General features: G+C 44.0%; 4 protein-coding genes and 1 pseudogene across 7 annotated transcripts; all 5 read right to left on the bottom strand.

Annotated features, from left to right (window-relative positions):
- Window positions 1–1,974: 1,974 nt before the first annotated feature.
- LOC115409383 (H-2 class I histocompatibility antigen, Q9 alpha chain-like) lies at window positions 1,975–22,045 on the bottom strand. 3 transcript variants are annotated; one of them, XM_030120547.1, is made up of 10 exons: window positions 21,890–22,045; window positions 20,513–20,779; window positions 11,716–11,997; window positions 11,450–11,512; window positions 11,198–11,317; window positions 10,599–10,700; window positions 10,452–10,469; window positions 10,242–10,310; window positions 6,121–6,145; window positions 1,975–2,409 (listed from the first exon to the last, which is right to left on the bottom strand). In XM_030120547.1, coding segments are annotated over exons 1-9 (978 nt in total). In that variant the 5' UTR covers window positions 21,945–22,045; the 3' UTR covers window positions 1,975–2,409; window positions 6,121–6,143. The 3 variants fall into 3 exon arrangements, with proteins under 3 accessions (XP_029976407.1, XP_029976406.1, XP_029976405.1); XM_030120546.1 differs by lacking the exon at window positions 6,121–6,145; XM_030120545.1 differs by lacking the exon at window positions 6,121–6,145 and having other exon boundaries at window positions 10,264–10,310.
- Window positions 2,361–114,983, bottom strand: LOC115409384 (major histocompatibility complex class I-related gene protein-like). Its single transcript, XM_030120548.1, has 6 exons — window positions 113,009–114,983; window positions 77,233–77,514; window positions 76,720–77,034; window positions 76,116–76,222; window positions 75,959–76,003; window positions 2,361–2,411 (listed from the first exon to the last, which is right to left on the bottom strand). The coding sequence occupies exons 2-5, from the start codon at window positions 77,492–77,494 to the stop codon at window positions 75,962–75,964; spliced, it is 726 nt and encodes a 241-aa protein (XP_029976408.1). The 5' UTR covers window positions 77,495–77,514; window positions 113,009–114,983; the 3' UTR covers window positions 2,361–2,411; window positions 75,959–75,961.
- LOC115409380 (major histocompatibility complex class I-related gene protein-like) lies at window positions 45,319–93,377 on the bottom strand (annotated as a pseudogene).
- On the bottom strand, window positions 54,450–60,318 carry LOC115409373 (putative nuclease HARBI1). The gene is made up of 2 exons (XM_030120530.1): window positions 59,055–60,318; window positions 54,450–58,535 (listed from the first exon to the last, which is right to left on the bottom strand). Exons 1-2 carry the CDS (start codon window positions 59,354–59,356, stop codon window positions 57,638–57,640), a joined length of 1,200 nt encoding a protein of 399 aa, XP_029976390.1. The 5' UTR covers window positions 59,357–60,318; the 3' UTR covers window positions 54,450–57,637.
- On the bottom strand, window positions 98,272–119,689 carry LOC115409381 (class I histocompatibility antigen, F10 alpha chain-like). Of its 2 annotated transcripts, none has more exons than XM_030120543.1 (6): window positions 119,589–119,689; window positions 117,740–118,006; window positions 117,301–117,579; window positions 101,135–101,449; window positions 99,530–99,631; window positions 98,272–99,413 (listed from the first exon to the last, which is right to left on the bottom strand). In XM_030120543.1, the coding sequence occupies exons 2-6, from the start codon at window positions 117,993–117,995 to the stop codon at window positions 99,346–99,348; spliced, it is 1,020 nt and encodes a 339-aa protein (XP_029976403.1). In that variant the 5' UTR covers window positions 117,996–118,006; window positions 119,589–119,689; the 3' UTR covers window positions 98,272–99,345. The 2 variants fall into 2 exon arrangements, with proteins under 2 accessions (XP_029976403.1, XP_029976401.1); XM_030120541.1 differs by lacking the exons at window positions 117,301–117,579; window positions 117,740–118,006; window positions 119,589–119,689 and adding exons at window positions 101,648–101,926; window positions 110,623–110,883; window positions 112,228–112,360.
- Between the last annotated feature and the right edge of the window lie 2,310 nt (window positions 119,690–121,999).

Genomic DNA, 121,999 nt, shown 5'->3' with positions numbered 1-121,999 from the left:
CAGTGTTGGGAAAGTAATATATTACTTTCACAGGTCGGTGTTGTTCAACCGTTGACTTGCAAGTCATGAATGACTGATCCACCACTGATCAAGAGTCGGGTGTCGACCTGCTCCATGAGAAAAACTCCCTGGAAGTCCTTGATGGTTCAGCTCCACATTCATGAAATGGAGCCAGACTGATCAGAAGGCTTTGTGAAAAGAGGGATTTGTGCTGAGAATTTAGATCATTTTTAAAATGTGATTTCGAGTCAGAAGCAGAGCAGGAGCCAGTGGTGATGAGGGGATTGATCCCGAATGAAAGTAATCTCCTCTCTCAGTAGAATCTGCTCCCTGATGTCCACCATGTGACTGGACTGGCCTCCAGCTTCCTGTTACCACTGTCCATCACACCAGCAGCCTGGGAGGAGAGCTTCTCCACTGGACACTCATTAACACGCACCCAGGAGCCCTTTGACCCGGAAGAAGAGGTGGAGAGCACTTCCTGTGAGCTCCTGCAGAGGTCGCTGTCCAGAGGAGAGGTGCTGAAACGCTCTGCTGCAGTTTTATCCAGAGATGTACAGAGAGGCCCACTGTCTCACGTCCCTACTTTTAGGGAGTTCAAACAAGCTCACAAGTTGATGAATTCAGAGTGTTTCATCGTTTGGGAAGCGACTCCAAAAAAAACCCCTGGTCCTTCCCCATCAGCCCCCTGACCATCCATCCATCCCTGTTAAACGTGGCTGCATCTGCAGGTGTGAGTCGTCCCGATCTGGAGCTGGAGCTGCTGACATCGCTAACAAAGACATGAGGGAGTCCAGATTCAGAGCTTGACAGAGGATGTAGAAGATGTTGTCATCAGAAGGCCACTCTGGTTCAGAACCACAGATGGAGTGATACTGAGAACCTTCCCAGACCGGACAAACCAGAGTCTGAAACATGGACTGCCGTCCTCGACACCACAGAAAGATGAAGAAATCTGCATCTGGAGTCCGTCCACCTTCAGATCCACATCCGTGTGTGAGCAGCTGTTCTCCACTGTGAACTCTGTTCAAAACAAACAGCGTTCAGGCCTCACAGACGGCAGATTCCTGTCCGGCCTGAAGATGAAGGTCACTTCCTACAGCCCCGAATCCCCGATCTGTAGAGTTTCAGGAGCAGAAGTCTCATAAACCAGCTCAGATTAATATTGATACAGATATTTGGAAAATATTTATTCTTCATTGTTCAGTGACATGTGGCTTTTTTGCCAGTTTGTCTTTTAAATTCAGGATAAGGCTCTGAAAGCCCAAAGGCTCACAGCATTTTTTGTTTGCTTGTTGTTTCTAAACATCAGTTATTTTGTCCTTCTTTTCTTGTGAAGGATGGATTTGATACTTAGTTTGTTTTTTTAACCTATAAAGCAAACAGATAAATCCAACTTAAAAAGAAGTAATTGGTGCAGACAGAGGATTGTTTTATTGCCGAAAAACACTCAAACACTTTTTTCATGACATTTGTTTTTAACTACATTCAACAATTTATTGAGGCGATTCGATAAAAAGCTGAAGAGAAACACATGGAGCGTTCACCAACAGTCCCTTTCTCAGCTCCTTTTCCTGCTGCTGTTCCCCGTCTGTCGTTTAACAAAGTTTGACAGAATAATTCCAGCTGAACTGAAGAACTGAAGGTTTCCTGCTTCAGCAACGAGCTCAGTGAAATACCTTCCTCCAGTGCTGCTCACACTGCGACCTGCCAGGCTGATGTGCTGGAGCTCACACTCTGCTGCTGGCTGAGCAGGGACAGGAGAATCTGACATTTAAAATCTATCAATCCGTTCAGTCAAAGCAAACACCTGCAGCTGCTCCACATGGAAGAAATGTCAAAACTACAGTATGACTGACAGACACAGCAGCTGGAAACAGAACACAGCCAGGAATACCAGCTGTTCAAAGGCCCAGTCCACACTGCTCACTCCCTTGTAGTGAGGAAAACAACATGTTGCTGTTGTTTCTAGAGAAGTTCACCAAACAGAAACAGCTCTCTGATGACGATCGGGGCCAAAAGTCCAGCGGTGTTGGCGATCCTCCCTCACTGAGGGCTTCACTTCATATGACTGAGCGTGGGCTTTTCCTGGAGGAGCATCAGCTGGTCCACATGTTCAGGAAGAAGCAGACTGCTGTGCTGCTCCTGCTGTCTGTCACCAGCTGAGCTCAGCTCTCCTCTGATGGACACTTGTTGCAGGGATGGACAGCAGCTGGAGGCCAGTTTGGAAAGCAGTGGAAGATCCAGCTGTTCTTTCCTCCACTGCAACACATCAGCATCCAGAGGAGAGAATCCCCCCTGGACTTTACTGCTGGCTGCTCAGCTCTGTCCCTCATGCTCTTCTCTGGAGCTCCTGGAGTGAGGAACCCTCCAGACATCTGGTCCAGGGGGGGCGTCTTTTAGGGGCTTCTGGGAGGAGAGAAGAGAAAGAAGATGAAACACTGGAGAAGATTTCTACAGTCATGTTGTGGCTCCAGCTGCCTTTTCATCCCTTCCATGACTGGGTGCAGCACAGGGGACACACACACTCCACAGCGCTCCGTTTACAAGCTTTATTCCTTTGTTACAACAACGTCTCAGAACCAAGTCTGGCACAAAGCGGCCAGCAGCTGTGAGCTGACCCCGTCACTCCCACAGCCACACTGACAACACACTCATGACGGAGCCACTCATTCACACACCTGACTCACACACACCAACAGCACACACACTTGTGTATGTGTGTGTGTGTATGTCCCTATATGAAGCTCCTGCATTGTGGTCTTGATAGAATCTTCCAGAACACGAAGCCTCTTTGTTCTTCTTCAGCAGTGAGGCTTGGAAGAAGACGAGAGCCAGACAGTCCTTTAGAGGAGCTCCAAAAGGTCATGACCCCTCTGAGGCCCAGCTGAGACATGAAGCCTGCTGTGACCTTTGACCTCTGTGGCTCTCATTTGACCTCTACAGCAGATACAGACCGGAAACTTGAACTGTGAGGCTTCTGGAAGCTATAAAATCAGAATCAGGAGGAATTATTCCATAAGCTCCTCCCACACAGGAAGTAGCTTCAGGAAGGAGGCGGGGCTTCCAGATTCTCTGTATGAGTTTGAGCCAGAGGAGGGAAGAGGCGGCAACGTCCAGTTAAGACGATCAGTTAAGCAGCATCAGAACTTCACCAAGGCATCATGGGAGGGGAATTCTGCCGCAATGGTGGAAATTGTCCTGCAGGCCCCGAGGTCCACATATTGCACATATAAAACAAGGAGGGTTGAGAATGTCCCATAGTCCTGCTGCTGGCTGAAGGGCAAGAAAATCTAGAAAACTCTGTCCTAAAATATAGATCCAGTCTTTCCTCGTCACGAGTCAAATGTCCCAAAATGAAACTAAACTAATCAGCCTGATGGCAGACATTGTCTTATTACAGGAAACTCATCTAACAAACTCATCAGTAGATCTTCTCCGATCAACACAGTTTCCACACTTGTACTCAGCCTGTTACAATTCCAGGCAAAGAGGAGTAGCAACTCTTATCAGTAGAAGGTTAAACTTCTCTACTGACAGTTCAATCATAGATCCAGAAGGCAGATTTGTTATTATCATATTATCTATCCAGAATGTTCAATTCTGCATTGCTAACGTGTATGGACCTAATGTTGACGACCCCTCCTTCTTTCACTCCCTCTTCTCCTCACTGGATGATCACTCAGGTCACACATTGATTATAGGAGGGGATTTCAACATGGTTTCTGACCCACAATTGGACAGACTGAGTACCACAGGAAGTCAACGACTCTGGCAATCCTCAGAAACTGTGAAACAGTACATGAAGGATTTTGGTCTTTGCGATGCCTGGCGCTCTCACCACCCCACTGCAAGAGAATACACATTCTTCTCTTCAGTTCACCATTCCTACTCTAGATTAGATTATTTCTTAACTAGCAGCACACTGATGAATGACATCTCAGAAATCAAAATTCATCCCATCGTCATAAGTGATCATGCACCAGTTTCATTTACTCTCAGAAATAAGACGAATAAACCACCAACTAGAAACTGGAGATTTAATACATCATTACTTAAAGATCCAGAGTTTATTAGCTATCTAACAAGAGAATGGTCTATATATTTAGAAAATAATGACTTGCCAGATACTTCAGCATGTGTTCTTTGGGAGGCAGGGAAAGCAGTGATGAGGGGAAAAATAATTTCCTTCTCCTCACACAAGAAAAAGAAAGAAGCTTCAAGAACTTTAGAATTGGAATTAAGAATTAAATTGCTGGAGGAGGCTTATCATGTCTCCCCACAAGAGAACATACTGAAGGATATAAGGAAAGCTAAACTTGAACTGAATGAAATTCTAGATAAAAAAACTCAATTCCTGATCCAACGACTCCGTTTAGAGAACTTTGAGCATAGTACTAAATCTGGAAGATTCCTGGCAAATCAGTTAAAAACAAACAAGGAGAAAAACACGATTTCAGCTGTTAAAGACTCAGAAGGAAACATCAGCCATGACCCAGACAAGATCAATAATATCTTTAGAGATTTCTATCAAGGATTATACCGATCACAAATAGACACAACAGATGAGGAAATTAATACTTTTTTTAATGATATTAACCTTCCAAAATTGAAAGATGAAAATAGAATAGTGTTGGATTCTCCTCTTTCAGTGGATGAACTCCATAAATCTCTGCAGGATATGCCCAACAATAAAGCTCCAGGTCCAGATGGCTATCCAGCAGAATTCTATAAAGAATTCTGGACCATGTTGGCTCCCACTTTTCATAAAATGGTAATGGAAATAAAAAATAAACGAACAGTACCCTCAAATATGAACTTAGCCAAAATAACTTTAATACTTAAACCAGGGAAAGACCCCACACTTCCGTCCAGTTATCGTCCTATTTCATTAATAAATGTAGATCTCAAAATAATCAGCAAAGCCCTATCCAGAAGAATAGAAAAGATAACCCCACTCATAATACATCCTGACCAAACAGGGTTCATTAAAGGTAGACATTCATCCACTAACATGCGCAGATTAATCTACAATACACAATCTGGAATCCATAATTATCTCTTTAGATGCTGAAAAAGCTTTTGATCGAGTAAATTGGAAATTTCTATTTGGAATATTAACCAAATTTGGGTTTGGAACGTCTTTCATAGATTGGATTAAAATCTTATATAACAACCCAGCTGGATGTGTGAAGACTAACGAGCAGACTTCTCCAAGCTTCTGTTTGCAGCGAGGAACCAGACAGGGCTGTCCACTCTCTCCCTCACTGTTTGCCATCTTTATCGAACCTCTGGCAGCTGCTATAAGACAAAATAAAGACATCAGAGGGATCTTGGCTAACAATAAGATAGAACATAAAATAAGTCTTTATGCAGATGATGTATTGCTTTTCCTGCAGAACTCTCCATCTTCTATCTCCCGGACAATCACACTTATTGACAAATTTTCACTAATATCTGACTATTCTATCAACTGGTCTAAGACTACAGCCATGCCTATAAACTGTGATTTACAAAGTATACCCAATGCTACAATCCAGTCTGGAAACATTAGATATTTAGGCATAAACAATCCAAGGATATCAGAACTTTTAAAACTAAATTACGTTCCGTTACTGAAATCAACAGAGGATGACCTCTTACGGTGGAGACGCTTACCTATATCTCCTATGGGGAGGGTTGCCACCATTAAAATGATGACTTTACCTAAGGTTAACTATTTATTTTCAATGATACCAACCAAACCATCGTCTGGCTGGTTCAAATCACTGGACTCATACATATCTAAATTTCTCTGGAAAAATAAACCATCACGTGTTTAAAGACGCTACAACAGACTAAAGACAGAGGTGGACTAGACTTGCCTAACTTCAGTAATTACTTCATAGCCAGCAAGCTGCAATATATCTCCAAATGGCTTAAACCGAACAATTTAGATGAGCCATGGCTGGATGTAGAGCAAGCATTATGTGAGGATCTAGTCATCTCTGACCTGCCATTCATCAGTCCCACCATCAAATCCCATCGGTGTTTTAAAAGTGTCAACATCAGTTCTTCTTTAATGGCTTGGTGGGACTTTCTAAAGCTAACCAAATCTTCTCTGATCCCGTGTAAACTCACACCCATCTGGAACAACCCGGACATCCTGCAAAACAAAAAGATGATCAACTTCACTCAGTGGAGAAATAAAGGAATCAGCCAGCTTGAACATATCATTGAAAATGGCAACTTTCTATCATTCAATACTCTCATCTCACAATATGGAATCAGCAGCACAGCATTTTTAGAATATCATCAACTTAAATCTATCATAGGTAAAAAGTATACCTTTTATCAATTGCAGGGACAGCTACCTCTCGGGGTCGAAGAATTCTTAAACCTCAGTTCCCCAAAGTTGCTATCAAAGATATATAAAATATTATCAAAGGTAGAAGATGAAATCTTCCTTCCGACCTTAAAATGGGAGGCTGACTTATCTAACAACTTTGACCAAAATGCGTGGTCACAAATATGTTTAAATACTTTCAAAATGACAAAGAATTCAAATATACAACTAATACAATTCAAAATTCTGCATAGAATTCATTACACAGGACGAAGGATGTTCCAGATGGGTCTATCACAATCTGATATCTGTTCACATTGCAATGATAACATGACTGACAGCTACCTCCATGCCTTGTGGTCCTGCACACCAGTGCAGAGGTTCTGGCTTCAGGTGTGTGAAGACCTGTCAACATGGTTCACATGCAATATCCCTGCAACTCCCACACTGTGCCTTTTAGGTGATCTGGGTGAAATTAACATGTCGATAAACTCTGTCTACATGGTTCTCACCATCTTGTGCATCGCAAAGAAAACTATCCTTGTAAATTGGAAATCCAGAAATAATCTGAGTAACGGGCAGTTCAAGAATCTTCTATTAGATCATATCAGCTTGGAGACGATGTCTGTCTGTTCAGAGGACCAATCAGCTGAATCTGGTTCCCTCTGGTCCCCTGTGATCAGCTCCATCACTTAATGTAAGGGGAAGATGAGGGCCTCTCCTCTTTGAGGGTCGGTGGTTGGTGGGGGGGGCCTGATGGCTGCAGGTGGTTGGCACTGTCTTGGGGTCGGGATCTGGGCTGCTTCGCTGGGGGCTGTCTTCGTGTTTGGTTTGGATTGGGGGTGGGGGGGCCGCCGGTTGTTGGGGCTGTCTGGCGGCGGTGGGGCGGGGGCCCCGGGGGGCCGGGGTCGGCGGGTGCCGGTTCATATCCGGGCGGCCGGGGTGTCCTGGGGCAGGTGTGGCTGGGGGCCCTGGGCTCTGGTGCCTGGGGGCTCTCTCCTTCCGTGAGGGTGAGGGGCTCGACCTGGCTGGGGGGGCCGGTCGGCTCGGGCGTGCTGCCGCGGCCTGGGTCGGTGCACGCCCTGGTGTCTGGTTGCTGCCCCGGAATTCAGGGCATCGGGGTGGGTGGTTGTGGTGGTGGGGGACAGGGGGTGGGGTGGATGGGTGGGGGGTGGCAGGGGAGGTGGGTGGGGGGTGGGGGACGGGGCGGGGTGGATGAGGGGGTAGATAGGGGGGTGGTGGGCTGTGGGGGTTAGGGGGTTCAGGAAGGTGCGTGTACGTGTATGTGTATATGTGTGTGGGTGTGTATGTGTGAGTATGTATATATGTTTTTGTATGTGTGGGTATTTATGTAGGTGTATGTGAGTGTGTGGGTGTGTATCTGGATATGTATGTGTATGTGTGTGACTATGTATGTGTAAGTGTGTATGTGTGTGAGGGTGTGTATCTGTAAGTATGTATGTATGTCTGTACGTGTGGGTGTATATGTGTGGGCGATTGGAGCTATGTATGAGAGAGTGCGGTGTCCTGTGGGGGGGGGGGGGGGGCGGTGGGCCTGGGGGCGGTGGGCCCTGGGTCTGGGTCCTTCTGCTGCCCCCTGTCTGTCCTCACCTTCACTCCTCCTGATGCATGATGGGTGTGTGCTTCTTGGGTCGGTGGCTCTCTGGCCACGGTCGCTGTCCGCCCTGGTCCTGGGGGGGGGGGGTGGCGCTCCTGGCCCTGTCCTTCATCGGGGGGCTCCTGGGTGGCGGGGGTGCTGCTGCATCCCCGGACCCCCCTCTCCCCCCGCTCTCATGCACACACACGTAGGGCTTTGGGAGGCAGGCTTATCAAGTTGGGTGTGGTGGAGGGGGCCATCTAAGTGGCCCCAATCACTGCACGCTTCGGTGGCTCGCCTCTCAGTCTTAATTGCACTTAGTCATCTAACACAACCAAATACATACAAACACACACGTCGGGGGGTCTTGGCGCGCTGTGTCGGGGGTGGGGCTGTTCAGGTAGATGAGACTGCTCGTTTGGCGTCACTCGCGGCACGGTGTGGTTACTGACCCTCAAATTTTAATCGCAAACAACATATACTCCATCAACACTCACGAGACAGAGGGGGGGGGACGGAGGGCAATGGGATCTTCTGCGCCCCCATTTCCGGATTCCTTCTGGTGGGGGGTAGGGCGGGGGGGGCTGTTGTTTTCCCCACAGGCCGGGGATTTGGAGCGGCTGTGGTTTGGGGGGCTGCTGGCTCTGGGGGGTGCATACCTGTCTGCGGCGGTGGGTTGGGGGGGTGGGGGTGGCAGTTGTGGGTGGCGGGGGGTCCTGAATGTGGGGTTCGGTGTTCCATTGCCTTCCGGGGGTGTCTCCCACAGGATGTGACAGTTGGATGACGCGGGAATGTGAGTGTGTTTGGGGTAGGATGGACTGTGTGTGTGTGTGTGTGTGTGTGTGTGTGTGTGTGTGTGTGTGTGTGTGTGTGTGTGTGTGTGTGTGTGTGTGTGTGTGCTTGTTAGCGTGTGCGTGAGAGTGTGTGAGTGTGTTGGAATGTGAGTGTGTGTGTGTGCGTTTGGTTTAGGGATGAGTGGTTGTGTGTGTGCGTGTGTGCATGTGTGTGTGTCAGTATGAGTGTTGGGTTGGGGCGGGGGGGAGTGAGGCGGGAGAGGACAGGGGGTGGGAGGGGTGGGCCGGGCGGTGGACGGGGGGGATGGGTTCCGGGTGGGGGTCGTGGGGTGGGGGTGGGGGGGGTGATGCCCTGGATCTCGGGGTGCGTGGCCGGAGCACTGGGGGGTGTACTGGCCTGGGGTGGGTAGCCGCCCGTGTGGGCCGGTTCTCCCGGGGGGGTCATGGCCCTCCGCCTGGGTGGGGGGTTGGCTCCTGGGCTCTTGGGCCTTGGGCTCTCGGCCCTGCCCGCCCCGGGCGTCCGGCGCCCGGGGTGGACCGGCTCCTGCCGGTCGTGGCTCCGCGGGGCCCGGGCCCCGGGACTGCCGGGGTCCCCGGCCGGGGCTTTCCTCTGCCCCGTTTCTGGAACGGAGCGTTGGCGTCTGCCTGGGGGAGCAGCTTGGATCCGGGCTCTGTGATGTCCGCCGGCTGTCTGGGCTCTGAGGGCCTCTCTGGCCTGCTTCTGGCCTTCTCAGAGGTCAGAGGTCATATATGCATGATCACTATCACCATCACTGTCACCATCATATTCACATGATCACGTTGATCTTTAATTACTCTTCACATACTCGGTTGCCTTGTCTTCTTGTGGTGGTTAGAATAATGGTGATCTGTAGCAGACCTCTGTTGATGCACGCCCCGAGTTTACTACTAGTTACGACTAGCTATATTCAAAAAAAAAAAAAAAAAAAAAGGGTTTGTGGTGTCCTTGCATTTCCTTCCTCCCCTACACCTCCTTTAATTTTGTGTGGCCTGGTCTGTTCATTAATATGGTTCGGAAAAAAAAAAAATGTATGTATGGTTCTGTAATTTTCTGTGTTGGTTGTCGGCTCTGTTTTGGTGTTGTCTAGATTGGGGGTTTGGGATTGTTCTAGGTTGCGTGTGGTGCGTCGACAACACTGTTTTGTATTGTGACTTTGTACATAGGTTGTGCCCCCCCCCACCCCCCCCCCCCCCCCCTTTCCGTTCTCCCTCAAAAAACTAATCAGCCTGATGAAGGAAACAGAGCTCATTCTGAGAACACTTGTGATGATCAACCAGGACTCTACTTGGAAGAAGAACAGTTTTCTTGAATTTTGGACATTTCTGTCCGTTTTCAGCTCAAAGCAGTTCGATTCATTTGATAGTTTGAAGAATTCTAGAGAAGCAAATGTTGCTGAAACTACTGGGAGAATTTCTGCTGAAAAGAAGAAAATTTGATGAAATTGAAGAATATTTGGCTCATTTGAAGAAGGAGTGTTTCTGCAGTGAACGGCTGATTTCTGACATGCTTCACTTGATGGACTAACTTCCTCCAGCGCTGGATCTTCTCCTGCTGAAGAGGAAGTTTCATTGGCTGGAAAACAAAGAGCAAAACTTGTTGGAAACACATGAAACATGTTCCAAAGCAAGAAGTCAGCTTGAAGGCAGAAACAACAGAAAGGAACATCAAACAACACTGAAACATCCTGATGAAAGGAAATAGGAAAGTACTCACTGTTAGTGGCTCTGAACCCTGAAAAACAGCAGGAGAAAGAGGGAGGAGGTTACCATGACGACCACTCTTTTCCACTCCAAACCCTCCTTCAGGTTCAACACACACACATCAATGATCCTGATGAGGAAAGGAGAGTTTCTACTTTACCTTGAGGTCGTTTCTTCAAGCAGACGATGAGTCCCATGATGCAGCCTGTCAGGAGGAACTGAGCAGCAACAACTCCTCCAGCAACAGCTCCAGTGGGAAACCCTGCAGAGAAACAGCTGCTCAGCTCTCTGAGGAGTTTGGACGTTTGATGTCAGAGTGTGAGAAGTGTGGGACGTCTCCAAAGAGCCTCAGCAGCTCCTCCAGCTGCAGCATGGAGAGCATCCTGATCAGCTGCATCAGCACTGCTGCCTGCAGAGAGCGGCAAAGACTGCTGACAAGATGACTGTGGCTGCATTGAGGCTGCATCGACACTGTCAGTGGAACGTCTCCACATTCTGATCTGCTGCTCTCATGAGGCTCACATCCCATCTGCTTCTGGACAGTGGAAGCAGGAAGAAGACGCTGCATTCACAGACTGACAGATGGGATCCAGGCCTCAGTCACATGTGGAGATCAATCCAGATGAACTCTGGAGGTTTGGATCTCTGGGAAATGAGGGGAAAGTTCTGGACTGAAGTGAACTTCACTTTCTATGATGCTGGACTTGATTTCCTGAAGTGACACAGGAGAGAATGAGAGTGAAATGAAGAGTCTCTGACCTCCATCATTTGTCTTCCAGTTGGTCCTGATGTCCCGTTTGTCCAGTCTCTTGGAGACTTCCTGTCCTCCAGCCAGATGAAACACACAGCTGTACCTCCCCCAGTCTTCATCTTTGAGCCCTGAAACATCCAGATCAGCGCTCATCTGGAAGCTCCCGTCATGGTTGGGGAGGATCTCTCCTCTGACCACGTCCTCATGGAGCTCCTCCTCGTCTTTCTTCCAGAACAAGTGGGCTCTGTCGGGGTAGAAACCTGTAGCGTGGCAGGTGAGCGGAGAGGAGGGAGTCTTCTGGAGGAGAGACACTGAGGGAAGATCTGGAGAACAAGCAGGAAGACACCTCACTCTTTACTGGATTCTTCTCTACACTCTTTCTCTCTCATGTCAGCCACTGCAGCCAGGAAGAGACGGGCCCTGGAAAGAGGGATGAAGGAAGGCCAGATGGAGAGAGGAGAGGAGAGGAGATGCTGAGAGCAGCATGAAAGAAGAGAAGCTGAGAGACAAACTCCAAACATTTTACCTTTTCTCATCAGTGAGCTCCGACCAAACTCCACATACTTCTTCAGCCAATCAACACACTCTGTGGTGTGGTACTGCTTCCGCTGAGCCATAAAAGCTTTGTTATGTTCATACTTGTGTTTGGTGGGAACAGCCTGTTGAACTGGAGCGATCCATGTTTCTGTCTTCAGGTCATAAACGAGGAAATCTTCTCCATCGAAATGATACTGTTCATATCCGTTCACCACTTCATCAGTTTCATCGTCCCATTCACAACCGTACATGACCTGGAGAATATGAACACCTGAGAGAAAGGAACACACACACACATGGATTCAGCTCCCTGTTGACTCATCACAGCTTTTTCATCATCAATCAGTGGTTTGGATTCATTCAGCAACTTTGTTCAGTGTGGAACTGAAGACAAAGACAATGAAGTGAGGTTCTGAATGGCTGCAGTCAAATATTTGGACACTATGTTGAGTCCAACAAACAGTGAAAAGTCTTGAAGTGAGATTCACATTGATGTGAGGACCCAACAGAAACTGTGGATTCCCTCCAGTCTGAGCCCGACTTCACAATTTGACTGGAATGTGTCGTCCTGACATTGAAGCTAGCTTCTTTAACATGCTGGCAGATGTTTAAGCTAGCTTCTTGAACATGCCAGCAGATGTTTAAGATAGCTTCTTTAACAAGCTAGCAGATGTTTAAGCTAGTTTGTAACAAGCTAGCAGATGTTTTAGCTAGTTTTAACAAGCTAGTAGATGTTTAAGCTAGTTTTAACAAGCTAGCAGATGTTTAAGCTAGTTTTAACAAGCTCGCAGATGTTTAACCTAGTTTTCTTACAAGCTAGCAGATGTTTAAGCTAGTTTTTGACAAGCTAGCAGATGTTTTAGCTAGTTTTAACAAGCTAGCAGATGTTTAAGCTAGTTTTAACAAGCTCGCAGATGTTTAACCTAGTTTTTAACAAGCTAGCAGATGTTTTAGCTAGTTTTAACAAGCTAGCAGATGTTTAAGCTAGTTTTAACAAGCTCGCAGATGTTTAACCTAGTTTTCTTACAAGCTAGCAGATGTTTAAGCTAGTTTTTAAACAGCTAGCAGATGTTTAAGCTGGTCTTTAACAAGCTAGCAGATGTTTAAGCTAGTTTTTAACAAGCTAGCAGATGTTTAAAGGTGCATTAAGGAGTTTTACAACCTTAAAAATACTTATTTTCCACCATAAATATGTTACACATTTTTATTGATGTGTACAATGTGCCCTGACATATTCATTACAAGTACCTGTAACAGCGCTAAATTGTCACTTGAAAGTTGCAGTGCCGGTCCGGCACCAGCATTTTTTGGGGGAGAATTTGAAAGGAATAACGTAATGCACGCTCCGGCTGGTTAGGTTTCATTATGTCCGCCATTACTCCGCCAGATGCTTAGTGAGCAACAACTGAGCAGGATCTTCCAGAAAGTAAGAAAAGACTGGCTTCTAGCACTGCCACAGCTCCACACAGACTCCACCAGGTAGAAGAAACTTAAATCTTACTTGAGCACTACTAAACGAGCGAAGACGGAGTCCTCCTCTTCCGTGCACGCGAGCCATAGGGACGAGTTTTTCAATAAGCTGCGTTACGCCCAAGGTCTGCAGGGGGCGCTGTTTCGCATAAAACGTGCAAACTCCTTAAGGCACCTTCAAGCTAGATTTTAACAAGCTGGCAGATGTTTAAGATAGCTTATTTAACAAACTAGCAGATGTTTAAGCTAGTTTTTAACAAGCTAGCAGATGTTTTAGCTAGTTTTAACAAGCTAGCAGATGTTTTAGCTAGTTTTACAAGCTAGCAGATGTTTAAGCTAGTTTTTAACAATCTAGCAGATGTTTAAGCTAGTTTTTTCACAAGCTAGCAGATGTTTAAGCTGGTTTTTCACAAGCTAGCAGATGTTTAAGCTCGTTTTAACAAGCTAGCAGACATTTAAGCTAGCTTATTTAACAAGCTAGCAGATGTTTAAGCTAGTTTTTAACAAGCTAGCAGATGTTTAAGCTAGTTTTTCACAAGCTAGCAGATGTTTTAGCTCGTTTTAACAAGCTTGCAGATGTTTTAGCTAGCTTATGTCACAAGCTAGCAGATGTTTAAGGTAGTTTTTAACAAGCTAGCAGAGGTTTAAGCTAGTTTTTTCACAAGCTAGCAGATGTTTAAGATAGTTGTTAACAAGCTCGCAGATGTATAAGCTAGCTTATTTCACAAGCTAGCAGATGTTTAAGCTAGTTTTAACAAGCTAGCAGATGTTTAAGCTAGTTTTTAAACAAGCTAGCAGACATTTAAGGTAGTTTTTTAACAAGCTACCAGATGTTTAAGCTATTTTTTAACAAGCTAGCAGATGTTTAAGCTAGTTTTAACAAGCTAGCAGATGTTTAAGCTAGTTTTAACAAGCTAGCAGATGTTTAACCTAGTTTTCTTACAAGCTAGCAGATGTTTAAGCTAGTTTTTAACAAGCTAGCAGATCTTTAAGCTCGTTTTTAAACAAGCTAGCAGACATTTAAGGTAGTTTTTTAACAAGCTACCAGATGTTTAAGCTTTTTTTTAATCAAGCTAGCAGATGTTTAAGCTCGTTTTTAACATGCCAGCAGATGTTTAGGCTAATTTTGACTGATTGATTGATTGATTGATTGATTTTATTTGTTTCATTCTTTTTAAAAGAAAGAAATGAAAAGGAACAAAAAGAAGTGAGACTTATGATGTCTGCCCCTATCAACATAAAATAAATGACAATTTGTCAAGATTTGTTCACATATCATAAAAAAATACAAAATTAAATATAACCATTTCACTAAATCAAAATACAAATACGGCCATTTCATAAATAATTACAGATCAAATACAACCATTTCCCAAAATGTAAATACAAAAAAAAACCTTAATGCAATATTTTCAAAAGAAACAATAATTCTAAGTTTGACCATTCTTTAAAGGGGCTGTATCATGCTTTTTTAGCTCGTCCAAACCCTAGAAATGGCATTAACATGGTAATAGTTTATTTTTGGCGCAAAGGAAAAGTCATTTTGTGTGAAATAAGATTTTCTGGGGCTAATTCTGAAACCCGGAAGAGAAAACGCTCTGTTTCACTGAAAATCCCGCCTCTCTCCCTGTGGACTTTGACTGACAGCGAACTTCAACCAATCAGCGCTTCGTTAGCGTCTCTAAGGGTTAGCTTTAGCTCTTTAGCTCGAGCTTCTCTACACAGAAATACACGCGAAAACGTCTTTTCCTGTGAGAAACTCACCAAGCGCAGACCCTTCAGACCCTTCAGACTCTTGCTTGACTGTTGCTTTCAGACGATGGTCAAAGTTTATCTCCGTAATCAGAGTTAGAAAAAAGCGGCAACACTGATTGCCGAGGGCCTGCGGGAGGGAGGGGGGCTCAGGGGAGCCATCTTCACTGTGTGACGTGGACGTGGGAAAACAGAGCGTTTTTACGGGTGCAGGAGGGGCTGCCTCTCTGAGCAGCACAACAAGGAGGAAAGCTCAAACGCACAGACATGAAGGAAAAAAACCGCTTTGGGGGTGTTTTTGGTGAGTACATAGCCATATAACAAGGTTAAAACATACAAAAAGTGAATTTTGCATGATACAGCCCCTTTAAAACAGAGTCGTACCCTCCCAATAACTGTGCTTTTAAACATTTCTTGAAGATGTGAATGGACTGAGACCTCTTAATTTCACTGTCAAGTTTATTCCATAAATTGATTCCTTTTGTTGTGATGCATCTTTCTTTCAATTTGGTTCTTGACTCCGGTCGTTTGAAAACTTCAGTGCCTCTTAATCTATATTGACTGTCTCGCTTTGCAAATCTATTCTGTAAATTAAATGGTATTTTTTTTCCGGTGAGCTTTATACATTGTTTTAATAAGGTTGAGTTCTACCAATTCTTTAATTTTTAAGGATTTCAATTTTATAAATATTGGGATAGTGTGGTCTCTGTAACCACTTCCATTCACCAAACGAATTGCTCGTTTCTGTAAAAGGAAGAGTGGTTCAATATAGGTCTTACAAGCATTTCCCCAGACTTCAACGCAGTAGGTCAGATATGGCATAATCAATGAATTGTACAACAGAAACAAAGAGTTATTGCGAAGTGACTCAATTTGTACAGAACAGCAATGGTTTGAGAAATCTTAGTTTTAATGTACTCTATATGGGATTTCCATGTTAGTTGTTCATCAGAGTTGGGGTCCGTTACTCAAAAAAGTAAAGAGTTACCCGTTACTAGTTACTTTTGAAAAAAGTAGTGCCTTAAACTACTTGATTACTCCATGGAAATAGTAACGAAGTTACACTACTCGTTACTGCATAGTGCTCAGCGGAGCTGTGCTCCCTTATATCCTTCCGTGGAGCACTACGCATGCACAGATCTGTGTGTATCAAAACGTTTTTTTTTTTAATGGATTGAAAAGAAAACACGTCTTTTAAAATGTTTTATAACCATTCGGATTTACTTCACGTGCTAATAAGCCATCCCCTGGACCACTGGAAGGAGGATTTTGTCCATTTGCATAGTCCGGCTCTGATTGACTTCCAGCTAAGCTTCGAGCTAAGCTACTACGATGCTCACAGCTGGGAACCAGAGACACAGGTATTTATGAGCTTGTCTAACTTTGTCAATGACAGGGAAAGGGCGTGGGTCCATAATCTTCACTCACATGATCACTCACATCGGTCATAATAATGCCACTAATTATGTCTCCATGTAAAGTTGTGTATATGTTATCAATGATGGTTGCACTATGGGTAGTAATTCTAGTTGGCTTTGTAATCATAGGACATAGTCCTGCCGTTTGCATATAATTTTTAAAGTCATTTGACGCTGCATTATTACCCAGATCAATGTTGAAGTCACCACAGACTATAATTGATTTATTTTTAACATCTGCAAACAATTCAAGAATTTTGTCTGTGAACAGCTCTATACCAGGCCCAGGTGGTCTATAAACACAACTAACAAGTATATTTTTGCCAATATCGCTGATGATCTCAATTGTGAGCACTTCCATTAAGTTTGGAATAATTACAGTTTTCATTTCAATGACTTTACTATGCAGATTTTCATCTACATAAAGGGCTACTCCTCCACCTCCTTTTTCCACCCTATTTGCATAAAACAGATTATAACCTTTGATTTGAACTTTATCAATATGAATCTCTTTTAACCAGGTTTCCGTCACAGCAATCACTTTAAATGATTGTTTGATATCAGCAGAAAGCTCATTAATTTTTGGTAATTTCCGTTTTAGACTCTGACTGTTAAAGTGAATGATGGAAAATGCCTCATCCGACACCATATCTGTTCTGCTATTAAACTGCTGAATAGTAAAATAATCACATCTCCCTGGCGTTAGTATGGTATCAGTGATGTCCGTTTCCATGTTGTAAATTTTGTCACTGTTTGTGTCTATATGAGTGTCCATGATTCAGTCTAAAGTGTCCATGATGTAGTGCATTCAACCTCTTATCTTTGGTCCATATATCAAGGTGAACATTTATGCTCTGTATTTCTGTAGATCATCTATACTTTTAATTATCGTTACTCTTGCCTCTTCTGGACTACCATTTGACCTGACAAAAATCTTACAATTTGAGGTCCATGTAGCTGATATTTTCTTTTGTTTCCTCAAGAAACGGGCCTCTCGTGCAAGTTCTGCATCCTTTTTTGTTATATGCTCATTTAAGAAAACATCTCTTCCTTTTAATCTTTTACCTTGTTTAAGCAGGCCATTCTTTTGTTTTCTGTTTGTGAAGCGTAATATTATGGCCGGTTTTGTTTGTTTGTTTCTTTGTGGAAGAGGATGACAGGCCTCAATATGGTTTTTGTCCACATTGAGTCCTTTTGCATGTAGAAAGGTTATCACCTGCTGCTCTACAGATTCTTCATCTTGGTCACTCTGAACATCTCCACTGGAACCAGTAACAGCCCTGGCGTAAGAGCTTGGTTTGATGTTAAGCCCTGAGACATGACATCATTAATTCTGCTGTATTGTTCCAAATCCTCAACCCTGTTCTCTAACATTTTAATTTTTTTGTCCTTCTCATTATTGAGCAGCTGCAGAGCTTTTACATCCTCTGCTAACTTCAATATTTGTTTTTGCTGTTGCCTGATTACAGTTACTTCTTCTGTCAGCATTTCCAGTGATGTCTTGATCTCTTCAATGTCCTCAGCAGATGCAGCATTCTTTTTTGGTGGCATGTTCTTGTGCAGTGTAACTGTAGCTCACCGCTGGCATAAGCTTGATGGTAGCTGTTAGCTGGAGCCCGGTGGTCTGCTGCTGGCTGGAGCCAGATGTTAAGCTGGAGCCCGGGTTATTCCGGGCTCCAGCTAACACCGGGCTCCAGCTAACATCGGGCGCCAGCTAACTCCGGGCTCCAGCTAACACCGGGCTCCAGCTAACTCCGGGCTCCAGCTAACACCGGGCGCCAGCTAACTCCGGGCCCAGCTAGCACCGGGCTCCAGCTAGCACCGGGCTCCAGCTAGCACCGGGCTCCAGCTAACTCCGGGCTCCAGCTAGCACCGGGCTCCAGCTAGCACCGGGCTCCAGCCAACATCGGGCTCGAGCTAACTCCGGGCTCCAGCTAACTCCGGGCTCCAGCTAACATCGGGCGCCAGCTAGCACCGGGCTCCAGCTAGCACCGGGCTCCAGCTAACACCGGGCTCCAGCTAACTCCGGGCTCCAGCTAACTCCGGGCTCCAGCTAGCACCGGGCTCCAGCTAGCACCGGGCTCCAGCTAACACCGGGCTCCAGCTAACACCGGGCTCCAGCTAACACCGGGCTCCAGCTAACTCCGGGCTCCAGCTAACTCCGGGCTCCAGCTAACACCGGGCTCCAGCTAACTCCGGGCTCCAGCTAACACCGGGCTCCAGCTAACACCAGGCTCCAGCTAACACCGGGCTCCAGCTAACTCCGGGCTCCTTATGGCCCGTCCATGCTTCACATGTCCGCATGGGTGCGCGTTGCGCGTTGGTCCGCGTGACGTAAAAATCGTCATGAATTCCTGTCCGCTAGGGTCCGCGCGGACCGATCCCCGGACGTCCGCGCAGCAGCCAGAATTTGAGACCGCGTTGCGCATTGCGCGCAGGTCGCGGAAGTGTGCACCTGCGCCAGAGCGCAATAGCAAACAAAACATGACGGTAAAAGTGAAAGTAGAAGGAGCTACAGCCTGATGGCTCCACTTAAAGACACCGAAAGAGTGAAAAACTCGTGGAAAGAGAGAGCAGACTGTCTGGAGGGAGGAGAAGGTCTGCAGACAGAAGTGAAAAAGTAACTAATCGCTCCGGCGCTGCCCTGCGATTCAGAAACAGAAATAAAAGGCTAAATAAACTTTAATACTTAAAGATAATGTACTGACAATGTATGCGCTTAATTTTCTCTAAATAATCCGTAATAAAGGAGCAGATAAACACTCTGTAGAGCCGGAAAAGCTTCTCGAGGCTGCGTGGATCACCGCGCCTGCATGAGACTCGCACAGCTGAGCTCAAAATGTAGCATGGGAGAAAGCGCGTCCGCATCGGTGGTGCGTGGACCTTCCAAAGTGGACGCGGAAACGCGTACATGTAAAGCATGGACCAGCCTGGAGCCCGGGGTTAGCTGGCGCCCGATGTTAGCTGGAACCCGGTGTTAGCTGCTAGGTGGAGCCCCACGGTAGCTGCTAGCTGGAGTACGGTGGTACCTGCCACATACACAGACTGGGTGAGTACAAAGCACCAAGCGAGAACCAAGCGACTCCAAGCTCTTAGGCCTTGTAGTGAGCACCACCCCAGACAACGATGATACTCACAGGCGTGGCAGGGTTTCCTCCCTGCCGCTGCGTGTCAGTAGCGTGTGGTGCTTGTCCAGCAGGAGCGCTGTGATCTTCCAACAAGATAACAGATGTCTTAGCTAGTTTTTACAACAAGCTAACTGATGTTTAAGCTAGCATTGTTCACAAACTAAATGAAGTTTAAGCTATCCTATTTGACATGTTTGCTGATGTGTTAAACAGCTAATTTAACATGCTATATGAAATTTAAGCTAGCTTGCTCAACATGCTAGCTAATGTTTTAGCTAGCTTTTTGACCAAGCAAACTGGTGTTTAAGCTAGGTTATGTAACATGCTGCAGATGTTAAAGCTCAGTTATTTAACAAGTTTCTGACCTTTGAGTTTCTTTAACAAGCTAGCTGACACTGAAGCTAGTTTAGTGAACAAGCTAGCTGAAGCTAGCTCCTTTAAGCAGCTAGCTGAAGGTTAGCCTGGTTGCTCAGCAGCCCGTTAGCTCCTTGTTGAGCAGCTGCTGGAGCTAATGGGCTGCTGACGCTGACTCAGGATCAGTGGGACATATTGATCTGCTTCCTGTCAACAATCAGCAGCCTGAATCGAGTGTGTGAGCATCACACTGAGCTGGGAGAAAGTCTGAGGAGAGAGAAGAATCCAACCCAGGTCCTCCTGCTGTGAGGGGACAGTGCTAACCACTTCACCCCTGCTGCTGCTGCTGCTGCTGCTGCTGCTGCTGACTCAAAGCTCAAAGAGCAAGTGACCAACTGGAAGTTTTCATTCAAACTCTGTTTGGAAAAAATTTGAAGCTGAAAAAAGTTTTCTTTGAACTTCACAAAGCAGCTCTCACATTTCTCTGTGGATCTGCTTTGATTCTACTGGAGGAGGACTGGATCTGACCTGACCAGCTGACTGTGTGTGTGTGTGTGTGTGTGTGTGTGTGTGTGTGTGTGTGTGTGTGCGTGCGTGCACGTGCGTGCGTGTGTGTGGACTCAGTGAAGACAGGATCAGGAAAAAAGACAAAGTTCAATCAAACCTCCAGTTTGGTTCAAACGCTGCTTCAAGATCTCAATGTTTGCTTTGAAGGTTTGCTGAGATCCCTTCAGGCGTTGAGTGGTTTCCTCCCAGTACGTTGGATCTTCTTCTGTGATTTTATTCATCCAGTCCTGTTTGGGAACTTTTCTCCTGGTGTTGCTGTCGTAGCGAGAAACCTCCATGTCATCCACCAAACCAACTTGCACAAACTCTGGAAAGTTTGGAACATTGGAGGCTCCAGTGTAGAAATACTTGAGAGAGTGAATTTCTGGAAGAAAGAGAAGAGAGTAAATCAATCAATAACATTGACAGTCCAGCTGATTGGACATTTGCTGTTTCCCTCTGATCTGGCTGCTTCTTCCTTTTCTTGTGTAAAGTGTTGAGCTGCTTTAAAGCCTGAATCCATGAGATTCAAAGAGCATCTCTTCACTCTTTTCTTCACTTCATCTGGTTGAAACACTTGATGAGACCAATCAAAGCTCACTTTCTTCTCACTGATCAACTCTTCAGCTCACTGACTGATTCCAGCTCACTAGAAACTCACTTCTACCAGCAGCAGAAACACAAGTCACTGTTCTCCATGTGGAGAAGAAGAAGCAGGAACTGAAAGGAGCCAAAAGAGGCTGAAGCTGTTTGAAGCAGTGAGAGTTCAGAGTGAGAGTTGCTGGTGGAAGACACTCAGTCTGGTTCCTACATGAAACTAAACTCCAGCAGCTTCAGCCTCAGTCTGGAGGACAGTTCAGGTCAGACCGTCAGAGATCCAGAATGATCGACGGTGAGAAGAGAGAGAAACTCTTTCTGCCGCTGGAAACTCAGACAGCATTTAGTGTTTCAGTCAGAAGAGGCTCAGAACTGCTCTGCAGTGGAGATTCTGCCTCCAGCTGAGAAAATTCTCTCCACATCCAGGAAGTCATCAAACCTCAAGACACTTTTTTTTTAATTAACAAAGATTTAAAATTTACAACAGAACTGGCAGTTCTTTTCAAACAAAGCAGTAGAATTGGTGCAGTTTGAATGAGCAGGACAGGAGTAAAACATTACAGAGAAAAAGGATGTGGAATCAAAACACAAGACACAAAAATAAATAGGGATGAGGACGCGAGGAGGGAAAAAACCGAAAAAAGAAGAAGAAACAGTCCATACATTCCAGGGGTTTTTCTGAAGAAATATCTACAGCAGTGACTGTCAAACGGCGGCCCGCGGGCCGGAAATGGTTTCTAACGCACACACACGCACGGACACACCCCCACGGGCCCGCGACCGGACACACGCTCCTCCTGAACAGACAGGAGTCGTTCACGGAGACACGGTCATGATCCAGAGGAGACAGATTGTTGATTCTGAGCTCTGAAGAGACTCTAGAAAGCTGGAATCCTACCTGGAGCCCCGCTGGGGATTCCCAGCAGGAAGAAGAGAGCCAGGAAGAGCTGCATGTTCACATCTCCTCTTTCTTCTCACTGAAACACTCTGAGCGTCTGAGCGGAAGAAGGAAACAAAGAGGGAGGAGGAAGCTGCTGGAGCCTGCTGGGAGGAAGTGACTCAGTCAGGTTACTAAATGAAACTAAACTGCAGCAGCTCCACTGCTGCTCTTTATTTCCGTTCAAGCACATTTCTACAGCCTAGAATAATAATAAACATTAGCTGCTTGTGACAGGAGTGTTTAATCATCTAATACTGATCTCTGATAATCCTCCTGATCATTTCATGAAGAGACAAATAGACAAATGAAGCTGAGCTCGGAAGTGAGCATTTCCGCTGAGGACAGGGAGGAGCTTATTAAACTACACTGGTTTATAAAACAACAACTCAGCCTGTTTTCAAGACTCTCTGGGTTCAGTTCAATGACAGAGAAGAAGTCAAGCAGCTACAGTCCAGACTCCACAATCCTTTCTCTAACAGACACATGAAACAGAAAGACAAACAAGATGAATGAGTAGATGTAATAATAATAAATGAACTAAAAGAAACAAGTAGACTGTTCCAGAGCTCTCTCTCTCTCTCTCTCTCTCTCTCTCTCTCTCTCTCTCTCTCTCTCTCTCTCTCTCTCTCTCTCTCTCTCTCTGTTACTGGATCAGGATTTTATCACACAGAACAACTTCTGCTGAGTTGATCTCTGAAGATGTGAACTGAAAATAAATCGAGCTGATCTTGTCTGAGCTAAACTACAGTCCCACCACACACACACACACACACACACACACACACACACACACACACACACACACACACACACAGCACAGCTAGTGGGACTTTCATAAAAAAAAAAAATGAAGCGAGTTACATAATCCACTGATAATTCAAACTATTGATTTAGTGATGAAATCTTTTTTTATAATTTAAATCACTAATAATTTTTAAAAATCAGATTCAGTTGTTTTGCTGTAGTGTGTAAAGATGTTTGTAGTGTTGACATTTTCAAAGCTTGGAGCTGCTCTCTAGGTGTGAAGGTTTGAGTTTTGAAGGTGTGGTTGTGTGTATGGAGCATGAGAAAAGGGTGTTGTGTTCAGACATTGGGGAACATCGAGGAAACGCTGGTGAAATGTGTTTGAGCATTTGAGAAAAACTGGATGAAGAGTGGTGAAGTCAACAGAAGGTAAACCACCAGAATCACACGTTTTTAAACTTCACTGTCTAATTCTTCCACAAAAAATAAAAAGTATTTTATTTTAATGGCAGCTCAGAGCTGCGTCTGCAAGAGGAGAGAAGCTTCAGCTGGAGTTGATGACCTTTGACCTGTAGAGATAAATCCCTCTGAAGCCAGTGGTGAAGCTTGGTTTTGGTCTGATCAGTAACAGCATGAAAGCTTTCAGAACATCTTTCTTCTTCATTCCTCATAACAGTTTTCCCAATATGTTTTATGTGATGTTCTGTCTGTTATTTCATGTTTAACAGCAGAGTTACAGACCAGAGGAGAAACTATGAAACTAAACTGCAGCAGCTCCTCTGCTGCTCTGCTGCTCCTTCAGCTCTTTGTTCACAAAGTGAAGGAAGCAGTAGAAGTGGAGTCCCTTCAACACCAACATGTGATCAGGTTTCTCCTCCAGCAGCACAGTGAAGCTCCACACTGCTGACACACACACATGCTGCTACACACACCTTCCTTCCAGGAGGACCGTCTGACCAGCAGCAGCTCAGCTCAGCAGCAGTGTCAGAGCGCCCCCAGTGGACAAGGAGGGAAAAGCTGCTGCTGGTTTCTGGGAAGTCACGTGACGAGCCTTTTAGCTTTCACTTTGCAGCTGATGACACACAGCTGGTAGGTTTCTCCAGCAGATGGCGCTTTGACTCTGTGTTCTGAAAGCTTTCATGCTGTTACTGATCAGACCAAAAACAAACTTCACCACTGGCTTCAGAGGGATTTATCTCTACAGGTCAAAGGTCATCAACTACAGCTGAAGCTTCTCTCCTCTTGCAGACGCAGCGACTCCGTCATGTGTTTGTGATGATAAAAAAGAAGAGCTTCTATATAATATCTCTAAATTCCATCAGCAGACGCTCCTGATGCTCACTGATCTACAGCATCATGTTTCTCCACATATATCTGGAATAACGGTCTCTTTACTTTAAAAACTAATCCTTCTTCTGCAGAACTTGGTGAGAAAACGGCCTCGTCCTCGTTAACCAGCGACTTCACAGTGAAGGAAACGTGTTGAGTTGCTGAGAATTCCTTCAGACCTCCATGTTCCTGTGGCTCCTGCAGGATTCATCTGACGCCGTTCCTCTGCTGTTTTAAAGCTTCTTAAAGGCTCCACTGTAGAGTCTGCAGTGTGGAGCGTCACAGTGAAACATTTCAGTCCAGCCTGTCAGGATCTGCTCAGGAAGACAGAGAGAAGATTCCTTCAGATCATTTAAAGGGGCTGTATCATGCAAAATTCACTTTTTGTATGTTTTAACCTTGTTATATAGTTATGTACTCACCAAAAACACCCCCAAAGCGTTTTTTTCCTTCGTGCCTGTGTGTTTAAGCTTTCCTCCTTGTGCTGCTCAGAGAGGCAGCCCCTCCCGCACCCGTGAAAACGCTCTGTTTCCCACGTTCACGTCACACTGTGAAGATGGCTCCCCTGAGCCCCCCTCACTCCCGCAGGCCCTCGGCAATCAGCGTTGCTGCTTTTTGTAACTCCGATTTCGAGGATAAACTTTAACCATCGTCTGAAAGCAACAGTCAAGCAAGAGTCTGAAGGGTCTGAAGAGTCTGAAGGGTCTGAAGGGTCTGCGCTTGGTGAGTTTCTCACAGGAAAAAACGTTTTCGCGTGTCTTTGCGTGTAGAGAAGCTAGAGCTAAAGAGCTAAAGCTAGCCAGCGTATTTGTTTTGAAGCACTGATTGGTTGAAGTTCGCTGTCAGTCAAAGTCCACAGGGGGAGAGGCGGGATTTCAGTGAAACAGAGCGTTTTCTCTTCCGGGTTTCAGAATTAGCCCCAGAAAATCTTTTATTTCACACAAAATGACTTTTCCTTAGCGCCTAAAATAAACTATTACCATGTTAGAGCCATTTCTAGGGTTTGGACTAGCTAAAAAAGCATGATACAGCCCCTTTAATGTGTCCAAACAGGAGCAGGAAGAAGCAAAAGCTTCTCACGTCCCCCCCCCCACTCATCCTCCCATCCATTCATACTGTGGTAAATTCCAGGTGTGGAGTTGATGCTGACTGGTTATTAGAAGTTCTGCTTCCAGAACACATCTCATTCATACGGTCATACACCGTCTGATTCACACATTATCCCCACACACACACACACACACACACACACACACACACACACACACACACACACACACACACAGTCTACAGACACACAAACCTGCCTGGATTCTGCATGGTTTGACAGTCATGACAGGAATCAGCCGTTCACTTCAGGATTAATCGACAGCCTCTAAAACTCACTTGACTCTGTTTCCATCATTCTGCACCTTTCAATAGAAGCTTTTTTGTAAACTGTCTTCAGCTGATGGACATTTTTACTGTTTTTAGTTTGTTCATCCAGAACATTCCACAGTTTCACCCCACAGACAGAAATGCTCAGACTTCTTAGGGCAGTACAGACAATCGGTTGTTTAGAATTCCCCCCCCCCCCCCCCCCCCCCCCCCCCCCCCCGAATTCATACCCTCCCTCCCTTTCCATGAACCATTTATTGAAGTTACCAGGTAGTAATTTATGTTTAACTTTATAAACAATCTGTATGGTTTTCAGTTTGACTGGATCCATAAATGTGAACATATCTGACTTTAAAGAGCTGACTGGTGTGATCACTGTAGCTCACACTGTGCACGATTCTTACAGCTTTTTTTGTAGTGTGCACATCTTCTGTAGTGCTTCTGTAGGTGTTTCCCCCCAAACCTCCACACAATCCATTAGATAGTGTAGCAGCAGTGAACAGTCCAGGAGCAGTAATGCTCTCATTCAGCATGAGCTTGACCCGACACGTCGTTCCAACAGTTGTTGCCAGTTTGGAGCGAATATGCGTGATGTGACTTTTCCAACACCAGGAATTAGTTATCATACACCCTCTCAACCAGCACATGATCAATCATCAGTTTAACTTTTATATTCTTTTTCTGGTTACCAAATAACATACATTTGTTTTTTTTCCAAATTCAATGCTAGTTTGTTTCTGTTGAACCATGATTTCAATTTACTGAGTTCTTGTCCGACTATATCCATCATTTGCTGCAAATCATCACCAGCACAGAAAATAACAGGTCTCAAAATGTCTGATACTTTACCGATGCCATTTATGTACATGTTGAACAGTTTGGGGCCTAATACTGACCCCTGTGGTACTCCGTAAGTAATGTTTAATTCAGGTGACTTGAAGTCACAAACTGCTGTCTGTTTCTGATGTAACTCCTTAACCAGTCTAAAACCACTCCTCTTACACCGTATTGTTCCATCTTCCTGAGCAGCGCGTCGTGATCTATTGTGTGGAATTCTTTCTTTAAGTCTATGAACACCCGGTAGCAGATTTCTGACTGTCAGCTGCTCTTGCGATCTCCTCTGTTCAGTCCATTAAGGCCACTGCTGTTGATCTGGTTGATCTAAAGCCATACTGACTGTCCATTAACAACTTATTTGTTTCAATGAAATTGTTCAGCCTTGCAACAAAAAGCTTTTGGTAACGCTTCCTTTTACAGTACGGTAATTACCATGTATTAACGTGGTAATTGCAAGGTAAGTACCATGTAATAAGGAGAAGTTACTGTAAAATTACCATGTAATTACAGGGTAACTATGTTGCTAATTACCTAGTACTTTTAGAGTAATTACCAAGCCAATTCCAGGCAAATACCAAGTAACTACCTGGTATTAAGTATTAATTACTGGGCAATTATAATGTATATAGCAACTATGTCGGTAATTGCCAAGTACTTACTAAGTAATTGCTAAGTAATTACCATGTAATCACTGGGAAATGTAGACTTTTTACTAGGTATTACTAGGTATTACTAGGTACTGCTAGGTGTGTACGCTATGTATTTCCCTATTAGTCAAGTGTTTTTTACTACTTACCTGGTAACTTCTTAGTATTTCCCAGTAACTGCAACATTTACCTGGTAATTACAGTTGAACTGTAGACTACTGCTAAAGGAAGTGAGGCCTGTTTCCACACTATTACCTGGTAACTACTTATTCGTTACCCAGGAACTGCAAAAATACCTACCTCGAAATTACATAGTTATTAAAGTGGATTTGTACTGTAAAAGGAAGTGAGGTCTGTTTCCATGTTATTACATGGTAATTGCTTATTTGTTACCCAGTAAATAGAAAAATATTTACCTGGAAATTACATAGTTATTAAAGTGGATTTGTACTGTAAAAGGAAGTGAGGTCTGTTTCCATGTTATTACCTGGTAATTACTCAGTATTTAGCCTGTTACTCGGAAACTTTCACATTACCCCACAAACTTGCACAAAAAATGCAGCAAACCTCATTAGTGTCTGTGATACAGTCTCTGAACAGCACACTGTATCTGTCAGGAGATCAGAGTTTCCATCAAAACCACCATCACCAGCCATCACATTACATTAAGATGAACGCATTATTATTACACTTCCTCACTCCAAACACCTCACTGTGACAGACATGCAAAAACAAGAGAGCTGCCAAAGATAAACATTTTAATCAAATGGAGTTCAACTTCTTATAAAACAATTTAAAAAACAGTGCACATTTTTAGCAGTCAGGCACCTTTTTTTTAAGAAACAGAACAGATTTCTTTTGCAAAAAACAAAATACAAAAAACATTGATAAACAATCACTATAAATCAACATTAATAAGTACACTGCTCCAGTGTTGTGAATTCACATCATCATGTGTTTTCTGCAGACCCGTCTGGTCTACAGGAACCCTTGATCTCCATCATCTCGAATACCCAGGACCGCCGTCGCCAGGTGTTGTCACGTCGTCCACGTCCAGACTTGTACCTCCCTCTGCGTGTGGAAACGAGGACAGCACAACTGTTCCTTCTTAATGCTCAGGGTTTATTCACTGTAACACCCAAACCCCAAACGTGAGAGCTGAAAAAACTACAAATATACATTTTAATAAACAGAAACTTACACAATAAACAAATATACACATTGCACAAAACACAAATATCTTTAAACCTTCAAATATACACATGAAACCGACATTACAACCGAAATATCCACCCAAGCCTGGACATAAGACCACAGCCACCCAGCACCAGCTGCAGAGCTCCACACTACCACCACGATAATGATCAATGAAACACCAAGCAAAAGGAAATATACACACCTCACTGACTGCATCACATTGTAAGCCGTTTGTTTTTGCTCTTTCTACATACTTTTTGGAGCGTTTTTTCTCTCTCCACGTTTGTGTGCACCACTTAATGTGGTCCTACCCGGAACGTCTGCAGAGGGTTAGTTCCGCCACTCGGTGATATTTATATTTAATTAAATTTCGGTTCTACCTCGACTGAGAGAAAGCTTATTTATGGCAGAACGTCTGCAGACACTTGGTGATATGGTGATATTTATATTTAATTAAATTCCGGTTCCTACTCTATTGAGAGAAAGCGTGTTTACGGCGGAACGTTCCGGGTAGGACCACGTTAAGTGATGCACACATAAACGCGGAGAGAGAAAATAAGAACAAAAAACTCCGTGAAAAGAGCAAAAACAAACGGCTTACCTCCTTTACAATGTGAAGCAGCCAGTGAGGTGTGTATATTTTCGTTTTTCTTTGTGTTTTATTGATCATTCTAGCGGTGGTAGTGTGGAGCTCTGCAGCTGGTGCTGGGTGGCTGTGGTCTTATGTCCAGGCTTGGGTGGATATTTCGGTTGTAATGTCGGTTTCATGTGTATACTTGAAGGTTTAAAGATATTTGTGTTTTGTGCAATGTGTATATTTGTTTATTGTGTAAGTTTCTGTTTATTAAAATGTATATTTGTAGTTTTTTCAGCTCTCACGTTTGGGGTTTGGGTGTTACAGTGAATAAACCCTGAGCATTAAGAAGGAACAGTTGTGCTGTCCTCGTTTCCACACGCAGAGGGAGGTACAAGTCTGGACGTGGACGACGTGACAACACCTGGCGACGGCGGTCCTGGGTATTCGAGATGATGGAGATCAAGGGTTCCTGTAGACCAGACGGGTCTGCAGAAAACACATGATGATGTGAATTCACAAGACTGGAGCAGTGTACTTATTAATGTTGATTTATAGTGATTGTTTATCAATGTTTTTTGTATTTTGTTTTTTGCAAAAGAAATCTGTTCTGTTTCTTAAAAAAAAAAAGGTGGCTGACTGCTAAAAATGTGCACTGTTTTGTAAATTGTTTTATAAGAAGTTGAACTCCATTTGATTAAAATGTTTATTAGGGATGTGCGAGTACCGATACCAGGTATCGGTATCGGGCCGATACTGGCCGTATTTCAAGGTATCGGGTACTCGTGAAGGCTACCGATGCCAGCCGCCGATACTCACGGCAAGAAAACCCCACGCGTAGTAAGCCCTCCTCACCAGCAGTTGGCGGTAGTGCAACCAAATGGGATGCAAGCTGCCGACAAACATGAAGGAGGAAAAAGCTCCTCTCTGGAGCGCTGACAGGCGCAGGGCTTCACTGCAGCGGCCTGACTTCTCCATGAGTCTCATCCAGAGCAGAGACAACAGGATGAATCCAGAACGGCTGCTCGTCTCACCAAAACTCCGCCGGTGAGGAAATTCTTTTATACAAGTGAAAACGAGCCGAGCTTTGCAGAATGCTAACTCTGCAATGCTAAAATTGCTAAAGGAGGTGCGCGATGTTGTTCATTTACCACTAGTAATTTGTTTAAACATCTCAGGGCGAAGCTTGTGGACGAGAGTCTGACGCTGTTGTGCTGGAAAAAAGAAAACACCGGCAGCAACTCTACGGCAAACTCTGCAGAAGACCGAGAAACTGAAGAGCAGAGATCCGAGAGCAGCACAAATAACACGAGCAACTCTTTAAACTCAGGGGTTTTTCTATCTTTGACTTTAGTTCATAAAAAAAAATCATTAAAATTAGTACATTTAAAAACCTTAGTTTATGTAAAGTGTAAAACTCAGAGAAATTGTTTTATCTTGCACTTAATTTCATTTAAATAAGTGCAAACTCAGAGTTGCTTGTTTTATTTTTCAGACTATTATTTTGGACTTAAACGTAGTGGCTGGGCTGCCTTTTTATTGGAAATAAAATTCATTTTCAAAAATTATCTCATTGCATTATTTTACATTTTATGTATATAAAGTATCGGTATGCAAGTATCGGTATCGGTGAGTACTGAAGATGAAGTACTCGTACTTGGTATCGGTCTGAAAAAAAGTGGTATCGCACATCCCTAATGTTTATCTTTGGCAGCTCTCTTGTTTTTGCATGTCTGTCACAGTGAGGTGTTTGGAGTGAGGAAGTGTAATAATAATGCGTTCATCTTCATGTAATGTTATGGCTGGTGATGGTGGTTTTGATGGAAACTCTGATCTCCTGACAGATACAGTGTGCTGTTCAGAGACTGTATCACAGACACTGATGGGGTTTGCTGCATTTTTGGTGCAAGTTTGTGGGGTAATGTGAAAGTTTCCGAGTAACAGGCTAAATACTGAGTAATTACCAGGTAATAACATGGAAACAGACCTCACTTCCTTTTACAGTACAAATCCACTTTAATAACTATGTAATTTCCAGGTAAATATTTTTCTATTTACTGCGTAATAAATGAGTAATTACCATGTAATAACATGGAAACAGATCTCACTTCCTTTTACAGTACAAATCCACTTTAATAACTATGTAATTTCCAGGTAGATACTTTTCTATTTACTGGGTAACAACTGAGTAATTACCATGTAATAACATGGAAACAGACCTCACTTCCTTTTACAGTACAAATCCACTTTAATAACTATGTAATTTCCAGGTAGGTATTTTTGCAGTTCCTGGGTAACGAATAAGTAGTTACCAGGTAATAGTGTGGAAACAGGCCTCACTTCCTTTTGCAGTAGTCTACAGTTCAACCGTAATTACCAGGTAAATGTTGTAGTTACTGGGAAGTTACCAGGTAAGTAGTAAAAAACACTTGACTACTAGGGAAATGCATAGCGAACGCACCTAGCAGTACCAAGTAATACCTAGTAATACCTAGTAAAAAGTCTACATTTCCCAATGATTACATGGTAATTACTTAGCAATTACTTAGTAAGTACTTGGCAATTACCGACATAGTTGCTATATACATTATAATTACCCAGTAATTAATAATTAATACCAGGTAGTTACTTGGTATTTGCCTGGAATTGGCTTGGTAATTACTCTAAAAGTACTAGGTAATTAGCAACATAGTTACCCTGTAATTACATGGTAATTTTACAGTAACTTCTCCTTATTACATGGTACTTACCTTGCAATTACCACGTTAATACATGGTAATTACCGTACTGTAAAAGGAAGCGTTACCAAGCTTTTCTAGGATTTTGGAAAAGTGGGAGGTAAAGACACTGGCCTGTGATTGGTGAGCTGATGCTCGGCTCCTGTCTTGTTCAAGGGGAAAACTTTAGAAACCTTCATTTTACTTGGACATGAGCCAGTGGTGAAAGACAAATGAAAGAGATCAGTCAGGGGATCGACGACGCCGTCCATGACATATTTCACAAGAGTCATGTCGATATTATTCCAGTCTTTAGAGTTTTGATTCTTGTATTTTGAAATGATTTCTATGATCTCTTCTCTTTCTGAAGCTCTTAAAAACATTGAGCTCCCAGTCTGCTGTTCCTGAACTTGACTCTCCCCTCCATCTCCTGTCTGTGGGATCTCAGTCTGTCCTGCAAGTTTTGCTCCAATATTTACAAAAAACTCATTGAATGTATCCTCCACCTTCTGCATATTCTCTTTTCTTCTCCTCATCAGTGAAAAAGTCCGGATCACTGTGGTTAGCAGATCCATTCCTCCTGATACTGTTTAATATTGTCCAGGTTTCCTTCATATTGCCTCTATTGTTCTCCAGTATTTTGTCCTAATAGTCTCTTTTACTTGCTCTCATGATATTAGTTCACTTGTTTTTATCTGCTTTATCAGCATTTTCTGAATCAACTGTTCTCAATTTTATAAAACTCTTCTCCAGGTTGTTTTCCTTCCTGAAGGCCTTTAACAGTCCCTCAGTGAGCCGGGTCTCTCCTTATGGGTTCATTTAGTTTGTATTGTTGCATCGGACAGTGTTTATCATGAAGGGCTGTAAATACGTTTAGGAAGTTTCCATCAGCTTGATCAGTGCTTTGACATTTGTAGACTTCCCTCCAGTTCTGTGATCATAGTTCACATCTGAATCATTGAAGGTTTTTTCGTTTCTCGCCCTCCTGAATCTTGTAACCTCTTCATCCCGTTTCTGTCTGCAGTCACGTTCAGAAACTGTGAACTCTGGGAAATGATCAGTGATGTCCTTCAGAAGTAAACCACTCGCTGATCTGTCTTCATTGTCAGTAAATATACAGTCTGTCAGCGTCTCGCTGTGAGACATTGTTCCCCAGGCTGTTATCAGTGGGTTCAGACTCACACTGAACATGGAAGCAGTGAACTCATCTGTCATCTCACGCTTTTTAGGCTGAAGCAAATCAGTACTGACGTCGCCACAGAGGAAGGTAACCTTCTGATGAGACTTTGCAAACATTTCCTCCCTGACGCTCCTGAAAGTATCAACACTTGAGCTCGGTGCTCTACATACACAACTGACCAGAACATTCTTTCTGCTTCCCAGACAGATTTCTAATGTGATGCATTACTTCTCTGCTTCTTCTCTTCTCAGCTGTTTGGAGACTGACTTCCTGAAGGGAGGGGAAAGCTGTGGCCCCGGTCCATGGAGAGCCACAGAGGAGCAGGACCACATTCCCACATGGACGCAGTGGACATCATCACCTGATTCATGACTGAGTCTCTGATGAGGATCAGGTTTACTTTAGAAAGACTGAACTGATAATTCTCCTTATATTTATGAAGTTGTAGAGTTTGGACGAATATTTTCTTTTTTCATGATGAGCAGGACTGACAGGTGATGGAGGATGTGTGGAAACGTCCTGGACTTGTTCCAGACTGTTCCTCAGTGTGGAGCTGGACGCTGCAGTGAAGTGGAGCTGTGGGCTCTCCTCTGGATCTCTGTCCCACAGCTTCAGCAGCGTCTGCAGCGTTCAGGGAAGCTGGAGTCAGAGAGAGGCCGATCCCCGATGCAGCTGAGGCTCAGTCAGCCCCATGAGGGAAGAGCTGCTGGTCCAGCTCCGGTCCAGGACCCTCTGGTACCTGGACCTCCCTGGCTAACTTTATTTTATTTTATTTTAGGTGAACTTCTTTCTTCTTTGGCGCTTTATGCTTCACTTGCTCTGGAAATGAGTGTCCAGTGTGTTCGCTCCCTTTCTGATTCAGAGTCCAGATTATTCAGGTTTCTTCAGCTGATGAACAGACTCTGAGCAGACCTGAGAGTCAGATGTTTCCGTTCTGTAACTACAGAAGATTCCATTCACTGGAGAAGAAACATTTCACACCTGAAGTGCTTCATAATCTCCTCCTGTTGTCATTTTACTGGATTATTTGAGGAAAGCTTCAGGACATTTTTCAAGAAGCCTCAGCGTATTAAAATTCACCCCAACAGAATTATGAAGAAACATTTGGTTGAACAAGACTCAAAACAAATTTTAAATTCTGCAAATTTTTGGTGCATAATTTTATGACCAATAATGAATTTTAAATAAATGCCTTTGAAAAATACTATTAAAGCCAGGTTTAAGCCAGGTTTACACTTGCACGATTCTGTGGCACGCATTGCCACGAATCGAGTCGCAAACGGTCGCAAACCACTCGTAAAGTGGTGTGAAGTGCATGTAAACCCATCGGGACTGCGTGCCATGTCGGGACGAGAATTTTGAAATGTTCAAAATTTTGGTCACGACAAAATATCGCGAACCGGGCGTGAACTATGCGCCAACTGTCCGTGAATTCCTTGTGAACGCGTCGGGACAATGCGGGAGAATGCGTGCCAGTCGTGGCCACCAGCGAGTACCCGGAAAAGGGCCCCATGCGGGGATTTTCGACCCACTGTCGCTGCAGCATCAAGTGTAGCGCCTTTAATTTGTCATTGAAACTGACTGATGTCAGCTGTCCGTCGGGGCCCCCTTCAGCTCGGGGCCCCAGGCAGCGCCTGTTCTGCTGCTCTTCAACACAGAGCAGCTGCAGGGTCAGGGTCTTCTCTTCTCCGCAGTGATGGAGTCTCTGGCAGTCAGCATGTTGTCTGTTCCACAGCAAATCCAAAAATGACCCGGGGTTGGGGAAGCCCCCTTTTTACTCGTATATGACGCGCGTAATTGCACGCGCAACCACGTCGTGCCGGTGCGGGAAGCTCGTAAACTATGCGCAAACTATGCGTGAATTTGCCGTGAATGCATCGTGTCACTTCGCGACACTGACGGGCGCGTTCGTGAACTGTCCGTGAACTGTGCGCCAACTGTCTGTGAACTGGTCATGAACTGTGCGTGAACTAGTCGTGAACAGTGCGGGAGTCTGCCGGTTCGTGACTCCAGATTGGCACGCCTTGCCACGACAACATCGTGGCAAAAAGTCGTGCAAGTGTAAACCTGGCTTAAGAAACAGTGAAGGGAGATAAAATTGTTTTTAAAGTCACTAAACAGTGAGAGAGTTTTTAATGCATTAAAACTGCAGTAATAAAATCTTTGAGTCACAGCTACAGCTCTTCTCTGGAACTTCAACACCTGGATGTGAGGCTGACAGGAGTCGCTCTGCTCTGGATCTCAGCAGGACGTCCAGCTCTGGAGGATCTTTGCTTCTCCTTCACTCTGTCAGCAGGTCCTGCTGGAGCTCTTCCTGGATGGAGAACAGGTGTGGCAGGAATCAGGCCTGGGGGCTGAGAGCCTGAACCCAGGTGTGATCAACCACAGTGAAGCTGAGTTTTAACGGGGAAACACTCTGGAGACACCATGAAGGGACGACTCCATGATGACTGAGACTCTGAGCAGAGGAGGAGGAACAGAGGAGCTCCAGGAGAGTTCACAGCTTTTACAAGAGTTCTCAACACAAACATCTGGAAGCAGCTGGAATAGAACCCACAACCTCAGCTGCTTGCTGGTGGGATCCAGGACAGTTCCACTGAGGAGAGGATTCCTCAGATGTGACTGAAGACTTCGGCCCAATCCCAGTTCTCTGCTTAATCCTCACTCCTCAACCTTGATCCTCAATCTCAAATTAAGTGCCTCCTAAAAACAAGTGTTAAGGAATGTAATGTCACTTGGAAATGGGACAACCCTTAAAGACAGGGGGGAGTTCCAAGATGGCGGAGTGAGCAGCCGAACTTTTTGCAGGCTCTGCAGTTTAACTGTTTAAACCTTCTTTTTCTTTATTAACGCTCAGCTTAACATTATTTTGAACAGTCGCCTTTGTTTATGAACCTGTTTTGGTTTTTTTAAAGCCCTTTCTTTACGTACGAAGTTCCAAACATGGCCGGAGTTAACAAGGATCATGAATACTCGTTAGCCGCTCTTCAACAAGCCTGCGACGAGGAAGACATCGACTGGATGGAACAACAAGACGTGGAAAAGTCAGTTCAGGAGCCGACGCCTACTGCACGTAAGAACCTGGTTCACACCCCGCTGAAAAACCCAAAGCCGAGTAAGGTTAAAAAAACAGCGGGTTCAGAAAACGAGGTCTCCACTGGTGTCCTTTATGCTGCCATTCAATCTCTGACTCAGAAGTTTGATACGCAAAATGAACATTTCCAAGCTGTTGAATGGCAGCTGAAAGAAAATACCGATGCAGTTATTAAAATTAAAGAGTCGGTCGATGCAAACACATCTGCTCTGAAAGGGATTAAGGACGATGTTGAGAAGATGAAAACGCAGATGCACTCACTCCAAAAAGAAAACGCAGCTATGAAAGATGCATGCCTGGAGCTTGAGAGATACAAGCGAAGATGGTCGCTGCGGCTGAACGGCCTCCCCGAACGAGAAGGCGAGAACACCCGGGAAGAAGTAATCAAGATCCTGTCCGAGGTTGTCCCAATTCCAGCTGAAAAATTACGTGATTTTGTCGACTCAGTGCACAGGCTGGGCCGGCAAACCGGAAGGCCCAGACAGATCATTCTTCAGTTCTCCATGAGAACCGTCCGAGACCAGGTCTGGAAAATGTCCAAGAATGCCCAAGTTTGCAACGAGATGAAGATCCGCTTCAGAGAGGACTTCTGTAAGGAGGACCGCGAAGCTCATACACGCCTGTGACCAAAAGTGGAAGAGGCGAGGAAAAGAGGTCTTAAAGCATATCTGCGGGATGGACATGCTGTGATTGACGGGTGCCGAATAACTGGCTGAAAAACTCTTGCCCCTATTTTCCTTTGCATCCCAGCAGTGAGATATCTGATTCCTGACAGATCAGTGTGTTAAAATGTCTGTGTCCTCTGGCTGTGAAGCTTAAGGTCATTAATGTAAGGCACTTACTGCCAAGTAATTTTCTGTTCACATTAGACTAAATGCTGGTTGTTAATGCGTTAAATATAACTATAGATTTGTTGAAGGTTACAACTCTTTTATTCCTGCTTTAAGTTTGTAAATGCTTTCCATTACTATATGGCACTTTCTTTATTATCGTTAAATGTTAGAGGTTTAAGAAACGGCACCAAGCGCAAGGCTATTTTTCTTTTTTGTAAGGAGCAAGCAAGGGCAAACTGTTTTTTTCTACAGGAGACTCATTCTTCAGATAATGATGTAAGTTTTTGGAAATCTCAGTGGGGCTGGGGTGACATATTCTTCTCCCACGGTTCTTCTCATTCAGCAGGTGTAGCCATTTTATTTAAACAACTGGATGGTAAGGTTTTAGATTATATAAGTGATGTTAAAGGACACTGGCTTATGGTTACTCTTGAATTTAATGATTCTAACTATATACTTTTAAATGTGTATGGTTTTAATAATCGGACCAAAAATAGAAAAATGTTTTCCAACTTAGGTACCATGATCGATAACTGGATGACCCAATACTCAACTGATAGAGTAATAGTTGCAGGTGACTTCAAAGTGGTTGCAGATGAGTGGCTAGACCGTTATTCTTCCCAATTCAGAACTCATTCTTTTTATCCTCTAATATCTGACTTCTCCGAATCACTAAATCTTGTGGATATTTGGCGTAAAATGAATCCTGATATAAAACAATATACGTGGTGGAACAATACCAGTCGATCTCAATGTTCTAGATTAGACTTCTGGTTAATATCAAAAAACTTAACTGAATTATCTTCAGAGTGCAATATTAGTCCTTCTCCTCTTACTGACCACTGTGCTATTTCCCTGACTATTTCACCTAAAACTAATTCTCCTAAACGCAGATTTTTGCATTGGAAATTTAATAGCAACCTATTAAAAAATGAGTCTTTTTGCAAGAAAATAGTTTCTTTAATCTCTGAAATTAGGCAACTAAAGGACTTATCTCACACAGGTAAATGGGAATGGCTTAAATTTAATGTTAAAAGAATTAGTATTTATGAAGGCAAAAAACTGGCTAATCTAAGACGAAAACAACAAACTGATATTGTCTGTAAAATAAACACCCTGTGTCTCAATACTCATCTTGATGATGCTGATAACCTTGAACTCCTTCGGCTACAGTCAGAATTAGATGACTTCTACACAGACAAGGCAAAAGGAGCCTTTATTCGATCTAAAGCAAGATGGATTGAAGACGGCGAAAAAAATTCATCATATTTCTTCAATCTAGAGAAACGTAGAGAGAACAATAAAGCAATAAATAAACTATTTATAAAAGACAGTTTGAGTGAAGACCAGAATATAATTGAAGAGCATATGTTTTCTTTTTATAAATCCCTTTACAGTTCTAAATTCTTAAAGCATGAGGCTGACCACTTTCTTAATTTGGTGAAACAATGGACCCCGCAAATTGATGAACACTTCAAAGCTCTAACAGAAGCTGAAATTTCATTAGCAGAGCTGGATATAGCTGTTTCTCAAATGCCCAATGGGAAATCACCAGGACCAGATGGTCTAACCAATGAGTTTTTTAAACATTTCTGGTCTGAAATTCGGGATATTGTTTTTAATGCATTTAAAGAATGCATCGCAAACTCTACCTTATCCCCCACAATGAAACAAGGATTTATCACTCTTATTCCAAAACCAAACAAAAATAAACTTTATTTGGACAATTGGAGACCTATTACTCTACTATGTGGTGACTACAAACTTTTGGCTCATGTTTATGCTAACAGACTAAAGAAAGGGATTCACAAAATAATTGATGAAACACAGTCAGCTTTTATCAAAGGAAGACACATTCATAACCACACTCGTCTAATTTTAGACCTACTTGACTACAATCATCTGATTTCACATGACAGTTTCATCCTTTTCTTAGATTTTTTTAAAGCTTTTGATACTCTTGAACATCAGTTTTTGCTCGAAACTTTAAAAAAATTTAATTTCGGCCCGAACTTTTGTAACATCATTCATATGCTTTATAAAGATATAAATAGTAGTGTATCTTTAAGCTGTGGTGTGTCTAGAAGGTTCCCTATTAAACGAGGCATTCGTCAAGGATGCCCAATAAGTCCTCTACTGTTCATTTTAGCTACAGAGCTGTTAGCAATATATTTAAAAAATTCACCAGATCTTCATGGTATTAAAATGTTCGGGAAAGAAATTTTAATCAGCCAGTTTGCGGATGATACAGCACTACTTTTAAAAAACCAAAATATGGTTCCATTGTCTATTAATAAGATTAATGTATTTTCAAAAGCATCAGGTTTAACATTAAACCTTAACAAATGTGAAATATTGGCTATTCATGATTGCAAACTTACCAATATAGCCAATATTCCAATAAAAGATGAGGTGAAGTACCTAGGACTAATTATTACAAAAAATCTGAGTAATAGAGAAAGTCTAAACATTATCCCCAGATTAAATTCCATACAGAAAACTTTTAACCACTGGCTCTCCAGAGATTTGTCTGTGTTTGGTCGAGTTCTTTTGTCTAAGGCCGATGGTTTTTCCAGACTTATTTATCCTTGCCACTCCCTTTATATTTCACCTAAAATGACTAAATCTTCCAATTCTATTATTTTCAAATTCATATGGAAAAATAAAACTCACTATTTACGGAAGTCGCAGCTGGTTCGAGAATATGTAAACGGAGGTTTTAGAGCTATGGATTTTGAATCTGTGATTGCAACTTTCAGAGTCAAATGGCTAAAAGAATGTATCTCTAATCCTCAATCTATCTGGTACCATATTCCTAACAAATTATTTGATCGAGTTGGAGGTCTTATTTTCCTCCTTAAATGTGATTTTGAAATCCCTAAAATTCCCATTAAGCTATCTAATTTTCACAAGCAAGCCTTACTGTTCTGGAAAATGGTATTTTCCCATAATTTTTCACCCCACAATTCTTTATTATGGAACAACAGGGTTATAACGTTAAACAGAAAATCCCTTTTTAAGGTAGACTTGTTTGAAAAGAATGTGAACTATGTGTGTGATTTACTGAATCCTGCTGGTCAGCTATTATCCTTTGAAGACTGTGTCCAAAAGTATAACATTTCTATTTCAAGGAAAGACTTTGCCAACTTATGTAAAGCAATTCCTATTCCCTTACTCCGTATGATACAAAGTAACTTTCAGTCCTCTGTTACCTCCCCTTCTCTACCTTCTCTTAGAGTTGGTGAGGTTAACTTATTGGACAAAAAATGTGACAACAAAAACATCAGTTTGACCTTTAAAAAGAAAAATTGGAATGGTTTTGATTCATGCTCGTTACGTAATATAGATATTTCTCTGAAGAAAAAGTCTTTCTCCTTCTACCTTTCATTCCCTGTCACCCCTAAAGTAAAAGAAACCCATTTTAAGATTATATCAGCAATATACCCTGTTAATGACTTCTTTAAAAAAAGATTTGGATTTGATGTGGACCCCTGTACTTTCTGTTCAACTGAAAGTGAAACATTAGACCATCTGTTTTTTAATTGTTCCCCAGTCAACATATTTTGGTGTGAAATTCATAATTGGCTGTCCCTGAAAATTGAAAACATTCCTCCATTTACTTATAACGATATTATCTACTTTATGGACAATCTGGACACACAATTTTCGGATGTCATCAATCTTGTGGTTATTTTGGGTAAATACTATTTACAATGCTGTAAGTGGAACAACACTATTCCCTCCTTCATTGCTTTCACCCACTCCTTGACCACATACTTTAAATCACTGAAAAAGATGGAAAAACTTAATAAGAAAGCAAAAAAATTGATCACAACTATTTCTAAATCCTTGCTTTTTTGAAATGTTGTGCCTGCATCTTGTGCCTTTGTTTACTGTTCTTTTATTCTTTCATTTTTGTATATATATAGTGTCCATTTGCTGTAAATTTCTGTTTTCTGTGTCATATACACTAGTTTGAATTGTGTCTATATATTTTGCACCCTGACTTGTTTTGTAAATACTTTGTTCTAAATAAAGATTTGATTTAAAAAAAAAAAAAAAAAAAAACCCTTAAAGACAGTTGCGTCCTTGGACCACAGGGGGCAGCACTGCGCAAGAGGGTAGAAGAAAGCCGAAAGAAGTGCAGCGTTTCCTGCAGGAAAAAAGTTTAGCCAGGGGGGAGCAGTGATAATTTTGGTCAATGATCTATAACAACGCCCTTTATAATTGTAAGTAATGCGCCCTGCATTAGAAATGTTTAACATTTTGCCTGTATGACCTTGTTAATAAATGCATTCAAATGAATTTTCTTGATTTCTTTCTAATAGCCTTTGTAAATATTATCTGTGATAGAAAGTTAATACAACTACTCCCAAAGTAATATACACCATTTTTTATTAATAAAATAACAGCAAAACGAACTATTTAACAAGCAGTCTGGATTCTCCTTAACTCCAAGGTAGGTCTGGTCAGGGCCGGCCCGCGCTTCAGAGGCGCCCTATGCGAGCCCGAGACGAGCGCCCCTTGGGAGCGTGTTTTTCGAGCGGTCCCGACATTTGTTGAGCGGGGGGGGGGGGGGGGGGGGGGGGGGGGGGGTGCGAGGACGAGGAGCGCGGTGCGTCGGACCGCTGCACAGCGGGGCACACGGAACACAGACCGTCGTGGCGCCCCTTGTACGACCGCGGCGCCCCCCTCGGGACGTGGCGCCCTAGGCGGCCGCCTAGTTCGCCTATGCCTAGAGCCGGCCCTGGGTCTGGTAGAATGTCAAAATTAAGGGAGATAACGCTCCTTAGTCTCGCTCCTTTCCTCAACTTGTTTAGGAATGGGACAGCACTTAACTTCACAGGAGCGCGCATTTTGAGGAATGAGGAGTAAGATTGAGGATTAAGCAGAGAATTGGGATTCGCCCTTCATCTTCACAGCTTCTGCTGCTCAAACACACTTCAGCAGAACATCTGGAGCAGACTGGATTTCAGAAGAAACAGCATCGTTCAGGTCTGGAGTCAAACGAAACACTTTATCAAGGCTGGAGCCTCAAAGACCGAGACCAGAAACAAAACAGCCTCTGACAGCAGGATTTATTTGAATAATTTAATAAAAACAACATTGAAGACATTTCCTCAGGGACAGTTTTCAGCCTCTAAAGTCTTTCCAGCTTCCAGTCTTGCTAAAGGCTCAACAGCTCCACACAAAACGGCCTCAGACAGAACAGTCCAACCCTCCAACACTGAGGAGGAGTCAGATATCGTCTCCTGAGCAGAACAGACAGCAGAAGTGTGGCTGTCACAGCAGGAAACAAGGCTCTGATGCTGAATCTGCTGGGAGCTCCAAACACATCTGGTGCTGACAGAATGAATGGAAGTGTGTTCTGTTCTGTTGAAGCAGGACTTCAGCCTTCAGGGCTCCTGTCGGGTTCTTGGAGCAGAGGTGGAAAGAGTACAAAAATATTATACTCAAGTACAAGTACTGTTACTCTGATGTGATTTTACTTAAGTATAAGTAAAGTTACCTGTCAAAAAATCTACTCAAGTAAAAGTAAATAATTTAAAATGTACTTGAGTAAAAGTAAAAAGTTACTTTTTAACAACAGGTGTTTTCTGCCTCTATTGTGTTGTGCAAAAAGGAAACGAGGACATGCATATGTACATATCAATTAAACTGTTTTATTTACAGGTAGTGAAGCAAATTCAATTATATACATGAACTGTCTGAATATATACTCGCTCTACCACAGAAGCTGGATGAGCCCAACACAAATGAAGCTCATGACAAGTTTGTCCACTGTTGCCTGTGGCACACGTCTGTCGTCGTGCCATCATGTCGTCCCATTTAGGTTGTTTGGGCAGCATTCCTGGAGGCCCCAGTGTTTGTTTCCGTGTTGCCACCCCGTCACCAAAGGCCTTCAGCTTTGATGGATGTCTCCTCTGAAAACATATAAATAAACAAATATTTTCATTACTATGTAAATCACTACCTTTATTAAATACTCAGCATTTTATTTATTATACTCATAGATATGTTTCTACAGCTAATGCATTTGTGCATCAGAATGCAAAATTTGGTCACAAAAACGTGAAGTATGAGGTACATAATAATAAACAGGAGAAACTGTGATCTTAAATTATGAATGTATTCACACAGTGTGTCTTAGTTTGGTTCAAATAATGATCTCATAAAAGAACAGATACAACTTAAACAATTGTGATTTGTTAATTTGTTTTGAGGATGCTAATGGAAAAGATTTAGGGCTCCCTCTCTGGCGTTAAAAGTGGAGGCTTGAAAAAAAAAAAAACTGCGGTTTGTCGTTTGCATGTCAGCAGAGAAAAATGGAGACTGGCTTCAGAATCAGTGCCTCCATCCTGTCTGCTGGAGTGTGAGCAAAGTTATTTTGGAAAACGGAGGGAAGAAAGTGTCCGTTTATGAATGGCATCATGAATTACTCTGCTTTCTCAGCTGTAGGATTACTAGGTTAAGACAGACGCTAAATGGCGAGCTTGCAAATTTGCATTTATCAGGAGGCGATAAAAGAGTTAAAAAGCTGCCAAATCATGCCTGAACTGTACAGACCACGGGGGGGAGCAGCTGTAGGATGTATGCTGTGGTACCTGTAATACTGATCACGTCAGGTTGCAAGCTAACTTGCGCACATGATTAGCCAGCCGAATAACAGCGTTAGTTAGCTTGTTGGAAAGAAAACGAGAAACACGACTTACCTCAACATGCTTGCGCACAGGAGCCAGGGGTGCACTGTAGTTTTTGTATCTGTGTCCTCGACCTCTCCACGGTCGTCCACCACAACGCCTTCGCCTGTCTCCATGCTCGCCATGTCTGTCTCTGCTGCACCAATTAACTCTCCTTCCCGTGATTCAGTACCAGAACGCGTTTTCTCTTCTGTTAAAGCCTTTTTTCCTTTTCTTTTTTTTTACTCAGTAACGTTTGTGATGTAAAATGTACCAGAGTACATTACTTAAAAGAAACTGTACTTAAGTAAAAGTAAAATTACACTTCTTAAAAAGTACTTGAAAAAGTATAAGTACACAAATAAGCTACTCAATTACAGGAACGCGAGTAAAGTAATTCGTTACTTTCCACCCCTGTCTTGGAGTCAGACTGACGACTCGCCGCCAGAGCTCAGCAGCACTGCAGTCGTCCTCCGAGGAAACATTGTCATGAAGAGATTCCTACAAGCTCTCCAGCTCTGTGTCTTCTGCTGGGCTTCATATCTGCTCTGCATCTGGATGAGCCCAAAGGTGTGAAGAACACATCTGGCTTCATCCAGAAGATGCTGCTGAGCCTCGGACAACAGAAGCTCCGCCCACAACTTCAACATGAAAACATGAGAAAAGCCAAAGTCCAGCAGAGCAGGTCTTTAGTGGTTTCCAGAGAGTCAGACTGTTGAAGCTGAGCCTCAGTTTGTGGTGTTTAGTGTCAGGATGGAGTCTGCTTCTGGGACAGCCGCTGAATTTACTGAGATCAAACTGTCAAACTGCTCAGAGTAGGGTTGCCAACTCCCAGAGATTGAAATAAGGAACGCCTCTCGCGAGCAGCTGAAAAAAACTGGGTTTTTGGGGGGTCAAAAACGCATATATAACAGCATTTTGCCACAGTTATACCTATTACAGACTGTAAAAACACATTAGGCTACTGCATTACACCTACAATAAGTCATGATCAGCTTGATCAGTTTGTGTTTGAGGCCTACAGTGAGACAGTTATCATTCCAGTATCACCATCATGATGGACAGCAGCTCTCAGCCACTGCACCGGACGGTAGAGCAGCTCAGCAGCTCCTTCAGAGGAGACTGAGACCCTCAGAGCAGGAAGGAGCTACCACAGGCCTCTCATCCCCACCGCTGTCAGACTGTACAGTTCTACTGTGTAGAATATAACCTAATCCTGGACATTATAATATCCTGCACCCCCCCTTTCAGAAATTCAGCGACACTTTATCATCCATTCACTCCACTAAAACATATTGTACATATTATATCATACTGTATAGTTATATATTGCATCGTATATTACATACTGTATTGTATATATTGTATATATTATATATTTCCTGTTATATTTTTAAGACTCAGGTTGTAGATACAGTCAGATCGTCATTGTCTTGAGCTTCTATTATCAACCCTAGTATGATTTGCACTGTTACTTGTGAATTATTGCACCATTCATTACTTTTGCACCCTGCTGTGGGTTCTATGAGCCGATACACCTGTAAATTTCTCCACTGTGAGATTAATAAAGTCTTCTATTCTATTCTATTCTATATTTTTTGCTAAATGTGCAAAATAACATCAAACAGCTGCTGTCTCTTCTGAATTTGAACATGTTCTTTTTTTATTTTCAACTAAAAAAGTGCAAAATCAAAACTGAAAAACCTTCTGAACAGAAAAACCAACAAGGTTCCGTTTCTAAACTGAAAACACACCACAGTCTGCAGCAGCAGACACACATCAATGAACTAAACATGATATATCCGATATGGAAACGGCACAAACTTACCTGTCTATGGAAGCCATGCTGCTGCTTTAATGTTTTGATTTACTTCTTCCCATGCGCTCTGTGACCAAACTGACTATTGCCCAATGAGCTGCCGTAGCCTAAGAACGGTCTTTTTTTTTTACCAATGAGATAAGAGTGATTCTGTGTTGTCGAGCCATCTCTGTCAGCTCATTGGTCACAGAACGTCAGAGAGCCGGTGAACAATTTACCGTAAGTTTTCATAAGAAAGCGCAGGTTTTGACTCTCAAAAAAATACGGAACAAAGTGCGTTCCTTTTCAGCTCAATACGGAACGCAAACTTTTACGTCCAAATACGGAACGATTCCGTTTTTCAAGGAACGGTTGGCAACTCTAGCTCAGAGTGACTTTATTCAGCTTTTTGACTTTCAGGGTCTGAAGTTCTGTGACTTTTCTTTCTGGAGTTCCTGTAAACTTTATTGAAGTGGATTCAGCTCAGAAACATGAAGTGTAATCTATTACTAATGTCAGGTAATCCCGTTTGTTTGGTGGAATATATGAAGTTAACTTGACTCAAAGAGTTTTAATTGAATGAAATTGATGTGAACATTACTGAGACTCTTTCAGAACTCACAGCTTTAAAAGAAGCTCAGCTCACTCAGAAAGAATCATTTCACTCTACTGGACACAATGAAGTTCTTTTACTGACATTTCCCAAAGTAATCGGTTTCCTAAATTCTTTCCAGTAAACTGAACTTGTTAGAATTTCCAGTGTAGACTGTCTTCATGTCCATTGAAGCCCAAAGAGGATTTTCACTGAGTTGTCAGAGTGAGAACTGCTGCAGGAGCCTCCTCCTCCTAAACATCTGATCCAAACACACTCAAAGAGCCACAAGCTGCAGCAAGATTCCACCAAAGCAAAGTCAATCCACAGGGAGGAAGGAGCCCCGTCCTGGAGAGCAGCTCACAGTGGAGCAATCAGCAACTTCTCCATCATTTCTTTTGGCTCCTGCTCCATCAGACACAATGACTGGAGCCTCTCTGGACTCTTCCTTTCATGAAGAGGTTTCTGACATGCTCTGCTCCTCACTGCTCCCCTGAAAGACAAAGAAAGACAAAGAATCCTCTTTTAGTGGGATTCAATCCACTTTTCACCTGGAATCCATGTTTGTGTCCACACAGCAGATCAAACAGAGAGAAATGTGTCCAAAGTCTTCAATCCAAACACCACATGTTCATGACATGTCACATCTGGAGCTGGACTGGAGTGTTGGAGACGACGGCCTGATTTCTGACAGGATTCACTTGATGGACTCACTTTCTTCACGACTGGATCTTCTCCTGATGAAGAGGAAGTTTCAGAGGCTGGAAAACAAAGAGCAAAGCTTGTTCTCAGTCATTTGTGTCTGAAAGGAAGAGGAGAAATCACTGAAGAGGAACATCCAAAGGAAGAAACTTGGACAAGGAGAGTTTCTACTTTACCTTGAGGTCGTTTCTTCAAGTAGACGATGAGTCCCATGATGCAGCCTGTCAGGAGGAACAGAGCAGCAACAACTCCTCCAGCAGCAGCTCCAGTGGGAAACCCTGCAGAGAAACAGCTGCTCAGCTCTCTGAGGAGTTTGGACATTTGATGTCAGAGTGTGAGAAGTGTGGGACGTCTCCAAAGAGCCTCAGCAGCTCCTCCAGCTGCAGCATGGAGAGCATCCTGATCAGCTGCATCAGCATTGCTGCCTGCAGAGAGCGGCAAAGACTGCTGACAAGATGACTGTGGCTGCATTGAGGCTGCATCGACACTGTCAGTGGAACGTCTCCACATTCTGATCTGCTGCTCTCATGAGGCTCACATCCCATCTGCTTCTGGACAGTGGAAGCAGGAAGAAGACGCTGCATTCACAGACTGACAGATGGGATCCAGGCCTCAGTCACATGTGGAGATCAATCCAGATGAACTCTGGAGGTTTGGACCTCTGGGAAATGAGGGAAAGTTCTGGACTGAAGTGAACTTCACTTTCTATGACGCTGGACTTGATTCCCTAAAGTGAGAAATGAGAGAATGAGAGTGAAATGAAGAGTCTCTGACCTCCATCATTTGTCTTCCAGTTGGTCCTGATGTCCCGTTTGTCCAGTCTCTTGGAGACTTCCTGTCCTCCAGCCAGATGAAACACACAGCTGTACCTCCCCCAGTCTTCATCTTTGAGCCCTGAAAGATCCAGATCAGCGCTCATCTGGAAGCTCCCGTCATGGTTGGGGAGGATCTCTCCTCTGACCACGTCCTCATGGAGCTCCTCCTCGTCTTTCTTCCAGAACATCTGGGCTCTGTCGGGGTAGAAACCTGTAGCGTGGCAGGTGAGCGGAGAGGAGGGAGTCTCTGGAGGAGAGACACTGAGGGAAGATCTGGAGAACAAGCAGGAAGACACCTCACTCTTTACTGGATTCTTCTCTACACTCTTTCTCTCTCATGTCAGCCACTGCAGCCAGGAAGAGACGGGCCATGGAAAGAGGGATGAAAGAAGGCCAGATGGAGAGAGGAGAGGAGATGCTGAGAGCAACATGAAAGAAGAGAAGCTGAGAGACAAACTCCAAACATTTTACCTTTTCTCATCAGTGAGCTCCAACCAAACTTCACAAACTTCTTCAGCCATTGTGGACAGTCTTTAGTGTGGTAGTACTTCTGCTGAGCTATGAGGGCTTTGTTAGTGTCCAACTTGTGTTTGGTGGGAACAGCCTGAGGAACTGGAGCGATGAATGTTTCTGTCTTCATATCCAGAATGATGAAATCTTCTCCATCATAACCGTACTGCCAATATCCCTTCACTTCATCAGTTTCATCGTCCCATTCACAACCAGACATCCGCTGATTAATGTGAACACCTGACAGACAGAAAGACACAAACAGACTTTCTCTGAGAAAAAACCAACAAACTCGCTGTTTCATTTCACAAGCTCAAGTTAGTGTGTTTAATGTTATGTGTCATGTTCATGTAGCTCAAGTTTAAGATACATTATTAAATGTACTGGTTGGGTTAGGCCAATGGACAATTAGTTTCATGGACAATTAGTAGTTTCATGGACAATGAAACAGAAGAGCTTCTGGGGTAGGTGGAGGCAGGTAAATTGTATTATTTCTGCATAGACTTAATAAAAGGCTCAGTGCACTGATGTGTTGTGTCCTCAGAAGTGGTTGGAGATGAGGAGTTGACAGGTGTCCTGTCAAAGTTTCCTCTGTAGAGAGTTGTAATGGTGGCATGGTTAGGCTCAACTATTTGTGAAGGTGGCTCAGGGAAAGCGCCATAGAGAGATAATGGGCATCTATGACTAGTCATCTAGTCATTATTGATTATCTTAACTAAGGATGTGCGAGTACCGATACCAGGTATCGGTATCGGGCCGATACTGGCCTTATTTCAAGATATCGGGTACTCGTGAAGGCTACCGATGCCAGCCGCCGATACTCACGGCAAGAAAACCCCACGCGTAGTAAGCCCTCCTCACCAGCAGTTGGCGGTAGTGCAACCAAATGGGATGCAAGCTGCCGACAATATGAAAGAGGAAGAAGCTCCTCTCTGGAGCGCTGACAGGCGCAGGGCTACACTGCAGCGGGCTGACTTCTCCATGAGTCTCATCCAGAGCAGAGACAACAGGATGAATCCAGAACGGCTGCTCGTCTCACCAGAACTCCGCCGGTGTGGAAATTCTGTTATATAAGTGAAAACGAGCCGAGCTTTGCAGAATGCTAACTCTGCAATGCTAAAATTGCTAAAGGAGGTGCGCGATGTTGTTCATTTACCACTAGTAATTTGTTTAAACACCTCAGGGCGAAGCTTGTGGACGAGAGTCTGACTCTGTTGTGCTGGAAAAAAAGAAAACTCCGGCAGCAACTCGACAGCAAACTCTGCAGAAGACTGAGAAACTGAAGAGCAGAGATCCGAGAGCAGCACAAATAACACGAGAAACTCTTTAAACTCAGGGGTTTTTCTATCTTTGACTTTAGTTCATAAAAAAATCATTCAAATTAGTACATTTAAAAACCTTAGTTTATGTAAAGTGTAAAACTCAGAGAAGTTGTTTTATCTTGCACTTAATTTCATTTAAATAAGTGCAAACTCAGTTGCTTGTTTTATTTTTCAGACTACTATTTTGGACTTAAACAGTGGCTGGGCTGCCTTTTTATTGGAAATAAAATTCATTTTCAAAAATAATCTCATTGCATTATTTTAAATTTTATGTGTATAAAGTATCGGTATGCAAGTATCGGTATCGGTGAGTACTGAAGATGAAGTACTCGTACTTGGTATCGGTCTGAAAAAAAGTTGTATCGCACATCCCTAATCTTAACCCCCCCACAGTGAAGGCGTCGGAGGACGCTGACTCGAGGGAGGCCTGGAAAGGCAGTCTGGGAGCTTTGTGAGTGACATATCACAATAAAGAGCTGAACTCGGTCATCCTGTGATCATTCTGTATGTGGAAAACTTATGTCCAGAAAAAGAGAGAGACACATTACAGTGGTGCCCAACTCACCAGACCAGGATGACAGAGAGACAGCCAAATGCAGCCAATGGAAGCTCTGGCCAGAATGATGGCAGACATGGTCCGCTTGCAGCAGGAGCAGGCTATCATAAACCTGCAATGCATGGAGTCACTGATCGGGAAGACGGAGGAGCAGACTCAGCTTTTGGAAGGGCTGCACCCAGGGGATCACCCTCCCCAAGATGACCAAGATGGAAGATCCCCAAACATTCATAGAAATGTTCGAGGGGACGGCTGAAGCATGTGGTTGGCTGGCAGCAGAGTGGGTGGTGAGGCTACTTCCCCTCCTGGCCAGGGAAGTGCAGATGGCTGCACTGAGCATGCCTTCTGCTGCCAGGGGAACTTGCAAGACAACAAGAGGGAAGTCCTAGATCAGTTGGGACTCTGCCCGGAGGACCAACACCACGTTTTCCGGGTAGCTCACCTTCACTTTCGCCCTCCAGCTGAGTGACGCCATGATCAGGTGGCTACAGCCACTCAGGACCGCCCAGGAGGAATGGATCATCAACATGATTTTCCGGTGATTTGGATGTGGCCATCATTTTGGCTGAGGACCGCCTGGTGGTCCATCCCTATGAAGAGGCAGAGAGCCAAGCTCCAAGTTCGAGACAGCCGGTCCCGGCTCCACACAGGAGGCCATGACATGCCGTGGCATGGCAGCAAACATTAGACGGTGTCCCCGCCCCCATTAACACCGCCACGGTACTTCCATCTAATCAGGTCCCAGATGCTACGAGCATTCTTCCCAACCCACCAGGGACTTCTCAGACACTAGGGCAGAAGAACTGGAGCTGTGGATGGCCCAGATATCTGGGCTCCAACTGTCACTTCATGGAGGTGGGCCAGGTGATCCGAGTCATCAGATCACTGTCCTCCGGTCTGGGAGCAACATACCACTGTATGGTATGGATCTCGGTAAGGGTCCCAGGCATAGGCGGCGCCAGGGTGGGGCTTGGTTGGGCTAAAGCCCCACCAAGAACTGTAGCCCTACCACAAGCCAACCAAGAAAAAATAAAAGTTTTAAATCCAACAGCGCCACTGCGGCGCATGTAACGGCATTCAGACAGGCATCTGCGATGACAGCTGAGCTGTCACTCTGGGTTCCTGCTACGTAGTACGTCACTCCTGTGAGTGCGCCTTAGCTAACCTGACCATAATTTGTATTGGAGGCTTATGGTCACCCGTGATTAAGTTAACAGTAGTAAGCTGGTCAAAACATGGACACGTTTGTTTTTAAACGTTGCCGGACGGTCTTGTTGATGAACAGTTTGTCCTGCTTCTCACGGTTTTTGAGGAGCTTTTCCGGGTCACAAAATTCATATCTGAGCAGCTCCAATCTCCCACTCTTGAGCTTTCATCCACAATAGACTTATCAGAGTCAGTCATAGTGACATTATCAGACAAACTTGCAGAAGAGTCGTGGAGTGAGATTCGGGACAGAGCAGCAGACCTGTGCACCTGTGGTTTTTGCCTCCAGTCAGAAAAACCAGAGGATTGAACTTCTGTGAAAACCAGCCTGATGAGTTTAATATTGTATTTTATTTTCCTGACTGCTGCGTGTGGTTTGCCTCCTTGATGCGCGCTTGCTGCCTGCATTCTTAATTTTTTGGAGCTGTGTTTAGATTCTTGGCTGTTCTGTGGAATACAGCTGTATGACCGAGCAGCTCTGTGTTGCCAGATTGGGCGGGTTTCTGTCAAATCAAGCTTCCTTATTGAACACGTCGGACGGGTTGATGAAATGATTATGTGTTTATGACGTGTTTTTTTCATTATACAAATACAGTTTTAATGTGCATTTTCAACCGAGATGGCGGTTTGGGCTGCGTTCCATATTTATGGACGTCCATAAATTGATACCTGTAGTCGCTGCTTGGACATTTAGAGAGTGTTTGCCTTTTCTATTGACATAGTCCGTGGAGTTGGAAGCTGGTTGCTTTATTTCAATGTGACTACCATCTACAGCTCCAAGACACTGGGGCATGCCGTGGCCACGACGAAAGCCCTCTTCAGTAAACTGTAGTTTCACGTACTTAGGACCAAGGTGGATGGAGTTTGCCCGTCAGGTCTGCCTGACAATGACGGATACCACCTGCCGTGACACACCGAAGGCATTAGCAGTCTTCCATAGCCTTCCCTCATTGCTCAGATAATTAAGCGTCATGGCAACCTTCTTCAACGGGTCAATTAGGGCTCTCATGTTTATGGTTTGGCCCTCGATGTGCTCACGTAGCTCATTAGTGAAAGTGATGACAGACTCTCGGGACATCCGAAAGTTCTCCCTCCCTCCAGTTGTCCATGACAACTCCCTTCACGAAGTTGTCCCACCAGCTGCTACTTCTTCCAGGTCTGACCCAACACCTCCGCCTTGTAGCCTTTCCTGATCTTTTTCGTGCTCCATCCAACATTACATGAAGCATGGCGTTCTCCACGTTGATTTGTTGTATCTCGTGGTACTGAGGGAGTGCAGTATTTTGCGGTAAAATCGGCAAAAGGCTCGCGGTCTTCAGCAGGACGTCTGCTACACTGCACAGCGCCACTGTTGTTTACAGTGTTCTGCACATGCGCATTTGTTACGACATAGCGCAATGACGCAAGCGTATCAGGAAATGCTCCAAAATAGGAGTAATTAATACGGAGCCATGGATTCAACAGTTTTTGGATCTGTTCACTCTGGGACCTGGTTTCAAAAATGTTCAGTTTCAGATCCACGGAATGCTGAATTCGTGTGGATGACAAGGTGAATTGATCGAATATTTTTGAGTTTTGGCCTGGATTTGTCTTCATGTGGATGTGGCCTTACACTGCACCATATTGAGACTTCCTGGGGGCAACAGTGCTTTCAAGCCCTACAGGATGCCTGAACACAAAAGAAGAGTAGTTCAGCAAGAGTTAGCTGATATGCTGGAAATGAGTAATAGAGGAGTTCCACAGTGCCCGGTGTAGCCCCATTATTCTGGTTCTGAAGAAGGATGGGTCTGTGCGCTTCTGTGTGGACTACCGCAAGGTGAATGAGGTGTCATGTTTTAATGCCTACCCAATGCCCTGGGTCGACAATAGGGCTGCACAATTAATCAAATTTTGATCACAATCACGATTTTGGCTGCCGCGATTAAATATAGATAATCATTAGTGATTTTAAAATTGAAAAAGCAGGCTCTGTTGCATGTCAAATCAAGCACTCTCTTAACCCAATAGTGAGTCAACCACCAGTGGACGATTGAGGTTACGGCCACATCATTGCGCTGCCTAAACAGCAATTGAGTGAACCATGCTGCAGCGGCAGCGTCAAAGGATAAAACTGTGAGAGAGTGCAATGTCGGAAGTAGCAGGCAGTGATAGTGCAGGGGGTTCATTTCCACATCACTAGTGTTTACTTCTTTTTTTTCCATCAAGGTCCAAGTCTTCAATTTAGTTGAGGAACATATGGTGCAATGCTGCTTCCCTCAGCCCACCTAAAATATTTTTCAGTTGTTAAATATTTTAAACTGTTGAATTTGACACAAAAACTATATTATCAATAGGGATGTGGAGATGCAGCTTCATGAACCACTGTCTTTATTTTTTGAAGCCACTATATGGCACTCTTTGTTCTAAGATAGAGGCTGAAGGACTGGCAATAGTGTGCTCTCAAGCATTTCCTGAACAGATAGCACCATCTAGTGGCTTCAGAAAATGAAGAAAGTGGTTCATGAAGCTTCATCTTCACATCACTAATTATCAGTGCATTAATAGGGCAAGTGTATGCGCAGGTCTCTACAAAATCAGAACAATGATTGTTGAGTGTATTGTAACCATTGTCACTATACCAATATGAGATTTTATGTTGTAGGCCAGGGGTCTGCAATTAGATTTGGCGGTGGGCCACTTTTTTTGGGGGCACTTCAATCGCGGGCCAAGGGGTCTCCAGCTCTTGCGCGCGTCCATCCGCGGACTGGAGAGTGGGGGGGGGGGGGGGGGTGGGGGGGGGGGGGGGGCACTGGACGTATTTAACGCGACTGCATTTGCGCAACAAATGGCACCGCGCCGCGCTACAAGCAAAACTTTTCGCTGGTGTGTGAATTCATTTGCGGGACGCGTCACGCTGGTACAAATATGCAACACAGAACATCCTGCTGAAACATCACAGCTCCTCCTCACCGTCTCCTGCACAGCAGCAGTGGTCAGGATTCTTCTGATGTTTGTCCCACAGTCCTGTGTGCACCCGGCTGTGTGTGTGACGTGTGTGTGTGCGCGCGCGCATACTGATCGATGGTGCGGGTTTTGTTCTTTTTTGTTTTTATTACTGTTTTTACTGTTCAGCACTTTTATGAAAACGAGTAGTACTTTTACAAATAGAGATTGAGATGCTCCGCCTGCCACCATCGCTGCTCTGTATCTGACATGAGTAAGTCAGCTCCGGCTGCGGCCGAGGCGCCGGCATCGCCTCTGGCTGCCTGCTGCCCTCCGGAGGCGGTCTGAGCTCGGTGAGTTCCACCGTCTTCTGCAGGAGCTGCGCCCGGACGGCCGGTTCCAGCGCTGCTTCAGGCTGACGCTCTTTCCACCAGAAGCGGTGAACAAGTGAGATCGCACACGCCGCTCGCCTTGGCATCATGCCAATTGTTCTGCGTGGTCGGAGCCCTGCTGCCCTATGTCAGCACGTCTGTGAAGAGCTCCACGCTGAAAGGCTGTCCTGACGCCAATTCGCTTGAAAGGTTCAATTATTTCAACTCGAGCGACAAACAATGGAGCGGCGGGCGGCGGGCAGCAGCGACTGGCAGTGCAAGTCGACTGGCGCTCGGATTTTTCCCTTGAAACGCTCGCCGCTGGCCACTCACCGCGTCATCGCTCACCGTCCGCCGCTCAAGGTTGAGCGACTATCGCGTCATTACAGTGACTTAGTGAAACACACACTCAAACTTACTGGAGAATAAACACGGTGAGCTCGGTGCAGCGCACTCACTTGCGCTCTCTGTTCACCAGACGAGGTGCCACTCCTCTTTATTTTTCAGTGACAAACCGGCAACCACAACAAAACAACACATCCCTCGAAGATTGTCTATTGCAACACAATGACAGATATCGCACTCTCACAGGGGTGCGTGCGTCCGCTCGAGGGCCCGGGGTAATGAGTGCGTTAATGCGTTTGTGCACGCGCGTGTTGGGATCCTCTCACGGGCCAGATTGGACGGTTCAGCGGGCCACATTTGGCCCGCGGGCCGCTAATTGCCGACCCCTGTTGTAGGCCATCGTTGCATTTGCTATACCTGGCTGCTTCATGAACGAGATGGACATGTAAGTTTTGCACTTCTGTCACAGGAAATCGCAGAAGACCACTTGAACGCTACAGAACCAGCCACAAACATTATGAAAGAAGTTCAGCTTTCCCTTGCATTTGCAGTGATTGTGTGTGCTTTTTCAAGTCATAAAAGTCTCTCCAAACCCATGTGAGACAACATGGATTTAGCAGGAGCAAACCAGTGGACTTTGAAGTTAAATGTCTTTTATGCAACGTTGAGGAACCAGACTGTCAGTGACATCAGACAAGTAAAAATCATGACAGTGCTTTTTCGTTTTTCTTTTTATCTTTGAGAAGCCCACAGGACGACATGATAAGGGGATTGAATGTGGGAATCCTCAGAATACAAGAAAGGGAGGATCTGGTTGACCTTGCTGTGGTGCTGGACAATCAGATCATACTGCATGGCATCAAGGACGACTGACACTACTATTCTGTTTGGACTTCTGTATGTGTTCAACATCGACTACATGACAGAGCTAAGATATACCTTTGAAGTCATCAGCTACTCATTAGAAGCCACCTCACCCCCTTAAGCTACGTTCACACCGCCAAGTGCTGTCTGCGATTTTGCGTCAAAGACAAGTGAAAACAAATGGGAACGCGCGTTCCAGCTGCGATGAGACGCAACGCGTCGGGGCGTTGGCGCTACGCGTCGCGATTTTGCGTCCGACGCTGAAGTTGGGAAATCTGAACTTTGGCGCGTCGCGATTTTGCGGCAAACCAATCATAGAGCGTGCCCATGGTGACGTCGGCCAGGGAGCGGGAACCGGTCCGAAGAGAAGCACTTCGACCATGGAGGAGCGTGTAATAATGGCCGTTTACGCTCGCCCAGAGCTCTGGGACAAAACTTCTTCTTTTTACAGGGACAGGAACAGAAAAGCAATTGCTTGGAGAAGGGTCAGTGAGGAGGTGGGCGTCCCTGGTAAGTAACATGAAAAACCCAAATTCTATTTAGTTTAGATCACCCGCTTTTTTTTACCTAGCCAAAAGATCGAGTTAGCACCATTGCTACATCCATGTTTGCTGACTAGTCGTATGTTCATTCAGAGGAGGTTTGCCGAGTGCGGTGGAAGAGCCTCAGGGACACCTACATCAGGGAGAGCCGGAAGGAGAGAGAAAGGAGGTACAGGAGTGGTGGAGCAGCAGCGACAGGTGCCAAGTGGCGGTACCTCGCCCTCCTGTCCTTTCTGGAGCCCTCCGTGGCGCCACGCCAAACTAGTGGGAATATGAGCCCACGGAGGGCCCAGGAGGATCAGGAAGGAGGGCGCCCAGAGGAGCCAGTAGAAGAAGCAGCAGGGCTTTCAGGTGCTTGAGGTCTCTCAAATGAAGCTATGAAAATATGTTGTACAAGGCTGACAAAATAAAACAAGGATTGAGTCATTGCTGTCAATAATAGAGTATTTATTTTACTGTTATTTTCATGTAATTACATATTAATATCATTTGCTGTAGTTGTCATAAGTGTAGTTGCAGCAGCTATAATAGCATTAAAAACAATCTGATAACAATACAAATGCTTGCACTTATGAGGTCATGTTTTTTATTTCTTTTATCATACCCTTTCGAACCAGGTGAGCTGCTGACCCAGCTGGAGGACACACAGCAGCCAGAGTCCTCCCTGGGTCTGCCTGACCCCACCCCTGCTGCTGCTTCCACATCTGGCTCCTCTGCTGCAGAAACATCTATGCAGGCTGGCCCTTCCTCTGCTGCTCCACCACCAGGTGTGGAAAGTTGTCACTTTAAAGATGTACTTAGTTTTTGTAATGTAGGGTGTGTAATTCACATACATTTCTCCAAAACTTCCATGGATGTATTTGGCTCCATATTTAAAATATTTAAAACTAAAGATTGATTGTACAGATAATGTTAGTTTAATATTTTGTACAAAAGTTAATTCTTACTAATTGTCTCAAGTTTTGTTTGTGTAAAAACTTTTCAGTGAAACATGTTTTCGCTCTCAGCATTCGCATTTGACTTTTTCTTTGAAGGTCCGAGGAAGAGAGGCAGAAAGAGGCGCCACGACTCCGGGCCCACAGAGTGGCAAAAGGAGATGCTGGACACTCTGAGGGCCATACCAGAAGCGCCTCCTGCTGCACCGCCCAGGCCTCTCTCCGAGGACGAGATGTTCCTCCTTTCTCTCGTTCCTCTTCTGCAAAAGGTGCCTCCTCAGTCCAAGGACTACGTGAAATTCCAAATTCATAAATTAATATATGACAACAGCACAGTTCTGTTAAATTTGGAACGATTGGAGCCTACAGAGTAAACTGGTTTATTAACCAAGAGGAGGCATCCTTTGCAGAAGAGGAAGCAGACCTTCTGCTCTCCCTCCCCTGAGGCTGTTCCACCGCACCTTCTCCAAGCATGGACTTTTCTGTTCCTGTCCCTGTGAACTTGTAAATAGTTATTTATTTTAGTTGTATATAGTTTCTATGTCAGAAATCAATCTATGTTCTATTTTGTAATAAATAACTTTTCCCCCACTTATTTTGGAGTCTTATTTATAAGCACAAAACAAGTTGACATACATGGTTTAAACAGCTAATATAGATATTGTCCCAAGTAAAACATTACTACATTTATGGGATTTATGAAATGTCATATCAAAAACAGACACAAAAGTGTGGAATTCATGTTTTATTGTTTTCACATTAACCTGTTAAGACAATCTTCTAATTTGTAACTGGAATAATGTGATGAAGTTGAAGCTGCAGGCAGCAGTGAAGTCCTCACTCAAAGCAATTATCTGCAAACAGAAAGAAGACAGATTCACAGCACAAATGTAGAAACATTGATTTGGACTTTGTTGTCCGGCTGCATGTCTTTTCTATTTCAAGGTTGTGGCTCTTTAGTTTTAAGTGGGTGGCTCTTAAAAGAGCCGTTGTGTGTCAGTCCTGTGGAGGACAGAACTATTCTCCTGGCTGCCATGGTACAGCTCCCTCTTCACAGAAGTGAGCCATGAACACCTCCCTCGCAGATGTGGCATCTCTGGTGGCGTTGTTGGCTCCCATCCGTCCCACGGATTGAAGAGGCTCTTCCTGGGCTGCTGCTCCCCTCTGCGCTGGTACATGGTGAAGTGCAGCAGGCCTCATGAAGTTGTGGAGAAGGCAGGTGGCCTTCACACACTTCTCTGCAACTTCAGGGAGGATTTCAAGAGCCCCTCGAAAAGCCCTCCACTGTGCTGACCAGATCCCAAATGCATCCTCCACCACCAGCCGAGCTCGGGACAGGCGGTAATTGAAGACGCGCTGCTCTCGGGTAAGACCACCACGTCCTGGAAAGGGCCGCATCAGGTTTCTGCGCAGGGGGAATGCCTCGTCTGCCACAAACACATGAGGCTGGAGGTGTCTGTGGTCAGCTCCTGGCAGGTGCAGATCCTGAGGCAGGGGCAGCGTGCCTTCGCGAAGGGCTTGACCAAAGGTGGAGTTGGCCAAGATCCCCCCGTCGCTGCTTTGACCATAACCTCCAACATCTATGATGCGGAACTGGTACCTGGCATCCACGACAGCAAGGAGGACGATGGAGTGGTCCCCCTTGTGGTTAAAAAAGAGAGAGCCAGAGTTGGGAGGTGCCCTCAGCTTCACATGCTTCCCGTCCAGAGCACCACAGCACAGTGGGAAGTTCCAACGCTCCTCAAACTCCTCAGCGATGGACCTCCACTCTGCTGCTCCAGGCACGGCCATAAACTCCTCCGCTAGGCAATCCCAAATGGCTGTCACCACATCTGGGATGATAGTGGAGACTGTGGAGACGCCGACCCTGAAGCTGTTGGCAATGGTGCGGTAGGAATCCCCAGTGGCAAGAAACCTGAAGAGATAATACAACAATAAATCAGCTACTTTTATTCTGATACAAAACAGTTCAAAACTTCATATGAACATCTACACCAAGATGTGCCTTATTGGTTGGGTAAAAAATGGTAGAGCCTGCGTGACTTCTCCACAAACGGTTTCACAATATTTGACTCCATCACATTTCAGTCTATGACTGAATGTATCCATTATTTTTTTCATTTTTATTAAATGAAAGCATTTTGAAGAGTGATTACAAGACAGTTTTTTTTATATGAATTGACCAAATGGTTGATTAATATTACTATGTAAGTGTAGTGTAGAACAGTTTAGCCTAGTTTATTCCTAGTATTGTGCTGGTTTGGACAAAAATTAGCCCTGGTTTAAACCCAGTGTGGTCCATGATTAGGCCCGATTACGGTCCAGTTTAATCCCGTTTTAACTTTGGTTTCATCATGATTCAGTCCCTGTTTACCAGCGGTGCATAAATTAGATTAGGAAATGTGTTAAAACCCTGTACTTCAGTGCAACTTACCGCAAACAGATGGACAGACGCTCGTCTGCTGAAATGGAGCGCCTGTAGTTGGTGTCCTGGTAAGTGATGCGGGCGCCGACGCGGGCCAGGAGGTCATCGAACTGGGCACAGGTCAGCCGAAAGTACCGCTGAAAGCGACACTCATCCTGGCGCAGCTCCTGGAGCAAATGGTGAAACTCACCAAACTCCGACCGTCTCTGGATAATGTCGTGCACCCAGGCACGGCGTACTGTCCGCCGACGGCGTCGTGGTTCGGCTGTATGAATTAAATAAAGCCAAGCCGCTCGCTTGACAGGATCCATGATGCTAAAGCACACAGGAAAGGAAAGCCCGGAAGCCCCGCCAGGGAAAAAGCCCGGAAGCCCCGCCTCCCCACCAGACGCGACGCGTCGCGTCTGGTGGGGAGCTTTTGGCCCCGCGTTGATCAGCGTCGGACCTCAGAATTGACACGCGTTCAGCTTCTCGCGTTGACGCGCTTTTTGACGCAAAATCACATTCGGTGTGAACGTAGCATTACATTAAAACATTGGACTTTTCTTTTCTGGATGTCATATATATAGAACTTTCAACAGGTGGAATTAATGGTACTAATGAGAATGAGAGCACTACAAATGCCTGGCGTGATATGCTGATTCTCTCAAAGACATGCTGTAAGATCTTTTTTTTTTTTTATTCTGTCACTAGCTCTCTCATTCCTATGTCCTTGGATGTAAAATTCCCAGTTTGGTTTGTGTGTTTTTTGAGTGTTCTGTAGGTGTGTATCAGTGTATGTGTGGTTGTGGGTGTGTATTTGTACCTTATTTATGCACCTTTCATTTATTTCATGCAAACTATTTCTTTTTTGGTCTATTTGTGCATTTATTGTTTTTTCTTCTAATATTCTATTATGTTACATTGCTGTACAGCCCATTGTGACACTTTCCCTTGTCTTGGGTTTTCTGTGGAAATTGAGACTGTGTTCAATACCTAAAATCTTGGCATGCAACTTTTTCTTTTCCTGACTTTGTGTTAAACTTTAATAAAAATGTGATCGACCAAAAAAAAAAAAAGATGACTGTGGACTTCAGTGAATTATCAAACAGAGACGATTCAAGAATATGGCAGAGATCCAGAAAGAGTGGAAATTGAAGCGGGAGTCGCAGCTTCAAAAACCACCACATTCATACCTCTTTCCCACTGCAACTAGCGAGTCGACCCATGTTTTCGACCCGCTAACTATCGCCTTTTTAGACTCCTTTCCCACTGCCTGCAGGCCCAGGTCTCACCGCCTGCTGGCGAGCTGCGCCGCTGCATTTTCCCGTGCTGATGGTGTCCCACGTTGATGACATCATCAGCGCGACGGAGCAAAACGAAAGTAAACAATGCAGCGGAACAAAGTCCCCAATACCTGTAGACGAATCTCCTCTTCCCCACAGATCAGAGGAAGCTCTCTGGTCTTGCTGTCTTGCCAATGTAGGGTCATATGGACAAAGGAAATCTCACGCTGTGTCCAGAAACAACAATTAGTGCACTAACGTAGCCACTCTGCGTCGACGTCATCATGTAAGCTCCCGGATGTATACCTCCCACTAAAAGCCAATAGAAAGCTGACCCGCTAAAAACCCGGGTCGATTGCAGGGTCGAATGACCGGGGCCGAAATGCCGATCAAACCCTTTCACACTGCCATGGAGCCGACTGTTAATGTGTTAAAACGGGTTTTTGGCCAGTGGGAAAGGGGTATCGCATCCGGAACATGGGCTACTACTGCAGGGTTCCTCGGCTCAAGCCACTTTTGAGCCTGAGCCAACATATGAAGCATCTCCGCTGGATCAAGGAGAAGAAGACTGGACTGTTGGCCAATGGTCCAAGAACCTCTTTTCCGATGAAAGTAAAGTGTGCCTTTTATTCGGAAATCAAGGTCCAAGGGTTTGGAGGAAGACATGTGAGGAACAGAACCCAAGCTGCTTGAAGTCCAGTGTGAAATATACACAGTCAATTATGACTTTGGGGTGCAGTGTCCAGTGCAGGGGTTTGTAAACTCTGCTTTCTTAAATCCAAGAACACTGCAACAGTCCACCAGAATGTCTTAGAGGACTTCATGATTCCTTCTGCTGAGGATCTGTATGGGGATGCAGATTTGATCTTCCAGCAGGACCTGGCCCCTACCCATACCACGAGAAGCACCAAAACTTGGTTTGATGTCCACGCCACCACTGTGCTTTACTGGCCAGCCAACTGGCCTGATATAAAGCCCATTGAAAATTGATGGGGTTTTATCAAGAGGAGAATGAAGGCCACCAGACCCAAAAACAAAGAAGAGCTGACAGCAAGCATCAAGAAAATGTGGCCTTCCAGAACTCCCAGGCAATGCCACAGGCAGACTGCACCAATGCCAAGGTGCATCGAGGCAGTGATTAAGGCAAAGACATTCCCAACCAAGTATTGAAGACTGACATATCACCTTTGATTGATTTGATGTGATACCATTTTCTGAATAAATAATCTTTACACACATATGCTGCAAACAATCAAATGAGTAATGACTGAATGGTCTTCCAAGGAACAAGAGAGGGTTTTTTTTTTTATATTATTAATTCATCTCTGTCTGAGGCATTCATTTGATTGGTCAAGGGTTAAACCCACTCGTCTTCTCTTACTTTCCACCTCTATGTCCCTCATCCACTCACTCCCTCCCCTCACACTCACCCCTCTGTTGGAGCTGACTCCACACTCATTCATCGCCTATGAGCACAGTTCTATGAATCAGGGCACTATACTAGGATATCACATGAATTTAGTTACACTGAACGTATGGGCTATAATTGACAACCATCATACAGACATCATTAAATCCTTATACTCTCTCGTAATGACTGCTTACACTGTCTTTTAATGGCAAAAATAAACTTTGTTTCTTGGAATGTGCACGGCATCCGCTCACAGGCAAAAAAAACCTAAAGTTTTAGACTATGTAACAAAACTGAAAGCGGATATTATCCTTCTGCAAGAAACCCATTTACTTCAAACTGAGGATAAGTCACTTATTACCCCAAATTTTCAACAGATTTTCTCTTCTTGTCATAACAGTCGACAAAGAGGAGTATCTATCTTAATCCACAAAAAACTTGATTTTTCTCCTAAAAAGGTTCTAACAGATGCAGAAGGTAGATATGTCCTAGTTCAGGCAAAAATATTTAATAAATTATATATTATCTCAAATCTTTGTGCTCCAAACATTGATGAACCTGCCTTTTTCCATACAGTCTTCTCTCAGTTATCTAATTTATCAGTAGATTCAATAACTTTAAAGGTGGAATACAACATTTTCTCGAAAAGACGAAGCCCCACGTCTGTTACTCACTTTTTGAACAACGCGCATGCGCCAGACCATCCGCCCGGCTCTCCTGCTTCTCCCAGAAAACGCGGAAGTGTACGAGCGCGATCTCCTCTTCTCCAGCGTGCACGGCTCTGTACAGTTTCTGCGATCCGCCTCGCTCATAAATAAAGCTTTTTTTTCCCGAAACAGCTACAGTTTCATTATGTCAGACTCGCCATCGGTAAGTACGAGCTCAGAAGCTCACCGGCTACATAAACACTCTGAATACGCATGCGCAAAAGGGAGAAGCTGATTGGGCGCAAGCACGGAGAACCGCCTTCCGAAAGCAGCTCGTCAGAATGATTGACAAACGGACCCACCAATTATTTAGGTGATCCACCCGGAAATCAAAATGTTGTATTACACCTTTAATAGGAGGAGACTTCAACACAGTCCTTAATCCTTTATTAGACCATTCTGGAATAACAAAGAAAGTGAATGACTCGAATTCAGCAAAAATTATTCAAGAATATATGGAGGATTTTGGGCTTAGCGATGATTGGAGACTTAAAAATCCCCAAAAAAGAGAATATACATATTTTTCTTCAGTACACAAATCTTTTTCTAGAATAGACTTCTTTCTTACAAATAACTCAATTATCAATAAAACCATTTCTAGAATACATCCAATCATTATCAGTGACCATGCACTGATAACGATTAGCCTCCCCATCGAGCTCCAATACAAACCACCCTTGACTTGGAGATATAATCTATCGTTACTAAAAGACCCTGAATTCAACAGAGTGATCAGGAGGGAGTGGGCAGACTTCTTGACAATAAACGACGTCCCAGATATATCTCCAGCTTTAATCTGGGAAACAGGTAAAGCTGTGATGAGAGGCAAAATAATATCATACTCCTCATATCAGAAAAAAAAAGAGCAGCAAAATATAACAGACTTGCAGAACAATATTAAAATGCTAACAGACAAATTTGCAAATGATCCACAAAATGACTTATGGATAAAATTACAGAACTTAAAAATAGAACTAGATGAAATTTTATCAAAAAGACTGAATTCATTTTAGATATAAAAACTTTGAATTTAATAACAAATCAGGTAAATTTAAGCAAGTCAATTACAAAGAAACAAAGAGAAATCCTTAATAACAGCAATTCAAGACCAGACAGGAACATACACACAGTCACCTCAGGAAATAAATCAGATCTTCTACAATTTTTATAAAGAATTGTACTCTAAAACAGGAAATCCAACATTAGAAGATATTCAAACCTTCCTGAGTGATTTGAATTTACCAAAACTAACCACTGAATACAGAAACATTCTGGAGGCTCCACTGACTGTTGACGAGCTCCAGAAAGTGGCAGATAGCATGTCAGCAGGTAAAGCCCCAGGTCCTGATGGCTTCCCTATTGAGTATATACACAACAGTTCTGGTCAATCTTATCACCTCTGTTCTTTAGAATGGTGACAGAGATTAAAACTAGTGGGAATATAAGACCTTACATGAACACCGCTGCAATAAAACTATTATTGAAACCAGATAAAGATCCATCTCTTCCTGCCAGCTATCGACCATTATCTCTAATAAACACTGATATTAAATTAATAGCTAAGGCGCTAGCATCTCGACTGGAAACAGTAATACCATCTATCATTCATTACGATCAGACAGGATTTATAAAGGGATGACACTCTAATAACAATGTTAGGAAACTTATTAATCTAATCAGTTTAACAAAACACAATAGCGAAAAAGCAGTAGTTTTATCACTGGATGCAGAAAAGGCTTTCGATAAAGTTAATTGGTCGTTTCTTTTTGCCGTATTTCACAACTTTGGGTTTGGACAGTTATTTATCCAGTGGATCTCAGCTCTATATAACTCACCCAGGGCCACAGTTACGACAAATGGAATACAATCACAAAGTTTTACTCTACAGCGAGGCATTAGACAAGGCTGCCCACTCTCACCCTTATTATTTGCTATCTTCATTGAGCCATGAGCAATAGCTATCCGTCAAAACACCAAAATCAAAGGCATTACGTCAACTTTATCAGAACATACAATTAATCTATATGCAGACAACATCTTGCTGTATCTGCAAGAGTCTAAGACATCAGTTCAGGAAATATTTAAACTCCTTACAAACTTTTTGAGTCTTTCTGACTATTCAATTAATTGGTCTAAATCTGTATTACTACCAATAACAGAGAATGCATGGAATCCCGCAGCTCAAAATTCTTTCGCCATCAGTAACATAAAGTACTTAGGAATAAATATCTCACCTAAACTATCTGAATTAACCCAGTTAAACTTCACTCCACTCCTGGACAAAATCTGCAATGACCTAGATAGGTGGAACGACCTTCCTATCACTCTGTTAGGATGTATAGCCATGGTCAAAATGAAAATTTTACCACAAATAAATTATTTTTTTTCAATGATCCCATTCAAACCTACCGCAAAATGGGTCCAGTCATTAGACTCGGCTATTATAAAGTTTGATGCTAAACATAAGAAACCAAGAATAAGTCTTGCTACCCTCCAGAAAACCAAACTAGAAGGAGGCCTAGACACTCCCAACTTCATGCAGTATTACCTGGCAAATCAACTACAGTTTGTCAGTAAGTGGATGAACCCTACGGAGGAGTCTACCTCCTGGATAGAACTGGAACAGATTGACTGTAATAAAATCCAACTTGCCGATTTGCCTTTTATAACTACCACCATAAAGCACCATAGCTGCTTCAAGAACCCACTGATAGCCTCTACATTATCTGCACGGTGGAAAGGTCTGGAAACAACAGGCTCCAGCCTGGAACCCTGCGCTCTCTCTCCGATCTGGCATAACCATGACTTTGTAAATAACAAAACAACACTATACTTCAAAACATGGGAAGATAAGGGAATCACACATCTCCATCACATCTTTGACAACAATGCACTAATGACAGACACAAAGTTATTTCAAACTGCTCAAATAGCAAAAAATAACTTAAATAACTTAACTTAATTATCTACAATTAAAAAACTCAATTAAAAAAAGAATATCAATACAGCAGAACACATTAAAGCCACCGGATTTGGTCACTCACCTTAAGAAAATCACTCAAAAAAGTAAAAAAAATCTCTCTAAACTATACAGGCCCCTAATAAACACAAATTTAGTACACCTGCCAATCTCAAAATGGGAAGAAGACCTGCGATTTTCTCCTAATATGGATTTCTGGACTAAGATATGCGAAAATATATTCCATATGACTAGAAATACTAACCTTCAACTGATCCAATATAAAGTACTTCACAGAACACATATAACTTTATTGATAAATATAGACTTTTAAGTAGCAGCCAATATGGGTTTCGCTCAAACCACTCAACAGCTACAGCAATCATGGAACTAGCAGAAGAAATCACCAATGCCATGGACAGAAAATGTGTTTTAGTGAGTATCTTTGTAGATCTTCAAAAAGCATTTGACACCTTAGACCACGAAATATTATTGAATAAATTATATAGGTACGGTATAAGAGGAGTTGCTCATCAATGGGTCACAAGTTATTTAAAAGATAGAAAACAGTTTATCCAAATCAACAACATAAAATCTACATACAGTAATGTAACTTTTGGAGTTCCTCAGGGATCGGTTCTTGGACCAATACTTTTTCTGCTCTATGTGAATGATATCGCAACTGTTTCCAATTTATCAAAATGTATCTTGTTTGCGGATGACACCACTTTATTTTACACTGGTGGAAATGTAAATGAAGCATTACGCATTATACAGAATGAGTTTGAGAATATTATGAGAAGGTTCAATGCTAACGAACTGTCTTTAAACATAAGTAAGACAAAATATATGATTTTTAGTTGCAAGAACAAAGATGTCGACACAAAATTGACTGTACAGGGCACTGCAATCGAAAGGACAAACAAAATCAAGTTCCTAGGTGTTTTGATTGATGAACATCTAACATGGAAATCTCATATATAAAATGTTAAAACAAAGGTTTCACAAACCATTGCTGTGTTGCATAAGGTCAAAGAATCACTTAATAAGAATGCTTTGTTTCTATTGTATAACTCATTGATTGTTCCATATCTGACCTATTGTGCTGAAATATGGGCAAGTGCCTGTAAAACTTATATTGAACCACTTTTTCTTGTACAGAAATGAGCCATTCGTGTAGTAAATGGAAGTGGATACAGGGATCACACAAATCCAATATTTAAACAATTGAAATCTTTAAAACTTAATGAATTGGTGGAACTCAACCTCCTTAAAACCATGTATAAAGCTCAACAAAAAATATTACCAGATAACTTGCAAAACAGATTTAAAAAGAGAGAAAGTCAATATGAATTACGAGAAACCGAAATCTTTTCATTATCAGAGTCAAGAACCAAACCTAAAGAAAGATGTATCACAATCCAAGGAATCAGTTTATGGAACAAGCCTGACTGTAAAATTAAAATGTCTCAGTCCATTTATACTTTTAAGAAATGTTTAAAAGAACAATTATTAAAAAGATATGATGCTACTGTATAATAAGAAATTATATGTTGATTTTGTAAATATCTTCTTGTGAAGTGGTTATGTTTATCATCAACTCTTGATGTAAACTATTGTTTTGTCAATTATTTTGTGTTGGTAGGGGCAGACACGGTAAGTTTTACTTCTTTCTGCTACTTTTCATTTTTTTTTCAAAGAATGAAATAAATAATGAATGAATGAATGAATGAATGAACTCAGCAAAAAATGAAAAAAATGGGCTTCTGTCAAACACATTTGTATTCAATGTAACCAAAACACGAGGGATACTTACCTCCATGCCCTCTGGCTGTGTTCACCAGTCCACAGCTTCTGGTCATTATCCAGCAACTTTCCTCCATTTTGAACTGCGGGATCCCTATTTCACCCAATTTGTGTCTAATCTGTGATTTAAGCAAAATCAACCTTGGACTGAATCTGTCCCAACCATTGCTCGTTGCTCTAGCCATCGCTAAAAAAAAACAATTTTGCTAAACTGGAAAAATAAACAATCTCTCAATATTAACCAATGGTGAAATCTTCTCATAGAATATTTTATTGGAAAAAATGGCTTCCACCAAAAAAAAAAAAAACAACTGACAGACTTTACAGAAAAATGGTCACCATTTTTAGATTCATTAAATATAAATAATAGTTAAATATAAATATGATTAAAAAATAATCTGTGAGTGGATGCCGTTAGTGCACATCATTCATAAATAGCTCAGATTATTTGTGTATATCCATTTACATATCACCCAATTAAAAAAAAAAAAAAACCCACTCATTTTCTCTCCTCCCTCTTTGTCACTTGCGGTGGTGGGAGGGAAGGAGGCAGGGCCGGCCCGGGCTTCAGAGGCGCCCTAGGCGAGCCCGAGACGAGCGCCCCTTGGGAGCAGGGCCGGCTCTAGGCATAGGCGAACTAGACGGCCGCCTAGGGCGCCACGTCCCGAGGGGGGCGCCGCGGTCGTACAAGGGGCGCCACGACGCTCTGTGTTCCGTGTGCCCCGCTGTGCAGCGGTCCGACGCACTGCGCTCCTCGTCCTCGGCGCTGCCCGGCACTGATCGGTATTGTTCGGCACCCCCCCCCCCCCCCCCCCCCCCCCCCCCCCCACCCCCCCTCCCCCCCACCCCCCCCCGCTCAACAAATGTCGGGACCGCTCGAAAAACACGCTCCCAAGGGGCGCTCGTCTCGGGCTCGCCTAGGGCGCCTCTGAAGCCCGGGCCGGCCCCTTGGGAGCGTGTTTTTCGAGCGGTCCCGACATTTGTTGAGCGGGGGGGGGGGGGGGGGGGGGGGGGGGGGGGGGGGCGCGCTGACGAGCGATGCCGAACAATACTGATCAGTGCCGGGCAGCGCCGAGGACGAGGAGCGCGGTGCGTCGGACCGCTGCACAGCGGGGCACACGGAGCACAGAGCGTCGTGGCGCCCCTTGTACGACCGCGGCGCCCCCCTCGGGACGTGGTGCCCTAGGCGGCCGCCGAGTTCGCCTATGCCTAGAGCCGGCCCTGGAAGGAGGTGCAGATGTGCTGCCATGAGCGAAACTGCGCCTGGCATGAAAATTGCAAAATGCCCTGGACACCCTGTTGACCAGGCACAAGCGAGGAACAGAGCAGGTATGCTGTGCTTGCGAATGGTCTACTAAAACAAAGCCTTGTGTGTGTGTGTGTGTGTGTGTGTGTGTGTGTGTGTGTGTGTAGTTCAAAGAAACCTCCAGTTTGGTTGAAGAGCCGCTTCATTGTCTCAATGTTTGCTTTCATGAATTCTTGACCTCTCATGAAGATCTGAGTGTATCTCTCCCAGAATCCTGGATCCTCTTCTGTGGCTTTCTTCATCCAGTCCTGTGTGGGAACTACTCTCCTGGTGTTGCTGTCATAGTGAGCAATCTGAAGTTCATCCACCAAACCAACAGCTACAAACTCTGGAAAGTTTGGAACTTGAGATGATCCAGTGGAGAAAAGCTTGAGAGAGTGAATTTCTGGAAGAAAGAGAAGAGAGTAAATCAATCAATAACACTGACAGTCCAGCTGATTGGACATTTGCTGTTTTCCTCTGATCTGGCTGCTTCTTCCTTTCTTCTAATTCCAGCTGACAACAGGAAACATTCAGAGGACTTTGAACAGACACCAGAGCAGAACAACAGCTGATCACTGGACTGTTGATCAGCAGCTTTGACTTTCTATTAGACAGAATGAGTCCAGATGTGTGATCAGGAGAAAGACAGTCGAGCAGAGAGACAGCAGAGACACTGAGGAAGATCACTTCACATCACTGATTAGTCACACACGGAATACTGGATCAATATCATCTATTGATCCCTCCTTCCTCCTGGCCCTGGACTGAGTGTGTTCAAGCCTCCTGCTGGTGGTTGTGTGTTGGATTCCCTCTCTCTTCAGCTGTCCTGCTCCTGGCTCTACACAACATAAGAACCAATCAGAGTGGAGCAGAGCGTCTCTTCACCGGACTGCAGCAGCTGATTCTCCTCTCATCTCTTCTCACTCTGAAGGAGGCTCGTTCATCACGTGACCACTGACAGCTTCATCTGTGAGAGTTCCTTTAAGTGGACAGTGCACTAGATGGCGCTGATGGCCTCTGTTTCAGAGGATTTCGGAGCTGCTCATGTTTCTCTTCAGGATTCAGTCTGGTGTCAATACAGCTAAAAAAAAAAACCCAGAATTGTTGGCAGTTGAACTGTTAAGTTCACCGGTCAGAGTTAACGCTAGAAGTCACAGAGAAGGGCCATTTTGCCTTTTTCCCTAGAAAACCCACAGAGGGGCTATTTGGCCCAAAGGAAGGTCTGCACAGATGCTTTCGTCATGTAAACAAGGCACTTCAGCAGGGGACATGCAGAGCCACTTCAAGGCAATTTGTTTTGTGAGATTTACTGTCCACAATTTGTCCTGAACTACATCTTCGATATGGACACGTCCGAGATGAAACCACTTCTTACTGGTGATCACGACTAAAAGTAGGAAAAATGTAAAACTATTTTTAAGTCTTCCTGGTAATGAGTCTAAAGATCCAACAATTCTGGAGAATAAATACATGATACAACAGTATTTTGAGCAGCATGGACGGGTCCATCTGGGATCATATCTCGCTGTGATATCTGGAGATTCAAGTAAAACTTGAAAGTTTGCTTGAGAATGCACTGAAAGAAACACGGACGTGTTTTCCCACCAGCCACTGAAATGTGAGGCATTTCTTCCCCTCCTTTATCTGTATGGCTCATTAAAACATCTCCCATTCCTCATTGTTGATGTAGAAGCATAACTGATGTTTTCACAACATCGTCAGCTGACAGTGCAAGATAATGATAAACACAGTGATGCTCTTTCTGCAGTCAAGTTCATGCATCCGTCCTGTTGGTAAACACATTATTCCTCTGCAGGTACAGAAGGAAAACCTGGGACTTGCAGTTGGCCAGAACTAGATTTGATAATTCTTTTCTGTCCCAACAAAAGCAAAAAGAAAAATGATTAGAGTAGAGAGTAACTTTATTAATCCCAAACTGGGAAATTCTGGGATTATCTCTCATTGCAAAGCAGGCTGTTTGTTCAATATTTCAATGGCTCTGCTGGAACCACTTGAACCACACAAGTTCAATGCTGAATCAGAGTTATGTGAAAATGTAGAAATGGTCTCAATTTTTTAGACAGTTTGTGGTGACTGAAAAAATTCAGCTGTGGGTTTGAAAAGAATCCTCTCTGCCACACGGAGGAGGAAAGCTTCAAGTAGTTCCTGGCTCTTTTCCAGCCTCCCCCTCAGATCCAACAAGCTGGAAGGCATCAGCTGCATTTACAAATGAAGAGAAGGGCCAACAGCGGCCGCTGAGTTGCACATTTCAAACCATCGGCCATCTGGCTCCTCTCTGGGCTTTATAGGTGAAGCCCCGCCCCCAAAGCACTAAAACTCAACACCAGCAGAGAAGTTTCACCAAGAAAGCAGAGAGATGTGGAGGAAAAGCTGGAATCCTACCTGGAGCCCCGCTGGGGATTCCCAGCAGGAAGAAGAGAGCCAGGAAGAGCTGCATGTCCACCTGTCCTCTCTTTCTTCTCACTGAAACACTCTGAGTGTCTGAGCTGAAGGAGGAAACAAAGAGGGAGGAGGAAGCTGCTGGAGCCAATGACAATTCAGAGTGAGAGTTGCTGGGTGGAAGAGACTCAGTCAGGTTACTAAATGAAACTAAACTCCAGCAGCTCCTCTGCTGCTCTGCTGCTCCTTCAGCTCTTTGTTCACAAAATGAAAGCAACAGTAGAAGTGGAGTCCCTTCAACACCAACATGTGATCAGGTTTCTCCTCCAGCAGCACAATGTCAAGCTCCTGAAGCCACGCAGCTACACTGCATAAATTCCAAATCTGAACAAGTTTTTTCAACTTGTTTTGAGTGAAAATGTCCCATTTTACTTGATTTAAGATAAATTTACTTAAATATTATATTTGATAAAGATGAAAAAAGGCTTGATTTAAGGGGAAATTCTCTGAAATCAAGAACATTTTCACTTGTTCTAGTGTCAGATTTCTTTTCTTAAATTAAGACATTTTTACTTTGAAATTAGTAAAAAAAAAAAAAAATCTCCCAATAGAACAAGAGAAAATTTTCTTGATTTCACAGAATTTTCTCTTAAATCAAGCCTTTTTATCTTTATCAAACATAATATTTAAGTAAATTTATCTTAAATCGAGTAAAATGAGACATTTTCACTCAAAACAAGTTGAAAAAAAACTTGGAATGTTTGCAGTGGCTCCACACTGCTGACACACACACACGCAACCCAGCAACTGCTCTATCTCTCTTTCTTTCTTTCTTTCTTTCTTTCTTTCTTTCTTTCTTTCTTTCTTTCCAACATGTGAGGAGAAAGAAAAGTTCATCTCTCTTTGATTCCAGCTCATCTGGAGCTCCGTCATAAAGGAAGTGGAAGAAGCATCTATCTATCTATCTATCTATCTATCTATCTATCTATCTATCTATCTATCTGTCTATCTGTCTATCTGTCTGTCTGTCTGTCTGTCTGTCTGTCTGTCTGTCTGTCTGTCTAAAAAGCTGCAGGTTCTTTCTGGGAAGTCATGTGATGAGCCTTTCATCAGCTGTGATCATTCAGGCTGTGGCGCCATCTAGCGGCCACACTCAGCAGCTGCTCAGTGTCACATCCCAGCGCGGAGCTTCAGCTTCTTCTTGCTTTGAGACATTCAGAGAGACGGACCAACATGGACTCCTGGACTCCTCTGCTCTTCTTCCTGCTTTCTTTCTTTGGGGACGTGTTTCATGGAGGTTCAGTCAGAGCTCACACTTCTGACTTTCACTCAACATCCCATCATGTTTCTGCTGCTCCTCACAGCTTCAAGGTTTTTGGGAGCAAAAGAAAGAATCAGATTAAACTAAAGTGAAAGAAGGACGTTTCAGAACTCTGAATCAGATTGAGGATGAATCAGAATGTGCAAAAGGTTTCAGTGTGAGGAGGATGTGTGTTCCTGCTGCAGCCATGAAGGAACGTCTGGATCCATGTTTCTCTGTCTGTAGAGATTTAAAGAGGATTCTTGTGACCTTGACTCTTGACCTTCTCCATGAACTCTGCCTCCTGTCAGGAGTGTCAGCCCCGTTCTAGAACTCTCCTCAGAGCAGAGCAGCTGCTGAAACGCTCCAGAAGAGGGATCCAGTCATTCAGAGAGTCCAGCTGAGTAACATCAGGAGGCTTTAGAAGCAGAGCAGGCTGGGTAATGTGGGTCTGCAGCCTGAGAACAAAAGCAGAGCTGAAGACTGTCAGTCCAGACCGGTTCTGACAAAGCCTGGAGAAGCATCTGGAGAAAGGAGAGCATCCTGGACCTCAGCATCCTGCTTCAGAGAAAGTGGCCATCAGAGCCCAGCGTCCACCACGGCGAGGAAGAAGTGAAGCCACTGAGAAAGAGATGGAACTGGAGCACAAAGCGAGCAGCGACTGATCTACTGAAGAGCCAGGAGTGAAGCACTGAGCTGAAGCCCCTCATGACCTGCAGGAAGACATTCCCTGTCAGGACCAGAGGAGAGCAGCTGCAGCTGAAGGTTTGAAATCAACATGTTTAAAACAAAGCTTTTATGAAATGATGAAATTAAGTATTGATGCTGATATTTCTATACTTTTATAGCGCTAATCATCAGCTGTTCATTTCATTCAGTGATCAGAAAATCATTGATTCAGTTTTACAACAGTTTTAATTTATCTGACTGCTTCTGATGTGTCGATGAAAATGATTTGTATTTTTCATTTAAGGTGAAATATGAACAAGGATGTGTTGTCAGCTGCAGCTTTGAAGGATTTTACTTAAATGAAAGTTCTAAAAATAACTGAACTCCATGTTTTCCTCCTGCTGAATATATTTTCCAGTCATGCAGGCTGCTGGTGTGACCAGTGAAGCTACAAACCACTCCTGACCCAGTCAGTGAGCAAGTTTTACTGCTGGGTTTTGGATGAAGTGAAGTGTCATCTTATATGTGACCATCGCTAAAACAGGGTGGTTTTCTGGAATACTTAAAAAAAGGCAACAATGTAGAGTTTGTCCAGTCCAGGGACACGACACCACTGATCAGAGGAATGTATCTGTGTCTGCATGTGTGGATCTATATGATCCATGGATATAGAAATACTATTCTAGACTGTTTCCAGACTTTTCTAGAGTTCTAGGAGCCTGATCACGGGGAAGAATCAGATGTTAGTTTCTCCTCTGTCAGATGTTCTTGTCTTCAGTTTCCAGACTGAGTCGTCAGCTCTCTGCTGCAGTGGATCCTGGTTTTTCTTTCTGTTGCTCTGAATGTGATCTTGTTGCTTCCTGATTCACTTCATGGCCCTGATGTTCCTGATGTGTGCTCGACACTGTTTCTCTGCAGACACTTTGAAAACAGAGACTTTCCAGCATCAGTGATGGACAGGAGTTCTTCCCCTGCAGACTTCTCCTGGAGTTTTCTTCTTGTAAACGTGGCCATGTTGGTGTTTTGTGTTCCATATCTGAGCCGTTTTCATCAGAAGCTCTCGATCCCTGCTGGAGCTTCCTCACTCAGGTTTTTCTTCCATGGAAGTTCACCTTTTCCCAGAGTTCCTTTAAAGACTCCAGTTTCTCAATGGAGTCTGGTGTGAAGCTCCTGTCTGCCGCCTGCTGGTCAGAGGGGGTTTTGCAGTCAGACCCAGTTGGAGCCTTCATTTGTCTCTGGAGGCTGAAACATGGGATTTATTGATTTATATTCATTAAAAAACCTACAGAAACCACAAAAACAATGTAGCAACAAACTAAACTCTTCTCTTCAGCTTCACTAAATAATATACAAGTGATTCTCACAGTTCAACTAACTTCTACACTGAAATGTGTTTCTGAGGTTTTTCCTCCACAATCTCTTCACAGCTTCACTAAGAAGCAAACAAACCCAGAGAGTCTCTGGATCTCAGCAGGACGTCCAGCTCTGGAGGATCTTTGCTTCTCCTTCACTCTGTCAGCAGGTCCTGCTGGAGCTCTTCCTGGATGGAGAACAGGTGTGGCAGGAATCAGGCCTGGAGGCTGAGAGCCTGAACTCAGGTGTGATCAACCACAGTGAAGCTGAGTTTTAACGGGGAAACACTCTGGAGACGCCATGAAGGGACGACTCCATGATGACTGAGACTCTGAGCAGAGGAGGAGGAACAGAGGAGCTCCAGGAGAGTTCACAGCTTTTAGAAGAGTTCTCAACACAAACATCTGGAAGCAGCTGGAATAGAACCCACAAGCTCAGCTGCTTGCTGGTGGGATCCAGGACAGTTCCACTGAGGAGAGGATTCCTCAGATGTGACTGAAGACTTTATCTTCACAGCTTCTGCTGCTCAAACACACTTCAGCAGAACATGTGGAGCAGACTGGATTTCAGAAGAAGCAGCATCGTTCAGGTCTGGAGTCAAACGAAACACTTTATCAAGGCTGGAGCCTCAAAGACCGAGACCAGAAACCAAACAGCCTCTGACAGCAGGATTTATTTGAATAATTTAATAAAAACAACATTGAAGACATTTCCTCAGGGACAGTGTTTCAGCCTCTAAAGTCTTTCCAGCTTCCAGTCTTGCTAAAGGCTCAACAGCTCCACACAAAACGGCCTCAGACAGAACAGTCCAGCCCTCCAACACTGAGGAGGAGTCAGATATCGTCTCCTGAGCAGAACAGACAGCAGAAGTGTGGCTGTCACAGCAGGAAACAAGGCTCTGATGCTGAATCTGCTGGGAGTTCCAAACACATCTGGTGCTGATAGAATGAATGGAAGTGTGTTCTGTTCTGTTGAAGCAGGACTTCAGCCTTCAGGGCTCCTGTCGGGTTCTTGGAGTCAGACTGACGACTCGCCGCCAGAGCTCAGCAGCACTGCAGTCGTCCTCCGAGGAAACATTGTCATGAAGAGATTCCTACAAGCTCTCCAGCTCTGTGTCTTCTGCTGGGCTTCATATCTGCTCTGCATCTGGATGAGCCCAAAGGTGTGAAGAACACATCTGGCTTCATCCAGAAGATGCTGCTGAGCCTCGGACAACAGAAGCTCCGCCCACAACTTCAACATGAAAACATGAGAAAAGCCAAAGTCCAGCAGAGCAGGTCTTTAGTCGTTTCCAGAGAGTCAGACTGTTGAAGCTGAGCCTCAGTTTGTGATGTTTAGTGTCAGAATCATTTCCCTCTACTGGACACAATGAAGTTCTTTCACTGAGATTTCCCAAAGTAATCGCTTTCCTAAATTCTTTCCAGTAAACTGAACTTGTTAGAATTTCCAGTGTAGACTGTCTTCATGTCCATTGAAGCCAAAGAGGATTTTCACTGAGTTGTCAGAGTGAGAACTGCTGCAGGAGCCTCCTCCTCCTAAACATCTGATCCAAACACACTCAAAGAGCCACAAGCTGCAGCAAGATTCCACCAAAGCAAAGTCAGTCCACAGGGAGGAAGGAGCCCCGTCCTGGAGAGCAGCTCACAGTGGAGCAATCAGCAACTTCTCCATCATTTCTTTTGGCTCCTGCTCCATCAGACTCAATGACTGGAGCCTCTTTGGACTCTTCCTTTCATGAAGAGGTTTCTAACATCTTCTTCACGGCTGGATCTTCTCCTGATGAAGAGGAAGTTTCATTGGCTGGAAAACAAAGAGCAAAACTTGTTCTCAGTCATTTGTGTCTGAAAGGAAGAGGAGAAATCACTGAAGAGGAACATCCAGAGGAAGAAACTCGGACAAGGAGAGTTTCTACTTTACCTTGAGGTCGTTTCTTCAAGCAGACGATGAGTCCCATGATGCAGCCTGTCAGGAGGAGCAGAGCAGCAACAACTCCTCCAGCAGCAGCTCCAGTGGGAAACCCTGCAGAGAAACAGCTGCTCAGCTCTCTGAGGAGTTTGGACGTTTGATGTCAGAGTGTGAGAAGTGTGGGACGTCTCCAAAGAGCCTCAGCAGCTCCTCCAGCTGCAGCATGGAGAGCATCCTGATCAGCTGCATCAGCACTGCTGCCTGCAGAGAGCGGCAAAGACTGCTGACAAGATGACTGTGGCTGCATTGAGGCTGCATCGACACTGTCAGTGGAACGTCTCCACTTTCTGATCTGCTGCTCTCATGAGGCTCACATCCCATCTGCTTCTGGACAGTGGAAGCAGGAAGAAGACGCTGCATTCACAGACTGACAGATGGGATCCAGGCCTCAGTCACATGTGGAGATCAATCCAGATGAACTCTGGAGGTTTGGATCTCTGGGAAATGAGAGGAAAGTTCTGGACTGAAGTGAACTTCTCATTCTATGATGCTGGACTTGATTTCCTGAAGTGAGAAATGAGAGAATGTGAGTGAAATGAAGAGTCTCTGACCTCCATCATTTGTCTTCCAGTTGGTCCTGATGTCCCGTTTGTCCAGTCTCTTGGAGACTTCCTGTCCTCCAGCCAGATGAAACACACAGCTGTACCTCCCCCAGTCTTCATCTTTGAACCCTGAAAGATCCAGATCAACGCTCATCTGGAAGCTCCCGTCATGGTTGGGGAGGATCTCTCCTCTGACCACGTCCTCATGGAGCTCCTCCTCGTCTTTCTTCCAGAACAAGTCGGCTCTGTCGGGGTAGAAACCTGTAGCGTGGCAGGTGAGCGGAGAGGAGGGAGTCTTCTGGAGGAGAGACACTGAGGGAAGATCTGGAGAACAAGCAGGAAGACACCTCACTCTTTACTGGATTCTTCTCTACACTCTTTCTCTCTCATGTCAGCCACTGCAGCCAGGAAGAGACGGGCCATGGAAAGAGGGATGAAGGAAGGCCAGATGGAGAGAGGAGAGGAGATGCTGAGAGCAGCATGAAAGAAGAGAAGCTGAGAGACAAACTCCAAACATTTTACCTTTTCTCATCAGTGAGCTCCGACCAAACTCCACAAACTTCTTCAACAAATCAACACATTCTGTGGTGAAGTAGTGCTTCTGCTCATCCATGAATGCTTTGTCATTTTCCCACCTCTGTTTGGTGGGAACAGCCTGTTGAACTGGAGCGATGTATGTTTCTGTCTTCAGGTCATAAATGAGGAAATCTTCTCCATCGTAACCGTGTTGATCAAATCCATTCACCACTTCATCAGTTTCATCGTCCCATTCACAACCATCCATGTTCTGGACAATATGAACACCTGAGAGACAGAAAGACACACACACACACACACACACACACACACACACACACACACACACACACATATAGAAGTTCCAGGTTAAACCCTTTGTAAAACATGAATCAATACAGAAAATTTAATGCCATTTATTTTTAAATAGAACAGTATAAAAACATAGTGCAAATGCAATTGCACTAAATTACATTACTACATTATTTCATTCAAGTAAAAGCATACAAGAAGTCACAAAAGTAGTGAATGAAGAACTGAAAGCAATAAAACACTGGTTTGATTTTAACGGATTAATCCTAAATGCCAAAAAAACAAATTTTATGTTGTTTAATAATAAAAAGGAAAAAGTGAAAGTAAAACTCGAAATAGATGGAATTGAAATTCATCGTGTAACAGAAACAAAATTCTTAGGAGTGATGATTGATGACGATCTAAAGTGGAAATCTCACATTAATTACACCAAAGGGAAAATTGGGAAAGCCATTTCTGTGTTACATGGAGTCACGCTTTTTCTGAATAGTTGTGCTTTGTTAACATTGTATAACACTATGATTTTACCTTATCTCATGTACAACCCTGTCTCCACAAAATTACGTTCTGAGAAAACTAAACTGCATTCTCAAATACGTTTCAGAGGAACCTAGTTTGTCCCTTATTATGTTCGTCTTCAACATATCTTTTTTTTTATTTTTTCATTACGCTCGGTCTGAAACTGATTTTTTTCCTGCTTTTTCTTCATCGTGTTGGTGGGTAAAAATGAGCCTGTATATTCATCTGGGATGCATTTCACTCTTCTGAAAAGACATTATGTTTATTTACTCTTTTTTTTAGTGATGTTTGAAGGTCCCATGCAGTCTTTTTCAACTTATTCTTGCCGTTAACTATATGCACGCACACCTAGCTCTCACATTGTGTAGTGACGAGGGCTGTTTTGGAGCTAATAATTACCTCCTGATGTATTTCTAACATACCTGTTTTGGGGTTGTTGTTTTTTAAGAGCAGCTCCAACAAGATCTGCCACCAGAGAAGACAGCTGGAGCTTCTCCGACGCTGCACTGCGGGTCTTGATCACCATGGAAACCAAGACGCGGTTCTGCGGTCATCTGAAAGTGATTACAACATTATCGTTCTTCACTGTTGTTTATTTCTGATAAAATAAACGTGTATTTCCCCTTACAGCGGTCTGCATGCTCCTCGTTACTTCCACCTTACGACAAGTCCCAATATGAAACGACCACATGGCTCATTTATGATCCAAATATTAATTCATGGTCCAAGTTATGACCAAGATCTATATTTTAAAATCAAGTATCTCCTATTGGTCACGTAAATATTATCACGGAGAATCACGGACTGAAGGAGTGTTTTTTTTTTTTTTTTTTTAATCTAACAGATCGCGTTGCTCCGAGAAGTTTGAGCACAAATACAATTCTCTGCATTAAATAATGACTTCAGGTAGACTTTCAAAACATAACAAAATCACTAAAATAGTTTCTGAAACAGATCAGAAGCCACAATATGAAACATTTTTAAAAAATGACTATCGAACGGAGAAGTCTCTAAATTATAATTTACACAATGCTTCTCGAGCAATAAATGTACATTTTTATCTTCATAGTTTCCACTCGGTTTATGGATGCGATCTGCAGTGTTTTTGTTTAAATGCGCAGTCTGTCTTTTTTGTCTTCTAAAATGCCGCCCCGCTGGTTGCTAGGCTGTTGCTATGGACTCTGAACTCTGACCCGGAAGTACGTCACGGACTGATTTTTTTTTAAACGGAGCGAGTTTTTGATCTTAAACTAATTATATTTGTCTACAAATACGCCTCTGTGCATTATATAACAAGTTCTGTTTAATTTTAAGAGTAATATTTATTTTGAATCAGATGTGTGTTTTCATCTTCATACATTTGCTGGAACAAGTTTGTTATAAATCAAGCAATCATTAAATCGATCACTCTGTCTGCATTTATGTGTTATAACATTAAGATCAAACTTTTTAAACTGTTTTAATACTATTCCAGTAGATTATGAAGTATTGACATAACAACAACAAATAAGAAAAGGGTGACAAATCGACTGATTTCTTTAAGATAGATAGAACTTTATTCATACCTTTGGTGGGACCTGACGATAAAAGTCGATCTAAAAGCAGCACAACACCAGCGTCACGTGCGCGTGTGCAGAGGAGAAGAAGCCCAATCCTGAAAAATGGACTTTTAGATAGATACTTTAATTAATCCCCACATTGGGAAATTCAAGGGTCATTCAGTAGCAACACATAAAACAGGACAGAATAATAAAAAATAGCATTTAAAAACAACAGAAAAAAAAGAAGAATCCCGTGTACAAACCCCAGCACATAATGTTACATTAACAGTGCTCTTTATAAAATCGAATGGCAGCAGGAATGAATGATCTCCTAAAGCGCTCCGTCCTACAGCGCACTGAGAGGAGACGGTCTGATCTGTGGCTCCTCTGAGCAGACAGAGTCTCATGTAGAGGGTGCCTGGTGTTACTGAGGATGGATGGACTGTTATGAGCTGTTAACATGGTTAGTGTGTGATTGGCTCACAAAAACTTCTTTTTGGTTGATGTTCTCTTCATTCATGCATATTTGAGTATTCTGTAAGAATAATTAGTGCAAACTCTAGCTCCCTTCACACGACTGATGTGCAGCATGGTGGCGTACTTCAGCACGAAGGAGAACCTCTCAACACAGATGTGCTGCACTAGATCCACCAGACGGAGCTGCAGAGGCCTTCTCTCCAACTTCAGTGTAAAATACACACTGCAAGGCCTGTTTCTTTCTTTCTTCATGCTGTGAGAGCTGGATTATTGTCAGACAGTCCTCTAGAGGTGCCCCACAAGGTCATTAAACCCTCTGAGGCCTCGCTGAGACATGAAGCCTGTCATGACCTTTGACCTCTGTTGCTCTATTGCTCTTATTTGACCTCCACAGCAGATACAGACCTAAAACTTGAACTGTGAGGCCTCTGGGAGCTATAAAATCATGACCTATTGGACTTTTTTCATAAGCTCCTCCCAAACAGGAAGTAGCTTCAGGAAGGAAGTGGGGCTTCCAAATTCTACATATGACTTTCTGGCAGAAGGGTGAACACATCCCACAAATCTCAGCTTATTTGGAGCAAATCTGACCAAATGATGGTGCTTAATTGATTCTTTTAACTGGACACTGCGGCGCCCTGTATGGGCAGCAGGAAGGACTTGATGGAGTTAAACCACCGCAGATGTGATCCTGAGGGAAGACAGAAGAACATACTAACATTTCAACTTCCTAAGTTGAATGGAAACGACTTTTTCAGCTGATGACACTGGGGGAATCAGAGTCTATGACCTTTACCCTCTCAGAGCCTTTGTGAGCAGTCTGGAGGATCAAATCCAGGTTCTGATATAAAATGTTGCCTTTCTACCCAGAAAATTGAAATTGTAGGAGGGGAGTTTAGGAGAACACTTTGCCAGGGTTTGAGGAGCTGCTTATTGGAGTTGGGGTTTGTCTGAGACAGCGCTCGGGCCTCTGATTTGATCCTGACTCCAGACTGCTTACAAAGGCTCTGAGAGGCTTTATCATCAGCTGATGATAAAGCCTAAAGAGTTCGCCAAATAAAGCAAATCTGACCAAATGATGATGCTTAATTGATTCTTTTAACTGGACACTTTGGCGAACATTTTATATCAGAACCTGGATTTGATCCTCCAGACTGCTCACAAAGGCTCTGAGAGGGTAAAGGTCATAGACTCTGATTCCCCCAGTGTCATCAGCTGAAAAAGTCGTTTCCATTCAACTTAGGAAGTTGAAATGTTAGTATGTTCTTCTGTCTTCCCTCAGGATCACATCTGCGGTGGTTTAACTCCATCAAGTCCTTCCTGCTGCCCATACAGGGCGCCGCAGTGTCCAGTTAAAAGAATCAATTAAGCACCATCATTTGGTCAGATTTGCTCCAAATAAGCTGAGATTTGTGGGATGTGTTCACCCTTCTGCCAGAAAGTCATATGTAGAATTTGGAAGCCCCACTTCCTTCCTGAAGCTACTTCCTGTTTGGGAGGAGCTTATGAAAAAAGTCCAATAGGTCATGATTTTATAGCTCCCAGAGGCCTCACAGTTCAAGTTTTAGGTCTGTATCTGCTGTGGAGGTCAAATAAGAGCAATAGAGCAACAGAGGTCAAAGGTCATGACAGGCTTCATGTCTCAGCGAGGCCTCAGAGGGTTTAATGACCTTGTGGGGCACCTCTAGAGGACTGTCTGACAATAATCCAGCTCTCACAGCATGAAGAAAGAAAGAAACAGGCCTTGCAGTGTGTATTTTACACTGAAGTTGGAGAGAAGGCCTCTGCAGCTCCGTCTGGTGGATCTAGTGCAGCACATCTGTGTTGAGAGGTTCTCCTTCGTGCTGAAGTACGCCACCATGCTGCACATCAGTCGTGTGAAGGGAGCTAGAGTTTGCACTAATTATTCTTACAGAATACTCAAATATGCATGAATGAAGAGAACATCAACCAAAAAGAAGTTTTTGTGAGCCAATCACACACTAACCATGTTAACAGCTCATAACAGTCCATCCATCCTCAGTAACACCAGGCACCCTCTACATGAGACTCTGTCTGCTCAGAGGAGCCACAGATCAGACCGTCTCCTCTCAGTGCGCTGTAGGACGGAGCGCTTTAGGAGATCATTCATTCCTGCTGCCATTCGATTTTATAAAGAGCACTGTTAATGTAACATTATGTGCTGGGGTTTGTACACGGGATTCTTCTTTTTTTTCTGTTGTTTTTAAATGCTATTTTTATTATTCTGTCCTGTTTTATGTGTTGCTACTGAATGACCCTTGAATTTCCCAATGTGGGGATTAATTAAAGTATCTATCTAAAAGTCCATTTTTCAGGATTGGGCTTCTTCTCCTCTGCACACGCGCACGTGACGCTGGTGTTGTGCTGCTTTTAGATCGACTTTTATCGTCAGGTCCCACCAAAGGTATGAATAAAGTTCTATCTATCTTAAAGAAATCAGTCGATTTGTCACCCTTTTCTTATTTGTTGTTGTTATGTCAATACTTCATAATCTACTGGAATAGTATTAAAACAGTTTAAAAAGTTTGATCTTAATGTTATAACACATAAATGCAGACAGAGTGATCGATTTAATGATTGCTTGATTTATAACAAACTTGTTCCAGCAAATGTATGAAGATGAAAACACACATCTGATTCAAAATAAATATTACTCTTAAAATTAAACAGAACTTGTTATATAATGCACAGAGGCGTATTTGTAGACAAATATAATTAGTTTAAGATCAAAAACTCGCTCCGTTTAAAAAAAAATCAGTCCGTGACGTACTTCCGGGTCAGAGTTCAGAGTCCATAGCAACAGCCTAGCAACCAGCGGGGCGGCATTTTAGAAGACAAAAAAGACAGACTGCGCATTTAAACAAAAACACTGCAGATCGCATCCATAAACCGAGTGGAAACTATGAAGATAAAAATGTACATTTATTGCTCGAGAAGCATTGTGTAAATTATAATTTAGAGACTTCTCCGTTCGATAGTCATTTTTTAAAAATGTTTCATATTGTGGCTTCTGATCTGTTTCAGAAACTATTTTAGTGATTTTGTTATGTTTTGAAAGTCTACCTGAAGTCATTATTTAATGCAGAGAATTGTATTTGTGCTCAAACTTCTCGGAGCAACGCGATCTGTTAGATTAAAAAAAAAAAAAAAAAAACACTCCTTCAGTCCGTGATTCTCCGTGATAATATTTACGTGACCAATAGGAGATACTTGATTTTAAAATATAGATCTTGGTCATAACTTGGACCATGAATTAATATTTGGATCATAAATGAGCCATGTGGTCGTTTCATATTGGGACTTGTCGTAAGGTGGAAGTAACGAGGAGCATGCAGACCGCTGTAAGGGGAAATACACGTTTATTTTATCAGAAATAAACAACAGTGAAGAACGATAATGTTGTAATCACTTTCAGATGACCGCAGAACCGCGTCTTGGTTTCCATGGTGATCAAGACCCGCAGTGCAGCGTCGGAGAAGCTCCAGCTGTCTTCTCTGGTGGCAGATCTTGTTGGAGCTGCTCTTAAAAAACAACAACCCCAAAACAGGTATGTTAGAAATACATCAGGAGGTAATTATTAGCTCCAAAACAGCCCTCGTCACTACACAATGTGAGAGCTAGGTGTGCGTGCATATAATTAACGGCAAGAATAAGTTGAAAAAGACTGCATGGAACCTTCAAACATCACTAAAAAAAAGAGTAAATAAACATAATGTCTTTTCAGAAGAGTGAAATGCATCCCAGATGAATATACAGGCTCATTTTTACCCACCAACACGATGAAGAAAAAGCAGGAAAAGAATCCGTTTCAGACCGAGCGTAATGAAAAAATAAAAAAAAAAGATATGTTGAAGACGAACATAATAAGGGACAAACTAGGTTCCTCTGAAACGTATTTGAGAATGCAGTTTAGTTTTCTCAGAACGTAATTTTGTGGAGACAGGGTTGCTCATGTATTGTGTTGAAGTGTGGGATACGACATGTAAAACTTATTTACAGACAATTGTCATTCTACAAAAAAGGGCTATAAGGATAATAACAAATAGTCACTATCGAGAGCCGTCTAACCCATTATTTATTAAACTGAACGTTTTGAAATTTTTCCGATATTGTTGATTTAAAGGTGTATTGAGGAGTTTGCACATTTTATGCGAAACAGCGTCCCCTTCAGGCCTTGGGCGTAATGCAGCTTAGTGGAAAACTCGTCCCTGTGGCTCGCGTGCACGGAAGAGGGGGACTCCGTCTTCGCTCGTTTAGAAGCGCTCAAGTAAGATTTAAGTTTCTTTTACCTGGTGGAGTCTGTGTGGAGCTGTGGCAGTGCTAGAAGCCAGTCTTTTCTTACTTTCTGGAAGATCCTGCTCAGTTGTTGCTCACTAAGCATCTGGCGGAGCCGGAGCGTGCATTACGTCATTCCTTTCAAATTCTCCCCAAAAAATGCTGGTGCCGGACCGGCACTGCAACTTTCAAGTGACAATTTAGTGCTGTTAGAGGTACTTGTAATGAATATGTCAGGGCACATTGTACACATCATTAAAAATGTGTAACATATTTATGGTGGAAAGTAAGTATTTTTAAGGTTGTAAAAGTCCTTAATGCACCTTTAAGCATCCTAAAAATAATGTATAAGGCAAAGTGGAATTTATTGCCTGTAAACCTTCAGAATATATTCGAAATAAGAACCAGTATATACAACCTTAAAGGAATAGACGTGTTCAAAAAACCCAGATTCAGAACCAAAATCAAAGAAAGAAACATTGTGGTAAAAGGAGTGAACTTATGGAATGCTCTGAAACAGGAAATCAAAGAGTGTAAAACAATTATGACATTTAAGAAATATTTAAAAAATTCCACACTGGAAAAATATGAAAATGAAAACTAAGTTGTTGCGGGTGAAAAAAAATTTTGATTTAATGATTGAGTTTTTCAGTATTGTTAATTTGTATTTGTTCAAATACTGTATGTAAAGGGGCAGATATAATAAGATTGTTCTTCTTTCTGCTCCTTTTCTTTCGTTTGTTTGGTGTCTCGACTGATGACATTGATGTATTTTCATCTTTTTTGTTTTTTGTCTTTGTGTTGTTTTAAACGAAAGAAACAAATAAACTAAACTAAACTAAACTAAACTAAATAAATCTAGAAATAATTATTTTTAATTACTTACGAGTACAGTGCAACGACAATATTTTTAAATTAAAGGGGAATTTAAATAGAACAATATAAAACAGTAGTGCAATGACAACTTAAATAAATCTAGGACTTTATGTTGTTGCATTTTTAAATTAAAGTGCAGACACATGTTGGGGTTTATGATTGGTAATTGGGAATAAATTACTAAAGCATTGATAATTGATGGTAATTGGTAATTGGTAATTGATTACTCTAAGTAATTTATTTACTTGTTAATTTGAGTAAATTGTTATTCACCAATTAATAAATGCAGGTCATTAACAGCGAATCACCAATATTAATCAATTACGGCGTAATAAACTGTTTAAAGTGAAGCACCAAGTAATTTAACCCAACATCAATTGTTATTAATCTGAATAAACAGTTTTCTATCCGTTGATAATGTCAAATAATCAGCTATTTGGGAATGGAGTAGACCACAGAGTGATTTAACCATTAAATTATAGATTAACAAGGTGTTATTAATTAGTCAATAATGCCACAAATGACCAATTACTGGGAATGGGTAAATTACAGAAAATGACAGAAACCAGAAACCATAACTCCGAGTCCTGTTTCAGCTGGGCCTTTCAGATTAATGTTTCCACATCCACGAGTCCCCAACACACAATGTTGTAAAATGAAGGCATTTAGATTAAACAGTATGAATAACAGTAGTGCAACAGTAACTCAATAAACAAATCTAGAGAATTATTTTTTTCTAATTAAGGTGCAAACATAAAATGAACAAGGCACTTTAATAGAACAGTGAAAAAAAAAGTTCAACAGCAAATTTAAAGATTTCTTTCCAAAATGTTAAGGTCCAAAATCAACCTTTAAAGTCACATTCAAAAAATAAAAATCCAAAGAGCAGAAAGCTGCTCATTAAACAAAAAAACAGGCTTTTTTAATGAGCGCTCTTCATTGTCCATTCTTCCTCATCTAGTCGAAAACAGCGAGCTGCAGCACAGTTGCACGGCAAAGAACTGTGTCAGAGGTAACAACCAGCAAATGGCGGGAAGGCAACCAATGGGATGCAATCTGCCGTAAAACATCACAGAAGAAGAAGATGTGTCAGAGCTAACGGAGCTAACTGAGCTGACCAGTAACTAGATTACTAATTTAATAAATGACGTGGTATCGGATTGGTGTCTGGACTCCAGTACTCACCGATACTAATGCCAGCATTTTCATCAGTATTGGCGCAATTTCTGATACTGGTATCGGAATCGAAACAACTCTACACACGCACGCACGCACGCACGCACGCACGCACACACACACACACACACACACACACACACACACACACACAGTGAGTGAGTGTAGGTGTGTGATCAGGACTCTGACTGGAATCTTCACTTCTGACTGCATCTCAACTCTTGATGGATTTCTTCTGGATTCAGCTCCATGTTGACGCGTCGCAGCTTTTTCATCATCAATCAGTGGTTTGGATTCATTCAGCAACTTTGTTCAGTGTGGAACTGAAGACAAAGTCAATGAAGTGAGGTTCTGAATGGCTGCAGTCAAATGTTTGGACACTGCTAAATAAGTGCTGGGTTTTGGACCACCTGACCTATTCTACCCTTAAAGTGTAGTCGAATTAAGTCCCTAGGTGTTCTCTGAACAACTGAGTCTTCAGTTGTCTCTTGAAAGTAGAAAGGGACTCGGCAGAACGCACAGATAGTCCAAAAAGGTTCATTTGGACTTCAAAGTTATAATCCAAATCAAAAGCTCTTTTTTACAGACGAGTGTGGTGTTTGTTTGTTTACCTTACTGACGGTTTTGAAGGTTGTCAGCCATCTTCCTCAGAGTGTTGTCACGTGACAACACTCTGAGCTCCTCTCGATGTGGAGGAGTAGCGGCTCTACTCCGAGCTCCTCCCTGGTGACTGAGCTCCTCACCCTATCTCTAAGGGAGCGCCCAGCCACCCTACGGAGGAAGCTCATTTCAGCCGCTTGTATCCGGGATCTCGTCCTTTCGGGACAAGATCATGACCAAATCTCATGAGGGTGGGAACGTAGATTGACTGGTAAATCAAGAGCTTCGCCTTTCGGCTCAGCTCCCTCTTCACCACAACGGACCGATACAACGACCGCATCACTGCAGCCGCTGCACCGATCCGCCTGTCAATCTCACGCTCCATCTTTCCCCCACTTGTGAACAAGACCCAAGATACTTAAACTCCTCCACTTGGGCCAGAGTCTCTCTACCTAACTGAAAGGGGCAGGCCACCTTCCTCCGGTTGAGGACCATGGCCTCGGATTTGGAGGTGCTGATCCTCATCCCTGTTGCTTCACACTTGACTGCAAACCTCCCCAGTGCATGCTGTAGGTCCGGGTTCGATGAAGCCAACAGGACAACATCATCTTCAAAAAGCAGAGATGAAATCCTGTGGTTCCCAAACCGGACCCCTTCCAGCCCCTGGCTGCACCTGGAAATTCTGTCCATAAAAATGATGAACAGAACCGGTGACAAAGGGCAGCCCTGCCGGAGTCCAACAAGCACCAGGAACAGGTCTGACTTACTGCCGGCAATGCGGACCAGACTCCTACTCCGGTCATACACACTCTAAAAAGTAACTCAGAGGAGCTTCTAACACCACTTGATTTAATACATGGATCTAGGCCTGCACAATATATCGTCTGAACATCGCCATCGCAATGTGTGCATGTGCAATAGTCACATCGCAGGATGTGCAATATTTTTTTATTATTATTTTTAACTTTTGTTTTGCTTCGTAAAAGCAGCAAGCTGCTCCATGCTCCCCACAGCCGCTCTCTCCCTCCCTCCTGTTCGGCACTCACCGCCCTCCTCCACAGCGGGGGGGGGGGCGCGCTCTCAGGCTACACTCTGAACACAGGCGACATGGTGGAGGACGTGACGAAGGATTTAGCCCCCAAAAGAAGGTCAACGTGTGAAATTTGGATGTATTTCGGCTATAAAAAAGACGATACGGAACAAAAAAACGTTCTCTGCCGACAGTACCTTGTCGTGGTTGCCTCAACACGAGGTAATACGTCAAACCTGTTGGACCATTTGAAACGGCATCACAAGCTCCTGTATTTCCAGTGCAAAACCAAAGACCCCCAGGTGAAAATTCATCTTCTCAAAAAACAATTAGAGAAGCCTTTGCCGGCATAACACCGTATGACAGGAACTCCAAACAGCATCAACAAATCACGGATGCAATAACTTTTTACCTAGCGAAAGACATGGTGCCATTGAACACCGTGGATTATTAAAGAGGGATTTAAAAAATGATCTGCATGCTCGACAAGCGGTATGAAACACCACGTATTTCTCTCAAGTGGCCATCTCCCCAAATGGAGCTATTCAGGTCATCTGGTGAAAATTCTTCTATTTTTAATATCGCAATATATCGCGAGCCCCCAAAAAATCGCAATGTCAGTTTTTTCCAATATCGTACAGCCCTACATGGATCCAAGTAAAAAATTGTAATTAGTTGATTTTGAGAAACTTTCTAAGTTCCAAACCTATTTTTTTCAAGTTATGAAAAAATTGGTTTGTTTTTAATTACATCAACTTAATTTTGCTAATATACAAAGTACCGGGAGAGCAGACAGGCACACGGCCGTGAGAGCGGGGCGGGCGGCGGGGGGGGGTTGCGGTCACTCATGGCCGCCGGCCCACAATAGACCCCACCGGCCCGGAACACACCGGCTGTTAAGGAAACCTCCCGAACCTCCCGATGGCCACCCCGCCCCTGGTTCTAGTCATCAACTCAAGCACTTCTCTAAAGGCCTCCACACACTACAGGATAATCGGGCCGAATTTTGCCCCGATCCTCTCCTCCCGATCGAGGCCGACAGGGTCCGATTGTCGGGAGTATGCAAATGAGTTCGGGTCCGATCTTCCTGTAGTGTGCGGTGTGTTCCGAGAGATTTTTTCCGGTCGGAGCCTCTCGGGAGGCGTCGGAAGGGGAGATCGTAGATAATGAACTCGTTTAATATTTCCGATCGCAAATCCTGTAGTGTGTGGTGCGCTCCGAGAGGCGCCGATCAGCTCCGAGTAGAGCTGTCCACACCCTCGAAATAAAGCTTCCTGGTTGGATGAACAGCTCCGTCTCACCAAGGTGCCGCTGATTAAAAAAATCCATTCACAGCTGTCAGAGCTGGATGATGAATATATGTCTGTGAAATATATTCACTATATGTGACAGCAAAACAGAAAGGCCAGAGCTCCTAAACTCAGCTGTACTGACAGAAAGTGATGGTTCATCCTGTCGCTCCTGGATGAACTGGATTTCCTCCATTCAGACCCAAACTCCGATCTAATATCTGCATCTCCGCCAGTCCTGCAATAATCCTAATGTTTTAATTAATCTCCGTTATTAACCATTACAGAAGAATGGGGAAGAAAAAAAATAATAAAAGAAAAAAAAACTTTCCGTTGACTCCGTGCCTTCAGAGACAGAGCGGACTATAATGAAACTTATCTAATCAAAGCTCAACATGTTTTTATTCTGGTGTAAACTATCACATCTGTGGACATAAAGAATGATTTAAGATATTTGGTGATTTTAAAAAAGTAGCTTTTATTTGACACGGTCTGCTGATAACTTTATTCTACTGCTCCACTCGGACTCAAAAGTAAAAAAAAACAAAACAAAAAAACACACATACAAACAGATTAGCTAATAAGCTGAATTATTATTAAATGTGGAGGGTAAATTATAATAAAATGATCTGAAACTGTTTCCCTCTTCTGTACTGGAACATTTAAATTTTCTGACAAGGTGCTGACAGTCTATGCTTCATGCGCACTGGGAGGGTGGTGGGGGGTCTGCACTGAAGGAGCGATACCGATGTGAATGAATGAACTGAGGAAAAGAATGAGTTCTCCACTTATTAATGAAAGTGGAGATGAATGTAAAAACAGCAACGAAGGGAAACAGCACAAAGTCACGTTGGACGACGCGAGATTTGGAGGAGTGAGGAGCCGATTCTCGGCGGAAGAATCTGCTGGTGTGTGTTCTGCTCCAGAGCGACACCACACACTAGAAGATCAGGAGAGGAAGATCGGGTGCGATCTGTCCTCTGTTGTCTTGTAGTGTGTGGTGTCTGAATCGGGGAAGATTGAAAAAATCCTGTAGTGTGTGGCGGGCTTAAAGCAGTGGTGACTGGTCATGAGGGGCAGGTGGACCACAACGGCACCCGGAGTCACCATCAAGGACTGCAGGCAAAATGTTATAAATTCTTTAAGATTATCTGAAATACCTGTGCTGCTTCAACGAGACCGAGCAATTTTTTTCGACAGGTGGGGCTCAGACTGCAGCGTCATCTCCAAACTGAGAACTGATTGGCTGCCACTGATGTAGGCGGGTCCTGATTAGTGACTGACAGGGAGCGTGACACTTAGGTGCTGCTAAAGTTAAAGCTAGCAGTTGGAAATAAAAATGAATGAAAGTCATTGAAAAGTTTATCCAAAAGAAGAACTGCCGTGCGCCTTTCTTTTAAAGTGAGTCCTCAGCTTTGGTGAGTGACAGGATATATTGTCAGTCTTTTTCGATGTGCGTGCACACACACGCACGCTCACACACACAGGTCCAAAGTCACTTTTTTCAGTAGCTGTCCCCCCAACTTTTCAAAACAAACTGACGCCCTTGCATACATGGATGTTGAAGTCCCCAAGAATAAGGACACGATCATATCTGGGCATGATCCGTGCCAGGAAGTCAGTGAATTCACTGATGAAGTCCTTATTGTATTTGGGCCGTCTGTATATGACAGCAACCAGCACCGGGTTGGAGCGACCCACCTCAAACGAAGTTAGTTCAAAGCTGGAGAAGCAGGACGAAGGAGCGCACTGTTTACAATTCAAGTCTTTCTTAAAAACAGTCGCCGTCACACCTCCACGGCCCGATGTCCTTGGGGAGCTGAAGAAGGAGCAGCCAGCTGGTACGAGTTCGTTAAGCGCACCGTGCTCACCCGTGCCGATCCAGGTCTTGGCAGGAGACGGTGCCTGTGGTCCGGCGGGAGCCCGGTGCAGCGTCCTCGGGTATTGGAGACTCACTTCGCTGAGCCGGGGAGAGGAGGGGCAGCGGGGCGGAGTCCGTCATCCAGGCCGGCGACGGGGACCAAGCAGGCATCGATGGGGTCCAGGAAGCACTGGGGCACGACGCAGGAGCGGGGTAAACCATGTCCTGTCCGGGAGATGGACAAATGCCGTGCCAGGCAGACCTTCATCTTCACCAACCGACCGCGGTAGGGATGCTTTCACCGGGGAGGAAAAGTTGAGCCCCGGGATAAGTGAGCCGTTATTCCTGACAGGTGCGGAGGTAAAGTTTTATGCCCACCGAAGTCACATGCAGCGAGATCTCTCATTGTATACCGGAGATCTAGGAGAAACTGGCAATCATACACCAGCAGAGACTCGCTCTGTAAAGTGCCCAGCAATAAAAACACTACAAACCTCATCAAAACTGAGAGCGGCTGACGGCAAGCCACACACACCGGTACCATCTTGGTTGCCATCCACGTCTAACCCGCTTAATTACCGGGGTCCAGCCAGCTGCTGAGCCCGGCTGGTCTCCAAAGTGAAGTCCCCCACCGTCAGCTCAGCTGCAGCCACTCCCGGCGTTGCGGCGGGCGGGCGGTCAGCTGCTTCCCGCGTCGGGTGGTTGCTTGTACAGGAGCTTCCACTGGTTGCACTGTGCAGCCAAGCGCTGTGCTCCCCGGTTGGGAGCCTGGAGGACAAATTGTGTGATTATGGTGACTGACAGGTTAGAGGTAGATTATGTTCCTGAAGCTTCATGTTTGCCATTTTTTTTAACTGGCTAGCTGAGCTACAAGCGAGCAGGAGCTGTTTGCTCATGTGATCAAGTCAGAGTAGTCCGATAGTACCCGATACTACACAATAACCCGCCGCATGCGTCTTATATGCACATCTGTTCGGCAGGTGTATGCACCAGATCATCCTGGCTTCCACATCTGCCTGAAAGGGAAAATTAAAAGTTCAATCAAACCTCCAGTTTGGTTCAAACGCTGCTTCACGGTCTCAATGTTCCCTCTGAAGGTTTGCTGACGTCCCAAATTCCTTTCAGTGGATCTCTCCCAGTACTCTGGATCTTCTTCTGTGACTTTATTCATCCAGTCCTGTTTGGGAACTTTTCTCCTGGTGTTGCTGTCGAAGTGAGAAATCTGAATTTCATCAACCAGAGCAACTTGTACAAACTCTGGAAAGTTTGGAACTTGAGTTGAAGCAGTGTAGAAATACTTGAGAGAGTGAATTTCTGGAAGAAAGAGAAGAGAGTAAATCAATCAATAACATTGACAGTCCAGCTGATTGGACATTTGCTGTTTCCCTCTGATCTGGCTGCTTCTTGTGTAAAGTGTTGAGCTGCTTTAAAGCCTGAATCCATGAGATTCAAAGAGCATCTCTTCACTCTTTTCTTCACTTCATCTGGTTGGAAACACTTGATGAGACCAATCAAAGCTCACTTTCTTCTCACTGATCAACTATTGATTGAAAAGCTCTTTGGAATTTCTTCAGCTGCTTTCATTCTGTCTCCTTCATCACGTGACCACTGTCAGCTTCCTCTGTGAGAGTTCCTTTAGGTGGACACTAGATGGCGCTGATGGCCTCTGTTCATGTTTCTCTTCAGGATTGACAGAGTTCTTCTACTAACAGAACAGGAGGAGACAAGTTCCTTTTCCTCTTTCTGGCTGTTTAAACACACCTCACACATTATTAAAGAGCAACACACAGCTGGAACTAGATCCCAGTGATCGGGATCAACGGGATCCATCATCTGAATGGATCAGTGAAGCCTCGGTCTCCTCCACACTCCATATGGGATCAATAGTCTGGAGCGCCACTACTGATCCAGGATCAGACTGAGATCAGGATCAACACAGAACCAACTGTTCCACATTCAACATGAACATGAGGCCCATTGATTTCTCCAATGAGGCTTCAAATGTTTCCAGACAGAAGAAAAGAAGGAAAAAGAGATTTTCTTCAGAAGAAGAGAAGCTTGTCAATCAGAGGAGAAGTGGAGAAAAAGCTGGAATCCTACCTGGAGCCCCGCTGGGGATTCCCAGCAGGAAGAAGAGAGCCAGGAAGAGCTGCATGCTTCACATCTCCTCTTTCTTCTTTCTAGATTCAACAACAATTATTTTTTCTTTTTCCTCATTCAAGCACTTTTCTACTGCCTGGAAAAATAAAAGCATTCATTGTTTGTGACAGGAGTGTTCTTCCTCCTGCATCATGATCATTTTTCCTCAGAAGAAATGGCGCTGAGGTGCAAAGTCCACTGTTCACCAGACAGAAAGTGGCTTTGACTGACTTATAAAACAATAACTCAGCTTGTTAAGACTCTCTGGGTTCAAGGACAGAACAGAGCTCAGTCAGCTACAGTCCAGACTCCACAAACCTTTCTCTGAAAGACAAATAATAATGGATAAGTAGATTTAAAAATAAAGAAATAAAAAGAAATAGATAAATAAACTTAATAAAACTAAAAAGGTCCAATGAAGATAAGAATGATTTACTGAGGAGGAATAAATGAAATGGAAACTGTTTCATCAAGTGGTAAATCATTCACTGTGTGCTGGTGTGAGTCACAGCTTGATCCATCAGTCTATTTCTATATTTTCATCTATTTTAGTTTCAGAGCTCTGTCTCTGTGTACTGGATCAGGATTTTATTGTAACCCACTTCAAAGTATTTACACATTGCAGTCTAGGTCCTCAGGAGCTGAGATTAAAAACAGTCACCACTGGACACAAGGGTAGCAATGATTTGAAACTCTTCTTTTTAGTTTCACAATAATCTGAACAAAACACAAAGCTCACAGTCAACCCTCGGGCCCAATCAACTAAGAAAAAATAGAATAAGTAAAATGCACTTTCCTCCACATGGTGTGGCAATGTCCAGAGGTTTATGATCTTTGGAGAAATGTTGCTAATGTTTTATCAAAGATCATGGAAATCCATATACCCCACACACAGAGGCTACTCTTACTCAACGACACAACAAATCTGAAACTAACCATTAATCATCGCAGTCATTTTCTAGCTGGTCTTCCAGCTGCTAAAAAGATGACTGCATGCCGCTGGAAAACAAGACAACCTCTGAGTGTGGGGCGGTGGCTCCGGTCATTCAAAGAAATCGCACAACTGGAACTATCAGCAGCTCGGATTCATGGAGCCAAAAGCTCAAATATTTTATGTTGGTCTAATGTAGTGTCTGGAATTAACTCTGCTGTTGAGGCACTAACCTCTGCGTTTCACAAGCAATTTGCTACATAGTACATATTGCCATATTTATCCTATTGTTTCTTATTGTGATGCACTTACATAAATGCGATGTATGAAGAGCTGTTTCTGTGGATGTCTATGACAGAGGAAATTAGTCGTATTAGGTTTTCGCATCTGTATGTGAAAAGGTTTTTGTTATTGTACCAATGTCTAGACAGCCAGGGGTGGGTGGGCTGGGTTCACCCTTTTTTCTTCTTCTCTCAAATGTTCTGTCAATAATCTGCCATAACCCTTTATTATTATTATTATTATTATTATTATTATTATTATTATTATTATTATTATTATTATTATTATTATTATTATAAGTTTTACTTTTATTATTTATTTTGTCATTATTTACTGCCTTCTAATGTCCCATAGGGTGGGTGTGAGGGAGGCTGGTTGGGAAAAGGGGAGGAGGGGGGGGATAGGGATAAAAACACAAGCAATGTAAATCAATGTATCATTGTACAAATATGCAAAAATGAATTAAAAAATTGATCCCAAAAAAAAAAAAAAGTAATATGAAATGTCCAATGTTCCTTGGTTGTTTTGGATCCGATCAGTCAGAGTCAGCAGTCAGGGATTTCCACCGTAGACTCTCGTTGGTGTTGCTCAGTGGGACTGACACAATCCTACCACAGGATCCGGTGAGTGGTGTGAAACGGGACGGGATCTCCAGACATCAGACATCAAGGCCGAATGCTTCGTCTCTGGAACAGACTGGTGAAGATGAGACGAGAGAATCACCAGGAAGAGATTTAACTGGAGCGGCTCAAACCATCAGCCCTGGACATTTTGATCTCATTTGAATAAGTCATCTTTTATTTTCCAGAACAGCTGATGTTGTGACAGTCAGGAGAGGAGGAGTCAAATGTTCCTTCACTTCAGAGAAAAAACTGTTGATATTTGGTTTCAAGCTAAATGACAAACTTCCTGTCTGATAAAAGACAGAGACTGTTTGTTCAATCAATCAATCAATCAATCAATCAATCAATCAAGCAAGCAAGCAAGCAAGCAATCAATCAATCAATCAATCAATCAATCAATCAATCAATCAGTCATTAGAAACAAAGAAATCTAAAATAAGTCATTAATGTTGAAATAATAAATGCTGCTAAAGTTTGGCCCAATCCCAATTCTCTGCTTAATCCTCACTCCTCAACCTTGATCCTCAATTTCAAATTAAGTGCCTCCTAAAAACAAGTGTTATTTAAAGTCACTTGGAATGGGACAACCCTTAAAGACAGTTACGTCCTTCGACCACAGGGGGCAGCACTGCGCAAGAGGGTAGAAGAAAGCCGGAGGTGGAAGAGCAGCAGTAATAATTTCGGTCAATGATTCATAACAACACCCTTTATAATTGTAAGTAATGCGCCCTGCATTAGAAATGTTTAACATTTTGCATGTGTGACCTTGTTAATAAATGCATTAAAATGAATTTTCTTTATTTCTTTCTAATAGCCTTTGTAAATATTATCTGTGATAGAAACTTAATACAATTACTCCCAAAGTAATATACAAAATTTTTTATTAATAAAATAACAGCAAAACGAACTATTTAACAAGCATTCTGGATTATCCTTAACTCCAAGGTAGGTCTCATAGAATCTCAAAATTAAGGGAGATAACGCCCCTTAGTCTCGCTCCTTTCCTCAAATTGTTTAGGAATGGGACACCACTTAACGGGAGCGCGCATTTTGAGGAATGAGGAGTAAGATTGAGGATTAAGCAGAGAATTGGGATTCGCCCTTATCACTGTGACTGATCTTCTATAGTTTGATGGTAAAAGACGAGACAGTTTGAGGATGAAGTGAACTAAATGAACCTCTGGAGTCAATATTCTCTCTAAACTCTTTCATCAGACGCTTCAGCGGCTCCATGTTGTCTTCAGGTTTAAAGTCCGTCTCTTCAGTCCTGTCAGTGATCAATACTTGTGGGTCAGCAGCCAAACTCTGGAGCAGGAACATCTGGATGGAGAGAATTCTAGGAAGGAAAACCTGTGGATTAGGTTGTAAACTGGCTGTGAAACAATGAAGGGATGACTCCATGATGGCTGAGACTCTGAGCAGAGGAGGAGGAACAGAGGAGCTCCAAGTTCACAGCTTTTAGAAGAGTTCTCAACACAAACGTCTTGAAGCAGCTGGAAGAGAACCCACAACCTCAGCTGCTTGCTGGTGGGATCCAGGACAGTTCCACTGAGGAGAGGATTCCTCAGATGTGACTGAAGACTTTATCTTCACAGCTTCTGCTGCTCAAACACACTTCAGCAGAACATCTGGAGCAGACTGACGAGCAGGGTTCACACTGGGCTCCACACATCTGGGACAGATGTTCAGAGTTCAGCAGACTGGATCTTTGTCGTTGGACTCCAGACATGAAATGAGTCCCTTGGTGGAGGAAGCAGTCCTCTGGAGGGGTTTTGTGTTTTCTTCAGGTTGTTGCAGAGTTCTCCAGAGGGTCCAGGAAGAGCCTGAAGAAAGACTCTCTGAAGCTCTGGACCTCCACACCGCTGCTCTCACTGACCTCTTCACATCCAGGAAGGAGCTGTAGGCCGGTCTCTTGATGGCCTCCAGACCATAAACACACAGTCAGTGTTTGATTCTCCACCAGGACTCTTTATTGTGGAGGCTGCTGCTGCTGCTCTGAACAGTGAGGACTGCTTCTACTGCCACAGTCATTCTGGAAGGATTTACTGATGCTCTGATTGAACTCTGCCTTTCCCAGAGTCCTCTGCTTCTTGTCTTTGGTCTTCTTCTCCATGAGAACGAGGACACCACCGCAGCACCCTGCTGTCCTGCAGCGTCTGGCCCTGGATCCTGGAGGTTTTGTTGAATAATTATACAGTATTCTTCATATTATGTTTATCTAGTATTCATTACATTATGTTATTTAGTATTATTCATATTATGCATGTCTTTGTTTAGGTATAGTGTGTTTCCGTAAACAGGTGTGGAAAAAGATGCATTCAGTTATTTGTTCTGCCTAACTCACTCTCTTTTTATTTTTTTTTCCTTTCTGGTTCTTCTTTTATTGACGACATCCACTTGGCAGCCTGCCAGGAGCAGAGGTCACCTGGTCTGAGTTTTATTTTTTCACAGCTGAGACCCCTGTGACTAATGGTGCAAAATATATTGCTGTGGGGAAGTCCCCCCAGCATGTACGTAACATAGAGAGTCTGAAGCGCCCAATAAGATGGACCAGGGGGGAAGAAAGGAGACAGCACTTGAAGGTGTGCCAGTGTGCAGGTCCCCACTGAGTGACAGGTCGTAAAGCTGAGAAAAGCCAGATGCAGGGGCATTCCAAGAAAAACAGTATAACTAGAGGGAGCTGAAATCGGTCCGTGCACCAGTTTCAGACGGTCACGCTGGTAGCCGGGAGTTTTAGTAACAAGCTCTCTATTTTGCATTGTGACTCCGACTCTGATTTTTCCTGGAGGAACCAAGAGTGGATACAATTAAAGATTTTTCTAAAAAATTTGTTTTGGGGTTTTTGTCCATCACAACTGGCCGAGGATACTTTTTAAATAAAAATCCACGACAGTTTCTCCTCAGCTGCTCAGTCAGTTCAGACAGAAAGACGATGATATGATCATTGTTCAGTTTACACTGAAGCTCATCATCACAGCTCCTCTCAGCTCAGCTCTCACATTTCAGAAGAAGCAGCATCGTTCAGGTCTGGAGTCAAACTAAACACTTTATCAACGCTGGAGCCTCAAAGACCGAGACCAGAAACCAAACAGCCTCTGACAGCAGGATTTATTTGAATAATTTAATAAAAACAACATTAAAGACATTTCCTCATGGACAGTTTTCAGCCTCTAAAGTCTTTCCAGCTTCCAGTCTTGCAAAAGGCTCAACAGCTCCACACAAAACGGCCTCAGACAGAACAGTCCAGCCCTCCAACACTGAGGAGGAGTCAGATATCGTCTCCTGAGCAGAACAGACAGCAGAAGTGTGGCTGTCACAGCAGGAAACAAGGCTCTGATGCTGAATCTGCTGGGAGCTCCAAACACATCTGGTGCTGACAGAATGAATGGAAGTGTGTTCTGTTCTGTTGAAGCAGGACTTCAGCCTTCAGGGCTCCTGTCGGGTTCTTGGAGTCAGACTGACGACTCGCCGCCAGAGCTCAGCAGCACTGCAGTCGTCCTCCGAGGAAACATTGTCATGAAGAGATTCCTACAAGCTCTCCAGCTCTGTGTCTTCTGCTGGGCTTCATATCTGCTCTGCATCTGGATGAGCCCAAAGGTGTGAAGAACACATCTGACTTCATCCAGAAGATGCTGCTGAGCCTCGGACAACAGAAGCTCCGCCCACAACTTCAACATGAAAACATGAGAAAAGCCAAAGTCCAGCAGAGCAGGTCTTTAGTGGTTTCCAGAGAGTCAGACTGTTGAAGCTGAGCCTCAGTTTGTGATGTTTAGTGTCAGAATCATTTCCCTCTACTGGACACAATGAAGTTCTTTCACTGACATTTCCAAAAGTAATCGCTTTCCTAAATTCTTTCCAGTAAACTGAACTTGTTAGAATTTCCAGTGTGGACTGTCTTCATGTCCATTGAAGCCAAAGAGGATTTTCACTGAGTTGTCAGAGTGAGAACTGCTGCAGGAGCCTCCTCCTCCTAAACATCTGATCCAAACACACTCAAAGAGCCACAAGCTGCAGCAAGATTCCACCAAAGCAAAGTCAGTCCACAGGGAGGAAGGAGCCCCGTCCTGGAGAGCAGCTCACAGTGGAGCAATCAGCAACTTCTCCATCATTTCTTTTGGCTCCTGCTCCATCAGACTCAATGACTGGAGCCTCTCTGGACTCTTCCTTTCATGAAGAGGTTTCTAACATCTTCTTCCCGGCTGGATCTTCTCCTGATGAAGAGGAAGTTTCAGAGGCTGAAAACAAACAGCAAAACTTGTTCTCAGTCATTTGTGTCTGAAAGGAAGAGGAGAAATCACTGAAGAGGAACATCCAGAGGAAGAAACTTGGACAAGGAGAGTTTCTACTTTACCTTGAGGTCGTTTCTTCAAGCAGACGATGAGTCCCATGATGCAGCCTGTCAGGAGGAGCAGAGCAGCAACAACTCCTCCAGCAGCAGCTCCAGTGGGAAACCCTGCAGAGAAACAGCTGCTCAGCTCTCTGAGGAGTTTGGACGTTTGATGTCAGAGTGTGAGAAGTGTGGGACATCTCCAAAGAGCCTCAGCAGCTCCTCCAGCTGCAGCATGGAGAGCATCCTGATCAGCTGCATCAGCACTGCTGCCTGCAGAGAGCGGCAAAGACTGCTGACAAGATGACTGTGGCTGCATTGAGGCTGCATCGACACTGTCAGTGGAACGTCTCCACATTCTGATCTGCTGCTCTCATGAGGCTCACATCCCATCTGCTTCTGGACAGTGGAAGCAGGAAGAAGACGCTGCATTCACAGACTGACAGATGGGATCCAGGCCTCAGTCACATGTGGAGATCAATCCAGATGAACTCTGGAGGTTTGGATCTCTGGGAAATGAGAGGAAAGTTCTGGACTGAAGTGAACTTCTCAGCTCCAGTGGAGGATCAGGCCAGGAAGGACTCTGGCAGGAGGCTGGAGGAGCAGCTGGCCCAGAACAACACTCAGGATGTGTGGAGAGGACTGAAGACCATCTCTGGATCTGGGCAGGGAGCCAGAGGGACAGCTGATGGAGAGCAGCGCTGGAAGGAGGAATTAAACTGTTTCTGTAACAGCTTTGATTCTTCCCCCACCCCCTCTGCCCTCCTCCCCACCCCCCCTTCACATGTCTCCAACCCAGGAGACACCTCCCCCTCCCTGGGCCACAGCCAGCTTCACTGGACCCTCCTGCCCCACACCGACACTGACTGTCTCACTGACTCTGTGGACTGGTGTGAGAACAACCTGCTGTGCTTGAACAGCAGTGAGACGAAGGAGATGGTGATGGACTTCAGGAGGACATTGAGACAGTGGACAGTTTCCAGTCCCTGGGTGTTCACCTCAACAACAAACTGGACTGGTCCACAACACCAGCTCTGTGGAGGATGTGGCTGAGAGGAGGATGCTGGCCGAGCTCACATCCATCATGGACAGCAGCTCTCAGCCACTGACCGGACGGCAGAGGAGCTCAGCAGCGCCTCCAGTGGCCGACTGAGACCCCCTCAGTGCAGGACAGAGCAGGTCCTTCATCCCCACCGCTGTCAGACTGGACAGCTCTACTGTGGAGAACATGAGCAACAACCCTGACATGATATTATCCTACAGCCATGGACACTTTAACCCCCAGAAGAAATCACTGACGCTTTATAATCCATTCACTCTGCTGCAGTAAAAACATTGTACATATTTGTATATATTATAGTTACTGTTATACTTTAAGATTTGAGTTGTACATAGTTAGATCTTCCTTGTTTAAGTTTTCTATTATTATCCTGACTACGATTTGCACAATTACTTATTCTTTATTTCATTACTTTTTGCACCCTGTGTTCTACGAGCCTCTTACACCTGAACATTTCTCCACTGTGAGATTAATAAAGTCTATTCTGTTCTATTCTATTCTATGATGCTGGGCTTGATTTCCTAAAGTAAACAGATGAGAGAATGAGAGTGAAATGAAGAGTCTCTGACCTCCATCATTTGTCTTCCAGTTGGTCCTGATGTCCCGTTTGTCCAGTCTCTTGGAGACTTCCTGTCCTCCAGCCAGATGAAACACACAGCTGTACCTCCCCCAGTCTTCATCTTGGAGCCCTGAAAGATCCAGATCAGCGCTCATCTGGAAGCTCCCGTCATGGTTGGGGAGGATCTCTCCTCTGACCACGTCCTCATGGAGCTCCTCCTCGTCTTTCTTCCAGAACAAGTGGGCTCTGTCAGGGTAGAAACCTGTAGCGTGGCAGGTGAGCGGAGAGGAGGGAGTCTTCTGGAGGAGAGACACTGAGGGAAGATCTGGAGAACAAGCAGGAAGACACCTCACTCTTTACTGGATTCTTCTCTGCACTCTTTCTCTCTCATGTCAGCCACTGCAGCCAGGAAGAGACGGGCCATGGAAAGAGGGATGAAGGAAGGCCAGATGGAGAGAGGAGAGGAGATGCTGAGAGCAGCATGAAAGAAGAGAAGCTGAGAGACAAACTCCAAACATTTTACCTTTTCTCATCAGTGAGCTCCGACCAAACTCCACATACTTCTTCAGCCAATCAGGACAAATATGGGTCAGGAAGTGCTTCTGCTGAGCTGTAAAAGCTTTGTTATTGTCCCACTGGTGTTTGGTGGGAACAGCCTGTTGAACTGGAGCGATCCATGTTTCTGTCTTCAGGTCTAAAGCAATGAAATCTTCTCCATCGAAACCTTCTTGCCAATATCCGTTCAGTTCATCAGTTTCATCGTCCCATTCACAACCGTACATGAGCTGGGAGATATGAACACCTGAGAGAAAGACAAACACACACACACACACACACACACACACACACCTCATCAGGACTCTCCACATGAGTTGGAGTTCATGTTAATTGATTGAGTTCTCTCATGGTTCCTGTGCATCTGCAGCTCAGTGTTGGTCAGGACACTTCAGGTGCTCCGTGCGTTCTGGACACACTGCTGTGGAGAGCCGCCGTGTCAGGACACAACCTGCCACTGTCGTGTTCAACAACTTTCAACCAACCAAAGTGTTTCCCTGCTGCAGGAGCTCTGTGTTTCCACAGCAGCTTTCTACCCAAACTAACCCCCAATTTCCACCGGACGCGAAAGCGCCGCACCGCGCTGCTGAGCTGAGCGCCAGCGTCTTGCTCCTAAAGTCAACGCACACCGACAGCGCAGCGCCGTTCGGATGGGGAGGGCTGAGAGGCTCTCGTGCTCTCGATATCACACGAACAACACATGATATAAACAGAAAAAGAAAAAAAAGCACACCTCATTTTGCTTCTGGTCGCTCTGCTCGTCCAGCCACATTGATCTGTAATTTATAGTACTTCCAGCAAGGATGAGTACATGGTTTATGTTTTGATCTCAAATGAGTGCTTTTCTTTATCCAACTGTTACTTTTGTATGGTTTATTCTACATAAAAACGGTAATTTCCGCGTTCGCTACTGTCTGGGACCCTGTTGAGCTGATTCTCTCCTCCCGAGGCGGCGGAATAACAACATATAGGAATAAATTTTACATCTGTGAGGTCGTGCATTGTGTTTTATTTCGAAACTTCTGGTGTAACTTCCTGTCTGGTGCTTTCTCAACAACAGTGAATTTACGAGGTTTAGAAGCGGCGGTGCAGAAAACAGAACTGAAGCGAATCCCCAGCACCGTGGCGCTGCGCTTCTGGAACACGATGCGGCGCGGCGCGACACTTTGGCGTCCAGTGGAAAACGTCTCATAGAAGAGAATGGGTTCTGCGTGCTGCGCAGTACGTTTCAAGGCGCGGCGCTTTCGTGTCCGGTGGAAATTGGGGGTAAAGCTTTTCTTCCATTCTCAACAGGACGTGTTGATCAAGGTGGATTCATAAAGCCATTTTACAATGGATCCAGCTCATGTTGTAGAAATGAGGCTCTGGACAGTCTGGAGCTCTGAGTTCACATGAAGACCATCTGCTGGATCCAGCAGCTCTACTGGAGCTGGATGATGAACAACTGATGTTTAAAATAGCGTATTTAACATGCTCTCAGATGTTTAAGCTAGTTTTTTTTTTTAAACAAGTTAGCTGATGTTTAAGCTAGCTTTTTTAACATGCTAGCAGTTTAAGCTACTTTTTCAAACTAGCTTACTGACGTTTAAGTTAGCTTATTTAATATGCTAGCAGATGTTTAAGCTAGCTTTTTAAACAAGCTAACTCACACTTAAGTTCGTGTAAGGTTAAATTTATGCTTAGTTAAGTCTCTCAGTGCACTCGGGATGAACTATACACGGTTGGTGTCTGGAACAGTCTGTCTGAAGCGAGAACGTGAGAATTTGCATGTCGACAGAGAGTTGGTGATGGAATCCAGATGTTAAAGTCATGGTATAGAGGTCTGTGGTCATATGAGGAAATTCTCTGGGGGAATTGAACAGAATTCAAGGTGAGACAAAGGAAAAGTTTATTGAGCCTCTCTGTATCGCATGCTGCGAATGCTCCCAGATCTGGCAATAAAGAACAACTGACAGAAGCTTTTCTTCTCTGGGTCCTGATTATCAAGGCAAAGAACCAACTGATGTTTAAGGTAGGGTTGCAACATGCTGGCAGATGTTAAAGGGGCACAGCGCAGTTTTAAATATTAAATTATCAACATTTATACCTTTGCCTGATGGGCAGCAAGAGCTATTTTTGCAAGATCGCAGTCGCTCCTATTTTCCTGTGCAGGGCACTGAAGGCACAGCAATATGAGTGATTCGGGTACGAATCGCTCTGAGCATGACGTAATGTGCGCTCCCGCTGGCCTGGTAATCCTACGTTTCGATTTGTCCGCCATTACTCCGCCAGACGCTTAGCAGCAACAACTGAGCAGTACTGAGGATGGAGCTTCCAGAAAGTAAGAAAAGACCGGCTTCTAGCACTGCCACAGCTCCAGCACAGGCCCCACCAGGCAAAAGAAACTTACCTTTTACTCGAGCGCTGCTAAAAGAGCGAGGAAGGAGTTCCCCTCTTCTGTGCACGTACATGGGCGCATGCCACAGACACGAGCTTTTCACTAAGCTACAGTTACGCCTGAGGCCTGCAGGGGTCGGTGTTTCGCATAAAACGAGCAAACTGCGCTGTGCTCCTTTAAAGCTCGGTTATTTAACAAGTTGCATGACATTTGAACTAGTTTATTTAACAAGGTAGGTGACCTTTGCGCTTTTTTAACAAGCTAACTGACATTTAAGCTAGCTAACTTAACAAGCTAGTTAACATTTCAGCTAGTTTAGTTAACAAGGTACCTGAATTTAGTTCCTGTCCCCAGCCAGCTGAAGGTTAACCTGTTCCTTTCCCAGTCTCTTTGTGGTTGGAGCTCTAACAGGACAGAAAATGTCTTTTCTTTGGAGATCTGCTCCATCAGTTGACTTTTCTCTTTGTGTTCTCAGACCACTAAATGAGCAGGAAGTGATGTGACGCTGGCTAACGGATGCTAACGTCACATGCTAAGCAGACGGCGGTAAAGAGCTTCTATTTGATGAGGAGGAAGTGAATCCAGCTTCATAGCAGCAGCTGCACTGTGTGAGAACACAGCTGCTGCTGCACAAACACTGAAGAGGACTGAACACAGCCCTGCTCATCTGGAGGATGTGTGTGAAAAAGTGGGATTTGATTTCCACTGGATCTACTGTTTGTTTGGAGAGCTGAGCTCAACTGTCAGCAGACACTGAATCCTGAAGCTGATCAGTCTTTTCCACATGTTTTCATGTCTCGGTGTCTCCTGAGAGCAGCTGCAGATGATCCACACATGAAGGAGAAGCAAACTATTAGTTCTCCTATCAGCTCCAAGAAGAAGAACATCTGGCTTCTCACTCAGTCTCCACAAGAAGGATCCATTTTCACATTCGGAAATGCTAAGGGTGCCTTCCATCGGGGGGTGCTGGCACCACTGCGCCAGCAGCACAAAATTGAAAGTAGAAAAGGTGTAACTTTCACTATTTTTATAAGTAGTTTATTGATTGTTTCTGGATGTCTCCCCATCAGAATATCAACAAATGTCAAAACGACCAGAACTGTCTGGTGTCCCGGGAAGAAAAAACAAGAAAAAGAGGGGGAGAAACGAAAGAAAGACAGAGGTAATGTTACATGAAATCGTTACTTTGTTGCAGAACGTGATAGTAACCCGGCTTAAGTTACATGTCTCACTAATCACAAATCAGTAAATAGCGCACTAGCTAACTGTTTCAATGCCAGTCAATAATGTGGAGGGGCTTGTTGTAATGGAAAATAATGTAGATCATCAAGATAATATCTACTTGTACTCCCACCATAAATTCCTCAGAGAAATTAATAATAGATCATTTCAGATGGTGTTTGCATTTTCTTTCGTTCTTTTTTTCACGTTTTTATTACTGTCTGGGTAGCTAACGTTCCACCCGTATCTTATAGTTGTGAGCCGAGCTGTTAGGTGCACATCATTAATGCTAATTAAGCAGTATCACATGAGAGGGAACGCTGCTGTGAATAACAAGGCAGTAATTATATATGTGTTATAACATCAGTACTGCAGTTTACTGCTGCGTTACATTGTGCTATTCAGCATACCACTGTAATGACAATAAACAGAACATCTAATTTGAAAATCAGAAACCCGTGCATTGTATATCATACATGAACTCTATAGTGAACATCATACACGTATAGGGCTGGGTACCGTTAGATATTTTTCGGGTACAAGTACTTTTTCGATACCTCACGTACGGTACCGGTTCCTGAACTGTACTTTTTTCGGTACCTGCCTTTGTGGCGCACAGACGACGCCATGACTGCATTTGCACTTCATGCCACTAGGTGTGCTGTTTGCATGTTCAACCTTATTTTACACAGACACCACAGAGGAAGAAGGGCACTGCAGGCTCTCTCAGGCTCTCTCTGCATGTTGTTAGAAAAAGAGTGTGAGCCGGTAAGACGTGGTGATATGTTCAATGATGCGATGCACCGTTTTTTCAGTAAAAGAGAAGAACTGAACGATTGTTTCCGCGGATGTTTATTGACCGTGCAGCCACTTTAAGAACCGAAACTAATACCCGTACGCACGTCTCTTGTTCGGTACCGGTATATACCGAAGTTTTTCGGTCGTTACCACTGAGGTACCATTAAACGGTACCCAGCCCTATACATGTACATTTAATTTATTTTTTTTTTTTATTGTATCATTTCATTGTATTCTTGGAATCTTGTGTTTTAATTATTAGATACTCAGTGGCGTCACATACTCCTTTCAGACGTGCTGTTTAGGTTTCTAAATCCCCCTGGACCATCACATCTGCTGCCTCCACCTCAGCAACACAATCCACCAGTGATGCAGCAGAATCAAGGCTCCTCCTGGTGCTTCCACCTCAGCTCCACCTTCATGAGAAGAAGGTGGCAGAACTTTACCCCAACATGTGGGCTGCACTGCGTATCTCTGCCATTCTACCTGTTACAGTAGCTGCTGCTGAAAGAAGCTTGATTTTTGATTTTCTGTATCATTTATACTTCATGTTAGGTAGGGATGGGAATCAAGAACCGATTCTTTTGTACAACCGGTTCCCAGTGACTCGATTCCCAGGAATTGTTTGTCTGCCTCCTTGAGGATTCCGCTTATCGGTTCCTCTGTGATGACATAATTTAAATTATACAACCTCTTGTAGAGGACAATGAACAAGAACAAAAGCTAGGGAGCGTCACAGCACAATAGAATTAATAACGTACTATAACAGAAAAGATTAATACAAAAAGTTTAAGGTGGGAGCACCATACGAATGACTGGAGCCAATGGGAAGCTCGACCGGACCAAGATGGCGGCCGTATTTCTCTCTGCGCAGCACCCCGAGCGGGGTCTACTCTTTGTTATGTCTATGGCTGCCACGGTGCAGCTGCGGTCCGCTCTGGCGCCGCTACAGAGCCACGGTCCGGAAACTTTCAGCAAGGATCCTATTTTTCCGCACTCCAGAGCCCTGCCGCTTCAATCTCAACAGAAGCAAGTCGGGTGCCAGAAGGAAAGTAGATACGTGTTCCTAAATAAGCGATTTCAAAATAAAATCTGTCATGTTTTTGCCTTAACATTGCTTTTTTAGGGACTGAGCCCGGTCTTAGAACCGGGCTCACCAAATTTGGCATGCACATCATGACCAGCGAAAAATTTTATAAAATGGAAAAAATGGCCCTATTGGCTCTCTAGCGCCACCTAGAAACAGTAAAATTGTCGCGACGGCCCGTAGGAATGTCGTAGAGAGATCAAATCAATGAACACGCGTTCATCTCATAGAGGTCTAGAATTCACGCTCTGACACCCCTGACCTAAATCCAACAGGAAGTCCGCGATTTCCCTTTCAATGTAAAATTTTGCTCAAAATCACTCCTCACGAAAAAAGTATCTCCTCCGAGACCATTTGCCGTACAGACAACAGAGTCACGCGACATGATAGAGGACAACTTTCTCTCCAAAACTTGTGAACAACTTTGTCAAAAGTCACACGGTGTGGATTTTATTAGCCCTCAAACTTTTAAGTCTGAAATCCTGCCTTGCTCCTGTCCTCATCCTTTATAATGGCAAGAAATGAAAAAAAGTCGCCTTTTTCCAGCACCTCGAACTAGTTTCGAGTGTGGCTAAACCGTGACTCCTATCAAGAAACCGAACACACGTAAAGCCTCACCAGGTTCTTCCGAACAAGATGATGTAACATATGTGTTCTAAATGTCATGATATATTGCAGTTTTCACGAGATAGAAAAGGTGTGTGCTCTGCATTTTTTTTGCTCTCAGTTATAATGGAGCCAGATGGGGGAAAATCTTGCGTTTCTCACAAACTGAGGCCTCTGAGGTCCAAACTAAAAGTCTGACTGATCTGAAAGCCTCACCAACTGAAAGACAACGAATTTTACTATCAAACGTGATATTTTTTGTTCACTTTTGCCCAAAGGGAATGGAGTGGTGAGCAGTTGTTTCTCAAACAGAAACTTTTATTTTCTGCTCCCTCCCACTCGAAGCTACCTGTAACCGACATGACCATATATGGGCGTACAGTGCAGTTACACAGCTGACAGCAGCTGTCAATCAAACTCTGACACTCAGTGGCTTCATTCAGTGACTCTTACAAGCAGATGGAAGAAGCTAAAACTCCATGTTAGTGGATGACAGATGCTAGTGGTGCTAAAAAAACCCATGTTAACAGATGAGAGATGCTAACAGCTACATGCTAGTAGATGATTTGCTAACATTTCCATGTAAATGAATGGAAGATGCTAACAGCTACATGCTAATGGATGAGATGCTAACATCTTTATTTCAAAGGATGGGAGATGCTAACAGTGCTGAAAAGAACAACGTTAACAGGTGAGAGATGCTAACAGCGAGTTATTATTCTATCGTAGAAACAGTCAAATTTGACCCCCTAAACATGCACGAAAACTCACCAAATTTGGCACACACATCCGGACTGGTGAAAAAAATTTTATAAAATGGAAAAATTAACCCCATCTGCTCTATAGCGCCACCTAGAAAATCTAAAATGGTCGCCAAGGCCCACAGGAATGTCGCAGAAAGAGCAAACCAACACTCACGCGGTCGTCTCATCGAGGTCTAAAAGGTTGCTGGAGTGCAGAAGAATTGAATGTCAAAATAAAAGCTTCAAACCCATTCAAAATAAAAGTCAAAGTTTTGTAAAAACTGACATTTAAAACAAAACACATTGACATTTTTGGGTTAACCAGTGTTAATGACAGCATATACTACCTTTCCAAAATAAAAGCCCAAACTTCCTTCAAAATAAAAGCCCTTTCACAACAGAAAATGAGGCAAAATCAAGAAAATTGATGATTACAGAGTAGCAAATCTGCTGGTGACCTGGACTTCTTTCAGCAAGGCACGAGGACGTCTCAGTGGCGGGCCGGCGGGGAGGCTCGGTCCCGATCAATGCTGCATTCGGCTTTAATTTTTTTTATTCTTCTGGTGGAATATGTCACAAATAACGCAATCTAATCATTATATGCTTTAGAAGAATGAACAATGTTGTACTTAGTCATTATAGGAAAGTGAAACACACCAAAATTGCACAAAACAGCTCTATGACCGTAATGTGTTGCCAGATTGGGTGGGTGTGTTCATGAAATGGTTACGTGTTTGTGATGTGTTTCTTTTTTTATTATTATTGTTATGCAAATCCGTTTTTTACGATTTTAACATGCATTTTCTACAGAGATGGAGATTTGGGCTGCTTTCTGTTGTTGGGCAGTTTTAACATTATGTTTGGGACAGATCTGACAACCTCCTTTAGCAGACAGCAGAAGCATTGCGGCAGTGTGAATGACTGAGCTGCGGTAATTCCAGAGCCAGACCAGACATGCACAGCATCCAGTGTGAGCCCGGCTAATTTGGTTTTGAGCTTTCCAAAATGGCATCGAGGAAGAAGCTCCAGAGTTTTGCTGTATTTCACATGAAAAGCTGAAACCGGGGCTACATGCAACGCTTGCAAATTTTTCATTCATCATCACATGGATAATTTTATTCTTCTGCTCAGGAAGAAGATATAAAAGAGTTAATGCAAACACCCAATTGTATTGTTTAATTTCTCACACAAGAAGATTCGATAAGAGAATCAATAAGGAATCATATCGATAAGCAGTAATGGAATCGGAATCGCTAAATTCTTAATAATTCCCATCCGTAATGTTAGGTATTCATATTGTATTTCATGTATTCATTTCATTTTGCATTTATTTATCTATAATTTATTATCTTGTTGACTATGGTGTTTGGAAATTATCTTTCTTTAAATAAACATAACTGTCAAAGACAAAGCTATCAAATTTGTTGTTAGCATACACAGTACATGCTGGCAATGCAAGGGGGGACACTAGCTAAAATCTTGCCTAGGGCACCAGATTGGCTAAGGCCGGGCCTGGCTGACGCTGACTCAGGATCAGTGGGACATATTGATCTGCTTCCTGTCAACAATCAGCAGCCTGAATGGAGTGTGTGAGCATCACACTGAGCTGGGAGAAAGTCTGAGGAGAGAGAGGAATCCAACCCAGGTCCTCCTGCTGTGAGGGGACAGTGCTAACCACTTCACCCCTGCTGCTGCTGCCGCTGCTGCTGCTGCTGCTGCCGCCGCTGCTGCTGCTGCTGCTGCCGCTGCTGCTGCTGCTGCTGCCGCTGCTGCTGCTGACTCAAAGCTCAAAGAACAAGAGACAAACTAGGAGTTTTCATTCAAACTCTGTTTGGAAAAAGTTTGAAGCTGAAAAAAGTTTTCTTTCAATTTCACAAAGCAGCTCTCACATTTCTCTGTGGATCTGCTCTGATTCTACTGGAGGAGGACTGGATCTGACCTGACCAGCTGACTCTGTGTGTGTGTGTGTGTGTGTGTGTGTGTGTGTGTGTGTGTGTGTGTGTGTGTGTGTGTGTGTGTGTGTGCGTGTGCGTGTGCGTGTGCGTGTGTGCGTGCGTGTGGACTCAGTGAAGACAGGATCAGGAAAAAAGAGTTCAAAAGTTCAATCAAACCTCCAGTTTGGTTCAAACGCTGCTTCGCGGTCTCAATGTTTCCTTTGAAGGTTTGCTGAGTTCCCATCAGCCTCTCAGTGTTTCTGTCCCAGAACTGTGAGTCGACTGCTTCATTCACCCAGTCCTTTTTGGGAACTTTTCTCCTGGTGTTGCTGTCGTAGTAATCAATCTCAACTTCATTCACCAGGGTCACAGCCACAAACTCTGGAAAGTTTGGAACTTGAGATGATCCAGTGTAGAAATACTTGAGAGAGTGAATTTCTGGAAGAAAGAGAAGAGAGTAAATCAATCAATAACATTGACAGTCCAGCTGATTGGACATTTGCTGTTTTCCTCTGATCTGGCTGCTTCTTCCTTTCTTCTAATTCCAGCTGACAACAGGAAACATTCAGAGGACTTTGAACAGACACCAGAGCAGAACAACAGCTGATCACTGGACTGTTGATCAGCAGCTTTGACAGAATTAATCCAGATGTGTGATCAGGAGAAAGACAGTAGAGCAGAGAGACAGCAGAGACACTGAGGAAGATCACTTCACATCACTGATTAGTCACACACGGAATACTGGATCAATATCATCTATTGATCCCTCCTTCCTCCTGGCCCTGGACTGAGTGTGTTCAAGCCTCCTGCTGGTGGTTGTGTGTTGGATTCCCTCTCTCCTCAGCTGTCCTGCTCCTGGCTCTGCACAACATAAGAAGCAATCAGAGTGGAGCAGAGCGTCTCTTCACCGGACTGCAGCAGCTGATTCTCCTCTCATCTCTTCTCTCTCTTTTCTCTTCAATAAACCTTCATTCAAAATGATTACTTCTCAACACAAACAGTAGAATCAACTCAGAACTCTCCAGGGGGGATAGAGGTTTACAAAAACTGCCAAAACGAGTCCAGATGTTCAGTTTTTGTTTCCTTCTGATGAAGAGAAAACTGAATGGAGTCGATGTTCTGCTTGACCTCACTGTGAAAAGCAAGAAAGGAAGTTTTTCTGACTGAACTTACATTTGTGAATGTGGAGTTTTGCCAAAGGAATGATTCAATTATTATTTCTGTTCAAGTCAAGGAGGCCAAAAAGTACATCTCTCCACAACAAGAGAAATTCTTTTTTCAATATTTTGATCAAGAAAATTCCAAATGTGGAAACAGAAGCCTTGGACAACAGAGCAGAGCCAAAATAAATGAGTCTCTGTTTCAGGATTGACAGAGTTCTTCTACTAACAGAACAGGAGGAGACACGTTCCTTTTCCTCTTTCTGGCTGTTTAAACACACCTCACACATTATTAAAGAGCAACACAGCTGGAACTAGATCCCAGTGATGGGGATCAACGGGATCCATCATCTGAGTGGATCAGTGAAGCCTCGATCTCCTCCACACTCCATATGGGATCAATAGTCTGGACTGAGCTCCACTACTGATCCAGGATCAGACTGAGATCAGGATCCACACAGAACCAATTGTTCCACATTCAACATGAACATGAAGACCATTGATTTCTCCAATGAGGCTTCAAATGTTTCCAGACAGAAGAAAAGAAGGAAAAAGAGATTTTCCTCAGAAGAAGAGAAGCTTGTCAATCAGAGGAGAAGTGGAGAAAAAGCTGGAATCCTACCTGGAGCCCCGCTGGGGATTCCCAGCAGGAAGAAGAGAGCCAGGAAGAGCTGCATGCTTCACATCTCCTCTTTCTTCTAATGAGGCTAAACTCACTTCTACCAGCAGCAGAAACACAAGTCACTGTTCTTCATGTGAAGAAGAAGAAGCAGGAAATGAAAGGAGCCAAAAGAGGCTGAAGCTGTTTGAACCAATGAGAATTCACAGTGAGAGTTGCTGGGTGGAAGACACTCAGTCAGGTTACTTCATGAAACTAAACAATCAGGCTGTGGCGCCATCTAGCGGCCACTGTAAAAAACTGGTCAATGTTCACATCAAAGTGTGGAGCTTCAGCTTCATTTTGTCTTTCAAGTAGAAACACTATTCTAGACTGTTTCCAGACTTTTCTAGAGTTCTAGAGCCTGATCACGGGGAAGAATCAGATCTTAGTTTCTCCTCTGTCAGATGTTCTTGTCTTCAGTTTCCAGACTGAGTCGTCAGCTCTCTGCTGCAGTGGATCCTGGTTTTTCTTTCTGTTGCTCTGAATGTGATCTTGTTGCTTCCTGACTCACTTCATGGCCCTGATGTTCCTGATGTGTGCTTCTCTGCAGACACTTTGAAAACAGACTTTCCAGCATCAGTGATAGACAGGAGTTCTTCCCCTGCAGACTTCTCCTGGAGTTTTCTTCTTGTAAACGTGGCCATGTTGGTGTTTTGTGTTCCATATCTGAGCCGTTTTCATCAGAAGCTCTCGATCCCTGCTGGAGCTTCCTCACTCAGGTTTTACTTCCATGGAAGTTCACCTTTTCCCAGAGTTCCTTTAAAGACTCCAGTTTCTCAATGGAGTCTGGTGTGAAGCTCCTGTCTGCCGCCTGCTGGTCAGAGGGGGTTTTGCAGTCAGACCCAGTTGGAGCTTCATTTGTCTCTGGAGGCTGAAACATGGGATTTATTGATTTATATTCATTAAAAAACCTACAGAAACCACACAAACAATGTAGCAACAAACTAAACTCTTCTCTTCAGCTTCACTAAATAATATACAAGTGATTCTCACAGTTCAACTAACTTCTACACTGAAATGTGTTTCTGAGGTTTTTCCTCCACAATCTCTTCACAGCTTCACTAAGAAGCAAACAAACCCAGAGAGTCTCTGGATCTCAGCAGGACGTCCAGCTCTGGAGGATCTTTGCTTCTCCTTCACTCTGTCAGCAGGTCCTGCTGGAGCTCTTCCTGGATGGAGAACAGGTGTGGCAGGAATCAGGCCTGGGGGCTGAGAGCCTGAACCCAGGTGTGATCAACCACAGTGAAGCTGAGTTTTAACGGGGAAACACTCTGGAGACGCCATGAAGGGACGACTCCATGATGACTGAGACTCTGGGCAGAGGAGGAGGAACAGAGGAGCTCCAGGAGAGTTCACAGCTTTTAGAAGAGTTCTCAACACAAACATCTGGAAGCAGCTGGAATAGAACCCACAACCTCAGCTGCTTGCTGGTGGGATCCAGGACAGTTCCACTGAGGAGAGGATTCCTCAGATGTGACTGAAGACTTTATCTTCACAGCTGTCTGCTGCTCAAACACACTTCAGCAGAACATCTGGAGCAGACTGGATTTCAGAAGAAGCAGCATCGTTCAGGTCTGGAGTCAAACGAAACACTTTATCAAGGCTGGAGCCTCAAAGACCGAGACCAGAAACCAAACAGCCTCTGACAGCAGGATTTATTTGAATAATTTAATAAAAATAACATTAAAGACATTTCCTCAGGGACAGTGTTTCAGCCTCTAAAGTCTTTCCAGCTTCCAGTCTTGCAAAAGGCTCAACAGCTCCACACAAAACGGCCTCAGACAGAACAGTCCAGCCCTCCAACACTGAGGAGGAGTCAGATGTCGTCTCCTGAGCAGAACAGACAGCAGAAGTGTGGCTGTCACAGCAGGAAACAAGGCTCTGATGCTGAATCTGCTGGGAGTTCCAAACACATCTGGTGCTGATAGAATGAATGGAAGTGTGTTCTGTTCTGTTGAAGCAGGACTTCAGCCTTCAGGGCTCCTGTCGGGTTCTTGGAGTCAGACTGACGACTCGCCGCCAGAGCTCAGCAGCACTGCGGTCGTCCTCCGAGGAAACATTGTCATGAAGAGATTCCTACAAGCTCTCCAGCTCTGTGTCTTCTGCTGGGCTTCATATCTGCTCTGCATCTGGATGAGCCCAAAGGTGTGAAGAACACATCTGGCTTCATCCAGAAGATGCTGCTGAGCCTCGGACAACAGAAGCTCCGCCCACAACTTCAACATGAAAACATGAGAAAAGCCAAAGTCCAGCAGAGCAGGTCTTTAGTGGTTTCCAGAGAGTCAGACTGTTGAAGCTGAGCCTCAGTTTGTGATGTTTAGTGTTAGAAAGAATCATTTCATTCTACTGGACACAATGAAGTTCTTTCACTGACATTTCCAAAACTAATCGGTTTCCCAAATTCTTTCCAGTAAACTGAACTTGTTAGAATTTCCAGTGTAGACTGTCTTCATGTCCATTGAAGCCAAAGAGGATTTTCACTGAGTTGTCAGAGTGAGAACTGCTGCAGGAGCCTCCTCCTCCTAAACATCTGATCCAAACACACTCAAAGAGCCACAAGCTGCAGCAAGATTCCACCAAAGCAAAGTCAGTCCACAGGGAGGAAGGAGCCCCGTCCTGGAGAGCAGCTCACAGTGGAGCAATCAGCAACTTCTCCATCATTTCTTTTGGCTCCTGCTCCATCAGACTCAATGACTGGAGCCTCTCTGGACTCTTCCTTTCATGAAGAGGTTTCTAACATCTTCTTCACGGCTGGATCTTCTCCTGATGAAGAGGAAGTTTCAGAGGCTGAAAACAAAGAGCAAAACTTGTTCTCAGTCATTTGTGTCTGAAAGGAAGAGGAGAAATCACTGAAGAGGAATATCCAGAGGAAGAAACTTGGAAAGGAGAGTTTCTACTTTACCTTGAGGTCGTTTCTTCAAGCAGACGATGAGTCCCATGATGCAGCCTGTCAGGAGGAGCAGAGCAGCAACAACTCCTCCAGCAGCAGCTCCAGTGGGAAACCCTGCAGAGAAACAGCTGCTCAGCTCTCTGAGGAGTTTGGACATTTGATGTCAGAGTGTGAGAAGTGTGGGACGTCTCCAAAGAGCCTCAGCAGCTCCTCCAGCTGCAGCATGGAGAGCATCCTGATCAGCTGCATCAGCACTGCTGCCTGCAGAGAGCGGCAAAGACTGCTGACAAGATGACTGTGGCTGCATTGAGGCTGCATCGACACTGTCAGTGGAGCGTCTCCACATTCTGATCTGCTGCTCTCATGAGGCTCACATCCCATCTGCTTCTGGACAGTGGAAGCAGGAAGAAGACGCTGCATTCACAGACTGACAGATGGGATCCAGGCCTCAGTCACATGTGGAGATCAATCCAGATGAACTCTGGAGGTTTGGATCTCTGGGAAATGAGGGAAAGTTCTGGACTGAAGTGAACTTCTCAGCTCCAGTGGAGGATCAGGCCAGGAAGGACTCTGGCAGGAGGCTGGAGGAGCAGCGGGCCCAGAACAACACTCAGGATGTGTGGAGAGGACTGAAGACCATCTCTGGATCTGGGCAGAGAGCCAGAGGGACAGCTGATGGAGAGCAGCGCTGGAAGGAGGAATTAAACTTTGATTCTTCCCCCACCCCCTCTGCCCTCCTCCCCACCCCCCCTTCACATGTCTCCAACCCAGGAGACACCTCCCCCTCCCTGGGCCACAGCCAGCTTCACTGGACCCTCCTGCCCCACACCGACACTGACTGTCTCACTGACTCTGTGGACTGGTGTGAGAACAACCTGCTGTGCTTGAACAGCAGTGAGACGAAGGAGATGGTGATGGACTTCAGGAGGACACTTCCACACCCGCTGGTGAACATCCAGGAGGACATTGAGACAGTGGACAGTTTCCAGTCCCTGGGTGTTCACCTCAACAACAAACTGGACTGGTCCACAACACCAGCTCTGTGGAGGATGTGGCTGAGAGGAGGATGCTGGCCGAGCTCACATCCATCATGGACAGCAGCTCTCAGCCACTGACCGGACGGTAGAGGAGCTCAGCAGCGCCTCCAGTGGCCGACTGAGACCCCCTCAGTGCAGGACAGAGCAGGTCCTTCATCCCCACCGCTGTCAGACTGGACAGCTCTACTGTGGAGAACATGAGCAACAACCCTGACATGATATTATCCTGCAGCCATGGACACTTTAACCCCCAGAAGAAATCACTGACACTTCATAATCCATTCACTCTGCTGCAGTAAAAACATTGTACATATTTGTATATATTATAGTTACTGTTATACTTTAAGATTTGAGTTGTACATAGTTAGATCTTCCTTGTTTAAGTTTTCTATTATTATCCTGACTACGATTTGCACAATTACTTATTCTTTATTTCATTACTTTTTGCACCCCCTGTGTTCTCCGAGCCTCTTGAACATTTCTCCACTGTGAGATTAATAAAGTATATTCTATTCTATTATATTCTATGATGCTGGGCTTGATTTCCTAAAGTAAACAGATGAGAGAATGAGAGTGAAATGAAGAGTCTCTGACCTCCATCATTTGTCTTCCAGTTGGTCCTGATGTCCCGTTTGTCCAGTCTCTTGGAGACTTCCTGTCCTCCAGCCAGATGAAACTCACAGCTGTACCTCCCCCAGTCTTCATCTTGGAGCCCTGAAAGATCCAGATCAGCGCTCATCTGGAAGCTCCCGTCATGGTTGGGGAGGATCTCTCCTCTGACCACGTCCTCATGGAGCTCCTCCTCGTCTTTCTTCCAGAACAAGTCGGCTCTGTCGGGGTAGAAACCTGTAGCGTGGCAGGTGAGCGGAGAGGAGGGAGTCTTCTGGAGGAGAGACACTGAGGGAAGATCTGGAGAACAAGCAGGAAGACACCTCACTCTTTACTGGATTCTTCTCTACACTCTTTCTCTCTCATGTCAGCCACTGCAGCCAGGAAGAGACGGGCCATGGAAAGAGGGATGAAGGAAGGCCAGATGGAGAGAGGAGAGGAGATGCTGAGAGCAGCATGAAAGAAGAGAAGCTGAGAGACAAACTCCAAACATTTTACCTTTTCTCATCAGTGAGCTCCGACCAAACTCCACAAACTTCTTCAGCCAGTCAACACACTCTGTACTGTGGTAGTTTTTAAAAACTGCTAGCAGAGCTTTGTCATTGTCCCACTGGTGTTTGGTGGGAACAGCCTGTTGAACTGGAGCGATCCATGTTTCTGTCTTCAGGTCATAAACGATGAAATCTTCTCCATCGTAACCGTACTGATGAAATCCACTCACTTCATCAGTCTCATCGTCCCATTCACAGCTATGCATCCTCTGGAAGATGTGAACGCCTAAGAGACAGAAGCACACACACACACACACACACACACACACACACACACACACACACACACACATAGACAGTGAGTGAGTGTTGGTGTGACTGTCACAATCCTCTCATGTCTTAACACTGGGGCAGGAGGCCGCCCGTGGTTACCAGTTCAATCTCACCTCCAGTCTGGTTGAAGCGCTGCTTCATGATCTCAATGTAAGCCTTGAAGGTCTGCTGATGGCCCAAACCTCTGCCGGTCTGCTCCTCCCAGAACTGCGGCTCTTCTTCTGTGATTTTGTTCATCCAGTCCTGTTTGGGGACAAATCTCCTGCTGTTGCTGTCGTAGTGCTCAATCTGAAGTCCATCGACAAAACCAACTTCCACAAACTCTGGAAAGTTTGGAACTTGAGAGGATCCAGTGTAGAAAAACTTCATGGAGTGAATGACTGGAAGAGAAAGAGGAAGTCCTCTTTTTAAATGGCTCAATAATATTGACACTCAAATATGAAAAAAGGGGGACCGGAGGGTGTGCTCCAACTATAAGGGGATCATACTCCTCAGCTTCCCCGGGAAAGTCTATTCCAGGGTACTGGAGAGGAGGATCTGACTGATAGTCAAACCTCAGATCCAGGAGGAACAATGCGGTTGTCGTCCTGGTCGTGGAACAGTGGACCAGCTCTACACCCTCCATAGGGGCTCGAGGGCTCGTGGGAGTTTGCCCAACCAGTCCACATGTGTTTTGTGGACTTGGAGAAGGCGTTCGACCGCGTCCCTCGTGGTGTCTTGTGGGGGGTGCTCCGGGAATACGGAGTCCGGGGCCCCCTGTTAAGGGCCGTCCGGTCTCTGTATGACCGGAGTAGGAGTCTGGTCCGCATTACCGGCAGTAAGTCGGACCTGTTCCCGGTGCATGTTGGACTCCAGCAGGGCTGCTCTTTGTCACCGGTTCTGTTCATCATTTTTATGGACAGCATTTCTAGGTGCAGCCAGGAGCCGGAGGGGGTCCGGTTCGGGAACCACAGGATTTCATCTCTGCTTCTTGCAGATGATGTTGTCCTGTTGGCTTCATCAAACCTGGACCGACAGCATCACTGTGGCGGTTCGCAGCCGAGTGTGAAGCGACAGGGATGAGGATCAGCACCTCCAAATCCGAGGCCATGGTCCTCGACCGGAGAAAGGTGGCTTGCCCCCTCCAGGACAGTGGAGAGACTCTGGCTCAGGTGGAAGGTGGTTGACCCTCTGGCCCCGCCGTAGCAGACCTCTCCCTTCCTGTGGAAATGAGGCCGAGCAGATCGTGGACGCTCCTGCTGAGAGTCGCAGCTCTTTAAGGCAGACACGACCAGCAGAGCTGCTTCTGATGACAAACTTTGGGTTTGGAAGTCAACATTTGTTAAAACGATCTTTTACCGGCTCGTGTCTCTGCTGCTCTTCACTCAAGAGACGTTCAAGGCAGCTCAGACATTACACTGTGAGGCGTTCAATGTCCGGTAATTCAGAGATTCTTGAACTAATTAAAGAGATGGCAAAATGAGATACCATCAGTAAATGTGGGGTGTCTGTGAACTGATGTCCTGTAAAACTTATTTGAACCAGGTTGTTTTCTTTTCTTACAGTTGTCAACAGTAATAACTATAAAATGTGTCAAACTGTCCAGATCTCTCTCAGGAGGAACATGATGGAATGAGAAACCAGACTTTTACTGTTTCCCTCTGATCTGGCTGCTTCTTCCTTTTCTTGTGTAAAGTGTTGAGTTGCTTTAAAGCCTGAATCCATGAGATTCAAAGAGCATCTCTTCACTCGTCCATCACGTGACCACTGACAGCTTCGATCTGTGTGAGTTACTTTAGGTGGACACTAGATGGCGCTGGTGGCCTCCGTTCAGGGTTCAATACTGCTCCAATCAAGAAACAGAATCGTTCTCAGTTGAACCGTTCAGAGTTAAGCCCCGCCCCCAGAGCGACACAACTCAGCACGAGCAGAAAAGTTTCACCAAGAAAGCAGAGAGATGTGGAGAAAAAGCTGGAATCCCACCTGGAGCCCCGCTGGGGATTCCCAGCAGGAAGAAGAGAACCAGAGCATGTCCACCTGTCCTCTCTTTCTTCTCACTGAAACACTCTGAGCGTCTGAGCTGAAGAAGGAGGAAACAAAGAGGGAGGAGGAAGCTGCTGGAACCAATGACAATTCAGAGAGAGAGTTGCTGGGAGGAAGAGACTCAGTCAGGTTAGGAGGACAGTCTGACCAGCAGCAGCTCAGCTCAGCAGCAGTGTTAGAGCGCCCCCAGTGGACAAGGAGGGAAAAGCTGCTGCTTGTTTCTGGGAAATCACGTGACGAGCCTTTTAGCTTTCACTCTGCAGCTGATGACACACAGCTGGTAGGTTTCTCCAGCAGATGGCGCTCTGACTCTCTGTGTTCTGAAAGCTTAAATGCTGTTACTGATCAGACCAAAAACAAACTTCACCACTGGCTTCAGAGGGATTTATCTCTACGGGTCAAAGGTCATCAACTACAGCTGAAGCTTCTCTCCTCTTGCAGACGCAGCGACTCCGTCATGTGTTTGTGATGATAAAAAAGAAGAGCTTCTATATAATATCTCTAAATTCCATCAGCAGACGCTCCTGATGCTCACTGATCTACAGCATCATGTTTCTCCACATTTATCTGGAATAACGGTTTCTTTACTTTAAAAACTAATCCTTCTTCTGCAGAACTTGGTTAGAAAACGGCCTCGTCCTCGTTAACCAGCGACTTCACAGTGAAGGAAACGTGTTGAGTTACTGAGAATTCCTTCAGACCTCCATGTTCCTGGCAAAATGCACATCTGTGGAAAACTAAACATATCCTGGACATTAAGTCACTGCACACCTTATATTGCGCACTTTTTTTGCCATATCTGTCTTATTGTGTTGAGGTCTGGGGAAACAGCTACAGAACCACTCTACAGCCGATATGCACGATACAGAAAAGAGCAATAAGGATAATAAACAATGCAGGATACACAGACCACACTAACCCACTATTCATAAAATCACACTTGTTGAAAGTCATGGATCTGGTCAAATTCAAAACAGCACAAATAATGTGTAAAGCAAGAAATAATCTGCTGCCAAAAAATATACAGGGGATGTTTGCAGAAAGGGAGGGTGGTTATAATCTAAGAGGAGACCTGAACTATAAAAAACCCAAAGTTCGAACTACTCTGAAAAGTATGTGCATGTCAAGCTGTGGAGTGGCTCTGTGGAACAGTCTGGAGACAGAAATAAAACAAAGTAGAAACATAAATCTGTTTAAAAAAAAGTACAAAAAAATATTTCTTAATAAGTATATGGAGGAGGACGTCTGGAACTGTGGACGATGATAACAAATGGTGTTGAGTATCATACATATAGTGGAAATTGATATATTGCTGTTATACTGTAGTTATATTATAATTATTCTGTTATATAGTATATATTTATGGGGATAACTATATGGTATGTGTGGGTATGTATTATGTATTTATAGGGATATCTTCATGGTATATGTATACATATATTATATTATGTGATGTCCTATGATGTATGATTTTAAAACTTGTTAATAGTTAAAAAGGGGTAGGAATCTCTAAAAAGTTTTTACTTCTTCCTTCTCCTTTTTTCGAACTATGCTGTTATGTTGTTGTTGTTTTTTCTTTTTCCTTTGATTTACATTAACTTTCTTTTTATCTTTTTTTTCTTTCTTCACTTTATACATGTTTGAAAAATAAATAAATTCATTTATTCATTCATTAATTCCTGTGGCTCCTGCAGGATTCATCTGATGCCGTTCTTCTGCTGTTTTAAAGCTTCTTAAAGGCTCCACTGTAGAGTCTGCAGTGTGGAGCGTCACAGTGAAACATTTCAGTCCAGCCTGTCAGGATCTGCTCAGGAAGAGAGAGAGAAGATTCACAGATATGATCCTGATCAACACTTCCTGTTAAACTTCTAAAGACTTCTGTGTGGACGGCTCAGTCTGATCCTTTCCTCAAACTGTCCTCCATCAGTTGCTTCTCTTCCTGGGTTTTTTGGAATCTGGCATCATTTCTTATTCTTCAGATCCATCCTGACTTTCACTAATATTAGAAAGATGTTTGGTTTCACAGCGATGAACAGAGAAAAACTACTAAAATATATATCATTACGGTCATTGATTCATCCAATATTCCTAAAAATACATTTAGGAGCACAGCCTTCTTTATCTCGTTTTGAAAAGGAAACCAAACATTTTAAAAACTATTAGTGGTTTAAATTATAAAAAAGATTTTAAAACTAATTCAATAGTTTGAATTATCAGTGTATTATGTAACTCGCTTCATTTTGGGTTTTTTTTATGAAAGTCCCACTGGCTGTGTGTGTGTGTGTGTGTGTGTGTGTGTGTGTGTGTGTGTGTGTGTGTTCTTGTATTTCTATCCTTGTCGGGGCCAAATG

Source organism: Salarias fasciatus, chromosome 22 (assembly GCF_902148845.1).
Source record: "Salarias fasciatus chromosome 22, fSalaFa1.1, whole genome shotgun sequence".
Taxonomy (NCBI): Eukaryota; Metazoa; Chordata; class Actinopteri; order Blenniiformes; family Blenniidae; genus Salarias; species Salarias fasciatus.
Note: the sequence above shows the minus strand (reverse complement) of the source record. Positions and strands in the feature narration are given on the sequence as shown.

Bases quoted from the DNA above. Each gene is read 5' to 3' on its own strand.
- LOC115409381 (XM_030120541.1), bottom strand. From the start codon at position 112,282: ATGCAGCTCTTCCTGGCTCTCTTCTTCCTGCTGGGAATCCCCAGCGGG. The intron at 110,884-112,227 runs GTAGGATTCCAG...TCTTTCTTCCAG, and splicing joins AATCCCCAGCGGGGCTCCAG to AAATTCACTCTCTCAAGTAT. The intron at 101,450-101,647 runs GTAAAATGTTTG...CTTGTTCTCCAG, and splicing joins GAGCTCACTGATGAGAAAAG to ATCTTCCCTCAGTGTCTCTC.
- LOC115409373 (XM_030120530.1), bottom strand. From the start codon at position 59,356: ATGGATCCTGTCAAGCGAGCGGCTTGGCTTTATTTAATTCATACAGCC. The intron at 58,536-59,054 runs GTAAGTTGCACT...TTATCTCTTCAG, and splicing joins CGTCTGTCCATCTGTTTGCG to GTTTCTTGCCACTGGGGATT.
- LOC115409384 (XM_030120548.1), bottom strand. From the start codon at position 77,494: ATGGATGGTTGTGAATGGGACGATGAAACTGATGAAGTGGTGAATGGA. The intron at 77,035-77,232 runs GTAAAATGTTTG...CTTGTTCTCCAG, and splicing joins GAGCTCACTGATGAGAAAAG to ATCTTCCCTCAGTGTCTCTC. The intron at 76,004-76,115 runs GTAGAAACTCTC...TTTGTTTTCCAG, and splicing joins AGAAACGACCTCAAGGTAAA to CCAATGAAACTTCCTCTTCA.
- LOC115409383 (XM_030120545.1), bottom strand. From the start codon at position 21,944: ATGCAGCTCTTCCTGGCTCTCTTCTTCCTGCTGGGAATCCCCAGCGGG. The intron at 11,998-20,512 runs GTTTGATTGAAC...CCTTTCTCTCAG, and splicing joins GCGTTTGAACCAAACTGGAG to GTGTTCATATTCTCCAGGTC. The intron at 10,701-11,197 runs GTCAGAGACTCT...GTTTCTCTGCAG, and splicing joins CTGGAAGACAAATGATGGAG to GGTTTCCCACTGGAGCTGTT.